Source organism: Ochotona princeps, chromosome 22 (genome assembly GCF_030435755.1).
Source record: "Ochotona princeps isolate mOchPri1 chromosome 22, mOchPri1.hap1, whole genome shotgun sequence".
Taxonomy (NCBI): Eukaryota; Metazoa; Chordata; class Mammalia; order Lagomorpha; family Ochotonidae; genus Ochotona; species Ochotona princeps.
The window spans coordinates 9533227-9667054 of record NC_080853.1 but is presented as its reverse complement, the minus strand read 5'-3'; the positions used below and the strand labels follow the sequence as shown (position 1 = coordinate 9667054).

Genomic DNA, 133828 nt, shown 5'->3' with positions numbered 1-133828 from the left:
TCTGGGGACCTGCCAGCTAGGTGGGCTGGGTGGGAGTGGAAGAGAAGGGAAAGCAAGTGTCAGGACCTACCCGGCCTGCCCCTCAAATATCCACTTCCTCTCTGAAAGTGTTAAGAATAAACCGGGATTTCAAATCAAACTAAAAAAAGAAAAAAAGAAAAAAAAAAGAAATCACAAAAACCCTAAAGCTGCCTTCCAAGAAATCGATGGCAGTGATTTGCGCAACAGATGCGCTGCAGCCATCACGGGGAATCCCGGCTGGCAGGGGCGCGAGGCTTGAGTGGCAGCAGGTGGGACCCCCTCCCCGAGGTCATCAAGGTTGTTATTGGTAATAGTAATGGGTGAGAGCCCTTGGTTTTTGGATTTATGGTAGGCAGGCTGTGGAGAGCCTATCATGCCCTAGATCCTGGCTGGAATGCCTTGTTGAGATTAACTCTTTAATCCTTGCAATTTACCTCCTGGCCAGGGAGTGTCTAGGTGGCCTGGTTTTGTAGTTGAAGTCACAGGCCCAGGGGGAGGGGGTCCATGCAGGTGTGGGGGATGGAGCTCTCATGGCCGAGTTGGTCCCTTCCAGAATCCTGTGTGTGGCTCAGCCAGACGTGGAGCACGTGCTGGGGGAGGCGGATGGGGGCGGACTGCTGCCAGCTGTGAGTTCATGATTTTTCCAAGAATCACTTAGATCTTTCCCCATGAATAAGTTTTGAAAGCAGAAGCAGGAGAGAGAATGAGCAGGCAGACAATGGGTTCCAGGGAGGCCTTGGCAAAGAACTACCTCCCAGCAGCCAGGCTGGGGCCTCCTGAGACCAACTCTGCCCTCCCCCCACCCCCTCACAGACCTGGACTGGATGGGAACCCCTTCCATTTGGGGGCTGTGTTTGTCTTCTCTAATTTAGACTGGGAGTTGGCAAAGAACCACCTATGTGCTGGACCTTACCTGTTTTGTTGATAGTTTTGTTTGTTTGGTTTTAGATTTATTTATTAATTTCTAAAAGATTTATTTGTTTTTATTGCAAAGTCAGACATATATAGAGGAGGAGAGACAGAGAGGAAGATCTTCCCTCCGATGATTCACTCCCCAAGTGAGCGCAACGGCCGGTGCTGTGCCGATTCGAAACCAGGAGCCAGGAACCTCCTCCAGGTCTCCCACGCAGGTGCAGGGTCCCAAGGCTTTGGACCGTCCTCCACTGCTTTCCCAGGCTACAAGCAGGGAGCTGGATGGGAAGTGGAGCTGCCGGGATTAGAACTGGCGCCCATATGGGATCCTGGCGTGTTTAAGGCGAGGACTTTAGCCGTTAGGTCATCACACCGGGCCATATTTATTTATTTATTTATTTATTTATTTATTTATCTATCTATCTATCTATCTGTATTGGAAAGGCACATCAGATGTACAGAGTGAAGGAGAGACAGAGAAAGATCTGCTGGTTGGCTCTCCAAGTAGCCACAACAACCAGAGCTAAGCTGAGCCAAAGCCAGGAGCCAGGAGCTTCTTCCTGGTCTCCTATGCAGGTGCAAGGTCCCAAGGCTTTGGGCCATCCTCAACTGCTTTCCCAGGCCACAAGTAGGGAACTGGATGGGAAGTGGGGCAGCTGGGACATGAACTGGTGCCCATATGGGAAGTCAGCGTTTAGAAGTAGAGGATAAGCCAGTTGAGCCATCATATCAGGTCCTGCTTTGTGGATAAATTTTTATTGGAACCCAGCTGCCTCCCCTCATTTACTGTGTGGCCTCAACACAGTCATTCCCTTTAGATCTCAGTTTTCTGGAACCACAGGAGTGAAGAGCATCTGACACCACAGCTCTTCATAGCGCTCATGGAAGTGTGGCTTCCAGGGTGTGGATTTCAGAGTAGGTTCCTACCCAGAACAAACTGGTCTTTTAACTCCGTTTTCCACAAGCTTTTGTGTCTGTCTGATCTGAGGCATGGAGAGGGAAAGGGAGTTGCTATGGGTGCACAGCAAGTAGTGAAGGCATCAAAGCAAGAATTGTCGGCTCTGGTGGTGGGCTGGTGGGATGACGCAGTGACCAGACAGTTTAGCTCTGGGAAGCTGGGAGGGTCTGTCAGGTGTATGTCTGGCATGCCCCTGACTGTCCATGAGTGGCAGCTATGGAGAGGGCTGGCCCTTCTTCTGTCCCCTCCCAGCCTTCTGGTTAAAGCAGAGAGGAAGCTGGGCTTGGTGCTCAAGTCCTGTTCCTTGGCTGACCCTCAATGCCCTCCCTGTGTTGCGGCTCGGGCTGTGGCTTGTGGTAGGTGACGCTATCAGGGCAGACATCGGCACCACCACTCTATCGTAGTAGCTTTATGTTTATATCGCCATCCACCTCCCGCGTTCCACTTAATGTACTGATGTAAGTTTTGCTATCAAAATAAAATTAAGTATAACAAGGAGTGGTTGGAGAAAGAAAAACATTAAGTAAATAATAGTCCAGGTAGTACTTGAGGAAGGCAGGGATCATAAATATGGGATCCGAGTGGCTGAAACGACCAAGGCGCTGATCGATTCTGTAATGCTGCCGGAGCCGGAGCGCCAAGGTCCTGTGATTTAAGAGCAAAACATGATCTCCACGCCAGAGGCACCGTCCTCGTGGTGCAAACTGGCTGCTGCACATGGCCATCAGGCCCCTGTCTGGACAAAGGCATGACACTGACCTCGATGGCTCGGCTTACCTGGACACAGAGGCCAAGATGAGCCGTGCACAGCAGACTGGCCCTAGGGTCAGCTCAGCCTGGATTCTGTCCGGGGCTGACTCTGTACACAATCTCACTGTGTGACTATAGGTAGTTTCTCTCACCTCTCTGAGCCTCTGTTCTCTCAATTCTGAAATGGGTTGTCTTGAGGCTGGTAGATTAGACCATGCAGGGGAGTGAGGGAAACATAATGGACTATGGGGGAAGAAGAGGTAGTGGGTACACACTTCACCCAAATGCAACACCTGATATGCACTGATGGGTCATGGGTATCAAGTGCTCCTGGGGACCAAGGGTGGCTGGTGGTGGTACCCCCTAAGGCCCCTGGTCCTGGGCACTGATAGTATTCCTGTGATGCCCGTGATGGGAAGTGGGCAGGTAAGGCCCTCTCTTTGTACCTGCTGTGTATCCGGGATCCCTCTCCCCAGCCTGTCTCCTTGTCCCCACCCCGGCACAGGCCTCATAGGCAATGGGACCTCAGGCCAAACCTGTGACCCCAGTGAACTGGAAGGGCCATTACCCTCACACTCGGCTCCCCATTGGATGCTAAGTGAGGCCCTGGCCTGGGCTTCAATCTGCAGTGAGAATGTCATTTTCCACCCCACACCCTTTCTTTCTGGTAATTACTGAGAATTACTTATGGAGAGAGAGAGAGAGAGCGCGAGCGAGCTGGAGAGTGCGAGCGTGTGTATTGATTGCCACCCGCGAGAAGCAGCTCAGGAATCATTTAGAACAGATTAACCTAACTTTCTTTTGCCTTTTGGGAAGTTGGACTTTGAGTTATTTAAGGAGATTAATCAGCTCCTAAGAGATGTAGGCCGTCTCCCTGCCTCCCGCGATCTTCTCCCTCCTTCCCTGGCATCGGATGTCCACCCTCGCTGGCCCAGGCACCCTGCTTCGCAGCATTCTTGCTGGGGACTGGACAGGCCCTCCTCTGGCAGCTGTTGGTTTACCCAGTCAACCTTGTGGCCTGGACCCTAGGCTGGGCACACTCTACGAGGGCTGGGTCACCTCGGGCAAGCCCTGGTTCTCCTCAGATGGAGTCACACCTTCCATCCTTTCAAGGAGAGGCTTCCAGAGGCCTTTCTGTGGGGCTCTAGGCTCCACACAGAGTCTGTCAATCCTTCTGTGAGTTGCAGGTGCACCACAGCCCCTCCACTCCCCCTGCCAGGAAGCCCTCTCGGATGGTGCTTTTGTTCTGGAATGCCGGCCCTGCTTCATGAGGTGCAGGGGAGGGAAGTGGGGGGAGAGAGAAGGGAGCAGAGGAAGAAGGGAGGCCTAGGGAGGGGGCAGGGAGGGTCCTACATCCATCTGACTCCAAGACACATTTGGAGGCAAACAGTCTTGGGTTCAAATCTCAGCTCCGTTCCTTCCTGGCTGTGTGACCTGGGGGCAAGTTATGTCATCTCTCTGAGCTTCAGGTCCATCCTCATTCACATAGTTGATAATCATTCTAGCTCACAAGGTTGCTCAATGAGATCAGCCTGTAAACTGATGAAAACAAGGCCTTGGGCAGGCGGTTTACACCAACGATGAGTCACTGCTGGGGACGCTAGGATCCCAGATGGGAGTGGTTGGTTTCAGCCCCAGCTACTCCACTTCCAACCCAGCTGTCTACCAATGTGCACCCCGAGAGGCAGCAGGTGATGGCCCAAGTAGACAAGTCCCTGTTGTCCACGTGGGAGACCCGGATGGAGTTCCTGGCTCCTGACTGGCCCAGGCCTGGCTATTGCAGACATTTGGGGAGTAAATCAGCAAATGGAAGATCTGTCTTTATCTCTCAAATAAGAAATAGAAATAAAAATGGAACAAGGTCAGGTGCTTAGTGGGTGCTCCATGTATGGTATGGGGGCACATGCAGGCCCCGGGCTGGGGGAGGGACTCCCATACCCAGGGGTTTCTGGAGAGGATTTATTGTTCTGCGTAGAGCCTCCTCTCTGCTGAGGCACCTCCACTGCTCAACCCCCACCCTGTGGCCCAGGCAGGTGCCAAAGGGGCAGCCAGCAAGCCTGGAGGGGTGGGGTTCTCGCAGGTGCGCCCTGGGTCCTCAGCTCCTGGGCACTTTGCCATAGACTGCAGGCAGCCGCTGCCACCTTGCTGTCACTTCTCTCCCCTTCCAGGAAGAAAGTTTGAAGTCAAATGGGTCCCGAGGTGGAATATTTTCCAAATGTCAGTGCAATCTGTGGCACATTACAGCTAAATGCACTCATCTCTGAGCTGGGCACTGAATGTCAGTGCACTGGCGTGACTGACAGACAGAGGCTGACGGGTGGGGCAGTGCCCCACCCTGGGAAATCAGCCTGGTCAGGTGGGGGCACTGAGCCATCTCTGGGCTCAGCAGGTCGGAACTGCAGGCCTCTGTGGGAACACAGTGGGCCCTGGCAGGGGCGCCTGTGTGTTTGATGTGAGTACATGTGTATGCATGTACTCTGGGGTCTACAGGCCTGTCCTCCTCACATCCCCTCCTCCCTGTTGTTGCTGGGTGTTGGTGTGCACACAGGCTCAGATGCCCAGGGAGCGTACTGTGTCCCCGCCTCAGGTGCCAGTGTGCAGCTGGGAGATGACAGAACCCCTGGAAGAGATCCACATGCTGGTACAGCCCAAACGGAGCCTGCATGTCTGTAGCTGCATGGCTCATTCAGCTCACTGTGCCTTCACTGGCTGCTGTGTGGTTATGTGTGTACATTTGTGTATGTGGGGCATTGTGTGTGGTTGTAAATGTGTGATTGTGACTGTGCGTGCAGTATTGTGTGTTTGTAGTAGTTATGTGATTATGTGTGACATTGTGTGTGTGGTTATATGTGGTATTGTGTGTGGCTGTATGTAATTGTATGACTGTGTTTGGTTGTGTATGTGGTTGTGGTGTGCCTACAATTGTGTGTGTTTATGTGTTGTTGTATGTGACTGTGTGTGTACCTGTATGTGTGTGACATTGTGTGGTTGTGACTGGTTGTGTATGTGTGATTGGTTGTGTATGACTGTGTGTGGTAGTGTGCATGTGGTTGTGTGATTGTGTATAGTTGTGTGTAATCGTGTGCGATGTGGCTGTGTGTGTTATTATGTGTGGTTGTATGTAGTTTTGTATGTGTGTGGTTGTGTGCATGTCTGGGTTTGTAAATCTTACCACAGGAGTGCCAAGAGAAGCCACATCTGTGCTGTGGGGTGCTCTCTGCCTCACTGCCCTCATGGTGGGGGCGTTTTGATGGCTGCCTGCTCCACAGGGCCTGTGATTGGCTGGGCGGGGTAGGGATTAAATGGCTTCCAATTATGAGAGAGAGGATGGGGAGCGAGAGGCCAGAGGGACGGTGCCTGTTGCCTGGATGTGCAGACCACAGCAGGATGAAAACCCTGTGTGTGCAAATGGCCTGGGCATCCATGTGGAAGCCTGTAACTCCCCCAGCCCCATGCCTTGTGTGTGTGTGTGTGTGTGTGTGTGGCTGCACATGTGTGTAAACATCTCTGTGGCCTCATTCCCATCCCAGCTGCTGAGCAGAGCCCCAGCGCATTCCCCCTCTGACTCCCCACGCTGCTGAGGGCCTGTGGTGGCACCCGGTGCTGAATCTGGGGTGGGGATATTGTGGGTAGAACTGAAGGCCCCTTACTTTGGAAGGAGCCAGCCCTCACAAATGTGGTGTTCACTGATACACTGCATTAGGACGAGGCCCTCCTGGGGCGGGTTGGGGTGAAGCCATAGTGACACATGTGCTTGGAACAGGGGAAATGCGGATATGGCTACAGACCTGGCCAGATGGATAAGGATGTGACAAGCTGAGGAGACACAGGGGGAAGGTGGCCCTCTGCGAGCTGAGGGGTGGGCCTGGGCGTCCCTGCGCAGCCCCAGCCTGTACCCTGGGAAGGATGGCCCCACTGACACACACAGCACTCTGGTATCTTTAGGGTGGCGTGATGCCATTTGCTTGCTCTTCAAGCTGGCAGCACCCTGGCATCTTCAGGTTGGGGCAATGCTGTGAGCCTGCTCTTCAAGCCGAAGTTTATGGCACTTTGTTAGGGCAGCTCCACCGATGGGCCCACGACGTATGGAGGGCCAAAGGCATCCCTTGTCCCAGTTCCCATTTCCTTAATCCTCTATTCCAACTCAGAGGACCTGGGTTTGGTTCCTGACTCCAACATGTGAGTCCAGCTTCCTGCTTCCTGCTACCACAGCTCCTGGGAGGCAAGTCATTTGGCTCCTGCCACCCCCATGGGATGCCTGGGCCAGCCCTGGCAGTCACAGGCTTTAGGGAGGTGAACCAGCCAGTGACAGTGTATGTGCTCTGTGTCTCATTGAAAACACTTAAGAAGACCCATTTCACAGATGTGTGTGCCCTCACCACTCAGGTCTGGGGCCTCTTGGGGATGGTGAGGGGAGAGGGACATGCCTTCTGCAGCCTGTCACTCTCACCCTCCTGCGAGGCTGGATCTTATGCCTTCTTCCCATACCCAGCAGGTGCCCACTCCCAGGCTCAGCTCCCAGCCTCCTATGAGGCCCTGTTCCCATCTCTCCTTCACCCAGTCCTCCCATGTGCCCCCAGCTCCCCCTTGTCCTGTGCTCTGTCCATGCCAGGGCTGAGCCAGATGTGGCAGTGTGGGCCGCATCCTCCTCCCCACAGCCCTGTTGGGGCTGGGCTAGTTTTAGCCTCGTTTTCCTAAGAAAAAGCTGCATCACAGGCTGAGAGAATCACAGGGAGGCAAGCCGCACGGTTGGAGACAGTGCTGTGGGTTCTCCAGTGTCTGATGAGGAGGGAACACGAAGGTCTGACAGACCAGCCCCCAGGCTGCTCCCATTTTGCAGCCGGAGAGACTGAGGTCCCAGGGGCTGTTCTTCCCACTACGCCTTGTGCTCCTCTGCAGTCACTCTTGACCCTGGTTTCAGAAATGCTCAAGGGCTGCTCTCCCTGGCTCTTACACATCCTGCCCTGCAGACACGGGGTGCCCCGCAAGTCATGCCTCTGATCTTGTTTTCTGCAAGCCCTTTGCACACAGCCCACAGGCCCCTCCAAAATTCGTGCATCCAAAATTCCAGGGACTCTGCCAACCTCCACAGCTCTAGCTTCTCCTGAGTCCCCTGGCTCGCAGCAGCTTCCCTGCCCTTGTTACTCAAGCGGAAGACTTCTCTCTGCTCCCGGGGATGTAGTAGGGATGGGAGATGGATGGGGCAAATGAAGAGGCCAAGGTGACTCCGCAAAGGGATGTGGGGCAGCTGGGCCTCATAATCCCCCGCCCTGTGCTCTCTGCACACCAGACAGTTCGGCTGGGGGGAGGCTGCTGTCTCTCCCTCGGTCTTTCGTCTCTCTGTAAGCCCAGTCTGAGCCCAGGGTGCCCTCCCAGCACACAGAGGGTTAAGTCAGCCTCGGAGTTGGGAGTTGGAGCTGGTGGAGTCCTTCCTGACAATAAAGCTAATGACTCCCTCCTTGCCGTTTTCTCTTGCACAATAACATTTAATCATCATTTGCACAGCAGATGAGAAGTTTGCGGCAGATGCAATTCTGCGCGAGCGGCGCTTTCTGCATGTGGGCCCCGTTCTTGCTGTCCCCAGCACACCTGACAATCTGGGGCTTGGGCAGGCTTCACCCCAGAGGGGATGCGTGTGTCTCCACGTGCCGGGGACTTGACTCCCAACACATGTCTGTACCCGTGCGTGTCTGTCAGTGGAGTGAGGCATGTGGGCATGCCTGCGGTGACCCATGGTGGGCCTGGGCAAAGGTGCCAGAGAAGCCACGTCTGGAGGAGGTGGTCCATCTGTGCAGGGGGTGGATTTATTGTTGCTCTAGATACCTGCAGGTCAACATGCAGCTTGTATCTGCACACACAGATTCATGTGCTTTGCAATGGCCTCGTGCCCTTGCATGGTGTGGGCATCATGGTGGCTGTTCCTGTGCCCGTTTTCTGTGCATGCATGTGTAGATGTGTGCAGGCAGCCGTGATGCCAGGGCTTTACAAGTTCACGTACACAGGCACGCTGAAAGGCACAATGTATTTCGAGTGGGAATTTCTGAGGCCACATGTAGTTTGTCCTGAGTACATGTATACCTGAACAAGAAACTAGATTCGGTCCTTGAGAAGTTGCCCCTGGGCACACATGCACAGACATGCAGGTGCTTTGTGTTCACCCTGTGTGGAACTCTGGCGTGTGAGGCATCTGCACACCTGCAGGCTCTGTGTACACGGTCATGAATGCCTGCATCACCACTGTGCACAGGGGTGTGGCTGCATCGTGTGTGCAGTGGACCATGACTGCTCTCCAGTTGCAATGAGGGCTTGACAGGGTTACTTTTTCCAGAGGTGTCGTGACAGAGCTGGCCTGAGAGTGCCTGCTGGCAGGAGGTAAGTGGAACTGCTGACTCGTGACCTGGGGGTGGGCAGTGATGACGGCTGGCTGGGCTGATGGATGCGGGCACGCAGCCACCCCTGTGACAGCAGGCTGCCCGCTGCAGGAGGTGGGAGATCAGGGCTTGACCTGTGGTGCTCAGGGCTGGCCTCCCACCTCACTGGGGTGTGTCCACTGCCACGCGTGGACACACACATGAGCACACACCAGATGGAGGGGCTGCAGCCAGCCCTCTCTGCTCCCTGGCCCCATCATCACCCATCCAAATATCTCCTTTTCTCCTGCCTGAACATTGCCAGCACCTCCATTCAGTGTCTGAGTCATCCAGGGCCTGTGCAGAGCCAGAGTGAGGAACAGGTGCCTTGGACCCAGCCCCTCACAGGCCCTGAGACCCTGACCTGCTAAATTCTGCAGCTTATCCTTACAAAACAGCTATAGAAACACCTGCTAGAAATGCAACATGTCAAGTTACACAAAGTGTCAGATGCAGGGAGCACATGGTTCCGCTCTTCGAGCTGGACCCATACTGATGTGAACTGTGTACGATGCTGAGCAGAGTTCCTGGTGTGCAGCAAGCACCATGTCGGTGCGTGGTCAGGGTCATTACCATCGCCATTGCTGTCCTGCATACCCTGGATTCTGAAATTCTTGGTCAATTAGACATCAATTCTTGCTCAAGACCTTGAATGCTCTTTCATTCCATGATGATGCTGGGGATTGTAATGAGCACAATAAAAGGTGAATTTTTTCCCCTTTTCCATTTTCCTAGATGCCCTGGGAAGCAGGTAGAAAGCCCCTCCTTCTCCCAGCTTCATGCTGGAGCTGGAGCTGCTCATCTGTGGGCAAGCTGGGGGAGGAAGGGCATGCAGCCAGAGCCTGCTGCCTGCTGGGCACCGAGAGTAGTTCTGGGACCCAGATCCTGAGTTCAGACTATAGCATCTCCGTTGATCTGTTACTTGATCATGGGCAAGTAAACTTCAGTCCTTTGTGCCTTAGTTTCCTCACCTGGGAAATGGCGGCAGAACTAGCCAATAGCCCGTGCCGTTCTGCATGCTTCCTCAGGCCTAGGGGATATACGTGTTCTGCAAGTGATGATGTAGACAGAAGACAGAGGCATAGCAACTTGTCCAAAGTCATGCAGAGAGTAAGCAGTAGAGCAACAGCATCTGTAGGGGAGTTTGGGGGCCTGGTGTGACGGCTAATCCTCACCCTGCAAGTGTCAGGACCCCGTATGGCAGTGGAGGGTGGCCCAAAGCCTTGGGACCTTGCAACCATGTGGGAGACCTGGAGGAAGCTCCTAGCTCCTGGCTTTGGATTGGCTCAGCTCTGTCCATTATAGCCACTTGGGGAGTGAACCAGAGGATGGAAGATCTTTTCGTCTTTCATTCTGATCTGCTTTTCCAATAATAATAATAAAAACAGGGAGTCTGGATGAAGAATGGTCTTTATTTCTGGCCAGACCTTCCACTCCGTGCATTGGTCATTCCCATGTGGGGTTAGGGCAAGATGTTGAAACAGAATGGGACATCATGTTTTACTCCAGGCATGGGCCTTTCCTGTGACCTCCTTTCCAGCAAGGTCACAGGTCGTCAAAGTGACCCATGTGATACGAGGAACAGTCTCGGAGCTGGGGGACCTGTGGTGTCTTAGCTCCGGCCCCAGCAATGCGTGACCTTGTCATTTGCCCCTTTACACTGGAGATGTCAACAGTCCACCCTGGGACTGCACTGCAATGCTGCCCACGAGGAGGGACAGTCCCACAGATCCCCTGTGGTCCCCAAAGGGCCACCCCCATCTGCAGCAGGGATGGGAGGTCCCCAATATCTCCCCACAGCCCTGCCACCAGCCACCCTCACAGGCCTTAAAGAAGCCATGTTCAAGTTCAGCTGGAAGGCAGCACCATCCTGCCCCTAGCCTTCAACTCCCTGTCACACCCTCCTTCTGCCCAGTGTTTCTCATGCCCCTGCCTGCCTCCCTGCTGTGAGCCAGCTCCCGGGGGGGCCACAAACACTTCTCTCCCTTTCCCTTTGCCCCTGGCCTTCTGTCTGCTTCACATGTTCTCGCTTGCCCGTCCCAAATCCATTCTTCAAGACCCAGTTGGAGTTACTTCCTCCGGGAAGTCCTTGAGGAATCAGCTTTCTCCTACGTTTCCAGAACCCCTGTCTGAATTTGGTGACAGTGTTTACCAACTGCATTGGTGTGGGCTGTTCTCCCCTCAGGCCTGTAGGTTTTGAGTTCCTGACAGGCAGGTACTGTTTTATCGTCTGGGTGGCCTTGGGCAGGTGCTATTCTTTGGGCCTCAGTCTGCTCATCTGTGAAGCGGGGCTGACAGGTAAGGCACTCGGGCTATACTGGCCATGTCTGAATCCATCACAGTGCACTTTGGCAAGTGAGAGAATGAATGCAAGCTCATGGGGAATGTACAAGAATAAGGCTACTGAACGGGTACCGAGCACTCCCATGGGGCCAGGAGCCTCATTACAAACCTTCTTGCAGGGACTCTCCCTGTCCCATTCCTCCAGGTCAGAAAACTGAGGCTTTAGCTGCTCAGCAGTCAGGAGTGGGAGCTGGGTGCTGGTGCCATCAGCAGGAAAAGGATGAATCCCATGGGGTTGGAGTGGGTGGACAATCAAGCCTGTGGCTTGGAGTCAGGAACCCCCAGAGGGAGAAGGGAGTTTCACAGGTTTCCAGGGAGTCTGAGCTTCCACATAAAGTCCCTCCCCAACCCCCCTGCAGCCTCTGCCTCCCCGCCACTAAGCACTCATAGAAATGTGGCCCGGGGTGCTCACTGAAGCCATGTCCATACCCCAGGTAGGGCAGGTGCAGCAGCTGACCTGGGGTCACTTCCTGCTCCCTACAGTGCCTGGGCAGCTAGGGCCTGGGGGAGGCAGACACTCTGGCTTCCTCTAGTGACAAGGACACACGGATGGTTAAGAAAAGCTAACACTTATGCAACACCTGCTGTGTGCTGGGTACTAGGTCCGAGGTAGCTTTCCTGATGCATCTCCCCTGATGGAGGGGTCCTAGAGCCATTTGCCCTGGGCCACACCCGGGCAGGTGACCTTGGCCAAGCCCTAGCCACTTCTCCATGAGGACTCCCTCATCTGCCACTTGCTCCCGCCTGGCATTGACCTCTAAGCGCCCTTTCGATTGAGATGGCCTCTGTCTAGAACCCCAGCACATAGCAGGCTCAGTAATTGCACGGCCCTTTTCTCCTCTCTCCATGCCACGCTGCGACCCTTGCCCCAAAGCCACGCAGTACCTGGTGTCGCCTCAGCTTTAATGACATTGGACGGAATTCTCGCCCTTCAGGTCTCCAGAGCTGTGCGACCCTACCCCGGAGGGGACGGGCGGGTCTGAGGGTCTGCTCTTGGCCACGGTCCCTTCCCATCCGGTTGCCCAAGGAGGGTCGGGGAGGTAGGGGGCTTGGGGAAGGTGTCCAGTCCCATGGCTGGGGATGGGGCTAGGAGGCTGGGGCCTCATCGTCGGTGGCCCGGTGGCCGGCGTAGAGGGCGGCCAGGGGCCGGAACCGCGGGCCCCAACTGCTGAGATAGGCGAAGTCCTGCTCCGAGGCGGACGAGCCGCTGTGCAGCGAGCTGAGCGAGGCGGCCGGCGAGTCCGCGCCCTCGAAGGCGTATGTCTGGAAGGCGTCGTAGGGCGGCACCGACAGGTCCCCGTCGGCCTGTGCCACCTTGCGGCTGATGAAGTCCCTGAACACCGAGAAGTCCGGCTCTGGGCTGGGTGGCTCCTGCGGCAGCGCGTGACGCTCCGAGGGCAGCCGGGCCTGCGGGGAGCTGCCCGCACTGCCACCCGCGCCCACAGGCCCGCCGCCGCCAGCGTCCCCGCCTTTGAGCTCGCCGAAGTCGTAGAGGCTCCGCAGCGCCGACATGTCGTAGGCCTCAGTGTCTTGCTCGCCGCCACCTTCGTCGTTGTATTTGATGACATTGTCTCGCATGTCTTCGTCTTCATCCGAGCTCAGGTGGCTCTTGTGATGGCGCCGCAGCGTGAGGATGAGCAGCACCAGCACTGCGTGGGAGGCAGGAGTGGGCAGGTGGGTGAGTGGGCAGAGGATGCCCAGCTTGGCCCCGCCCCGCCCCACCCCGCAGGTTCTGTGCAAGAACTCCTTTGCAGGAAGTCAGGACGTGCGCATCACCTGGAGGGGCAGCGAGCCTTACCCACGCAGGCTGTATCGCTTCTCTCTCACCCTCTTCTGTCCACTCAGTTCCTGGGCCCCTTGGTCCAAGCCTGCAGTAGCTCTCCCTATGGAGCCCTGGGACCAAGGTTCAAGGCCTTTCCCTCCAAGTTCAGTTTGGGAAGGAGTTTCTCCCTGCCTTCTCCCTGCACTTTGCCTGTTCAGCGATCCAAACACAAATCCTCCAGTCCTGCTTGTGTGTGTGTGTGTGTGTGTGTGTGTGTGGTGGGGGTTGGGGGAGGTCTGCAGGTGCTGCAGAGGGCTGTCCAGGGTGCCATGACAAGACCTCACCCCCACCCCACCTAAGCGGGCCCCCTCGCTTGCTGTCTGCAGTGTGATTGGCACTGGAGCCTGCCTGTCAAAGGAGTGATTTGGGAAGAGTTGGAGGAAGACGTGAGGAAGCAAAGGCTGGGTGAGTATTCCCATCAGCCACTCCCCCCACCTTGCCTCTCTTCACATCCACAGCTCCCTCAACACCCTCCCTCCTGGCAGCCTGGGTTCGCCTCTCCCTTACAGCCAGGCTCCTCCTTGACATGGGTATCTCAGGGCGCGCCCTTGGCCCTCTGTCTACACGTCTGGGCTCAGCGGGCCCAGGGATGACAGCTCTGGGCCTGGAGCACTCCTGACATGGACATCACCCATCGAGGTCCCACCCCACATCATCTCTGGGTTGGCTCTCAGGCTGCAGGACAGCCAGCTCTCCTCCTTCCCAACCCTCAGCTGCCTCCAGTGCAGCCCTAACTTGACAATGACCCAGGGCTTGCCCACTGATGAAGAATCTTAGGGTCTGGCATAGTTGGGGCTGCGGGAGACCCATGTGAAGCAGATACATGTGCTTTCTGGGGGGGATGGATGCACAGACAGGCGGATGGGCATCCACAGCTGGCCACTGTACCAGGCACAGGACTCCTCTCGCTGCTCCAGCTGGGCCAGCGGCCAGAGCCAGCTGCGAGGAGCCCCCAGGGCAGAGCCCCAAGCTCACCTCCTAACAAGGCGGCTCTTGATGGGGCCCGGAGACAGATCTGGAGGGAGGCCACGAGGGGAGGAGGGTGTCAGGAGAGAAGTGGGGAAGATGGATGAACGGCCGGTGGAGCTGGGGGCTGGGTTGCGGGGGAGGGCGCATGTGAGAGCAGATGGTGGGGATCGTGGGCAGCGGGCGACAGATGTGCCAGGCCTGCTCAGCGATTCCGCCCGGCACCTTTAGAGCACCGAGGCGCACTCTCTCCGTTTGTGGGCAATTAGGCAGAAATTTGTTTGCGCTGCCTTGGAAAATGAAACCGCTGTAAAGTGCACCCGCTGGAAAAAGGGTTTGTGAGCCGGGGGCTGGAGCCAGGAGCCAGGGGGCCTGGGCAGGCAGCGACCTCACCCGCGGTGGGCAGCGAGGGGTGAGGTGGGGGCAGATGATGCCTCCCAGGGGGTTGAGCGAAGCTGTGAGCTGCAGTCTGGGGTGGCATGAGTTCCACACTCTTGGCTCTGGGACTCGCACGAGGGGCTAAGTGGGAAGGCAGCCCAGGGCGCCAGGATGGGAGCCAATGGGGCAGAGGTGGATGGCTGCGGGTGAACTCACCGACCAGGATGAGGACACAGACCAGGAGGGCGATGAGGGCACCGGGGCTGAGGGAGGCTGCCATGACGAAGGCCGTGGCGTTACAGGACTGGATGGCACCCGAGCTGTCACAGCCACAGATGCGGATGGTCAGAGTGCCTGTGCTACTCAGGCTGGGTGGCCCGCTGTCTACCACCAGGATGGGCAGGAAAAAGACGTCCTGTTCCTGCCGGTTGAAGGCGACCTGCTGCGTGTGCACTGCGGCCGTATTGTCTGCTCCGGAAGAAGGGGACAGAAAAGGCTGTGTGTGACCGAGGTCAAGGAACCCCTATCCTAGCTACTTCCTGATTTGCCTCCCTGCAACTCCAACTACTGCTCCCCTCCATGCATGGGGCTGGCTTGATCGTCCCCAAGTTCTGTTTCCAGCCATCCCCAGCTCTGTCCCCGGTCATCCAACGGTCTACTTCCAACCACACAGCCCACAGTGCTGAGCTCAGCTGTCCCAGGACTGTGGTTCCAACCACCTTGAGGTTCTGTATGCAGTGGTCTGAGATTTGCTCTCCGGTTGCGCCAAGGTGCTGTTCCCAGCTGTGTCAGTTTCTTGTTTCATCAGTCAGCAGCCTGGTTTTATTCTGAATCCCATCTGCACAGACTGTGACCCCAGAGTCCCATGGTCTTTGGGTTGTGTTTGGCTGGGCCCTGACAAGTCACAGGTCATAGAGTTGGGCTTGGAACACTGGCTGGCAGCTGCCTTGGGTTGCAGGCATCTTTCTGTTCTTCAAGGCCAAAGTCAGTGAGAGTCTGCAGTGGCTCAGGAGATTCTTGTAGACGGGCTGGCAGGGCAGTGGGGTGGGGTGGGGACACTAGGGTGCCAAGGGCTCCTTACTCACTTCTTTCCATTTTGCACAGATGGCCAAAAAGGATGGTGAACTGATACATGCAGCGCTTAGGGTGCTGTTGCTGGGAAAACAGGGAACATGAGGGATTTGGGGAATACTTGGCACTCCTTCCCGACCTCTCTTGCAACCTCCATGGTGGACCTATGGGGGCCAGGTGTCCCCTGACCCATGTCATTTTGATAGCCCTTCTTGGGATGTGCAATGAGGTCTTGGGGTGTAGGCAGTGTGATGGCTGCTCTACCCCTCATAGCCAACTCCATATAAGGTGGCCAGCCCCCTGCTGGGCATCATTCAGCCCTGATCCCTGCCTTGGTCGATCCCCAGGCTGCCTGCCCTGTCTGGCCCGAACCTGGGCAGCCTTGGTCCGATCCCAGTACCTTCCCAGCAGCCTTCTGTTCTAGACGTGCCCTTTGTGGACTTGACACAGGGCAAGGGGCCCTTGGCAGGCTGCCTTATGACCCTGGGCCCCTCTGGGAAGGGCATGGAGGTCCAGATGGGACAAGGCAGGGCGGCAGGCACATGTGGGTTCATGTGACTATTCTGTCTGCACTGGCACACCTTTGACAGCTCTCATTTTACAAGAAAGAGTGCCAAGTCCATCCTCTCTTAGCTTCTTTGGACCTCAGTTTGCCCTTCTGTAAGCTGAGAAAGAGAGCCCTGTAGGTGTCAGGGTTAAGTGTATCATTGATGCAAGACCCTGCTGAGAATTCATCTCCACGCACACCGGCTGATGTCTCTTTCTGCTTTGCCCAGCTTTCCTCTGCTACCCTGTGCACCTGCTCCCTGCCTGGGCTGCCCTGCCCTTACTCTTCAAGTCCTTGCTGCCTGGAACGCCGCCTCCCTCTCCCTGCCTGGGCCAAGTCCTCATCCGTCACGCTCCAGCTAAATGTCACCTCCTTCTCTGTGGCCTCCTTTCTCTGCCTGCCCGGGAAGGAAGGATTTATGGCCCCCCTCCCTGCTCCGACTCCTCAGGTACCTCGTGCAGCCCTGCACGGCACTTGTCACGATGGCGTTAAGTTAGCGTGCGCCCGTGTCGGCGTGGCACGGCCAGCCAGGCTTGGCACTGAGCTGGTCTTCAGGAGCAGGGCCAGAAGGAGCTCCAACTTTGGGGCCAACTGGTGGTCTTGGTTTGGCTCCTTGAGCTCTGGCTGGAACTCCAGCCCTCCTTTTAAGAGCATGGGGCAGCCCCAGGTGGGGAAAAAAAAATCTGCCTGCTACTGTGGGCGTGGGGGGAAGCCTGGGGTGGGGAGGGGAGTCTGGGGCAGGGGAGTGACTGGCTCAGTCTCAGCCTCTAACTGCCAAGCTGGAGCAGGGAAGTACATCTCTAAGGGTTGCCATCTTTGGCGGCCGTGGCAGGGCTAGATGCTCTGAGTGCCTCCCTTTCCCTTGTCTCTTCCAGCCCCTGACAGGGAATCCCCAGGCCACGTCCCTGCCCATCAAGTGCCCTTCGGAACCCTGTGAGGGAGGCTGCGGCCGCCCTAGACCCCACCCCAGCCTTCGAGATGGGACCTGAGCCCAGCCCTGCATCCATCCATCTGGCCTGACATTCATCAGTGTCAATCCCTGGCTGCAAAAGCAATATTTATAAATCACGTTTCCAAACTGGCTACAAATTTGTACAAAGAAACAGATGGGGTGGGGTAGCCATTTGTCACCTAGGATATTTATATGGTGAGGAGGAGGAGGAGGGGGTTTGGCAAGCTGTGGGAAGGGGCCGCGGGGCTGGTGGAGGAGTCCATCCTGGTGCCCCTGTGCTGGAGCTCATACCAGCTGATCACACTGGAAGGGAGTTGTGGCAGCCCCTAGTCACCAGTTGGGGTTGGAAGACTTGTGAACTCTGCAAGGCTGAGGCAGGGCTATCTGCATCTTCTGAGGCCAACGCAGGATTCCATTGGCATAATGAGTAGGCAGGGCAGCACTGGTTGTTAACATGCTGGACTGTTTCCAAAAGGGCTTACACAGCCATAGCTCTGGCTAGCCCCTCCCCATTCCCACCCTCCCCCAAAGCCTTTCCTCCAAGCATCCTCCCAACTGTAACACAACGGAGGCAGTGGGGAGTGGTTCATGCCAGGCCCAGTGGCAGGTATGTGGGGCGTGGTTCCCGAGTCCCACCTTGCCATACAGACTGCAGTCTTTCTCACTGGTTAGCTGAGCTGCGCTGGTTGTTAAGTATTAGGATTGTGAGCCTGGGAAATGCAGATGGGTCTGTCTTCTTAAGGCCACCCTCTCTTCTCCTCCCTCTCCCTCTCTGGGGATCAGGGGGTTGGTAGGTGGCACCAGACCTGATCTAGGGCCAGAAGTGACCCACAAGGTCCAGCCCCCAGGACTTCTCCTACTGTGTCTCCCCCTGGTCCTGTACTTTCACACACTCTAGCCCTGCAGGTCTCTGCCCCTTGAACAGCTCAGCTTCTCCCCCAGCATAGAACCCTTGCACCTGGTACTTCTTCCTTTTACTTGTGTGGCTCATTTCCTTCTGGATTCTCCGGGCCATCCCAGATCACCCTACCCAAAAAGGCTGCTATTATAAAGGCTTTGCTTTCTTGCTCACTGGTTCATATAACATGCTACTGGTTCATGTTATTATATACCAAAAGTGTGACAGGCACTGCTTGAGGCATCCAGAGTGCTGCACTGAGCAAAATGAAGTCCATGTACTTGTGGAAACTGCATTATCCATGCTGACCCAGTCACCCAGTCACATATCATCCCAATACACTTTGTGTCGACTAGAAATCCCATGGTTGGGGATTTTTGTCTGATTTGGCCTTGCATTTTAGGTTCCAGAGTACATCCTGACACATAACCATTGGGTTATGTGACACACACCCCTTGGTAGCCCTCATCTTACTGGGGCCACTTAACCACCCTGGTGGGTGTGATTGGGCCCATTTTTACAGATTAGAAAGCTGAGGCTTAGAAAAGGGCAGGCACCTGCCAAGGCTGCATGAGAAACCACTGGCTGAGCCAGGGCTGGACTTGGATTTGTCAATCCTGTTCCATTGACACCTGCCTCCTCTTTAGTTCATCCCTTAAGGGTTCATGAGGAACTCCGGAGGGTGGCACAGATGGCCAAAAAGGATGGGGGACAGGTCTCACTTTGCCTTCCGGGTGAGTGAGGGTGCATGCATACTGTGTGTGTGACAGATGTGACTTTGAATCCCACCCACCTCATCCCCCAACTTCCTGCAGAGCCCTGGGCTGGCAACTTTTCCCCATAAGAGTCTCAGTTTCATCACCCACCAAACAGGACCCTCTCTGGTCACCCCGCCCCTCGGCGAGCCCCTCTCTACCCTGTAAACCCACACCTTGCTGATCTTCAGGACTTGGGTCATGGCTCCAGCGTGGTCCAGCATCTGTGAGTGAGTTTAGACCCAACTCTGGCACTCCCTCCCTCACCTGGAGGGAGGTTATGCTCTTCCCTCCCTGCGGTGTGCACCTTACCTTGGATGTCGAGCAGAGAGAAGTGAGGGTTGCTGGGAGCTTCAGGTACCAGGCGGAAGTAGAAGCGGTGCCCACCCTGGGGCTCATCCCGGTCGACCACGCTGATGGTCTGGATGAGCTGCGGGGTGAGGAGAGAGCTGATGGAGACTCCGGGAGCAGGGAGAGGGTGCCCCCTCAGCCCCCACAGCTCCAGGCCCTCGGTGGTACCTGGCCGGGCTTGGCATCTTCGCACACAGCAGCCTCGTAGGGCGTGGCCAGCTCAGGGGGGTTGTCATTCACGTCCAGGATTCGGATCCTCAGGGATGCCCGGGAGAGCTGGGCATGGTTGTCTGCAGGAAGAGCATAACAGACTGTGACTGGCCTAAGTGGGCAAGTCACCACTGGCTACACCATTACATTGACCTTTGACCATGGACATGCCGCATCATCGCTACCATCCCCTCTGTGGTGATCACAGAACCCTGAATAGCATCAGCATCTTCATCTCCATCTTTATCTCTCTGATCCCACCTTGAGCAGCACTCCTGTTAGCACTGTCCTCACTGCCTCTACCAAGGTAACCATTGGTACCACCGCTGCCACTTTAGCTGGCATCTGCCACATCACTGCTCTCACCCTCAGCCCATCACCATCACTGTTATCACCACTCTAGGCAACACCAGCAGCGGCTCCTTCTTAGTACTAACATCATTTCCCCCATTGCCACTACAGTTACCCCTAACAGCCCTGCTGTGCCTACCGTTACCCCTCCACAATCGCCAGGACCCTGTTTCAACACCCCATCCCTGGCACTGTCACTACTTCTGCCAGCTCCACCCTATGACCATCCTCTACAGAGAACAGTAGGAGCTTCCATATCCATCAGAAATCCAATTTACATTCCCTCATGGCAGAGGGGAAACTAGGGCATGGGCAAGCTGACAGGAGCTCAGCTGGGGCCTGCACTGTGGCACAGTAAGATGAGCAACCGCCTGCAGCAGCAGCACCCCATACTGGAGTGCTGGTTCGAGTCCTGGTTGGCACACTTTGGATTTACTTCCTGGGAAAGTAGCAGAACGTGACCCCAAATGCTCGGGCTCCTGCCACCTGTGTGGAACACCCAGATGAAGTTCCTGGCTCTTGGTTTTGGTCTGGCTCAGCCAATCTGGGGGAGTGAACAACAAATGCAAGATTCTCTCTCTCGCTAGTTCTCTGTGGGTCTGACTTTCAAATAAATAGAAATCTTGACGAAAGAGAAGTGGTCATCTCTCATTGCTCTCAAATGTCTACGCTCAATAGGATCTCAAACGAGCCAGACCAGCCTGGGAAATGTACATTGCGGCCAGCAAAACTATGAAGCCTCCAGCACTCAGCTGGGGTGTGTCTGAAGTCAGGAACTGTGGGGTGCAGCAGAGGAGACTCTAATACACTCATTGAATGATGAATGGATGAACAAAGCTGGGAGGACTGATACTAAAGGATGCTTGAATAATCCCAGGCATGGCTGTACCCTTCTAGGCCTCTCCCAGTTTCTGACCTTGGTATGATCTTGCCCTGACCCTGTCCTTTCTGATGTCAGTTTCCCTGCCTGGAAAATAAACAGAGCAGTGGCTACGAGCCAGGACCCTGGAGCCCAGGGGGTGGATTCTGATCCCAACTCTGGCGCTTAGCAGCTGTGTGATCCTGGTCAGGTTGCTTGACCTCTCTGTACCTCCATTGTCTTTCCTGAATAACAGGTCTAACAGTAACAGGTTGGTTAGGAGGTAAATTGGATTGACGAGTGTAGAGTGCTTACAGCTGCCTGCAACACTGGGGATTTGTTAGAGACCTCCCCAAAGTTCCTTCCAGCCTCGACACAACATGATACGAGAGTGTGCACTGGCTCCCCCAGCCTGTCCACTCTGAGAGGTGCCCCTTCCTATCCTGGTCCACTCCAGCTCTCTGATCCCCTGGGAGTGAAAGTTACTCCCCACTTCCAAGCAGCGCCTTGGATGGGCGTTTCCAGGCAGGTGGGCAGGGAGCTTCCAGCAGCCAGGCTCCCCTGTGAGTCTGGGGGAGGCAGAGAGGGATGGTCGGCAGCCTCTGCCTGTGAACTCTGGGGGCCGGCTGGATGCTGCTAGCAGCTGTTCCTGTGTTGATAAAGAGAGAAATTGAGATTGCTAGGCAGGTGCGGCTACCTCCTTGGGGGTCAGGGAGAGGAGGAGGAGGGAGTCCCTAATCAACTCAGACACCCCCCCACTGTGGAGTTCCCCTTCGCCAAGGGCACCTAATCTTCTTGGCTCACCCCAATCTGTCTGCCGTTCCAGTGATTAGAGGGGGCTCCTCTGGGGGCAAGAGCTGGGGAGTCGTGACTGGGAATCTCGGGTGAGCCGTTATTTTTAAGAGCAGTGCTGCTGGAGAACTTCAACACCCAGACGGTGGCGGGTGCCGGCTGCCTGCTGCGTGGAGGGAAAGGCAGGGCCCGCAGCCAGGAATGGTGCCTGGGTGGGTAGGGGTGGGCAGCCAGGGCCTCAGTGCCCTTGCTGGGCGCCCTCTCCTGCAGTGGCTGCATGGGAAAGAAACTAGATCCTAGAGAAGAGAGACGCAGAGCAGGCCGGGCTGCTGGTATACCTGCTGAATACCCCCTCACACACCCTGCCCCTGAGATCTCATGATAGCAGCATGGCCCGGCCTCTCCTCTTGCAGAAGTTCACACAAATGGCCTCCCCGGAAAGCCTTGGCCTCTGGCCTGGGGAAGGGCCTCGTCTCTCAGAGGCCAGGCTGTGAAGCCAGTATATGGGAAAGGGGTACCTCCAAGTTGCCACCTGCAGAGCTTATCCTAAGGCCCCCTCTTGGGACTGGGCTGGAATCCTGGAACTTAGCCCCTCTTCCTCCAAGGTCAGCAGCAGTTCTCTGGCCTGCTGTAGTCAGGGTCACTGGGGGAGCCTTTAAAGCGTCCAATGCCCACAGCTCTCCAGGGGAATCTGCTGGGGGGTCAAGTTTGCAGACCAGCACTCTTGGGGGGGGGAGGCAGGGAACAGGGCAAGGTGAGGCCCACCCTGCAGTGACCCCCTCTGAGTCACCTCCTTCAGGACACTGCTGATCACAATTAGTATCATCGATAATAATGCTGGGTTTTATCACCGGAAGTGTTTCCGGTATAAAATAATGACTCCATCAGCTGATTAATCTTGATCTTGGTGTAGGATTTTCCAATTTATCACCCCTTTCTTAGCTATGACCTCACTGGATCCTCAAACAACCCCGGAGGCAAGAGTGTTGAGAGCAGTGGTGAAGTTGCCGCTTGTGACGCCCGCTCCCCCACCCGCAGGCCTGGGCTTGAGGCCCGGCTTGGCTTCCGGTCCAACGTCTGACTCACGCATACCTTGGAGGTGGCAGGGACAGCCAAGTGGCACCCATGTGTGAAACCCAGACGGAGTCCCAGGCTGCTGGCTTTGGCATGACCCAGACCTGGCATTGCTGGCATTTAGGGAATGACCTGGTAAGTGGAAGATCTCTCTCTGCTTTTCAAATAAAATGAAAATAGATAAGTAAAATTAAAAAAAAATTTAAGTGGAGGAAATATTGATAAACCCATTTTGTAGATGAGCAAACTGAGGTCCAGAGAGGGGCAGGACTTTCCACAAAGCTATAGGTGAGTCTGTGGCCAAGCAGGGGTTGGGTCCTAGGTCTTTGCAACCCAAGGCAAGTGTGCAGCCCAGCCCAAACGTTTGCTGCCTGGGGGTTTATTGGTCCGATGGAAGCTACTGTACAGGCCCCGGCCCAAGCTGACCTCACCCAGTGTCCCTCCAGAGCCTGAGTCCCTCGTGGCCCTCCCCATTTTGGCATCTCAGTTCAGCTGACTGACATGCAAATTAGTTTAATTATTTCTTCTTCTAAAATAAATTATATTTTGCAGTAGCTGCAATATGTTGTGTCAGGCAAAATTACATTCAATATTTTTAAACTAATTGATGCAGCCTTGAGGAAGGCTGATTGACAGCCGGGAGCTGAGCAGGCCTGCAGTCTCCACCGATTCTAAATGAAAATTCAGCGTGCTCCGGCCCGCTGCTTCCTCCAGGGTTGCTTCGCCATTAATCCAGGCAGGTGGCAGGAGAAGCCCCGGAGGGGCCGCAGGGGCTGAAGCAGGAGGCAGGGCGGCCCTGGGAGACCAGCCTTGGGGCAAGAGAACTGCCAGGCAGTTCTGGGGCCCTCGCTGGGCTGGGTGATCTGGCACGGATGACTTGGGGATTTTTCACTGACAGCCAGGGATTGGGAACCCACTGTGGACCAATGCTACGGCAATGAACAGGACCAACATGGCCTCCAGGTCTGGAGGACAGAGACAAACATGACTCCAGACCGTAAGAAAAGTTGACAGGAGCTGAGAGTCCTGTGGGGGAGTGCAGGACAGAGGTTATGACATTTCTGCTGAGTTCTGATGAAGTGGCCAGGGTTTGGGGAGGGAGGGACCATCCTAGGGGGCAGGATTAGCATGTGACAAGGCCCTGGGGTGGGTGTTGTAGAGCTCCCTGGTGGGAGGCTGTAAAAATCACTACATCTCCTTTGAGTTGCTCACTGGGCATCTGGACCAAATCGAGGCCGGAGGTCTTTCGAAAGGAAGTGGAGACGTGGGCTGACTTGGTGATCCGGCCAGGAATGCGCTTGCTCCAGGAGGATGGCAGCGCGCATGTCCTAAGTACCCCACCTTGCCCAGGGCCACCCCATTTCACCCTGTTGGCCTCTGAAGGAGGAAGGCGCTACAGTGGCAGCTGGCGGACTAATGAGGAAACGGGCTCAGAGAGGTGCAGCAACTTGCCCATGGTCTCTGCGGGCAATCCATGAAGCCCATGCTGGGACCTCTGTGGAAAGAGGGAGTTTGTAGCCAGCAGCGGGCACTGCCTTCCTCAGCATGTTTAGTTGTCAGATTCCTACTGCATTCAAGTCCTCAAACAAATGTTGCTGTCTCCTCTAGTAAGTTACCTCAATTGCACAAAATCAAGACAGAGGATAAACCCAACTCCTACATGTCCATAGGCTCCAATGGTCACCCTGCCATTCCTCAGCTGGCTGTGTCCTTCACTCCATAGAGACTCTTCTTCTGTCTTTATTTGAGATGCAAAGGTGGGGAGAGGGCAGAGGAAAGAGAGGAGAAAGAGAGAGAGAGAGAGAGAGAGAGAATCTACCATCTACTGATTCACTCTCTGAATGCCTACAGCAGCCAGGTCTGGGTCACATGAAAGCCAGAAGCCTGGGACTCCATCCGGGCCTCTTGTGCTTATGGCAGAGACCCAAGGCGCCGAGCCATCATCTCTGCCTCCTGGGATGTGCACTAGCAGGAAACTGGATGAGAAGTAGAGCTGGGGCTTGAAGCAGGCCCTTGGATGTGGATGTGGGATGAGGGCATACCGAAGCAGCATCTTTATGGCTGCATCATGTACCCTCTCCACCTCTTCTTTCCTAACATTAGCTCCTTGGGGTCTTTGGCAGACACCTCAGAGAGATCTGACTTGAACTGGCCGCTGGCCTGTCCACAGGCACCACCGTTCTCCATAACATTCATACTAAATCCTCCATGTCTTCACCCAGCGTGCCCATCCACTAGCTCCTCCCTGCCCCCCGAAAGCAGCAGTTTTCTCCGTGGCTGTATGCCTAAGCACCTAGTGCACGGCACATAGCAGGTGCTCAAGTCAGACTTGTACAATGGATGGATTTCATAGTCTGTGGCGTCCCTGACTATACTGCATGCTCGATGAAGGACACTGGAGAGACGGGACCTCTGGGAGCCCCCACCTAACGTGCAGTCTAGCGCTGGGACCTCTCCCTGGTGCGCTCCTGGGACCAGGGTTCTCCGTCAGTAAAGTAAGTGAGGTTGAGTACTGTGGTTCTCCTTGGTTGTCACAGAGAGGAGCAGAGAGAAAGGAGAGAGACACAGAGAGAGGTGAGGCTGGGTGGGTGGGAAGGGGAGAGTGGGAAGTGGTGTTGGGAGAGAGGATGCAGGGGAGGGGAGTGATGAGGCTCACAGGCACCTCCTGCCTGCTCCCTCACAGCAACAGGGAGAGGAACAGAGCCGGGCCCCCTGCTTCACCATCTCCAGGCCCTCCCTCCTCTCTAGGGAATTAAATTGCATCTAAACACGAGGCTCTGATTAGAGCTGGCCAGCTGGGCAGGAAGATTTATCATCCTAATTACCTGCTGCAGGAGGGGAGGAGGGGCTGGAAGCAGGTGCAGTGGGCCTGGGGGTATGGGGGTCAGGCCTCCTTGCCCTCTCTGCTCTGTCCCCAGCACCCTTGTCTGTTTCTTCTGGGGGGCCTTCTGCTTACCTGTTTGGTTTCCCTATGGAGACTGCGGTCTCTGCCCTTGTGTGGAGGAAGGTCACTTCCAAGGGGCGGGCGGAGGAGGGCTTCTGGGGGAAGTAGCCCTGAGAGGGCAGCTGCGGTGGCTGGGGCTGGGGCTGGGGGATGGGAAGCAAGTTCCTTCCCTGGGCTGGCTCACTGGGGCTTCATTCCTGTTGGCAGCCGCACAGGGTCCCAGGAGCTGCCCAGCCTGAGTGTCTAAGCCTGACCCACACCTGTGGCAGCAGGGAGCTCGTTGCTTCTCCATGCAGTCCGTGCCACCCCATCCCCATGCTCTTGCACACATCTGGGCCTGAGTCTTCCAGCAGAGCTCCAGGCTTGTTCCCATCTCCCAAGGCAGCGAGGGGGTCTCCACATCCCATCCTGGCCTTCTTTTGTTCCAAGATTTGCACTGGCTCCCAGTGGCCTCTGGGACAGGTCTGGCTGCTTATGGGCCATGCAGAGCCCTTCCTGCACCCACGGTATCAGCCTCACCCTCACCTGCCCTCCAGTCCCAGGCCATGTCCCCAAGGGCTTGTCACCTGGAAAGCATTACTCAACATTCAGGACCCAACTCAGGGTGTTCCCTCTTCGGGGAAGAGCTTCCTGCCCTGCCATGCTGCTTGAGGGTCTCCAGGGTCCCCTCCCCTGCAGCCTGAGCTGTCACCACACATGGATGTGTTCTCCCCAGGCCCCTGTGGGGGTCCCAGGCTTGTGTGGGGTGCAAGAACACTGGCTGAGGTTATCCTCGCGGGGCTACCCTGAAGGACACAACGTCCCCTGCTACTCAAACCTCTCTGCACCCCTCACTGGGCCTCCAGATCTTTCCTCAAGCCTCTGTGTCCACTCTCTGAGCCCATGGGAGCACTGGCTGGTGAGCAGGATAGCCCTGGTCCAAGGTTTCCTTTCTCTGGCCTCTGGTGCTTCCCTCACCCCCATGGGCAGTAGGGCAGGAGGGCCTGGGGGCCATTGCTTGGCCATCCTTTTCTCAGCTCAGATCCCTTCCTCCCTCCACCTGGCTACTCACAGCACTCCCTCCCAGTTGGGTCCTGGGAGAGGAATGTGCAGGCTGGACTCCTGACTCCTAAATCCCCAGCATAGGAATGTTTCATCTAAAGCACTCAGTACCATGCCAGGCAGAGGAGAACTTGGGCAGAGAAGCCTCTGTTGTGAGCAGTCACTCCCAACCCATTTTACCGATGGGAAAACCAAGGCTATGCCAGGGTGAATGAGTTGGGAACCACACCATGAGGGTCAGAGTCCCACATCACCAGGCCAGCTTTCCCTGCTGGTGTGTCAGCCCACATACGATCGCAGCATGCACCTGCTGTGTCTGGCTGCTCTGAGAGCTGTGGACCCGTCCATACCCACAGGGACTGCACCAAACGCCAGGGGAGGGGCGTGCCCACCACGGGTGCACACAAATGGATCTACACATCATGTTGCATGTACACACATGGTGGGAGGGAGGGAGACACAGGCACTTGGTCTGGGGTGACCTGGTTGGGGCAGCTTCCAGCCAATGCTATTAACTCTTTGCTGTCCTGAACAGTTGGATAGCCCACTGGCAGCAAAGGGTAGGGGGTTTGTGGGGGGGATGCCAAGACCCTGGCGGAGGAACCAGTGCCCTCCTGACACCCCACCCTCCTCATTCCCCACTCCTCCCCTCAATCTCTTTGAAGATTGTCCCTTTACAACTGCCCTTTCCACCAAAGGCTTCAGACACAAATTGTACTTTAAATTCAATATCGGTCATTAATATTTCATGATTACAAAACGTTAAAGATAATGTCAGTGGAAGGAGCGTCTGCATGGGCAGAATGGATGACTCAGAAGTGAGGGAGAGGGGGGCCGGCATACTAAGTGCTGTGCGAGGTAATCCGGTGTGACAAGCAGCACAGGCCAGTCCTCCCCTGCACGCCACAGCCCGGCACTGCGCAGAAACGTCTCCCCTCTGATTCTTGTCACCTCCTGTTTGTTTCACCCAGGAGTGAGCGGGCAGGGCCACCATGACCCCCAAAGCATACCATTTCCGAGGAAACCAAAGGCACGCCTCAACCGAATGGCACAGGACCAGGTGGGCAGACCTGCTGGCACGGCACTGGGGTGGGGGCACAGCTGGCCCCCAAGAGGTAGGAGGGCTAAGACCGATCCCTGGCTCAGCTCTGGGAAGATTTCTTCTGTGATCTTGGGGCCGCTGTTGGTGCTTCTCGAGGCTCAGTCTCCCCATCTAAGAAATGGGTGTCTTAATTTTGTCCTTGTCTCACTGAGACTGCAGGAAGCGGCATGGCTGTGTGACCGGCTGCATTTGATTTGGGGCCAGCACCAAGGAAACAGGCCTTGGAGGATGAACTGGGCTGGGAGTGTGGACAAATGCCTTCACTGCCCCCGAGGCTCATGAAAGGGACACCTCTGGGGTGTACAAATGCCAAGGGCCCATAATAGAGAAGGGCTCAACGGAGTCACTGCTCGGGTCAAGAGGATACCCACTGCCAGCTGGGCACTGCCTTGGCATGGGACACGCGGCTGGGCTCCTGCTTCCTCCCAGCACTGTGGGGAGTGGGGACGATTCCCCAAGGGCTACCCAAGACACTTGTCTCCCTTCTCCCAGCCGGCTGTCCTGGATAGGCAGTTGTGATGGGATGTGACTTAAGGAGCAGAGAGTGCTGGTGAGGGGACTGGATAGCAAGCCCCAGCTGCGCCTTGGAGCATCTATTGACTCCTAAATTTCTGAGCCTCAGAATTCAGAGAGTGGGCTGCTGCCCTGGGTTTATCTGATGCAAAATCAAGGACACACCTTGACCTTGCTGAGCCTGGGTGTCCCTGGCTGGGCCGTGGGGCCAACAGTCAGCTACCAGCTAAATGAGTGTCAATCATGACTCAATGAAAGCAGGTGGAAGAAAGCATCTATTCCAGTCATACATTAAGAGGCAAGGAGATTCAAGTGTGTGTGTGTGTGTGTGTGTGTGAGAGAGAGAGAAAGAGACAGACAGCTGAAGCTAAAAGCCGGAAACTCAGTTCAGATTTCCCCATGGGAGTGGCAGGGCCCCCCAGTACGTGTGTTGTCACCTGCTTTCCTCCAGGTTGTGCATCAGTGGGAAGCTGGACTTGGGAGCAGAGCTGAGACTGGAATCCAGGTAGCCCACCACAGGGACACAGGTGTCCCCAGCAGCATCTTAATGACTAAGTCAGATGCCCATCCCCAGGCTGCATCCTGAGTGAAAAGTGTGATGCTCTGTGGAGGAGCCACAGGCTGTGTTGCTTTCCTAAAGAGACACTCGGGGCAGAAGCCCAAACCCTGACTCTGGAGCTGACTTGCCAGTGGGGGACAGTGATGGAGTAGGGGGCATGGAGGTCAGGTAGGAGGGCAGGTTGGGGGCGGGGGACAGAGGCATCTGTGCTCAGGAACCAGGCGGGTGTTGCCAGGCTCCAGACTCCGTGTGCACCTGCAGTCTGGAGGAGGCTGGGGAGGCAGGAAGGGGAGCTGTCTCTCCCCCTCCCCCCGCCCAGTCCAGCCGCCACTTCCTCTCCAGCCACCTTTGTTATCTGCCTTTTAAGCGGCCGAGGAGTGGATTCAAAGGCTCGGGAGCAGCAGGCACCGAGGTCTGAGCCAGCTTTGTATTTTCTTTTAAACTGCAGTTGAAAGAGACCAAGGGAACTTCAGCCTGGGGACTTCCTCGGCCCCAGAATGGGCCGGTGGGACCCTGGAAGTGAGGGGACACTAGCGAGGGGGGAGGAGGGAGGAGGCGGAAGGCTGGTGAGAGGTGAAAGGCTCCAGGGGCTGCTGGTGGGGAGGGGGCAGTGGAGGGATGTCTGGTGAGCGGCCCCTCATTCCTTTCCCAGTAGCCAACTCTCTGCTTCTCACCTTGAGGCCTGATCTGAACTGTGTCTCAGGGCATCCTTTGTGTTCCCCTGGTCACACTTCTCCTGGTTGCACCAAAACATGCTTGTGCACGTGTGTGCGTACACACACATATACACACACACCTCCTAGAATCTCCCGCCAAGCCAAGTGCCCCATAGCAACCCTGGGCCCTCTCCATATAGCTCTCCCAGCAGGCAGTTCCTGATGGTTCTCCCTGCAAACCTAGTATGTGCACCGAGGCAGGTCACGTCTCACCTCTCCCACTGGGACTGCCCACTCCCCAGCACTGTTGCCTGTAGCTCCCAGCCAGTCTGGCTGTTCTCAGGGTAGCACTGACAGCATCCTGTCACAAGGACTCCCTCCTTGGCTCCCTGCCCCACGCCCCATGGACTCTCAGTGCATTTGGTGGCCCTGCAGCGGCTGGCCACCCTGCCCCTCACCTGGCCTCTTAACTGTTCCTCCCACACACTGGGAAAAGGCAGCCCCAGGGCCTTTGCACTGACTGTTCCCGCTACCTGCCATGTTTCCCCCAGATGTCAGCATGACTCTGACACTACTGTCTCTTCCCAGAGCACAGACCGCACCCCTGCCCCTTCCAGGGCCCTTCCCAGGCACGCATTTCTCCTCTTCTTAGCGCTCAGCGTCACTGGACACCTGTGGGTTGGCCATAGTCCAGCTTTCCCCTTGTTCAAGGCTGTAATCCTGACCCCTAGAACAGGGCTTGGAACTGAGCCAGTTCTCAGGATACAGGAAGCTAGCCTCACCCCTGTGGCTGGAGATCTCTCCTCAACTTAGCTTTGCTAAGTTTCTTTCTCCCTCTGCCCGCTCCAGCTTATGGCACCTCCCCCCACTGCCTGTGATTGACAGCCTATCTTCGCTTAATGATCCCACCCATCAGCTTTTCTTTCCCGCCTTCTTGCATTGGCCCTTCAGCTCACCCCCCACCAACCCCTTTCCCCAGCTCACCTGCTTCCATGGCCAGCACAGTGATGTTGTGCCAGCCGGCAGTCTCCCGGTCCAGCCCCTTGCCGGTCACGATGGCACCTGTGTCTGCATCAATATCGAAGACCTGGTCCAAGTCCGACTCGCGGTCGATGGCGTACCTGGGGGAACAGAGGGAGGCTGATTGAAGATGCCCAGTATCAGGTGGAACCGAAGCCCATCTCCCCAACCCCATCCCGCCCCACCCCAAGAGAGGAGTCTTTTGTGGTGGGTGGATGCACAGGGCCAGGGGATCCATTTCCAGATGCAGAATGGTCCCTGGGGCCAACAGTTGCCATGAGCTCTGGCATAGGCAAGGTGGTTGGCACATAGCAGTAGCTTTGCTCATTCTTGTCTTTCTGGGATAGGCGACTCTGATTGGGCTTGAAGACAGTGGTAGGGTGAAGGCTGATGCTCTGGGTAGGGAGAGAGCAGAGCTGGGCCCCGGGAGGTGCTGCACGCAGACCAGGAGTGTGGTGCAGGGGGACAGGGACCGCTGGTGGTGTTAGGTGACTTCTCCATGCTCTGCCTGGAGGCTCCGGGACAGGCACCAGAGCTGAGCCAGCGCCAGGCCAGCAGGTGTGTGTGTGTGTGGGGGGGGATCCTGGCCGCAGCTCCTCCCGCCTGCGCAGCACGTGGCCACCTAATCTGCTGCTTTCAGTCGCTGCTTGAAAAAGCCCTTTGTTCCGCCTTCTTCCCGTGCCTTTGTGAGGCGGCTCCAGGCCTGAAAGGCCCGTGTCCAACACATGTCTCGGGCGGCGCCCAGAGAGGCCTGGGCAACTCCAGCCTGCCGGCCCTCTGCTTCCCGGTGCTGATAAGGCAAGCGCAGGCTCAGCCAGGCTGTGTGCAGACAAAGGCCTCGAATGCCAAGCAAAGACCCATTGTGCGCGAGGACAAAGCAGCCGTGGGGAGGGGCTCAGGCAGAGCCACTGGCCCCATCCCAACTTCTAGAGAGGGCAACTGAGGCCCAGGCAGATGGTGGCATCTGAGGAGGCAGGTCTGACAGCATTCACTCCTGGGCGCTAAGGAATCCTCCCTTCCCCGCCTGAGTCTACCTGTAGGATTTTGAACAAGACATTCCACCTCCTTGGCCCCCATGTGCCCATCTGGAAAGGGGGGTTAGGGTGGAGCTGGGTGCATGGACTGGTCCCTGTGAACTTCCTATGGGTTGTTGGCTGCTAAGGGTCGTGCCTGTGGGCAGAGTGGGCACTGCCAGCTCTGAAACCCCACTCTCAGGAGCCTGCAGCCTCCCTACACAGCCCAGCCGGGTCACACTGGCAGGGATGAGAGCATGTGGGGCAGTGCAGAGCCACGTGATGGCTGCTCTCACAGCAGGTGCATCAGGGTGAGTACAGAACCTGTTCCTCAGTCAGCCCTGACCATCCACTGAGCACCTTCTTTGGGCTGTCCTGTGCCAGGCACCAGGCATTACATGGCAGAGGAGACAGACAGAGAAAGCACCTGCTGGGCATCCTAGGAGGCTGATGCAGGTGCTGAGGCCCAGAGAGGATGCAGGCATGTTCAGGGCTGCCGTGTGCAGGTGTGCAGGTGTGCAGGCTGTGTCATGGGCAAAGGCACAAGGCTGAAGAGGGGAAGTGGGGGAGGGGGTGAATTCCAGCCAGCAGGTTGCTTGCCAAGATATACCCACTAGTCCTGGGACTATCATGTCTAAAGGGGTCTGCCCAGAACCTGCTGCTTCTTATCCATCCATGTGAGACAGCCATGACCTTGTTCAAGGTTGCATAGTGACTGTCAGGCCTTGGTACTTGGCACCCACCATGGGGATGCCACCACCAGAGTTCCTCTGAGCTTATTCAACCATGCAAAGCCACATGCGTGGTGCCTAAGGAGGGAGAGTCCCTGAGCCAGGGTCTGGTGGGAAGGAAGCACGAGGCCTCCTGGAATCCGAGCCCAGGATGGGGGCAGGTCCTGTGGGAGTTCAGCGCTGGACACTAGGCAGGTGGGCAGGGCTGGGGAGGGTGCCCACTGCCTTCCTGCAGCTGCTCCTCCCTCCTATCTCAGACTTGTGTCCCCACCCTCCTTCTTATCCTTCTAGAAGGGACACAGGAGGGATTGGGACCTAAGTGGACTAAGGTTATTCCCAAGGTCTTGGGCGGGGATTGTGGCCAAGGGAGGGGGGCTCGCCAAGAATCACTTAAAGACATGAGCTGCAGGTTAGCCACACTGGGCTAAACCTAGGTGGTTTTCTTCCAGCGCTGGGAGCCAGTGAGTGAGTAGGAGGGAGGGTGTATGTGTGTGTGTTGGGGGTGGGTAGGCAAGGGCTGTAGTCTAGCAACTCTGGGTGTGTGTGTGTGGTGGGGGTAGCTGGCACAGCTGTGCAGATCTGGTCTGTTGTGCCGGTGTGTGTCTGTGTGACAGTGAACATGTGAGAAGCAAGTGTGTGTGAGAAAGAATGCAGCAGTCAGAAGGGCATAGGCTCACGGAACAGCCAGTCAGCCCTGACCAGGATCCAGGCTCTAGCTGCCCCCAGGCCAGTGGCTTCCATGCTTGAGGCTTAGTTTCACCTAACGGAATGCCAAGTTCCTGGGAGGATCACTTGCGTATAAGGTGCCTCAGTGAGTTCTAAGAAAATTACTCTACAAATGGGAGCTATTGTTATTCTAATGATCTTCCAGAAGTGTGGCAAGGAGTATCAGGAACCATCTTCTGCACAGCCCCCCATCCCAGTGTGGGGGCATCGGGGGTGATTGCGTGGCCCCGGGGATGAACACTGGATGTGGCCAGTGGTCTGAGAAGCGTGGAGGGGTGGGGGAAGCCGTGGGTCTAGAAAGATCTGCTCAAGTTTTGGACTCTTGGCCACTGCAGGTGGTGTAGCTGCCAGGGAGATGGGGAATGGCAGTTTTTGGGATGTGGTGGGCATCAGACCAAGGCCTCTCATGGTCTCCCCTGAGACCCAGCTGTCTGGGGACCCTTGTAGGGAGCGAGCCAGGCACACCTGCTAGGGACAGCATCGCTCCTGCCACTGTGTGGGCTGCAGTGGGAGAAGGGGAAGGCATGGCTTCTGGCTGTACACGTGGGTTCTTCTCCCCATGAATATGTGCATAGATAACACAGCAGGCTTAATAAACACCCTGGGCTACAGGCTCTGCTTCTTGTTCTGGCTCTGCTATGCTTGGTACCGCTGGGCCTGAGGGCTGGCTCATCAGGCTGCCTCCATCCAAGCCACTGAGAGGATGGTGGGAGTCGGGGGGTAGAGTCTTCAGTATGAAGCACCCCCAACTAAGGGACCCCCCTTCCACAGCCCTCCCTCTGATTCTTGCCCCATGCCCCTTTAAGGTACATACTCAAAAGTCCCTACACCGTGCCTGCAGAACTAATGCATGTGGTTAGGGCTGGGTTTCAGAGTGGAGAGAAGACAATGTCCAGATTACCGGAAAGCGCTAACGTCCCCTCCGTGAGGGCCTCTGAGGTGCCCATTCCCCCTCCCCCGAAGCTGCAGATGGAGCAAACTCAGAGCCCATGGCCAGGAGGCGGGCATGCGTAGGATGGCCATTTTAGAGGAGAAACAGACTCAAGCAGGGGTGCTGCGCTTGCTCCAGATACAGCCATGGAGCCTGGATTTGAACTCTGGCCTCCTCCGATTCCAGAGCCCAGGCGCACTCTGACGCACGGAGCACTGGGTGCTAACGCAATGCTCACGGCTTCTGGCCCGGTGTGTGCTCTATGCTGCTGTCTGGGTTGGCAGGAGACTCCCCCGGTGGGGTGGGGGGGACTGGGGTGGTGGTCACCCCTTCTGTTAGGTCCCTTTCTCTCTCCCTCTACAGCCTTGGAAGGCTTGCAAGGCCTGTTGGACCATGACCCATGTCTTCACCTGACACTGTGTCAGGTGTCTCCTCTATCCTCATCTCCCACTGCCCCTCACATGAGCTCACTTGACCTTAACCTTTCTGGCTCCTTGATTCTGCTCCTGCCACTTCCCCTCGGGGCCTCTACTTCTTCCAGATCTCATCCTCTTTGTCCTCCCTCAGGGGTTACCTTGCTCTTTCCTGTCTCTCCACCCCCCAAGTGCCTGTCCCTCCCCGCACAAATCTGCCACAGGATGGGACTTTGGGGCTCCCAGCCTCCCCTCTGCCCAGTGTGGGAGCTCAGGAGGTCATCTTGCACACTCGTATTTCTCTTGTTCCTGCTGCACCCCTCGAAGTGTGCAGGGCTGTCTTGTAGCACTATACTACTTCTGGAAATGCATCAGGCTTGTTCCTGCCCCAGGACCATTGCACCTGCTCTTCCTGCTCCCTGTGCACCTTTGCTGGGTGGCTCTCAGAGCACTGGACACATCTCACACTATTAAATCCACAGGAGCGCCCATGGCCTCTATCCCTCCTTATTTGATAACTGTTATCTTCACAGCTCTTAGTAGCTTTTTCACATTTGTTGATTATCTGTGTGCTACCAGAAGGCCACTGCCCATGGGCTGGGGTCTTGTCTGGTGGCCTCTGCTGCCCCATGCCTGGGAGGTACCTCCTGGATCCAGTGCTTGATTGGTGAATGAGTTGTTGCCCCGGGGACTGGGCAGGTCCTGTTTCAGGCTGGCACAGCCCCTCTGTGTCCTCCATGTTTGTACCTTGTCCTTGGCTGAGTCATCTCTGCATCCCTAGACTGGCTCAGGGCCGGTCGAGAGGAGGAGTTGGGTAAATGTTTGCGCTGTTAAATTGGACCTGTCTCAAGCTCCTGACTGCCTCTACATCTGAGGAACTCCAGGGACGGGGCAGCGAAGAGAGATGAAAGAAGGTGAGGAGCACGTTTCAAAGTTGGCCCTTTCTGCTCAGATAAAAGCAGGTGGGGAGGGGAGCGGCCATGGGAGGAGGCAGCCACTGGGTGAGGGGGTGGGGAGGTGTGGAGAGCTAGTGCAGAGGAGGGAGGCAGCAGACAGGAGCCTGACCCTGGGGCCAGAGACTGGCTCTCAACTGCCTGGGAGAGCCTGCCCAAGTTGAAGCTGCCTTCCCTCACTGAGCCTGAGGCCTCTAAGAAACCAGACCTAACAAGGTCATCCCTGGAGACACCCAGGGGGGATGCTTACAACCTGTGCTGGGAGCAGGCATTGGGCATAGCGGTTCAAATGGGTGTCTGGGTTTCAGTCCGAGGCTTCATGCTGGTTTTAAGCCAGCTGCTTTTTTTTTTTTTTTTTTAAAGATTTGTTAATTTATTGGAAGGGCAGATTTACAGAGAGAAGGAAAGACAGAAAGATCTTCCATCTGCTGGTTCACTCCCCAAGTGGTCATAACAATCAGAGATGAAGCAATCCGAAGCTAGGAGCCGGGAGCCTCTTCTGGATCTCCCACATGGGTGCAGGGTCCCAAGGACTTGGGCTATCCTCTACTGCTTTCCTAGGTCATAAGCAGGGAGCTGGAAGGGAAGAGGAGTAGCCAGGATGCAAACCGGTGCCCACGTAGGATGCTAGTGCTTGGAGGTGGAGGATTAATTAGCCAGTGAACTAATGCGCTGGGCTGGAATCCAACTGCATTTAATGTGCACCCTGGAGGATAGTAGGTGTTGGTTCAAGTACGTGGGTCCCTGCCAATCTTCCTGGGGAGACCCTGATGGAGTTCTAGGCTCCTGGTTCCATCCGGCCAGTCCTGGCTTTTGTGGACACTAGGGGATGAAGCAGTCAGTGGGAGGTATCTGTCTCTGTGTTGCTTTGCTTTCCAGAAAAACAAAACAACACAGCAGGGTGGAAGGGAGGTGGAGGACCCAGAGGCAGTGGCAAGTGTCTTCAGCAACGAGCAGGTGGAGGAAGTGTCAGGCGAAACCTGAGCCCCGCAGCCCGCACTGTGGACCCGTTACACCTCACCTGGGGGCGTGCTCTCCTTCAGCCACACTTACACTCATCTGCCCCTACACATCCGCATCAACAGGGTCTTCATCTGGAACTCCTTTCCCCTTGTATCGACATCTGATCAGATTCAAGTGCCCCATTTAATTTCTGCCTCCTCCAGGAAGTCTTCCCAGATCTCTCGAGTTGGTTTGCCAGTCTGAGAGCTCACAGGCACTTCAGTAGGATGGCCTCTCTCTAGGGCTGCCGTGGAAGGCTGGGTACACAGGCTGTGTACTCCACAACCCAAGAGAGTGGTTCCACTGAGGCAGCAATGTAGTCATTCTCTGGAATTGCAGGACACTGAGGTCCTCAAGCTACCTTCCCTAACCCCTTCCTCAATGCCCAGTAGAGCCGGGCACACAGTCAGCTCAAGAACACAGACTGTGGGGAGTGGCCAACCCCACATGGATGAGGGGCTTCAAGATGGCGGCTGGCCGAGTGCCAGGAGATGGGACTTGTCCCACCAGGAGGCAGGCAGGAAGTCACAAGGATAGGCTAATTTTCCCCCGCTGCGATTGCTGGCCTATCAGATAGCGCCCCGTGGACCACGGGCAGAAGTGATTGGTGGAAGAACTATATTTAAGCAGCTCGCTTTCGGCAATAAAGGTCTTTTTGGTTCGTGATGTTCTGTGGCTCTTACGTGGGGAATGGGGGGATACAGAAACGGGAAGAATGGGGAAGAAGGGTGGTGGAAAACGGGAGGAAGGGTGGCGAAGAAGCGGGTAGGAAAGCTTAGACAGACGGGGACAGGAGCAGCTGAGAAAAGGTTTTAAAACGCAGCCGCTTTTGCCAGTTTTTCCCGGACCTCCAAGCATATTCCTCGTCATTTTAGTGTCGCTGCAGGGCGGTGACAACAGACAGTGTTGGGATTGGAGCAGGGAGCAGGGAGCCTCTGTCCCACCCAAGGTCTGACACTGGCTACACCCTCCACCCAACTCCTCTTTTGATACTGGCCACGCTCACACCCCAGCTCCTCCTTTGGCTACATGGCCTCCTCTTTGCCCTTGGGCCAGCCTAGGCCAGGGCCAGTGCCCCCTGAACTCTCTCACAGCCCCCATCCTTCCCAGCAGGCTCTGCTTATCCCACTCCTGTCACTGTGTCCCGTTTCTCCCTGCTCTCCAGGTCTCTCTGCTTCCCCACGGCCAGAAAGGACCCTTAGCCTCCTTCTGCACCACCCACAGGCTCTTCCTGCTCTGGCCCCATTCCTTTCCTGGCTGGACTCCACATCTACATGGGTCCATTTTACCCTTTTCTGCTCCACTCATTCACCCCGTGTCCCGTTGAGCACCTGGATGCCAACCCTCACCGCACAGAGCTCCCTCTACTGGAAGGACAAAGTGCTCAGAGAAGCAGGTGCTGGAGGTCAGGTGACATGCGGGACTGGGGCTGAGATCTTAGGACAGCTAAGCAGGATCTCATTGGAAAGGCAACTTCTGCAAAAACACCTGTGGACACTGGCAGGAGAAAATTCCAGGTCACGGCACCACCAAGCAGCAGTACGCCTGTGGGCCTGGTGCGCATGTACAGTTATTGGGAAGCTGCAGCAGACCAGGGAGAGGCTCCACAGGCTCCAGGGAGGCCAGGTCATGTAAGGTCATGGTCACTGTCAGGGTTTAACCTGGACTCACAGCCGAGCAGGGTCTTCTGGGCGGTACCAGGTACTCACTTTCTCAGTGAGAAGGGCCAGCTGGTTCCAGTTAAGAAGGGGTATGTATGAGTCAGGGACAGGAAAAAACAAAATAAAACAAGGAGATTAACGGGGATGGGAGGGGCAGAAAATATGGTGGCCTGACCCCAGAGGATAGCAGTGGAGCCAGTGACAAGGGGCCATTTTTGGCTGCCTGTGGGAGGTAGGGAGAGTGTGAGAGAGTGCTAGAAATAGGAATTTACTGATAGACTGGCTGCAGGGCTGGGAGAAAGTAGCTGGGCAGGTCCCCACCACTTCTGACCGAAGCCCTACAGAGCTGTGCTCAGGAACAATTGGAAACAAAGTAGTTGATTTGCTTGGCTATGTGTGTGTGTTTTCTTTTGGAAGGAGAACCTGTGACTATGGCAAGGTGGGAAATGTTTAGCCGAGCCCCACAGGTGGCTGGAGAGAGGAGAAAGGATTGGGTGGTTGGGTGGGCAGGAGGTCCTGGGAGTGGCAGCTACGGAGTGCCAGGTCTGTGCACCTTGCCCTCCCTCCTTGTCCTTGTGTCCCCCCCCCCCCCCCCCCGCGGCGCTTTCCCGGGCTCCCTGGCCGCCAGCCAGTTGCTCTGTGTGCAGCTGTGTCCCGGCCCCTTCCTTCCCACCCGCCTCGGTGCGCGCGGGGCGGTGGTGGGATAGCAGGCAGCAGGCGTCGGCCCCGGGCGGGGGTCTCACCGGACGGGCCGGTTGGCGGCGTCGGGGTCCCGCGCCGTCACCACGCCGACCAGGGAGCCCACCTGCGCGTCCTCCTGCACCTCCAGGAGGCCGGAGGGCGGCCGGAACTCGGGGGGCTCGTCCACGTCGGTCACGGCCACGCGCACGATCGCCTGGTCGCGGAACGTGCCTAGGTCGGAGAAGCGGGGGTCCACGAACTTGTTGAGGGCTTCCAGGACCACGGTGTGCACGGGCTGGGACTCGAAGTCCAGGCGCTGAGGAGGGAGGAGCAGCAGGCTGGTTAGGGGGCGCTCCCGCTGGGCATCCTGCTGTTGGGTGGGAGTTCCAGCTCCAGGGGACAGGGGCTGCCTCTGCAGGTGCTGGGTGCTTGGGCTACACCCCCATCTGTTGTCACAGACCTGGCATCAGCTCCATAGCTACAGGCAGTGACACTGGGGCTCCCTGGCCAATACGCCAGTGCCATACCCCATCTCATCATCATCATCACCATCATCATGGGCTTAACCAACACCTGACAACGAACCAAGGCAGAAAGACCCCCAGGTCACTGAGCAGCTGGTGGTTAGCAAAGCCAGGACTTAAGCCTGGGAGTGTGAAACATGGGTGTTGAGGTGTGGTTCTCAGCTCTTAATACCAGAAAGGGTACTGGGTCTGAAGTCACTGAAGTCTGGCTCTCAACCTTGGGGGCCAGCATGGGGCATAACTCGTTAAGCTGCCAACTGGCCTTGCCACGGAGCGCTGGCTGCTCCATTCCCCATCCAGTTCCCTGCTAATGCACCTGGGAAAGCAGCAGAAGATGGCCTAAATATTTGGGTCCCTGCACCCACGTGGGAGGCCTGGATGAAGTTCCTGGTTCCTGGCTTCCATCTGCTATTAAAGTCATTTGTAGCATGAACCAGTTGAAGGAAAATCTCTCTCTTCCTCCCTCTTTTCCCAATAAATACAACACTTAAAAAACAAATCCTGGGCCTGTTGATGCTAGGCAGCCACTTGGGGGGCATCCTGGTTACAGGCCTGGGGCTCTCCAGTGAAAAGCAGAGGGACATTCCCTTCTTGTGGGTAGAAGAGCCGCTAATGCCAGCTGAGCCTGGTAAGCCTGGCAGTCTCGGAGCTGACCTCCGAAATCTGCCTAAATCCACGCTGAGCCTGGGCTTCTCCCAGGATTGCTAATGAGTGACCCTGGCAGTGTTGAGCGCACGGTGCTGGGTGGGCTCAGGTCCTCCACAGATGAGCACAAAGGACAGCTGGTGGTACTGTGGGGCTCTGCCTGGCATGGGGGTAGGGGAGTGACTGGATCTGCAGAGGGTACCATCCCAGACCTTCCCTGTCTGTTAGCTTGCCTGTTTGGCGCCTCCCAGAGCCCAGCACATAAAGGCCACCTCTTCCCCCATCCCGTTGCCTGGGAAATGAAGATACAGGAGGCCAGCGCTGCCTGGCCCCCAGAGTGAGCGATAGGCAGCAGCCAGCTCATCCATCAGGCGGGCTCTGCCCTGAGCCAGCGCTGACGCCACAGGCGCATCTCTGGCGCCATGGCTGGGGCAGAAGGGCTGGCGGGTGATGGGGCAGTGCTGGGTGGGGTGGAGAGGGGGGCACAGCTGGTTGCTGCTTGGTGATGCTGCACCTTTCTAGGCCTCCGACTCTGCATCTGTGAAGTGGGTTTGTCTCCCAGGAAGGGCCATGGGAAGGTAGAAGATTGCTAAGCATCCCGAGCTTCAAAAGGACAGGGAGTGCAGCAGAGCATACGGGTTTATATCCCCTCCCTTGCCCCCCCCCCCCCGGGGGCCATGTCAGATGCAGGGCCTTGGGCTGGCCTTGACTTCTCTCAGCCTCATTCTCTCAGCCTCATTTTGTCACCCAGGAAATGGGCAATCGTAGTGCAAGAGAGGAGTGAGTCAGGATTCCGGAGGCAGTTGGGGGACTCCGATAACACCTTGCTTTAACAGCAGCTGTTACCTCGCTCCCCTCTGGGAAGTACAGAACCACCTATACCCTCGCTGGCTCCTCAGCCCCTCCCTGCTTGTCCCTGGCCTGCCACTCTTGTGACCGGAGCCTGTGACTGGGCTCCTGTGTCTTTGGTTGGCCTCTGTTCGCTGGGGAGCGCTGAGGTTGCAGCTGAAGTTCCAATCACCTAGCCCAGTGGGGGAGGTGGCTGCTAGACGCAGGTTGGAAAATGCTTGGGGGGCGCGGGGGGGGGGGTTCAGATCCCCAAATCCAGAGCAAACTACATTACCTCCCAGAGCCTCAGTGTTTCCATCTATAAAACCACCATGGAGGGAAACACTTCCTCTTTCAAGGCCTAATGGGAGAGACGAGTGGGAAGGGCCTGGGTCAGACCTGAAGGAGCACATCACAGCTGAGGTCTGAGGGCCAAGCCATTGGCACAGTGGCTTCGACACCTGCAGCCCGTGCTGGGGGACCTAGGTTTGAATTCTGACCCAGCTTCCTGCTAATGTACAGCCAGCAGAGCAGCAGGTGTACTTGGGTACACCTGCTCAAGTACTTGGGTCCCTGCCACACACATTAGACCCACACCAAACTGCTGTTTCCTGGCTTTGGCATGACCTAGCTTTAGCTGTTATAGGTATTAGGGAATGAACCAATGCATGGAAGGTTTTTTTCTCTCTCTTTCTGTATGTCTCTTCCCAACCCCCATCTTCCAAGTCAAACGATAAAGAAAAATAAAGTCTGTGCAAGCTCCAATAAGTCACTTAGCTTCTCGGTGTCTCATCTGTCAGCTGGGTTTGGTATCATCTGTGTCACCAGAGTGGTCCTGGGTCCCTAGAGAGACCAGCTCCCTGGGGTGGAGCCAGCTGGGGTTTTGTGACCGCTGAGAGTCTCCCTTGCCCCAGCCCACACCCCCATCCCTCCCCAGGCAGCCGTACCTTCTGCACCACAATGATGGCCTCCTGAGTGTCGCTGTCTGTGGTGACCTTGAACACGGCGCCGCTGCCGGTCTCTTCCTTCAGGTGGTATGTCATGTCTGTGTTCTCGCCCACGTCCGAGTCCTCGGCCTTCACGCGGCCCACAGCCGTGCCGATGGGGGCTGACTCCAGGATGCTGAACTGGTACATCTCTGTGGAGGAATAGGGCCATGATCAGGGATGCGGGAGCCCCTTGCTCTGGACTCGCTGCCTCAGAAGGAGGGCTGGGGGCCCGGAGATCCTCTAGGGAGGGCTGTGTCTGCCAGGGGCTGCTCCCAGTGGGGCCCGGGTGGGGGCTGCATCCTGCCCCTTGCAGGTAAAGAGGAGGGACCTACTTCTGCCCCTCGGGAGTGTTCACTGTTTGGCTTGGGGAAAAACCAGCGGCTCTCGGGACCCCAGCTTCCCCCTCTGCTCAGGAAGGGCAGCAGAGGAGCAGACTGCTAAAGGCAAAGTTCTGGAGTATCACCTGGGGCCTTGGTTTCCTCATCTGTAGAATGGATTAATAGCAGCACTTTCCCAAGGGCGGTGTTGTTACCATGAACATCAATGCTGAATGCAAGGAGAATGCTTAGGGTGGCGCTGCAGCCCATGGTGGCTTCTCATGAGACGGAACTGACTGACTGCAAAAACAGATGGCCTTCACTCTGCTGCTGCTGCAGGTGTGGAGCCCCACGGATGTCCTGGGCGCCCTGGGTTCAGCAGAGACACAGAGCCAGACCCTAGCTTTCCCGGTGCTTTCTTCTTAATGGAACGAGAGAGACACTGACCAGTCACATGAGCAAGATGCAGGGTGAGTGCTTCGGGGGGAGAAAAGGTAGGCAGGAGAGGTGCAGCACCTGCTAAGGGAGTTGTTGGCTGCTGGTTTACGTAAAGCCAGGCAAGAGAGGCCTCGGCGAGAAGTCCAAGCAGGTGAGAGGGTGAGCCAGGTGGCTGCATCCCAGACAGCATGAGTGGCAGGTGCAAAGGCCCTGAGGTATACAAGGCTTGGTGGTTCTGATGGCCACTGTGGCTGGAGGCGAGCAAAGAGGTCGGTCCCAGCTCCTGGAGCCAAGGCCAAGTTGAGGATGGTTTGTGAAGGGATGGGCAGCCCTGCTGTAGCAGTTGCTGTGGGAACAGGGCTGTGACCCTTGGTCCCCTACATGAGTGGGTCTGATTTCCTCCTATATAGTGGGGATTGGGGAGTGGTGGGAGTTGTGGAAGGGCGTGGATCTTGCTAAAACACAAGCTGGACACAGCACTCCCTAGCTCCAACCCCTCTCACCCAACCCCATACAAGCCAGACATGCCACGCCCCAGGTCCAGCCCCTCTCATGGTTGCCTACAGCCTTGGGGTGTAGCTGTGTAGTCCCCTGGGTTTGAGCTACAAAGTCCCACTGCTCAGCCCCTGCTGGCACCTGCTGCCCATCCGTGGGGTGGAGTCCTCCTCCACTCCAGTGTCAGCCTGGCTCAGTTTCTGCGCCTGTAAACATGTCATGTTCTTTTACTTCCAGGCATCCTTCTCCCCTCTGCCTTCGCCTCCCCGAGCCCACCGTTCCTTCTAGTCTCATGGTGTGCCTGCTTCTACAAGCAGTGCTGCTAGACTCCACACTGTGCTCCTGTGCCAGGCCCTGACCTTATCACTACTCCCATTCTCTAGCCTCTCTCTCAACCCTGAAGTCCAGGGACCGTATCACTCACGAGGCATTCTCAATGCCTGATGGAAACTCAGGCTTTGTGTAAATGAGATGTGTGGGGCACTGGCGAGTGGATGAATGAAATTCTGCCAGAGCCACTAGTGTCTACTCACCACATTAATACAAATTTCAGAGTCTGACAAAATCAAGTGTTGGCAAGGACGCAGGACCGCGCACACATGCATTTCTCCACGTGGGAAAGCAACTTGGCTTTTTAAAGTTGAAGGTAACTGCTCACTCATCCATGTGCACACGTATGTAGACAACAACCCGTGCACATGAACACAAGGAACTCCATGCACCAATATCCAAAGCCGCATCTTTCTAATAGCCCCCAATCAGGAACAATCAGATGTCCACTACCAGCTGAGCAGACGACAGACAGAAAACCGCACAGCAACACGATGAGTTCAGACAGTCAAACTCAAAGAGGGCAAAAAGCAAGATGTGAAACAACTTGGATCGCATATCACTCCTGTGAGGTTCAAGGCTGGGTATGGAGGACTGTCACATTCAGTAATGCCCATGGGGGGTCAACAGACTCCAAACAACCGCAAGACAGGTGCTGGGTGCCACTGCCGGGGGGTTGGGAATCAGAATGCCAGGAGAGGCTGGGTAACAGGGTGCTTATGGGATCACACCTGTTGACCTGAATGTCTGTGTCTGCATGCCAACTTCTGACTCCATCCTACTCGCTCACACACAAACATGAAATGAGAAAGCAAGCCAGGAAGGCTTTCAGGGACCCCGGCCTCTTCCTTCTCCTCTCCAGTGTTCTATCATATTCCCTCTGGTTCAGAGCTAGGAGGCAGCTGGGCAGAAGATTCCTCTGCGTGGCTGGTGGTGGAGGGTGGAGTGGCTCAGCGCCATGGAGGCGCCCAGCAGGCCCTGCCCGCCCCGCGCTGTGTCTTGGCTGAGACGCTGGGCCCCGTGCCACCGAGCACGCTCGGCTAAGGGATTGGATTCCCTTATCTCATGGGGGTCAGTCCCCTGTGGCGGGGCCTAATGCGAGAGCGCTGGACCTCAAGTAATGATGCCCTGATAGGAATCAGCCCAGCTCCCCGCGGCATTTAGTCTATGCCAGCTTGGGCTTCCCAGAGTGGGGCTCTGGCTGCACCGACAGGGAGGTGAGGGCTAGGGCTGCAGTTGCCTCCAAGCCCCGATGTGACAAAGTTGAGGCTCACTCAGAAGCCCAGACACCTGCCTGGCCGGCCTGGGGGAAGAGGAGACCACCTGTCATTCACACGCAGCACGGTCACACACAATTCCAGGGGTCCCTCTGCCTCAGTGCGACAGCTGCCTCCTCTGTGTCCCTGTCCCTCCCATGCCTGCTTTTGCATTCCCTTTGCAACCTTGGGGCAGCAGCACATAGCTGGACAATGCCCTGGCCCAAGGGGGTCTGTGAGGGGCTGGGCGCTGGACAGAAGGGGGATAGGGGATGCTAGTGGGGAACGTGGGAAGGGGATCTGCAGAGTCAGGCAGGGCTGAGACTTCCTGGGCAGGAATGTGAGGGAGGGGCACACAGGTGGGAACCCCTCATTCAGAGGGGAAGCTGGGGCTTGTGGGAGGCCAACACACAGACACAAACAGGGTCTTCCTGGGGGTAGAGGGCACACTCACTCTGCGGGAATCGAGGTGGGTTGTCGTTGACATCGGTGACCACGATGGTGACGGTCGTGGAGCCCGAGAGGCCGCCCAGCTGTCCGGCCATGTCTGTGGCCTGAATCACCACCTCATAGCGCTCCTGGCTCTCTCGGTCAAGGTCAGGCACTGCCGTCCGGATCACACCTGTGGGTTAGCGAGAGTAAGGTCAGGCACGCCCCGCACCACCTGCTAGCTGATTCTCACAGACCAAGGCAGGTCCCAGGCCTGCTGAGCTCTGCAGCAGGTCAAGTTCAACAGGCAGATGGGTAATGCTGAAACCATCAGGGGGACTGCAGGGCAAGGTGAATGTGCCAGCCACCACACACTCACACATATACGCTCATAGCCATACATGTTCAAACACTCGATCTCATACACTCATACACATAGGCTCTCACACATGCTCACAATGCTCACAGATACAAACACGTTCATGTATACATGCATACACACATGCTCACACATGGTCACATGTAAACTCACACTCATACACACACATGCTCTGACACATGCTCACACTCTCATACATGCACACACAAATACACAACATGCTTACGCACACCCTCAAGAGCAGCCATGGATATGCATGTTCACACGGTCACTGCCCCTTGTAGCTTCAGATACCCCTGCATCCTTGTACGCGTGCATACACACCCAAGTGTGGTCAGATATGTTTGCCCACATGGTAACACACATATGGTTATAGATTTGCTCACATGTGTGAAGTCAGGATATATTCCCACGTTCACACACAGATACACTCATGTTTGGTCACAGATATCCTTCTGCATACATACTTACATGCTCACACACTCACACAAATTTATACACACACACATTCACACAATAGTCTTACACATGCATATCCACATAACACAACTATCACACACACGCATATAGTCTCCAACGCACATCCTCCCACACAGCCGGGCACACACTTACACACATACTGACAAACACCAGTACAGAACATGCATACATGCTCTCTCTCTCACACACAGCAAAAGGCAGCAGAACGGGTTCTCGTGGACTCAAGTCTATGTCTGGGTCACTCCCTGCGGCAGCCACCCACCTTGGGAACCTCAGTCCCCCACCTGCTATGGTCCACAGAGCCAGGCCTGGGACTGATTCATGTATGTGGGCAGCTCTCAGCACCACAGACGAAGCAGCAGCTCAGCGAGTGTGTCATCAAGCGACCTACACTCATATCCACACTCAGGCATACACACATGCCCGTGCACGTGCTACAGTGATCACACTTAGGGAAGACATCTGGAACCACACACACAGAAATCCCCTGCCACGTGTTCTCATGAACCTTCACAGTCCCCTGAAGCCCCAAGTCCTGCCCTCCAGCCTCCTCCACTCCCGGGGCCCCAGATTCCCCCTCCACAGTCCTGCAGAGAAGGGAGAGGCCCACAGTGAGTGCAGGCTGGATTCTGTGGAGGAGAGGTTCTTGTCACCCTGCCAGCAAAAGACGCCAGGGCTGGGCAGGGGAATTGATGAGGCATTCAGAGCCCCTCCCACCAGCTATTGCAGCTTGCTGCGCGCCAGGTGGTGCCAGGTGGTGCCCAGGGCCCCGGTGCCAGGTGGAGTCATGCACCAGCAGCCCCGCAATGTGCCCCATAAAACCCAAGTTCTGACACCCTATGTCCCCAAATGGCCCCCAGCCTGCAGTCAAGGCAGCAGAGTGGAGGAGACGCTGCAGTGCATATAGTGACAGTAGGTGTAGCAGCTAGGGCTGCAGTGCCCAAGGAGGGGGTCCTGCATTTGTAGGTTTACACATAGATCAAGAATGAGTATTCCAGGTCATCGAATGTCACACAATGCCCTACTTTGGAACTTCTCAGGAGGCCCCTGCTGGGACTGGTTCTTCCTTGGATGATGGAGGTGGTGGGGCGGGGTGGTAATCCTGTAGATTATCTTGCAATTAGTCCAGATTTGCTAGTTTTTTTTTCTTTTTTGGCCAAGTGATTTCCAATAAGTCACTTTACCTTTGCTAACCTCATTTTTTTCCCTCTGTAATATGGAAAGGAACATGATGGCTGCTTAAAGAATTTCTTAAATGGGGCACTGTTGATTTAGGATGACTTTTGTTGTGGGTGTGGCAGTGGCCAGTGCTCCCTTGTGCACTGCAGCACCCCGGGCCCCCATGTACTCGATGGAATCAAGGCAGACCCATGACCCCTGATCCCTGAGTCCCAGACTTGTCAAACAGAGCCTGGGGACTAAGCCCAGGCGGGAAGTTCTGGCATGAAACTCCAGCACAGAGTCATACAGGGGATGATGACAACGGCTGCTTAGGCACATGCTTTCTGAGGCTCATTGAATCCTTTCAGCATTCATTCCAGGAAGTCATCGTGATGGTATCCCTTACACAGATGCAGAGACGAAGGCACGGAAAGGTACTGTGTTTTGGCCAAGGTTGCACATGCACAAAGGACTCAAACAGGCATCTGGGCCTGGGGTCCAAGTTATGAACTGCTCTGCCAGGCACTGTTAGGATGGGAAGTTCCTGCCCAGGTCCCTGCATGTCTCCTGCCCAACCCACCTTGGGCAGCAGGGTATAGGCCAGGCCTCTGCAGTCTATGATCCTGGGCCAGGCCCTGGAATCTGCCCATTTTGCTCCCCTCAGTGCCAATAAGGTGAGCTATTTTCAATCCTATAGCAAGTCCTCCCTGACTGTCCCCTGAGGGCTGCACTGTGATGCTGGGACTCCTGGGCCTCAGCCCAGGTTGCGGGGATAGAAGCGAGGAAGAGTGGGAGGGGAAGAGAGAGGATGGGGACAGAGGGTTGGGGGTGGAAGAGGGAAGGAGAAAGAAAAGGATTGTTGAGGAGAGAGGTGGAGAGAAAAAGCCAGGGAGGGGAGAAAAGAGACAAGGTGAAAGAGACCTAATGAGAGAGAACAAGAGAGAAATGAAAGAAATCAGAGAGAAATTCAGAGACACACAAGAAGAGAGGGGGAGAGAGAAAGGACAAACACGCAGGAGACACACAGACAACAGAATAGAGGGGGAGAGGCAGGAAGGGGTGAAGGAAGCTGGTGGGAAGATGGGAGGGAGGGAGGGGACAGGGCTATGGCCACCAGGCTAGAAGTGGGGGGTGTAGGCAGAAGGGTGGGGGAGGAGAGCTGCCATCCCCTGGACACTAACCATGTGCTAAAGTGCATGGGTCTCACTGAACAGAGAGGTTAGGTGGGAGGATTGGGGGCTATCTCTGGTTCCCCAGTTCTGAGTGGTGCTTGGAGTGAGGGGCTGCATCTGCCCCCAGGGGTGAGGAGGGTGGTCCCACCATCCCTGCCTCCAAGGACACTAAATTCCTCTCACTTGGAAATTGGCCATGTATGACACAGGCAGCATCTTGAGGTGTGTTTGCATGATGGGGGGTGCCCAGAGGTCATGCTACCCTGGAGGATGTTCCCGCTGCTGTCACCTGCCCTGGTATGTTGCTATGGTGATAACTCCATATGAACCACACTGAGAGCATCTACACCCTCGGGCAGTCCCCTCTGTGACTGACTCTGGTCTTGGCCATGTGATGTGGTTGGGCCAGAGGACCACCAGTAGCAGGTGTGACAAAAGCCGAGGCTTGGTGAGCCATTGTGTGCCGGGGACTGGCAAACCCTGAGACCCCTGTGCTGTGATGCTCAAGATGAAAGAACATGTACATACACTGAGAGAGAGAGAGAGAGAGAGAGACCCAGTCTGTCCCCTGCGGAGCCAGCCCCAGACAGCTCACAGCCTGTTCATGCCCACAAGTGACCCTTTTCTTCCCTGCTCACGAAAGCACTGCCGGGCCAACCCATGGGGTTGGCAAATAATAAGCTATTCTTAGTCCCCAAGCTTTGGGGATTTCTGTTACATAGTCATAGATAACTGATGGGGAAATCTGGCTGGCTGTGTTGTTCCTCTGCTGGTTTTTTTGGACTCAGAAGGTTGCATTTTCCTGAGGGGTCAGCAGGGCTGGGGGTCTGCCATGGCCTCCTCATGGCTGGCAGTGGATCCTGGCTGTGGGCCAGGACACGTTGCTTGCCTCCTCTGCCAGTGTGCCAGCTTTCTATAGGGAAGTCTCAGGATTTTGTTCCAGGACAGCCTCTTAAGGCCTGGCCTTGGAATTTGCATAATGTCATTTCCGTCAAATTCTGTTGGCCAAAGCAAGTCATGGCCCAGCCCAGATTCCAAGGAGCTGGGACTAGAGACCACCTCCAGATGGGGCAGTGGCAAACTTGTATCACTCGGAGGCTGTATACAGACTGGGAGATTTTCCCTGCCTGTTTTCATGTCCCCACCTCCATCTCTTGATGCTGGGAGAAAAATGGAGGCTGAGACACTCCTTTAAGGCTTGGGACCCACAATATCTCACATGGGTCCATGGAGCTATTCTTGAAACCTGCTGGCTCAGCAAGTTCACAAGTTTCCAGGCTCATTCATGAGACTGGCTAAGAGCCTATCCAGGCACCGGACAGGAGGCAAGGTGGGCGGGAATGGATCTAAGCCTTCTTCCTGCCAGTCGCTGGACGGGCTCCTGAGTCTGCCTGAGCCTTAGTTATCTATTCTATAAGATGGGAACACTCACTCAGCAAGGCTGCTAGGAGTATCCCAGGGGAGGAAGCTTCCAGAAGCAGGTGTCACTCTTTGCAGATGCCTTGCTGGTACTTTTCCTCAAGTCTTGGGATTGGGAACAACCATACCTAAGTTCCAGGCTGGTCTTGTTCATCATCAATATCTCTCTTTGGCCTGACACAAAATGCCCTCAGCTACCCCCCACATACTCTACAAGGACAGAACACAGGTCCAGGTCATCGTCTGGACCCCGGAGATGACAGTGTTGGGAAAGCACTGGGTAAAAGTCAATTGCATTCAGTTTCTACCTCCCCCCACCTCCCTGGGAAAAACGGGCATCTCAGGCCCAGCTGGAATTGCCAGAGGAGAACTAGAAGTCTCGGAGACAATCTGCCTTCTCCTGCCAGGGTGCAGGTGGGCGGGGACTGGTAATTATAGCCTCACCAGGCTCTCAGCTCTCCACGGCCTTGTCCTCCCCTATCGCCTGTCCTCGCTTCCAGCTGGTGTCCTGGCCACCCCCGCTGTCCCCTCCATGTGTTGGAGAAGGGACCCCAGGGACAGCGGGGGTCCAGGCGACACCTCATTAGCTGCCAAATGCCATCCCCGTTGCCCAGGAGGAGGATGTGCTGGCAGCCTGGCCTTCAGATACACATGTTAATTCCTCCTGTGGCACTGGGTGCCCCGCCTCCCACCCTCTCCCTCACACCTTCCTCTGGGCCACTCGGGCTGTGCTCCCTGCCACACGCACAGCTAGAACACACTGTACCTTGCGGTGGCTGCTAAATATAGAGCTGCTGCCACCACTGCCACACAGTCCTGGCTGGGGAGCCGGGGCTAGGAGTGGCATCCTGACGGCTGAAGGCAAGTGGGGCACAGAGCTGGAAATGTCAGGAAATGACCCTGCCAGCCTGGACAGGCGAGGGCCTTGGGAACAGGGCACCAGTTGAGCTCCTTTGGCCACCCATCTTACCTGGCGCTCCATTTTCTTGGTCTGCACTCTCCCTCTTCTTTCTCCCTCCTGCCCACCCTTGGCAGAGGTCCCTTTACGATACTGGCACCCTCCCTTGGGATCTACCCACTCCTGTCCACCCCCTGCCAATTCACTAGCCTCTGTCTAGGACCCTCCCTAACCACCCTAAGGTCCCCACCTCCTCCTCACCATCATCACCCTCTGGGCTCAGCCCTTTGCATCGCAGCTTGCAGAGCACTCGCTTAGACCCCACACAGCCTCCCTTCTTTCTGCTAAGGATCACCTCATGAGCTCTTAGCCCTGCTATGTTCCCTCGCTGGCTTTCCATTTCCCCCAGCATTCACTGCCACCTGACTTCATGTTACAAAACATTTGCATGCTTTATTTCCTGTGTCTCCCACTTCAATATCTGCTTCAGGACAGTGGAGTCTTGGAATTTTCCACTGCTGACTTCCTAGTGCTGAGAATAGAGCCAGGCTCACGATCAGCTCATCGCCAGTAGTTGCTGAATGAAGGCCTGAGCTGGCCTGCCCAGAGTCCTCATAAGGGTCCTGTGAGGTAGATGTGACCAGTCTCCTCACACATTTGGGGTCACCAAAGCCTGAAGCACCCCAACCATTCCCAGAACCCAGGCCCACATTTCCAATGATTGCTAGAAGGTTCTAGATGTTTCTTTCCCTCTCTTCTCTTGTCTTAAGCCAATGGTCAAAGCTGAGCTGTTTGGGCACGGTCATGAACTTCTCGGTTTGTGGTTGGCTTTCCTCATCCACAGTGCTCTTTTTGTTCTTGCAGGTGGTGTGCCCAGCCAGGTGCCTACACAGGACCGACTTGAGGGAGCATCCAGGAATGGAAAAAAGTCCCTATTCCTTTAATGACCTAGCCCCTCAGCTTGCCCCGTTTCTCAGATCTCATGGCCATCACCTTATCCCTCCATGCCCAATCCTGTCTTTCTCCTAAGCATCTCTCTTAACACCCACTCTCAATCATCCACCATCTCTGGCCTCTTAAGTAGCTGGCCAGGTGAAGGTACGTGAGCAGGTGTTGCAGACAGGTGCACACTTATGATTTTTGTTCTCTGGCCCTTTGCCAGGCACCTCCAGGCTCTGGGACCTCCCTGCTTCTAATTCCTGCCTCTGAGCCAAGCTCTACAGCAGCAGCCCGAGGGATCTTGTTAAAATGAAAACCTGAGCATGTCACTTCCCCGCTTAGAAGTCATCAATGAACTCGCAGTGTAAGTGAGGAGGAGGGAAAACAGGCGCTCTCCTGTGAGGCTGGCGGGAGCGTAATCCGGTGTGTTTTGGTGTTATCATGTGAGATTCCAAATGCACGTGCTCTTTGACCCAGCTCTTCCTCTTCGTGAAAATTATGCTGCAGATAGACTCACACAAGCATGAAATGATGTATGTGTGAGGCGATTCACTGTAGCGTTGTTCATTGTAGCCAAAGATTGGAAACAGCATAAGTGTCCATCAATGGAGGACCGGCGAAATAAATTTTAGTGTATCCATAACAAGCATTAAATAAGAGAATGAGGAAGCTCTTTGCCGACTGACATAGAATAATCTTCAAGATGTATTGTTAAGTGAAAAAGGCAAGCAATGTGTATTGTATGTGTTCATAGCCACAATTCATGTCAAAAAAAAAGCCCAAAATACATGGGCCTTATTCTCTTGTACATGTATAGAATCACTCTAGAGAGATACACAAGAAAATTACATTGGTTGCCTTGGGGACACAGGCTGAGTGGCTGGGGACTGGAAGGGGTGAAAAATTGCCACTAAGTATCCATTTGGACTTTTTGAATTTTGAACCTTGAAATGTATTATCTATTTAAAAAAATGACTTAATATTTTTCAAGTGCATGTGTCCAAGGTCTCAGAGGATGTCTACACAGGTTCCTTAGCTTTGCACTCACTGGAGCCTTGGGAGTGCGAGGGCTTTGCTTTCTTCTCTCATTCTAAACATTTCTTTCATGTCTTTCAACAATGTATTACGTTTACAAGGAGAAAAAAAAACCCATGAAGATATTATGTGTAAGATAATACAATTAGAACTGTGCTCATAAACTGGAATCCTCCCCTCCCCCAAGCAAAATAAACACAAAATCAGATGCTTCAAGCCCCATCCGTCGGTACCCGCCCTCCCACCGTACTACCCTTAGAACAAAGTCTGGGCTTCTCAGCTTGGTTCCCCAGCAGGCAGATCCGGGGTCCCACTCGGCCATCCTCCCCACACCACCCTGCCTTGGGCCCAGTCCTGGAGCCTGAGCTGCTTACCATTCCCTTCATGCCTCAGGCTAGTTTCTTCCTCCCAGCTTTTACCCGCGCCATGCCCTAGGCCTGGCATGCCCCCTGCTGCAGTCTCTGGCTGGCCGACATCTTCTCTGCAGATGGCTGCCACTGCCTATTAGAATCCTGGGTCCCCACTAGCCAGCACGTGTCTGCCCAGCTGCCCCGCAGGACAGCGAGCCCGGTGATGGTATCTAATCGCTGTCCCTGTCTGATGTCCCCCCATCCCAACCCGCCCCCACCTGCAGGGAGAATGCCAACAGGAACTGGCAGTCCTTCTGGCTGTGTGACCTTGGATGATTCACTTCACCTCTCTGAGCCTCAGTCCTTGCATCCTGTCTTCCCTGGACACTCTCCCAGACTCCCCAGAGATGAGTCAGGTCCTAATCTGGGGGTGCAGGATTGGGGGTAGGGCCAGAGTGGAGTGTGGTGGGATTGCGATGAATAAGCAAAAAGCAGCCAGCCTTCCCTTCCTTAGGCTCTTTCCACCCGACCCTGAATGACTGCCTGTAACCAGCTTTTCAAACTGCCCCTCCCCCAACCTGCACCTAGGGGGCTGCCATGCACCTGCTACCTGCCTCAGTTTGGCTCTGAGGATAAGTGAGGCCACTCGGTTCAGACCTCTGGGGTCCTTTGACCTCCTGCCTTTTTGATTTTCTGCCAAACTTGCCAGAGTCCTTCAACCCATTCTTTTCCTGTTCCCTAGTCCCTCCCGCTCCCTGACCGACTGCCCCTTCCTCCCCACCACGCTGGAGTCCCCCACATGTGGCAGGATGCCTCAGGTGTCCTCGGTGCAGTCTTCAGTGTTGTTGGATCCTAAGACTCAGACAGAAGCTCGGGTGGCCTCGCCCCGTCCCTCCCTCAAGCCCCACCCCTTCGGCCCCACCCTGCCCCTCACCAGTCTTGGGGTCCACTGTGAAGTGTTGTTCGCCATCGAGCACGCTGTATACCAGCCGAGCGCTGCTCCCGTAGGTGGGGTCGTCCGCGTCAGAGGCCATCACCTGCATCACCGACGTGCCTGGGCCCCGGGGACCAAGCGAGACTGAGGTCATTCCTGCCTGCTGTGCTCTGTCCCCCGCCTGTCTCTACCATGGGGAAGCTGGGGAAGGGGACCCTTTTGAGAGGATGCTGCTGGAGGATATCTAAGCTGGTCAGGCCCCACGCAGACCCTGTGCCACACTGAATGTCGACCAGCTTCCGGCCAGTGACCTTCTGCAGGCACAGTGTGATCATGGAGGGAAGCTGGGCTCAAATCTTGTGGGGTCTCCAGCTTCTGGACTCCTGCCTGCTGCTTCCTCTTCAGTGATGTTCCCAGCCTGTGCTTGGCCGGGTTGAGGGAATGCATTGTGAACCTCCAGCTCAGAGGCAGCAGTTAGGACGGTGCTTGGGACACCCACAGCCCATATCCGCATGCCTGGGTTCAAGTCCTGCCTCTGCTTCCTTCCAGCTCCAGCTTCCTGCTCATACCTGCTTTGGGAGGCAGCAGGTGATGATGGCTCGAGAACTTGGGTCCCTGCCACCTCCGTGGAAAGCCCAGATTGAGTTTCCCATTCCTGGCTGGACTTGGCTATTGGGAGCATTTGGGGACAGAACCAACAGATGGGAGATCTCTGTTTAAAACAAAGATACATCAATAAAAACTCTTTAAAAAATATCAAGTGGCCCCAGAGAGCAAGCTCTCCGGGGTGACAACATCTCACTACTGCCAGCTGAGGCCATCACAGAGGGAGTCGGAACCCAGACATCTGCTTCCCAACCTCTTTCTGCCCACTCCAGCCCTTCCTGATGTCTCCAGAGACCCCTGTCTCCAGTGCCTTCCACCACAAGGGACCATCAAGCTCAGTGGGGCTTGGAGCGTGGTGTCTCTTGGTCCCTGGCAGGAGGGAGACAGCATTGGGCTTTCTTTTTTTTGAAAATCATTGGCTGTGAGCTCAGGTGCCCCCCGCCCCTCCCCTAGGGCCCAGCCAGTCCCTCCCAGTCACACACACACACACACACTTCTCGTATGCTCCGCACGTAGGCTGCCGGGGAGAGTATAAATTGGATAAAAGTCCATCAAACTGCGGCAATTAAGTTATTGATTTTCGACGCTGCCTCATTAAACTGGGAGCTTCTCTCAGCCTGTCCCAGAGATGGCTCTAATTTGACATCATGTTCAATTTGACGAAAACTGGACCAGGTGGGGTGGGGGTGGGCATGAGGGTGCTGGAGGGGTCAAACTGAAGGACCAGAAAAGCTACCTGGCCCATGTGATTCTTTCCAGGAAGAAAGCAGTGAGGTGGATGGCCCAGAGGGATCCTGGGGGGCTCAGGATATGACTCAAAAGAGAGACACAGGAAACCCCCCACTTCAAGAGAGATGCACTCTGCTTGCGTACCCTTCTGAGGCTGGCCAGGACTCTCTGGGCCAACAGAGCAGCATGCTGGGAGGTGAGGCCAGCTCACCGCCTGGCTAATGAGTGAGCCTGGAAGTGCTATTGCAGCAATTCTGCCCAGCCCAGCCTGCATCCCGCCTCTCCCACCTCCAGCCTGGGGCCCTCGATCATTCCAGACAGACACATGTATTTATTTTTCACTCTTTTGCATTTCTCATTTTCCTCTCCGGGTCCCCCACCCCCACCTCCCAGCCCTGCAATGCGCTGCTCTCTTTGGCGGCTCCAGCTCCCTGTCCACCATGTCAGGGTTGCCTGGCCACGCAGTGTTCCTCCTGATGTTTGTTGCCCAGGGTCTGCTACTCAGGGCCAAGGACATGCCCTAGGTCCTGACTGCGCATGCGGCTTCACCAGCCTCTTTAATTCCTGATCTCTGATCCTCCTAGTGTCGCAAAGAGGTTGAATGGGCCTCTCTGATCCTATAGGAGAGGAAACAGCCATGATGGAAAGCACAGAGTGAGGGTATGGTGGGATTTGAATTTAGGACTCTGTGATGCCAGAACCCTCAGGGTACAACAAAGTCTCAGAAAGGCACAGTGGCCTGATGTACAGCTGCAACTGGGGATGGTGCTGATGTTGGCTCATGCTTAATACAAGTTTGACATTAGGGCTGATGTTTGGCCTAGTGGTCAGATGCTGGTCAGGACATCGCCTCCCACTTTGGGGATGATTGGGGGGTGACTACCAGCTCAAACTTCTGATTCTAGCTTCCTGTTAATTCACATTTTGGTGGGTAGCAGTGATAGCTGGGTCCCTGCCACCTCTGAGGGAGGTCTGGATCAAGTTCCATGCTGTGGTCATCTGAGATGTGACCACCTCCCTACGTCTATCTCACTTTGTCTCTCAATCTTTTTTAGTGCTCATGGAGGAATAAATGAGAAGGCAAGCACTTTAAACAAAGGATTTTGACCTTAGGTATGTCACGGACCATTTTCTGCTTCAGTCCCTTGAGATAAATTTGAGGATTCAAATAGATTCCCACATTCAGCACCGAGGACAGCGCCTGGCCCATGCTAAGAACTCAATCAATGCAGGTGGCTGCTGTGGTCTCAGGAGACATGGTATGTGCAGTGGTACAGCCCTGCCTTGCTCAGAGGGGTTTTGGAATGGGAGCAGGCACATAAAGCACCAGGCTCACAGAGGATGCTGAATAACAGTGGCTATGCTAGCTGTTAGAAGAGAGGGTCTCCCCACCCTCCTGTTTTCCCCATCCCTTGAGCAAAGCACAACACTGGGCTGAGTGACTCCCTAGGGGCATGGCTGAGCTCTTTCTCTCTCTCCCTGGCTGCATCCCAGAAACTCCCGCGGGGATGATGGAATCATTTCCCCAATCCGGGGTTCTTTATTGCAGCCATTACAGTTAATGCCGACCAGGGACGGTGGAGGGTCAGTGATTCACCACTGGTTCCTAGGCCCCACACCCCCTCCCATCTTTTGCACAAGTCAGCCTCCAGTAGTGTCAGATAAAATGGGATGAGACTTGTGGCTGCTGTGGGACCCCTGCATGGTCACCCCACTTCAGGTTCAGCAGTTTGCATTTTACAGTGCACCAACGCTTCCAGCCTCTCCATCGTCTGTGACATAGATGCAGATCATCTGCAATATAGATGGTGGGAAAATCGCCAACCATGCACTCAGGGTGGAGGAGTGGGGAACGCCGTGCTTTGTAGGGCCCACTGTTTCCCATGGTGTAAATGTTCCCATCGTAGTCTAATTTTTAGCTCCTAATGTGGTATCAACAGGTTTACAGAACTTCCAGAAGTCAGTTTGTGGCTCTTGTGAAATAAAATCTATTATTAATTGTATGTAATTATTTAATATCAATAATAATGATAGATTCCACTTATCAAATAACTACTTTGTGCTAGATGCTATGATCCAAGCCCTTTATCTTATCATCTCATGGAATTTACATAAGAAAGCCTTGCAGTAAGCTCTATTAAGATTTCCACTTTGGAGCTAGCATAATGCTGCATCAGGTTAAGCCACTACTTTTGACACAGGCATCCAGTATTAGAGTGTGGTTCAAGTGCCAGCTCCTATGCCTCTGATCCAACTCTCTGCTAATGGCCGGGAAAGGTAGCAAAAGACCGCCCAAGTCCTTGGGTCCCTTCCACCTGTGTGGGAAATGAGAATGGAGGTACTGACTCCTGGCTCCAGCCTGGTTCAGACGTGGCTGCGGCAAGCATTTGGGGAGTGAACTAGCAGATGGAAGACTCGCTTTCTCTCTCTGCGTGTGTCACTCTGCCTTTCAAATAAATAAGTCTTTACAACATATTTCCACTTGGCAGATGAGGAAATGGAGGTTGAATGCAGTTAGGCAATAAGCCTCTTTGTGCCTCAATTCCCTCACTCAGGAAATGAGGTAATATTACTACTAAACTTGTGGGATCGTTGTGAGAACGCAAGTAGATATCCCTGTTCAGCACAGAGGACTGTATCTGGCAAAGTTCTCCTGACAAGGAAATAAAAGAGGCAAAATTCTAACTCAAGTGGGCTTAATGTCAAAACTCACATATATCCTGCCTTACAGGTAGGAAGAGGGGGTCAACTGGAATAGAAAGAGGTGAGTGAGAGAGGAAAGATTTCAAGACAGTCGAAGGGAAAACAATAGAGGGCAGTGCCAGATAAAGGGGTCATGTTCTCCCTCCTCCACATCTGGTTCAAGGCCAGACATCCAGAAAGGTTGGGATGGGTGGGAATGGGGATGCTCTCCATGGTGCTAGTGCTTAGTCCCACTAAGCAATCAAGAGCCTCAAGACAAGCGGGAACAAGAAGAGTTGCCTATCTGACTCTTGGCAAACAGGATCTCAGGGCCCAGGGCTCTATTTGGAATGTTATCTATGGAAAGGCTGGTCCTTGGAGAGCACAGAAATCAGTGGTTTCCAACCTGGCTGCACATTTGAACCCCTGGGAGCTTTAAAATAAAACTGATGCTGAGACCAATTAAATAGGACTCTTGGGGTGGAGCCCAGGCAAGACTATTTTTACAGGCGGCAGAGGGATTCTAAAGTACTTCCTGGGCTAAGAGTTGATGCTCTGAGCCCAACTCCTGATGACACTGATGAGGAAACTAAGTCACAGGGAGGTGGGGTAACGTTCCCAAGGCCACATCATTCATCAACAGCAGGGACAGATTCCCAACCCAACCCTGTCTGGATAACTGAGACTGATACTCAAAAAAGAGAAACCAGGGTGATTGTTGGAGCCTCCCAGCTGAAGTCCTTACCCTGCTCGGGGGAGAGAGACGCCCTTCACAACTCCAAGGAGCCTGGCTTGGCTTTGGCACTGCAGAGTTCTGATTTCAAATCCCACTGCTTCCTCATCTTTGCCCTAGTCAAGTCCTTCCCTTTATCTGGCCTCTCCATCACTTGAATGTTAGAGGGACCCATTCTGCCTGTCTGGGATGCCCAGAGGATTAGATGACAAACTTAAGTGGCTGGGCAACTGGTGCTCCAGACTAGCTCCTTCCTTTTCCCTCTCCTTGTGTGGTCAGGAGGCCCCTGAGGCTGTGTTCCAGGTTCTGAGCTGGAGATCCCTGGTTACCAAGCATCAGGAAGGAAGGCATTTGCCTCCTCCAATTTCTGTTGACCCGAATGGCTCCATCATGGCTCATTATGGAGCAGAACTGGAACCCAGATATGTCCTGTCTCTTTTCTTTCTTGTCCATTCACTTGTGTTATCTGTCAGGTACATCTGCAGCCCAGTACTCAAGCTGAAGAGGCCCCAGAAGAACCCTACCTGGGTCCAGGAGCAGGCAGTGCTGCAAGGAGTGGGGCGGACAGAAGTTGTCGCTCCAGATCTGACCTCCACTGTGAGTGGCTGCAGGAGCACTGTCCGATCTGATCAAGGCCTCAGTTCCCTTCCTGTCAAATGGAGATAATACTCCATTCCTGCTGCTCCCTCCCCTCGGGTGTGGGAAGCCCCTGCACGAGACAAAGTCCTCCACCAGGTGACCAAGCACCATTATGATGAAGATGTTTGTCATTATCATCACCCTGCTCCTTGCCTGCCCTACTGGGCTTGGGGAAACCCTCGTCTCACATTTAGCTTCTCAAACATTTATACAAAAACGAGTCCTACCCCCTGCTGATGCCAGCACTGTGCAGAATCCGTTCTATTAAAAATTAAAAACCACTTGTCGAGTCCCTGGGAACGTTCAGATTACACAGGAAACAAGGCCCTTCTCAACCACCTCTCATGCCCCTCCCCACTCCCACTGAAATCATCACTTAGAAAGTTTGCTCGCTGGGCTGGCCTTGACCCTGCTTCTGGCCGTCTCGCCAGGGCACCCTAATGTAGATGAATGACACACAGGAGATACAGGATCCTGGCTGCAGGGGCAGGTTGGGGGTGGTGGGTTGCAGGCTAGAGGGAAGGCAGCAGCTCCAGAGACAAGTGATATAAGAAAGATGGCATGCAAAGGCAGGGTAAGAAAGCAGAGATCTACATAAAGTAGGGGTGGGGGCAAGGAGCAAAAGGGCGAGGTCTGACTCAGTGGTGTGAGGCGAGGAGGGACCTGTCTCCAGAGTCCCCACGGAACACCTGAGCACATTCACCTGCCCCTTTCTTTCTTCATGGACACAGCGTCACACTTGCCTGGCCAGGCAGCCACCTATGTGTGTTTCTCTGTGTGTGTGTGTGTGTGTGTGTGTGTCTACTATGGCCCCCTAAGGAGTCAGTACCCCTCTCATCCCCAACTGAACCGCACAGGCTCTTATATTATTTGAGGCCCTGCTCTACCAGCTGGCAACCTTGCCTATTTGGGACAGCGGCATATCAAGTGTCACTTGCCACTTGCAGAAAATGCCCATTTGGGTGCTTATAATTTATCCAAAATGAGTCCTACCCCCTAGGCTGGCTAGGTCCTTAGGGACATAATGACAATGTGGATGCTGGGCCAGGCCTGGACAGGGATGTTTGACAAGAAGACATGGTTGTACTCCTTCCTGTCTGGGCCACAGGACCAGCTCTGAGGGCTAGGGCCTCCGCTCATCTCCGCTGCCTCTCCCCCTAACAAAACTGCCTGTCCTGTTCTCCCTAGCCTGGGTGGTGAGAACCAGTGCCGTTGCTAGGCAAGGAGATATTGCACTTATAGATCTTCCTGGACTTTAATTAAAAACATCTTTAGAAGTTGTCTCTGCAGAGGCCAGCGATTGATTCCTGGGTTGGGCCTGAGGGCTGCTGAAACATACTCTTTCCAGCTGCAGATGGGACAATGGCAAGTTCCCAGCCTGCTGTTGGCCGCCCCAGCGGGGGCACGCCGCCTCCTGCTTCCCTTTCCTTGGTAACCTCCCCCTCCTCCAAGTGCTGGATTCTGGCATTAAACACTGTGCACCCCTATTCTATTTCCTTGTCCTGTTCAGCCTTAGTTCCCTTAGCTGTAACATGGACACATAAGCCCTCCACTCACGAGGGTCCCTGGGAATGAGATGAGAGAGGTGAAAGTGATTTTGCAGTTAGGGGATCCTGAGAATTCTCCCTGCAAAGATAGCTGAGAGGGCAGAGCCCAGAAACGTGTGTTCTGGTTCCAGGTGTTTCCTGCAGTAGCTGAGACAAATCAACTTTTCTCTCTCATTGCATCTATTTCCTCATTAGCAAAACGAGGACAGTAAAACCTGGCCTGCTTATTTCTCGGGATCCTGCTGATAGAGGGAAATAGCCCTGGGAAAGCAGTGTTGGTTGATAGCTGTTATTTAGCGACTGTCCCAGGGAGCGCAGGTGTGTACTACCAAACAGGCTTCTCTCAGCCGCTGCAGACGCGACGCACGGAGCAGCTAGACCACGTGAGGAAGTGGCTGCAGCACAGCCCTGCCCATTTCTGCAGCCCCAGGAGCCCCAGGCCCCCCGATCCAGCAAAGCCAAATCGACGGTGTCTCGACCACAACGTCCTCGCGCCTCGGTTTGTGGCAGACATCACTAATCCACTGCAGCATTTTCCCCTGCTCAGCCACAACCAGATCTCAGACTCCTCAACATGCTCCTCCAACCAGAACCAACAAATCAGATGTGACATGAGAGAAGAAAGTGACCTGCTACCAGTCTGAGGCCAAGACCAGTGCTGGTATCTGCCTCATCTCTGCCTGCTCTTGTGCCTGGCAAAGGGCCAGGTATGCACTAGGTGCAATACTTGTTCATGGAATGAAAAGTAGCTATTTCTTCTTCCGTCGCCTGCAGGGAGCTATATAAAGTAGGTGCTAATGTTTGCTGAGTTGAGGGGACCCATGTTGGCAGTCCTCTGGAGCCAAGCACACTAGACGCCCTCCCTAGAACGGGTGCTAATAAACATTTGTGGATTGAATTCAATTACTTATCTTTACATCCCCTGCAGTGCCCAGAATAAAGTAGTGGCTAATAAATGTGTGCTGAATTAAATTTCTCATTTCCGTGTCGTCAATAGTGCCAAGAATCGTGTCTTATACACAGCTGGCATTAAAAAGGAGGTGGAGTCGAGCCCCTCTCATGGTCCATCAGGGAGTCAGGGGCTGACACCTTAGGGACCACCCAGGTCAACTCCCACTCCCCTGTCCCTTGCTGGTTGCACACGGCCTGTGAAGTCTCTTTCTGCTGCTGCTGCTGACTTCCAAAGCTCTGTCTGTAAGCCTGGTCTCTTCTGGGGTCCAGACTCATAAATCCACCTGCCCCCTCAACATCTCCACTTGGGTTTCCAGTGGACATCTCAATCTTAATGTGCCTGGCTACAAACTCTCAGAGTACTCTGCCAACTTGCCTTGGCTGCCATGTTCCCCTCGTGTTTGTGGGAGCTCTGTCCACATCCACCTGCCCAGGCCCGACTTTGGACATCTCTCATTGCCTCTCTCTCTGTGTGCAGCTCCTGAACAAAGCTGCACTACCAACACATACCAATGCTCTGCTTGTCACCTCCAACCATCCAAGCCACCAACACCTCCTCCTCACTCACCTCCTCACTTCCAGTCTTGGCCCCTGCAGTCCATCTTCAACATGGCAACCAGCAAGTCACTTTTCTAAGCTGTCAGCAGGGTGCACGTCAGTCCTCTGCTCCCCCCTCACTCAGTGTTCACCTGCAAACCTTTGGATGGTGCCAGGTCCTGTATGATCCAGCTTCCAGGGTCCCCTCTGGGATACATGGTTGCTGTCCCTGTCACTCATCCCTCCTCAGCCCCCTACACCTGCTCACTCTTTCTCAAGCATGACTGTCACACTGTGGCTCAGGGCCTCTGCACCTGCTGTCCCCTCTGGTTGCAACAGCCTTCCTGCTCCAAGTGTGCCCACCTGCTGTCCCCTCCCCTCCCAGCTAGCTGGCTGCACCAGCAGCACCTGGGGATTTGTTGGAAATGCAAACAATTCCAACAGCCCAGACTTCCGAGTAAGAGATTGCGAGGGGGGGAAGAGCAGCAGTGTGTGTTTTAACAAAGTCCTCCAGGTAATTTAGATGCACAACACAGCTTGCAAACCACTGCCTGGCGTAGCTCGTTGCTTTGCTCCCTTCAGATCTTAGTCCAAGCAACTGCTTCGAAAAAAGAGGCCTGAGGCCAGCACGCTGTGTTGCTGGCACGCTGTGAGAGCGCTGCTCTGCTTCCAGTCCAACTCCCTACTACTGTGCCTGGAAGGGCATCAGGGGATGGTCCAGTTGCTTGGGCCCCGACCACCCATTTGGGAGGTCCTGGATGGAGCTCTAGGTTCTCAGCTTCAGGCCAGCCCAGTTCCAGCCATTATGGCCATTTGGAGAGTGAACTAGCAGATGGAAGATCTCTCTCTCTCCCTCTCTCTGTAACTCTACTTTTCAAGAAACAGATTTTTTTTCTAAAATAAATAAATAAATAAACTCTACAATGCACCTTCTCCCATCATTTCCAGTACTCTCCTTCTGGGAAGCATTCCCACCGCTAGGCATGTGGCACATTTGTTCCTTTTATTTCCTATCTCTCTGTTCTAGAGCACAGATCTCCCAAGAACTCCCAGGCCTGAATTAGTGCCCAGCACACAGTGGAGCCCCTTTCTGAGCATCAGGAAGACCCCTCAAGGCTTAGAGAGGGGCAGGAGCTCACTAGAGGTTATGGGGGGTGAGGCAGGACTCCCAACTGGGGAGCTCAGGATGTGTTAGGGCCCAGAGTAGCTGGCGAGCCCCTCCTCCAAAACGTGTATGCCTCCTCATGCCCCTGGCACACTTCCCTCTGCTTTTAAGCTGTGAGTGCTTTAATTTGCCAGTGCTGCTGCCTTTCATGTCCGGAGCTGCGTCCCCTCTCCCTCTGATCTCCGAAGCTGCCCAGACCCCTCCGAGCAGCTTGTCGGCCCCGCCCTCCGCGCCCCAGATCAGGAGGCTCAGTAATTGTGACTGATTTTCAAAGCTGCCCAGACTCTCGGCAAATGCCCCAGCGTCGCATCGCTTCTGTCTCAGAAAGTTGTTCAAATGAAATAAACGAACGTCATTTCAGTCTCTTTCCCTCCCCATCCCGGGCTCCTCAGACTGGCTGAATGGAGTCTCCCAGTCACCTGCCTTTTCCCTGGAATGGAATGTGAGAGCCTGCTGGGGTGGGGGAATGGCTTTGCCTCCCACCTTGGGTGAGCCTCTACCCTACCCTTGGTCTCAGTTTGCCCATTTGGAAAACAAGGACCTTTTCCATTCCAACAGTCAGGGGGCTGAGCCCCACTATTGGCTCTGACCCTTAGGTACTATGCGCCTGGGGCTCTATCTTCCCTCTGAGTCTTGGGGTCCTCAGTCACTCAGTGGGATTGCCTAGGTCAGACCTGCCACCCTCAGAGCCTCCCAGATCATGCAGCGACACTAAGGGAGCCACCATGGTGGGTGCAGCCCCTCCTCCCTCCCCTGAGAGACTCTGTCCCCAGCTACTTCCTACAGTGCAACAGAGGACAGAGTCAAAAGTACACATGGGCCCAGGCCACCTCTTCATCGTGGCCTCAGGCCTCCTTCTCTTGCTTCAACTCAGCTACCTTCCTAGCCTTTCCATGCAGGAATATACCGGTCAGTTTTGGGTGAAGAGAGACTGCATCATGTTTTCTCAAGATACAGTCTAAGTCACATACCTCTCATGGGCCACTGTCCCTCTGAGGTCCACTCTTCCCACCTGCACAGCTGGTTACTAAGTTCCGGAAGGACACTCAGGGACCACCCTCGGCTGCCCAGGAAATCCTAACTGAGCGTGTCTGCCATCCCTCCATCTCCTTTCTCCCAGCTTGTCTCCTCCTGCCTCTGCAATGGAAATTGCACCCATGGAATGGCTTAGGCCCAAATCCCAACAAATCATCCTTGAATTTTCCTTCTTTCACCTCACACCAACCCATCAGCAGACTTCTAGCTCCACTTTCCACAAACATCCCCAGGTTGACCGTATTCCAACACCTCCATGGTACCACCACGTCTCCAGCCACCACCTGTTCTTCACAGAACACGAGACCTCCTTCCAACCGTGTCACATTGAGTCATTTTCCTCTGCAACATCCTCAACTCTCTTTCTAGACTTCTTGCCTATGATCCACGGGGCTGCATGATCTGAGCACCTCGCAACTTTTGTTTGGGAGGAAAACAGAGACCCTAAGGTTCTTCATGTATGTTGTTCCCTCCACCTGGAATAATCTTCCTGGGCCCACACCCTCACTTTCTTCTGGTTTTTGCTTCAATGTCTCCTTCACAGAGAGACCTAGGTAGACTAACATTCTACTTGGTCACCTGTTTGTCATCTGCCCTCCTTAGCCAGAACGGGTCCTTCATGAACACGGGGAGTTTTGCCTTTCACCACTGGGATCCTAGGGTCTAGCACAAGTAGGTACTCAACACATGTCCATTAAATAAATGAACACATACACTCAAATAGACACAGGACGCATCACATGCAAGGAAGTGCCCCTAACATGGCTGCACACACATATGGGATGCATATATGTATACCGAGCACACATGCACACCAGGCCACTCCCACCCCTGTTGTTCCCTGTTCTGCTGCCATCCCTGGTGTCCCTCAATCTCTTCTGTCTGTAACCTCCTCTACCACCCCTGGCTGCCTGCACACTATTCACCTGCTAGATCTGGCCCAAATCTGGCAAAACTCAGGCTCACTGCACTCTGCTCCCAAGAACGCCTGACCTCTGACATGTGGCTGTCAAGCTGGGGAAGATGGGGAGTCCCCAAGAGAGGCAGCACCAAGACCTCAGCCACAGAGTCAGTGAGGGAGCTAGACCTGGTCACTGCTCCCCGTCTCACCCGGCTTACAGGTGACTTGAGCCCACCCAAGAGGTGAGGAGACAGTGTCCCTCCCCCTTCTAGTGTCTGCCGCAGCCTTAGGAGTCCTGGGTCAAGTGGGACTTTGATGGTGAGACAGCTACCTGTGGTCCCACATGGGTTAGGAGAAGCTGGAGTCCTGTAGCCTCCAGACCCAGGGCCGAATGCTTGTGAATATGAAATTTTGAGCGTGGCTGGGTCTGAGGTCTGTGCAGGCATGTTTCAGGGCAGCTGATTCTTTTACTACATTGTGTGTGCACTCATGGCCACCCCAGGCAGGTGCACCTGCATCTCGGGGCTCACCCCGCTCTGTGTGAGCCTGTGCCACCCAGTGGCTAGGTGCCCATGGATCATGGCATCCTCATGGGCAGTGAGTGGAACCACTGCACTCCATGGCTGGGCCCTGGACAATGAGGTATGTGCTGTACAGGGCTACCTGGGGCAGGGGCTGGGGCCAAGGATTGTACTAGGTCCATATGTGGCTAAGCCTCTGGGTTTGTGTCCCTGAGCGGGTTTGTGTACAAATAGACAGTTGAACTGGATTGTGCAAATGTGGCCACCCGCAGGTGCATATCTGCATGGAGACTGGGACCCAGGCCTGGTTTTGTCCAGGTGTGGAGCTCTCACTGCCCCTGGTAATGCCTAACCCTAGTGGGCGCCTGAGCTCACCTATGGATCCTACGTTCCCCAAGGTGGGACAGGAGGACGCAGTACCATCTTTTCCACCCCTCTGCAGAGGATCAATGACTCCCCTCCCAGCAGCCATCGGTCAACCCCCTGGGAGTATGTCTCCTGCCACCCTGCTGCCCAGTCCCCAGCCCACCTGTGGGTGAGAGCTCAGCCACGCTGCCGATATAGGGGCCGTGCAGGAAACGAGGCTCGCTGTCATTGATATCCTGCACCTTGATGATGAATTCAGACTCGGGCTCCAGCAGGCGGTTGGTGGCACGGTCCCGGGCTTGGGCTCGCAGCGTGTAGAAAGTTTTCTGCTCGCGGTCCAGGCGTTCCATGGCGTGGATGTCACCTGTCAGCTCGTCGATCAGAAAGATGGTCCCAGCACCCTCGCCTGAGATGGTATACTTGATGGCCCCATCTCCCTCATCCGAGTCTGAGTGGATCTAGAGGGGCGGAGAGAAGCAGGTGCAGGCTGGGGTGGGGGCAGCTGCTCTTGGCCTGTTCCCTAGACAGTTCTTCTGTGACAGCCCCCCATCTTCACAGGAACCCCTGAGCCCCGGAAGCCACTCACCTCAGCCTGGCTGCACTACCTCTGCGCTTGAGTGTCCATCAGTCCAGTCTTCCTTGGCTCTTGCTAATCCAACCCTGTCCCTGGAATGTGCCTTCCACACTCCCTGTCTTCAAGCTTTCCGTCTTCCCATGGCTACTACAAATAAGTCCAGAGGGGGCCTGGTGTGATGGATCAATTGGTTAATCTTCCTCCTGCAAGTGCTGGGATCCCATATGGGTGCCAGTTCATGGCCAGGCTGCTCTACTTCCCATCTATCTCTCTGCTTGTGGCCTGGGAAAACAGTAGAAGATGGCCCAAAGCCTTGGGACCCTACACCCGCATGGGAGACTCAGAGGAAGCTCCTGCCTCCTGGCTTCAGATCAGCTCAGCTCCAGCTATTGTGGTCACTTGGGGAGTGAACCAGTGGATGAAAGATCTTTCTCTTCTCTCTGTAAATCTGCCTTTCCAATAAAAGTAAATCATAAAAAATACATATGTCCAGAGCCACCTCTTCAGCGCTCTCTCCTCGGCCACCCATGACCCCCAGGTCCCTGCCTAGCGACTCTTGACCTTATTTCTGTACCAATGGAAGGTCCACACCCCCTACAAGGTGTGGCCAAAAGCTGCCTCCTCCAGAAAGCCTGTTGTAATCTACCAATATTAATCCCCTCTCCAGGATCTCTCAGGGCATCAAGCTGTTGTCATTATCACGTTCATGTCATTATCGTGTTCAGTCATGGAGGATCGCTGTAGCCAGCGTTTCAGAAACATGAATGTGCATGCAAATCACCTGGGATCTTGTTAAAATGCAGCTTCTGTCTTGAAAGGGAGAGGGAGAGCTTGGCGTCTGCACATATAACAAGCTCCCAAGCTGCTTGCCCCTGACCTTCCCATGAATTACAGGTGCTCATCTCCCCCAGCTCCAAACCTCAGGAGGATCTCAGGGGGCATCGCATCCACCTTAGAAGATGGTGCGCCAGGCTCAGGATGTGGCACATGGCAGACTGCAAGAGCCCCCACTGTGTGCCAGGCAGAGCACCTAGTGTGTGTCAGGCATGCTCACCAAGCAGGGACTATTTATTATTTGAAAGTCAGAGTCATACAGGGAGAGGGGGAGATGGAACTCTGTCTCCCATTAGTTGCAATACCAAGAGCTGGGCCTGGCTGAAATCAGGAGCCAGAAGCTTCATTTGTGTCTCCCACATGGGTGGCAGGGGCCCCAAACCATCCTCTGATGCTTTCCCAGGCCACAAGGAGGAAGCTGGATGCGAAGTAGAACAGCCGGACATGAACTGGCACCCAAACAGGATGCTGGGTCCCCAGTTGGCAGCTTTTCTTGCTTTGCCAAACACCAGTCCCAGGAGTCTTTCTTCAAACACTCTTTTACTGTAAACTTGCTATTTGCATTTTGCTCATTTTTTTTATATCCTTTTCCTACCAAGGATCCCATATGTGGGATGATCCCTCAAGGCCAGAGCCATGGAGTGGACTGAGCTGCACCATTCACCTGAGTGTCCTTGTATAAGTCACTGCCCCTCTCCGGGTGTCAGTCACCTCTGCTGTCACATGGCAATCAAGACAGCATCTCTGGGAGGGATGGAGGAGCTCACTGAGGTGAGAACCCATGTGAGGCCTCGGTGGCCACCTGGCACCAACCGCAGCACTGCCCACAGAGTGACGCTGCAGTGCAGCCCCGGCTGGGCCAGGCAGGGACCTTCCAGCTGTACCCAAGGGACCCCGAGTTGGGGTGAGGAAGAGGACAGGGATTGCATCCTGCAGATGTGAAGATCTCCCACTACTTCACGACCAGCCCGGTTCCATCAGTGGCGGTCAGCCCTGCCTGGACATAAGTGCCCAGAATACAGAAGCCACTGCTGTTGTACTCTTGGGTTATTTTCTTACTACATGGTAGCTCTGTAGAACTGGGATCTAATCCAGGCTGTTTTCACCACACCAAGTTCTTCTGGGTCAGGAACCAGCTCTTGCAAACAGACACATCCAAGCCCTTAGTGGCCGATGGCCCAATCTCCAAGTCAGGCCTGAGCAGAGGACAGTGCACCCTGAGAGAGCCGCTGACTGTGAGTGAGTCCCTGCACCCTCTGCTGCAGAGGGATCGGGGAGCAGATGAGAGACTCTCAAAAGCCCCTTTTGGATCAGGGTGCTGTGCTCACTCTCTGTCCACCACATGATCCTGAGCTGGAGAACAGGTGCAGACCAAGTGGTCAGGAGGGGACAGAGATGCGCCCCTGGGCATGCAGGAGCAGCTGGGGTGTAAATTCTGCCGATGGAACTTTGTGTCTGAGAGGTGGATTATAGAAGTGCCATTTGGAAGATTGAATGGCCCATAAACATTTTCATATTTCATTAGCCGATTAATGGGCATCTCTCTCTTTTTTGGCGACTCTGCTGATTCTCAGCAGAAATTGCGGGGAGTGAAGGGAGGCGGCTGTGGAACCTTCCCGGGTCCCCGTCCTGTTATAGATTGCCCCAATTAATGCCCGTCTTGGGCTCCACTGAGGAGCCTCCTTCCTGTCCAGTTACTGTTAATAGATTTCTCATAAGTGGCTGCATTGTAAAAACCTCATAACTCAGTTTAATGCCCCCAATAAAATTATCTCAGGATGTCGGCCCTGAATCACTGGCAGCCGGGGACAGAGGACCTGCCCATCTCTCGCCGTTGCTATTTATGCTGGGCCAGGGGAAGGTGAACTGGGACAAGGGGGATCCCATGCCTCCTGGGGGCGGAGCTGCCCCTACTTCCCAGGCAGGGCAGGGCTGTCCGCTAGTGAAATCACTGAACATACCTGAGCATCATGGATCAGCAGGTGCCGTGTAGAGGGCATGTGCTTCAGGAGTTATCATTATGTCAGCCTTTGCCATCATCCTGGGGGACATTATCATTCCCATTTCTCAGATGTGAGAGCTGAGACCCAGAAGGAAGAAGGCATCAGCTCCGCCACGCAGCCAAGCTCCCGACTCTGCTGCTCGCCAATGCTGGGACCTCAGGCAGGCTGCTGACTTGAGACACCAGTGGAAGTTCGCCCAGCAGCAGGTGTGGGGGGGACTACTGAGAGCAGCTTTGCCATGACGCCACATGGTGTTAGAAGCTCTTTCCTTTCCCCTTCAGTGCCTTGGGTTTGCATATATCCGTGCAGCCCCTGACATTTTAAGTCAGATTTGGACAGGGCTCACTGATCAGGGAGGGGTGGGGAGGGGGAGTGGACCTGGCAGTGACATCATCAGGTTCTAGGCGTCTGATCTCTGGGGAGCCAGGAGTAAAAGAGTTTGCAGCTGCAGATGCCCACTGGGTCTGCCTGAATCCCTGACTCTGGCACGGGGAAGATTTATACTTGGCTCTCAAACCTCTCAGCTGTGGGCAGGGGCTGGAGTCCCGGGCTCTGGTTCTGTGAACACCTGCTATGCCAGATAAGCATCGCAGGCCGAGTGTAGAGAGCTGGCTTGATTTTGGGAAATACGGGACTGTAGCCCCATTTTCCAGGTGAAAAGAATGCTGCAGCTTGGCGCCTCAGCAGCCACTGGGACTCTGGTGGAGGAGGGAGCAAGGAGGAAGGAGAGGCTGGCAGAAAGGGGGTGGCCAATCTTTGTACCCAGCGGGCTCAGTGGCTTCCCCTCTCTGAACTCCCATCGCATCATTGAGGGGAAAAAAGCCTCGAATGGCCAATCAGGAGATTTGGTCACCAGGGGCTGTTGAGGTTTGCTTCTGTCTATTTTTCATCTCTGCTCGGGGCTCATTTTGCTGCCCACTGATGCTGAAGGCTTAGGACACATGGGAGCTCTGGGCACATTACGGGTACTCAGTGCCACTGGATTGCTTCTCCCTTTCCTGACCCAGGCCCAGGATAGCCTGTGGGGTCAGCCAGTTCATTCAGCCCATTTCCTGAGGCAAGAACCATGAACACAAATCCCAGCACCTTGCAGGTCCAGGGACTGTTGTGCAACACCTGCTTGTGTCTCAGAGTCAGCTGTCTCCTCCTCCAGGTAGTCCTCTTGAATGCCCCATAGGATGCCTTGCCCCATTCTGTGCCCCATACACCCGGCCCTGCATCCCACACTCCCTTGGAACATCTCAGAATTGCCTCTCTGAGTCCACGGGGAATGGGCCCAAATTTGCTTCATTTATAACTCCCTGTGCCCGCACACACTAGGGGTCCTGACAAGGCCTGCAGGGAAGACACGGGGTAGGGAGATCCGGACATGTGCATGTGTGTGTGTGTATGTGTGTGTGTGCGTGTGAGATGACAAGATCCTATGTTCTTCTATTTCCCCTGCACCCACAAGCACCCAGCAGCAAGCCTCCTGAGTATATGATGAGATACGTGACCATGTTTGGAATTCCCCAACTGGCTCCAGGCTTTCTGGAGGCCTCAGTCACTCTGCTCAAACCAGGCTCACGGGGCACCTGCTATGCTCCAGGTACAGAGACCATTATCTCATGAAGACCTTGTAATCTAAGGTCATTCTTTCCCATTGTACAGATTAGCAAATTGAGATCCAGAGAGGATCCACAGCTAACCTGAGACAGACCTCAAGTGTGTCTGACAACATGGTCAGGGTTCTTTCCATTACATCAAGTGAGGCCAAGCTGGGAGGGGCTGGTCCTTCTTGTCCCCCGCCCCCTGGCCACACCCCAGCCCCGGATCATAAACAAAGAGGAAAACCCTGAGTGTGATGGCTTCTCATCCCAGGGGGCTGAAATGCGGGCTTTACGAGGCCATTAATTACTTCCTCCTAATTAAATCAAAATCAAATGCGAGCAGAGGTACGTTTTCCTTATTAAAGACAATTAAACGGACAGCATGGCTACGCAAATAAAACGAGCCCAGGATTTAAACGGAAAGCAAATCAAATAAAAAGCCTCCCCCAGAATGTGTGGGGTCTGTCTGCGCCTGTGCTACTGGTAAACCAGGAGTTCATCAATTTTCTTTAAATATTAGCAACTTAATTAAATCTGCTCTCCTCCCCGCTTTAATCCTGCCATATATCTAAAATAGATCTCACCACCCACAGGAGTCGGTCCTAAGTGCTGACCCCATAAGTCTATGTTAAAAAAAATTTTAAAATCCTACAAAATCCACATTCAACTGACAGAAGCCTCGGGGGAAATTACAGTTAGGAAAAGGGATTAGTCAAAGGACCCAGATTTTATGGAAATGCTGGGGGGGGGTGTTGCTTTGAGGGTGGGTGTTTTGAGAAGAAGGGGCGAGGGCAGGCCATGCCAAAGGGGCAGGGCTGGGGGAGGGGACTTTGGCGACAGTGACGACCAGGGGGGGCTCGGCAGTTCCTGTGGGTGCCGACAGGAACCTGGCGGTGAGTGATGGAAGAGGCGGCTGTAAAATAGGTTACCGTTGGGCGCCCGGGGTTCACTGGCTCTGGTGCTGTTGCTAAGCTACCTTTGGAATCCGACAAGGACGGATGCTCTGTGCGGCTCCCTGGAGTGGGGGCGGGAAGGGGGGGGGTACCAGGAAGCAGTGAATTAACTGAAACCGTGGAGAAGTCCTTTCTCCCTGAAGAGTGAGAGAGTGTGGTAGGAATACGTGTGTGTATGTGTGCATACACGTGTGTGTTCAGTCCTTGTGCACACGTGGGGCTCAGCTGAAAACAACACAGGTGGTTCTTGGAAACCTAGAATCTCATTCCCGGGGTGGAGAGTTGCCTACCAGCCACCTCCCCTCACATGGTGGTCAGAAACCAGGAGAGCAGGTGGCCAAGGCCTTTGGGGGTAAAGCGGAGTAGTGTGTGAATGGGGAACCTTTTTAAAGCCAAGGCCACTGGAGGGTGTTTATAACATCATTCACAGGCCATACAAGATGATCAACTTAAAAATCAGTCTACTACGGGCCCGGCGGCGTGGCCTAGTCGCTAAAGTCCTCGCCTTGAATGCCCCGGGATCCCATATGGGCGCAGGTTCTAATCCCGGCAGCCCCACTTCCCATCCAGCTCCCTGCTTGTGGCCTGGGAAAGCAGTCGAGGACGGCCCTAAGCTTTGGGACACTGCACCTGCGTGGGAGACCCGGAAGAGGTTCCTGGTTCCCGGCTTCGGATCGGCGCGCACCGGCCCGTTGCGGCTCACTTGGGGAGTGAATCATCGGACGCAAGATCTTCCTCTCTGTCTCTCCTCCTCTGTGTATTTCTGACTGTAATAAAAATAAAATAAAATAAAATAAAAATTAGCCTACTACAGATTTATTGAATTTCAAGTCTTGCCCACAGATGCCACGGCAGAGCCAGCGCAGAAGTTTTCTCATCTAGCCTATGAGCAGAACATTCCCCATCCCCTGGAGAGGGGCACGTTCAAGGTGCTGGGTGTATAGGGCCAGACTTAGAACCACAACAGCTGCTGCCTAGCAGGTATGGAGCCCGGTGCTACCTTGGGCTCTCAGCCCTCCCCAACTTGCTGAATTTACCATGGCCCTTTGAGGTGGCTCCCAACACACAAAAAGCGAGGCCCAGACAGTGAAGGCGGCCACAGCAACGGAGCAGGACTGAAGCCTAGGCAGTCTTGTTCCAGGCGGCCCCTGCACCACTCACACCAGTTCTATAAGAAAGTGGGAACCAGTCAAACCTTGGCAGAGATGCCAGCTTGTTCCTCCCTGCAGGGGTGTTTTGTGCGAGGACTCTGGGAGAAGATCAGGAGGAGGAAAAGCCCCCACACATACCTGGAACCATGCCGGGATCCCTGCAGTGGGCACAGAGCCCATGCCAGGAACCCTAGTTTTTCAGATTGGTCCTGCATGGCATGATCTTCCTGGCCTCTGGATGTCAGTCCCATCTCACAGCAAAGGGGTGTGGCAAGGCCTTCCCAGCACCCAAAGCCTGTGGCTCCAGGAGACGGGGGCGGGGCTCCTGCCCCTGAGCTGACACTGTCACCATCAGTGACCTGGGTTCTGTCACCAGGCAGCTGGATGGTCTGAACTAGGGCCCTGGACTTGTGTGGGCTCCACTGTCAAGTCTCCGGTGTGCTCAGCACAGCGGGGAGCATCGCTCAGGGGCACGGCTTACAGGGTCTGCACCAGAGAAAACTCAGGTTTCCTGCAGGGTGGGTGGACCCAGGCTGACATCTGAACATTGTCCTTGGTCGAGGGTCATGACTCCTGAACTTCAGGGCTGCCGTGACCTCTAATTCTCAGACTCCCGTGAGCACACAGGAAGTCCTGTGTTGGGCCTGCCATCTACGACCAGTGGCTGACATGGATGTCTGAACAGCAGTCACAGAACTGTGCCTGGGACCCACCCCACTGGCACACCTTACAGAACCCTCTACCACAGCTGCCGACTCGTCTCGGAAAAGCCCAACCTCCTTCAGCCTTCAAGACTTGGCATGGGCTACGCCCTTTTCTCTACCAGCCCAACAAACGAACTCTTACTCATACATCAAAACTCAGGTCAGGCCTTCCCTCCTCTGCAAAGCCAGCCAAGGGACACACTGGAGGGGGGGGGGAGGGAGGACTGTGCCCTAAATGGCAGAAGTCTGGCCTTCCACAACTGCATCCCCAACATCATCAAAGATTGAGCGGATGTAGGAAAGACCTTCTCAGCTCCTGACACTTCTTCTAAGGCACCAATCGCCAGCCAGGTCATCAGGCATTCACTCAAACTTCACTTGTTCATTTAATGCGCCGTTACGGGCAAGGTCTGCGCTAAGCCCTGGGGTGGGAATCTGCATGCAGAGCAAGCCCGATCCGATGGGAAAGATGCACAATAGCAGAATCAAACAAACACATGCATAATGGAAGTGCTACGAGGGAGACTCCCCCAGGCACCCAGCGAGGGCACCTGTCTGGCCTGGTGGTCAAGGAGGGCTGCTCTGAGGAGGAGGCATTTGAACCGAGGCATGGAGGCAGTGGTGAGAGGGTGTATCGGGCATTGAAAAGATTGCAGCAGGACTTTGTGGGACATCAGAGGGACAGTAAGGCTCCACATCCTTCTCCTCCAAGGAGGTGGGGCTGCAGGAGCGGGGGGTGGGGGGGCAGAGGTTGGAGCTGAGGTGGGAGGAGGAGCCCAATCTCTGCAGGAAACAGGATGGGATTTGGACCTGAACCCAGGGAGGAGGGAAGGCGATGAGGCCCGTTTGGAGCAGAGTGACCAGGACACGTGTGTAGACGCGCCGGGATCTGTCACGGTGTTTCTATCCGCGAATGCATCTCGCTCCACGACGCGCGGTGCTGCTCACCTGCGTTCTCTACAATGAAAAGGAGCCGCAGACACTGCTCACCTGCGTTCTCTACAATGAAAAGGAGCCGCAGACGCTGCTCACCTGCGTTCTCTACAATGAAAAGGAGCCGCAGAGGGCCACCGTGGGGGATGGTTTCCTGACCACTCGGCTGCCCCTGTCCAGAGAGCAGCAGGCAAGAGGTGCCAGGGCTGGTATTTAAACGCCACGGGACTGGGCTCTCTCAATCGGCCAGTGCGTGTCCCTCTTACCTTGCCCACGTACAGAGGCTCCGTGCCCGTGTACTCTTCCACCACGAAGAACTGGTTCCACACCCAGCCGCGCTTGACGCGGCCCGCGCCCAGTGCGCCATCTTGCCTCGCCCCGAACGACGGCGACGAGGACGACGGCGCGGGGGTACCCGCCGCCCACAAGCGCCCCAGCAGCGGTGGCAGCGGCAGCAGTAGCAGCAGCAGTGCGGGCGACAGCGCAGCTCCCGCCCGGAGTCCCCTGCCTTCGGGCCTCAGCCTCATGTTTGGTCTGCGCGGGCCCGGGTCCAGAAGCATGGACGGGAGGCACCCGGGCGCTGCCTCTGGTTCGCACGGCGAAGCGGCGCCGCGTCACATGGTGGACAAGTCCGCAGCCCTGCGCATCGTCCCGCGGCGGGGGCGCCTGGCTGGAGGCGGGGGCGCGGCCACACCCCAGGCATGGACAACGCCAGGGGTTCCCTGCCCACGACCCCCTCGCCGCACTGCGGACCGGGTCACCAGGTAGCCCTTTGGCGGTTCTGGAGGTCTTGGTGTGCCATGGTCCCGCACAGAGGGGCTGTGGGTGGGAGCCCGGTCCGGGACTAGGGGCCGTTCTGATCCATGTGGGGCCTGCAAAAGAAGAGAGAAAGCATCAGAGGGGTGCTCAGGTGTGGGAGGCCAGTGCTGAGCCCAGCCCAGCCCAGCAGGTGCTCTCGGATGCCTACTCCAGTGGTCACGCCTGGCAGTGGACCAGGCTGGGCAGATACAAGGGTGACCACCATGGCCCTGATCTTGCAGGTGGCCCCCCATCGCAGTGGCTCCCCACCTCCTCCACTTCACCTCCCCAGTTCCCTCTCAGTGGTACAGCACCAAAACCTATGCACACAGGGACAGGGGCCTGGCCAGTTCTTACATTGTCCCTCTGGCTGGCAGCCTCACTGGTCCAGCCTCAACGAAAACTTCCATTTTGGATGCTCCCACACCGAGATTTCCAGAGCACCCTTTGCACCAGCATGCCCACCTTCCAAGTGCCTGGAGTCCAGCTCCCAGCTGCCATGGCAGCTCCTGCCTCCCCTAGCAGCCCAGGGAGCCCCTGAGTGCCCAGGACCTGGCTTGGAGCCACACTGTGTGGCTCTGGGCAGGGGCACAGCCTCTCTGAGCTAGCAGAACCAGTAGCCCCACATTTCCCCAGGGTCAAACCTTCCTCTGTACACTCCCCGCTCCCACTCCCCACGGTGGGCAGCGCAACCTCCACTGATCCATCCATCGCTTTCCCTCCCTCTGTCAGGTCCTGCTTTCAGCAAGAAAGGATCGGAGGGACTAATGCCTACTCAAGCCGTGATGATGACTAATGGCTTAATGTGGGTGTTTACAGGGGACAGCCGTGCCACTGTAATGGAGGAATTTTGGGCAGGAGGAGCGAGTGGAGGTGAGGGGGTGCAGTCTCATTCCTCCCCCATGCCTTCCACTCTGTGCTAGGTGGGGCCTGGATGTCAGGAGGGAGGGAGAGGTGTGGTGGGGAGGGAGGGCAATGAGAACCCAGCTGGGAACAGCCTAGACACCTGTTGGTTCTAAAGAACCTGTTGGTTCTCTGTGTGTGGAAATGGGAGACGCATGGGGCTCAGAAAAGTAAGTGGGCACAGATGTTTGGAAGGGGGACAAGGTTGAGAAACAATCAGGGCTGCCTTTTTTTTTTTTTAAGATTTATTTATTTGTATTGGGAAGACAGATATACAGAGAGAAAGATCTTCCGTCCACTGGTTCACTCCCCAAGTGGCTGCAGCAGCTGGAGCTGAGCCGATCCAAAGGCAGGAGCCAGGAGTCTCTTGGGTCTCCCACGCAGATGCAGAGTCCCAAGGCTTTCCCAGGCCACAAGCAGGAGCTGGATGTGAAGTAGAGCAGCCCAGACATGGGATCCTGGTGCATGCAAGGTAAGGATTTAGCCACTAGGCTGTTGCTCTTGGCCCAGGACTGCTTCTTAGGCGAGGAGTACACAGAGGAAGGAGGGAACCGGGAGGCTGGGGTGTTCTGGCTAATTTGGGGAGCTAAATGGAAACTGGAGGTTGTGTGATGGACAGAGGCTGAGAGACTCATGCCTGGCACTTGCTGGTGGGGACAGAGGGGCCATATCTCCAGGGGAGAAGGATTGCAGGTCACCCCTTGGGTCCAGTGACCCCTGAGCAATTCTCTCACCTTCAGTGAGCCTGAGTGGTGGCTCCGAAAGTGAGTGTTTTATACCCATTCTGCAGATGCCTGGCTTCCCAGGACTTTTCCTCAGTGGTGGCTCCAGAATTTTTAAAAAAGTGTTTTATTTTAAATTGTGCTTATCTTCATTTCATTTGAAAGGCAGAGAAACAGAGCAAGCATCAATCCACTGCTTCAATTCCTAAACCTGACTAGAGCTGGACCTGGCTGGAGCCAGGAGCCCGGAGCTCCCTCCAGGTCTCCCGTGTGGGTGGCAGGGACCCAAGTCCTTGAGCCATCCCCTGCTGCCTCCCAGGGTGGAAGTGAGTCAGAACTAGAACCCAAGATACTTGCACGTGAAAAGCATGCCATTCCGAGCCTTGTGTTAGCCATGAGACACCAAAGCCAAAACCGGTGCCTGTCCTGGAAACGCTTTATGGAGGGGGTTGTGGAGTAAAGTGGAGTGCTGGGGGGGGTGTGAAATTGCATTTTGGGGGTGTGAGAACAGGAAGATGTTAGCAGTCTGAAGGGAAGAACGGAAGGGAGGTGAAGCTGGGTGGGCCTGCCTCGAGCCCCCAAAGGTCCCTCCTGACCCCCTACCCCAGGACTGGACGCAGAGATGGGCCCCGCCCTGCTGGCCTTGCTCCACTCCCTGCGAGCTGTGCTTCACCCCTGGGGACCCGGCTTTGATGACTTGCATTACGGCCTGGCTGGTCGTAATGAGGCTGGAGTTATGGGTGAGGGGGAGGCGCCGCTCTGCAGCCTTCATTTCCTGGAGCTTATGACTTCCCTGTGAACACGGTGGCGGGAACGGCTCCCCCAGGCAGTGCCAGGCCACCTCGCAGCCCTGCAGGGAGGCGGCGGGGGGGGGAGGGAACATTCAGAGCAGGCTTGGGCTCTGCGGATGGGGTGCGGGGAGAGCCCCCAATGGCTGCAACAGCTGCTGTTGCTCTGCTGGCTACTCTGCTCTCTCCTCCCTTGCCTGGGTTTCCTGGTTGCTGACACCAGGGGCAACCTGAAATTCATTCATTCATCAAACCCTCGTGCCTACTACAAGCGGGGAGGGAGCATGGCATTTCATTCATTCCTTCAACACACTCTACGCCTGCAAAATGCCATCATTTATTCAGCCACGCACCAGGTGAGAGATGCATCTTTCTCTGATTCTTCATTTACTTTTCCACATTAGTTCCCAGCACCACTCCGTGCCCAGCCCTGTGCTGGGCATTGTACACACAGCAATCAGCAAAGTAAATCCTGGTCCTCGTGGATTCCACCTTCTGATGAAGAAGGCAGTGAATAAGGGGAAGAAGCCGCAGTGGCATGTCAAGGGGTGGAGGGTGTGCAGAAACATAAAGCAGGGAATGAAGAAGAGGACATCAGGGAGGGCCTCTCAGAGGCGGCGGCATTTGGCTGAATCTGGATGGACGAGGGGCAGGGCTGTGAGACATTGGATGCCAAAGCACAGGAAGGATTCAGAGGTGTGGACTTTGAGGGTGGTGAGGGGCAGAAGGACAGCCCAGACCAAAGGCTTTAGAGTATGGACCCAAGTGGGATAGCGCTCTCAGTGGACCCAGCCCAGGTCTGGGCATATCCTGTGCTGTGGCTGTGGGGCTGCTCCCCAGCCCTCCTGCCTGCACCTGAGCCTTCAGGCCCCAGCCACCAGCTCCTCCCTCGCGTGCTGGCTAGATGCCCTGGACCCCAGCCAAGTCTGCACAGCCTTAGCACAGCCCTGCCAGGGCTGCTGCAGGCACTGGGCCTCCTCATGCCTTCACCTCCATTTCCTCCCGTTCCAGCACCTTTTCTGGTGGATGTCAACCTTGGGGCTCCCCGGCTCAACAGGCAACAGGTACACCTACTGTGACCTGCCCTCCTGGGTGGAAAGGGGGGTTTCCTGTGAGACCCAGGGCATGGAGGCTGTCTTCTGCAGGCTGCAGGTCTCAGCCCAGTACATAGAGCTGTTTAATTCTAATGGAGATTAAGAACTGAGCCCTGGCCTGCTGTGGCTCACGCTGGCCTCTCCTGTCCACTCCTCAGTCCTGCCTCGCCTGCCCCTCACCGTGAGGCCTCCTCTATGCATGCAGTTTTTGTGTGCATGCAGTCACGTGTGTGCCTGATGCACCTTCATGAGCTGCACACACAGGCTCAGTTGGTTAAGTACTCCGCTTGTATGTGCCAGGATCCCATATGGATGCCAGTTCATGCCGAGGCTGTTCCACTTCCCATCCAGCTCCCTGCTTGTGGCCTGGGAAAGCAGTAGAGGATGACCCAGGACCCTCGGACCCTTGCACCTGCATGGGAAACCTAGAAGAAACTCCTAGCTTCAGATTGGCTCAGCTGCAGCCACTGTGGAGTGAACCAGAGAATGGAAGATTATTCTGTCTTTCCTTCTCTCTGTAGATATACTTTTCCAATAAAATAAATAAATGTTAGAAAGAAAGAAAGAAAGAAAGAAAGAAAGAAAGAAAGAAAGAAAGAAAGAAAGACAGACAGACAGACGGAGTCCAGACCCTGGCCTAGCCGGTACCTCCAACAGACACCATGATGGTTGGCTGTGCTAAGACCGGACTGCCACTGTGGTCAGAGGTAGGTGGTAGGTCAGAGGTGATCAGCTGGTTAAGTGGGACCAGCGGAGTGATGCCCCAGTCCTGGGCCTGCTGCTTCTGGGGCCAGCTGTGAAGGAGCCAGTGGCTTCTCATGAGCTCACTTGTCCTTGTACCTGCTGCTGTGCTGTGACACCCTCATCAGATGTCCCTGCTGTGCCCTTGAACTTTCCTGTCTCTGGAACCGTGAACCAACCGATATTCTGACCCAGTCTCAGCTGCAGAAAATGGACCAGGATGGAGTTAGAGGCTGGTCAAGTGCTCGCACGGACACAGAGCAGGCACAAGACACAGCAGTTTCTGGGGTGGGGGATTTGCCACCTATGTATCTATCATAAATGATAATTTACGCAGGGTGGTCAGGGAAGACTTTGCCAGGAAAGTGACATTGGAGCAGAGAACTGTGGTGTGACTAGAAGCTGGGGGCAAGGGGAAGGTTCCAGGCTAAAGGACTAGCAAGTGCAAAGGCCTGGGTGCCAGGGCACACTCACTTGCCCTGCAGAAGTAAGGTCCAGGATCCCGGATTGGCTGCAGTGGAGTGAGCACATGGGCAAAGCAGAAGACAAGGATGGAGGGCTACAGAGGTGATGTTCAGGCCCCCCGACATCTCACTGGGGTTTCTCCAAGGGGGTGAGAGGGGATCCCAGGAGGGTATGAGCAGAGGTGTGTAGAAAAGGCCACTTTGGCTGGCTGTGGTGTTAAAGCAGGTGGTACAGCCAGGGCTGGAAGGGGTTGTCTGGATAATCCAGGCAGTAGTGGTGGCCTAGGCTAGGAGGGAACAGTGCAGGTGCTGAGAAGTCAGGCTACAGGATCATAAACAGCGCAGGAGAGAGAGGGGGGTGTTGAGCAGGACCTGGGTTCAGCCTCAGCAGCGGGAGCCATGGAGATGAAGAGCATGATGAGAGGGGCTGATGTGGGCAGAAGACGGGTGACTCGTGTTAGTGTACCTGCCACGCACGTGTGTTTGGGACATGTCACCCTCGGGACATGGAGTGGAGACCTAGAAAGGGTGGTCTGGCTGCAGACCTGGCTGCAGGATTCTAGAAACTGGGAGAAGCTGAGGCCAGATCACATCACCAAGGAGACGGTGGAGATGGAGAAGAGGCCGGGCCCTGGCCTGTGGGAATCACCATGAATGAAGGGCTAGCAGAGGAGAAGGAGGCAATGGGGAGAGGGGAATGTTCTGGAAACTCAGAAAGGGAAGAAAAGGTGGGAGTGGCGGGCAGGGTGCAGTGCTGTGTCCAGTTCCACTAGGGCCAGCTCATACAGCAGCTGTCATTAAGGCCCCCTCCCAGTTTGGATGAGGAATTGTATGGTCAGCCAGCAGAGAGGTCAAGTGTAGACTTGGAATTGGCCCTGGGAGTTGGGGACGTGGAAGTTGTTGCTGATCTTGATCAAAGCTATGTGCTGGCATGTGGGGCACATGCTCTACTGGAGTGGGCTTGAGAGGGACTGGCAGTGGCCTGGATGGTGGTACAGCTGTGATGTTGGTGTTAGTAACCCCCGCCCCACACACACACAAGTGCTGGTTCAAGACTTGGCTGCTCCACTTTGGATCCAGCTCCCTGCTGATGCCCTTGGGAAAGCAGAAGATGGCCCAAGGGCTTGGGAGCCTGCAGCCACAAGGGGGACCCAGGCAAAGTCCCTGTAGCCCAGGCCCTGCCCTGCCCACTCACTGCCTGCGCCTGAAGCTGTGGGAAGAAGAGAACAGTCCCACCCTGGGCAGTGCTTACCTGTCTCCCAGCTCCCTTAGAGCCCCAGGGGGAGACTGCTGGCCATGCCCCTGCTGCCTGGCACACAGCAGGAGGGGCCATGCACAAAGGACTCAGTACTGGGTACCGCATTGACACAAAACCCTGCAAAAGTAGAGTGGAGAGACCTGGAGGCCAGGATCCCCCCCTCCTTTGGCTATTAGAATGTGGCGTGGTCCTGGGCCTTCAGGGGGACTCTCCAGCTGGTCCCTGTAGTGGCGAAGCAGTTCCACATGCTGGTGAGCAGGTACAGACTTCATTCAATCATTCACTCCGCAAGCCCGTACAGAACCTTCCCCAGGGAGCAGATAGTGCAATGGAGCCTCAAAGACACAACACCTCCCCTTCATTCAGTCTGGGCGGGGCCCCTCCTGTGTGCCGATTCTAGGAGCAATTACTGACCTCCCCCTGCAGGCCCAGCCCTGTGAATTAAAATGCAGACACACTCACAGATGAGTAGGAGAGACCAGGATTTAAGACAAACCGAGAAACAATGACAACAAGGCTCAGAAAAGGGGAAGTCTGGGAAACTCCCACACAGACTTTCAGGGAAAAGGAACTCCCTCCCATGCAGCTGAGTACCTTGGAGGGCTGCCTGGAAGAGGGGGGCCTTGGCATTGATCTTTGACAAGCAAGGAGTATGTGGACACCAGAGATGGGTTAGGATGTCACAAGAAGAAAGAGCGTGAGCAGAGAAAACCTCAGGGCATGCGTGGGAACAGAACCCTGCCTGGTCTGGCTGGGTTTATGGGGTGTGAAAAAGCATGAGAAACACAAAGACATGGCTGACTGAGAACAGCCATGAATTTCCACCCATCCTTCTCTCGTGTTTAGTCCCTGCCCTGTGAACCCTGCTGAGCCTAAACCAGCAGCAGCCCTTCCCCTCTCCCTGCAGGCCATGGCTTAGGATGCCTAAGATGATATGATTCCAGATGATGGCAGAATCAGGAGTATCTCCTGGGAAATTCCTGGGAAACTTTCTGACTCTTCAAAAAAAAAAAAAGTGTCTTAAGGAAAAGTTTTCTGCCTCCTGCATGCATGCGATGCATGCATAGGTAATGGCTGGAGCAGCAGCAGCCTTTCTGGGCTAGTGAAGGGCACCACACCAAGAGATCTGCTAAGGAAACACGCAGCACACCAAGGTCCTTGGTGATGCTGTCAGACCACTGAGTTGACCCACTTGGTGCCGTGCACCTGGGTCCAGCCCTTGCTGCCTCCAGACTCTCAGATTCCCTCCTCTGAACTGACTCAGACGTACCTGACTGGTGTCGGCTGTGACAGCACGACTTCTGAAGGACGGGGTGGGGGTGGACTGGGTCGGGTTTGCTGAAGCCAGCACTGCTGACTGCCCACGGCTCCTCCCCTGCCCTGGACACCACATGGTGTCCTTCCGGCTCTGGGCTGGGTGGCAGCACGTCCTCTCTGTTCTCCAGTGTCCTGGTGACACCGCTGCCAAGGCTGTGTGACTGCCCTCCAGCCCTCCAGACTCTATCTGTCATCTGGCGGTCTCCCTGGGGACAGGGAGAGTTCCTAGTCCAGCCCCACCCTCCACACATGGATCCCATGTTTGTTTCCAGGTCTCTCCCTCAGCCAAGGCCAAGGAGAGGATTTGGGCATAGCATGGAGCACAGGAGCTTTTGTAAGGCACCTGGGGTTCCTCCCCTAAACCCTCCCAATTTCTCCCTGCCCCTGTCTTGAGGGGTGTGCAGAAGTTAACACTCTGGGGACCTAGGCTCTTCAGAGCCAAAGTCAGACCAGGATTTGAGTTCCAGATGAGAGATTGGCCACTTTGGGTTCCCTGTCTCTGATGCTCAGCTCACACATCTGAAAAATGGTAATAATCCCACTGGCCTCTCTGGCCCTATGCAGGAAGATGACGCACATGTAGGTGCATAGCCTTTGGCAGCACCCCAAATCTTTGCGAGCAACCTTGCCTTTGTTTGCAATCAGGTGACAAATGCAGCTGGTACCCTTTACTCCCAGTACCCATGGGTGCTCAGAACCATCAGTCCCAAGGGTCCTTTGCACTCATACGACTCTTTAACAATAGCCAATGGACCCCACCATGCACCCTGATCCGAGAATGCCAAAAGCCCTAGGGGCCAAGGTCGGCTGCCACCTGCTGCAGGCCAGTGGGCAAAGGTAACACAGGAAGAGGTGGCTCATTCATTTATGCCCTTGGTCTGGCACATCCGGCTTGTATGTGCCCTCTCTCCATGCCTGCCTGGCTCCCAGGTCTGCTAGTGGGAGCGGTGCCTGGCAGACTGGCTCCTGTCTGCCCCGTCCTGGTCCCAAGGAGGGCACTGTGCCCGCTGGATCCACCTCAGGGCTCCCTGTGCTTGGCTGCTGCCTTCTCCCTAGGGAAGAGGAGAAAGCTATTTCCAGCTGTTCGGGGCTATCCCTTGGGGACCTAGAGGATCCTATGTAATGCAGCGCGAGGTGGGGGCAGGGCAGGGCACCTTGTGTCGGCTCTCCTCCTGATGCCCTCTGTTTCTGGTATAACCCCACCCCAGAGCCCGCCAGGTCCTGCCTCAGGGCATGCATGTATGTGCCTGCAGCGCTGACGGAGCAGGCAGGTGCAGCTCACACATTCCCAGCGCTGAGAATGAGGCCCTGCACATAGCGGGTACTCAGGAGGGTGAGGCAAAGAACCGCAGAAGGGCTGAGCTCCTGGACTGTTCCTGGGGCCTGGGATGGGAGGAAATGCACATCTCTGAGCGAGTCTGTACGAAGGTTCAGATGTTCTGAGGCTTTGGGGCTGTGGAACTGAGTGAGGGTTGGGGAGTGAGAACTGAGGAGGGGCGTGGCTGGGGCACGCACACACACACACACACACACACACACACACTGACCTCATTGTCCTCATTGGCAGCGGCTGATCTGCTTCGCTCCTCCTCCACCCACACTGAGTATTACCTAGAAGAACCCAGGCGCTTCTCCCCCACAAGCCCTCCCTGCTCCCTCCCTCCCTCCCGTTGCAGCTGGGTTCCCTGCAAAGAAACAGCGACTCTCAGGCTCAGCCCCCCAGCACTGCCTCCTGGTGTGGGTGCCGGCATTTCTTCCCTATTCTCAGACTGATAAAGAGAGGCACAGAGAGGCTGTAGGACCTACCTGGAGTTGCACAACTGGGATGCAGGGCAGCCTGGATATGGCCATCACATGCCTCTGAGCCTTGGTCCCAGCTATCCCCAGGACCAGGAATGCCCTTCCCTTGTTGCCTGACACTTGCGCCTGACCCACCATGCCAGCTCTGCCCCCAGCTTCTTTCTCCTCCCTGCCATCTGCATCCCTCTCTCCTCACTGCCAGAAGCTCACAGAGACTGAGCCCACCGTCCAATACCCATTACTGCCTTTCAGCCACACTCAGAGCTGGGCCCAGAGTGGACACTGGTGCCTACAAGTGGATGGAGTGAGTGAATGAGGGTTGGCCCGAAAGACACAGGAAAGGATTCCCTGGCTACTGCCATGCCTCCTTCTCCTGGATGGCTTTTTCAGGTTCCACCTGCTCGGACCCTCTCTTCCACATGCATTTATGTGCATACATGTGTGTGTGCACGTGTGTGCATGTGTGTTACATGTAGTGACCCAACCATGTCACAAGCAAAGATGCAGTTACCAAATGGGTTGAGTCCTACCAAGTACTGGGCATCTCCACACTACTTGCACATGTAAGCTTCCCTTGTTTTTCTGATTGTATTTATTCATTTATTTGTTTAATTTCATTTGGGAGCCAGTGGGATGTCCAGGAGTTGGGTGTGTTGGGAGCAGAGCCAAGACTCCAGCTCAGGCACTCCCAGCCAGAAGTGGACAGCTTCCTCACCCTTTCCCAGCTGTGGGGCCTGACCTCACTGGGAACAGGTGGGGCCAGGCAGGGTCTGTCCCCTGGGGCAGGGTTTTTGAGCTGAAAACTGGGGCAGACAGAGGGTTGGGGGGATGTTTCTGGAGATGCTAAGCCCGACTTAGGGTGCTGAAGGGTGAGGGGTGATGAGGGGCTGGACGGGGAGTTAAGGAAGTCTGGAGCGATGGATGAGGAGGTTGGGAGGAGATACTAGCAGGTGAGGCATGGTGAAGTCTAAGTTGTGGGGAACCAGGCCCCAGGCAGGGACTAGGGGTGAGGTGTGCCTGCCGAAGGAAGTCTGGGGAAGACAGCAGGGGCAGCTTGGCCTGGGGTTGGATTTGGAAAATTCAAGAATCAGAGTGAACCAGACTCGGCAATGGATCAGACGCGGGGCTGAGCATCTAAGACACATGAAGAATTGCTTCAGTTTTAGTGGTCAGACGTGCATTGGTCACCTACTAAGAGCCAGGCACTGTTCGAGTACTTTCTGTGCTTGGCATCATTCAGCTCTCAGCAAAACCCCATCTGGAAAGGTACTGTTGTCCCCGCCACAATCTCGTGCCACTCCAGGAGGAGTGCTGGGCGGCAGGGCACAGTGGCAGAAGTTCCGGGCTTCGCTCCTGTGTGGAGATCAAAGACACCGCAAAGGAAGAAAAAGAGGCAGGTGGCCTAGCCGGAGCTGGTTCTGACTCAGGGTGAGTAATAATAGAGACCTTTGTAGAGCTTTGACTAGGTGCCAGGCCTGGTGCCAGCCAATTAGTTGGTCACAAGAGGTAACGCTTAGATCCACGTGGGACGCTTCGTATCAGTGTTCTGACTTAGTTCTGGCAGCAGCTCTCTCTTGCTAGTATTTCTATTACAAAAGGAGGAACAGTGACTCAGAGAAGGTGAGGCATGTGCCCCGAGTCACACAGCTAGTTAGCAGCAGGCCTGGAGTTGAAACAGCAGTGGCGAAAGAGGCGGAACGGACAGGCAAGGAGAGGCTTTGACAGGGCAGGCTTGCATCTGGCTCTGGGTATGAACTATGCTCTCCCCGCATCCCGTGCCCATGGCCTGATGGACACAGCCCAGCCCTGAGTCTCTACTCAAAGCCTGAATCCCCACACAAGTTCTGAACACACATGTGTACACAGGTAAATATACACATCCACACATGTGTGATAGCATCCCTCACTTGCCCCCGGGGGCAGTCATCTAGGAGTCCATGCCCCGCGCTCCCTGGCCTGCACCTGTCCCCCAGCCACATGCCGGTGCCGCAGGCAGAGCTGCACTGTACATCATGTTGACAGTAGAAATTACATCCCGCGCTGCTGTTGCACACCGCGCCCTGTCAGAACTCACCGCAGCCCAGTGATCAGGACAAATGCAACACCCTCCTGGCCGTGTCAATATTTATTCCATTTTACAAACGCGGTCGGGTGGGGGCAGGGCCCCGTGTGGTGGCAGCCAAGCAGAGCCCCCGCAGGCCCCAGCCCACTCCTGCTGCCACAACTCCCTGTCCTCAGCTTCCTCCTCCCTCCCTCCTCCTCCTCCCTCCTCTCCCAACTTTTCCTAATCAGTTAAAATTGGGAACAGCAGCCTGGACGCTGAAAGCTGTGCAAATCATACATGCCCAGCTTACTAATAACAACCAGCCCGCAGGTCCACTCATCCATCAAAACACTGAAGGTCCCTCCAAGGCCCCCAGTGCGTGTTCCTTCCTGACCCCAACCCTAGCCACGCATTCCCGAGCACCTTCACTTCCTTTTGCGTGGTGTTCAGCATCACGGGCTCACAATGCACACATGCTCTGGCATCTTGTTTCTTGTTCTCCAAACTGTGTCAGTGAGGTTTGCCTTCAGCCTTGCACGGGTCCCTTTTCACTGCTGCATAGTAGCCCACGGTAAGACTACAGCATGATCAATACGGCCCCTGGGTCTGCGCTCTTTTGCCTTCTGCTCTCCCCGTCTCTCCTGCTCTTCCTTCTCCACCTTCTGCCCCGTTCTACCTCCTGGGCGCCTGCCGTCCTGTTGTTCGATCTGCCACACCTGGAAGCCACACACGCACTTGACCCCAGATCCTCTGTCCTACCGGGGGCCCTGGCTGCCCCCTCCAGCTTTCTTCCTCTCCTACCCAGCTCTTGCAGTCTGTGACTCCAGCCAGAGGGCAACATCCTGGCTTTCTGTTGCAGAGGCTCCAGGTCGAGCACAGTGGGGGCTTTAACTTGAGCCCCTGTGGGGGAAAGGGCCTCACCTTCTGCCTTTCCACAGATGCCCAAACACCACCCCCGGGCTAGTGTGAGAGCTGGGGTGGCCCCAGCTCTGCAGGTGTCCATGGGAAGCAGAGCTGAGCGCAGAGAGGGGAGCAGAGCCCAGGCCACCCAGAGGCCAAGGTCCAACCTTGACTCAGCTTACTGAGATCTCCCAGAGCTATCATCCTGGGCAGAGCCCAGTCCCTTCCATGCCAAGGCCAAGGATATCTGCCACTGCAGGGGACCCTCCCAGAGCCACAGCATGTGTGATGCCTTCAATTAGTGACCCCCTTGCCTCCTTCTCTGCCTTGGGGCTTTGCGATCTTCACTGAAGCTGGAACAGACAGCGGTGGGGAAATGAGGGGGAAACTGACCCTGTATGGCCTGGGAGGACGCACTGTAGACTGGAAGCCAAGTGCATTAGGCTGGAGCTTGGGGTGGAACTTGCCAAGGAATGCTAAAAGGTCAGATGGCAGTGCCCAGGGTTCACCAGGGGACCAGGATCATGCTGGCAGCATCATGGGGACAGGGGTGAGGATTCCTGTCCAACATGCATGTTGCTAGGCCCTGGGATTTCAACCCAGTAACAGAAATGATACTGGCAGTTGATGTCTTGAGGGTGCTGATTCTCTGTACATTTGGGCTAAAACTGAGAGGCAGTGCTTGGTGCCCACTATGCCAAGGACCGTGCCAGGGTTGCCTTGGTTAGTCTGTGTGATGATCTATTGCACCATAATCATTAGATTCAATGAAGAAACTGGGACACAATGTCAGCTTGTCCAAGGTTATAGCTGGGAAGTGGGGAAACCAGCATTTGAACCAGGAAAGTCTGGGTCCAGAGACTGTGCCAGGAGAGTACTGGGAGCAGGAGGTGTGGAAGCTGCAAGCTGCATAGCAGATCTCAGGCATCATGCACCTGCTGTGTGCCTTGGCCATGACCCACGGTGATCCATCAACACACACAAGTCCTCATGGCTGCTGTGTGCCAGGCTTATGCGATGGTCATTGGTCTTCCCAGATCCTGTTGCCAAGAAGCATTTGTGGCTTGCCCAGCCAGGGTCAGCTCCAAAGCTGTGAGCTTCCACCTCAGCACACTGTCTTTGTCCTGCCTCTTGGTTGCATTCCCTGGCTCTTGTGATATCAGTCTTCCTGTCTGTGCAATGGGGATGCTAGACTAGCAAGGTTGCAAGCCCAGCCTTGCCCCTAACCTTGCGAGATCTTGGGTGAATTCCTTCCTTCTCTGGGCTTTAGCAGAAGCCTCACAAGTCACGTGGGAGACTCTGGCGCTGGATGTGCCAAGGGAGGCCAACAAGGGCCAAGCCCTGGAACCCGCACATCTACCAGATGTGGTGGTCCATTGGGTCAGGGGAGTGACCTGAGGACAGACAGCTCCTTCTGCTACACGAGGGTTCCCAAGAAGGGGCTCAGCTCACCCACATGGCCACAGTGCCCTGGGCAGTGCATTCCACTGCATGAGATCAGCCCAGCAGGCCTGGTGCAGTAGCCTAGTGGCTAAAATCCTTGCCTTACATGTGCCAGGATCCCATATGGGTGCCGGATCATGCCCAGGAACCCGTGCATCTACCAAAGAAACTCCTGGCTGCTGGCTTTGGATCAGTTCAGCTCCAGCCATTGGGGAGTGAACCAACGGATGGAAGATTTTCATCTCTGTCTCTCCTTCTCTCTGTAAATCTGCCTTTCCAATAAGAATAAATAAATCTTAAAAAAAGAAAAGAAAAGAAAAGAAAGAAAGAAAGAAAGAAAGAAAGAAAGAAAGAAAGAAAGAAAGAAAGAAAGAAAGAAGGAAAGCCGGCCTAGCACCCAGAACCTGACCTTGGCACTGAAGATGACAGCGCGAGACACAGCCCCAGCCCAGGCTTGACCAGCTCGGCCCAGGCTGTCTCGCTCGGAGCTGTGAGGTCTGCACCTGCTGTGCTCGTCCGGGCATCAACGCCCCAGATCTCGCCACTGCCACCGCCTGCTTGCGGCTCATCTCCTACAGCTCCCCGAGGTCTCAGCGATTATGCCACTGAAAATTCTGCTTTCATCTTGTCAACCTCGCAGTAAATTACAGGCCTGGGGAGGCGTGGACCTCCTCCTTAAACAAGATTCAATTCCACTTAGCTGCCCCCCACCCACCCCCACACGGCTTCCTTCCCTGCTGCCACCCTGGACTGGCGATTTATGGCCCTCTCTTTGCCAGCAGCTGGTAACCATGGCAAGCTCCTTAGGGAGGCTCCGGCCTGGAACCTAGGCAGCCCCAGTCTCCAGTGTGGCCACTTCCTCCAAGGACGGGGAAGCAGAGAGGCCGGGGGCAGTCAAACCAGCAGCTGGAGGCCAAGACAGGGAGGTGACAGCCACAGCTGTCATTTGAGGCCATCCCGAATCCCAGCATAACCAAGACAGAGACTCTCTCTGCCTCCCCATGGCACTTGGGCACAGTGGTGCCAAGGCACATGGAGCTAGGCAGCTGGCCCTGGGGCAGGAGGCCCTAAACACCTGATGCCTTGCCTCTCCCCTATGTGCTGCCTCGGGAGGGTTTGAATCCTTGGTACACCTCTGATGTGTGAGTTCTCTTCCATTTCAGCCCCTGCCCACACTCCTCCACATGACAGGATCTCCCTCCGCCCGCCTCAAGGACCCATCAACTCTAATGGTCAGACAGAGTTGCCAAATAATTGCTGCAGTCCCACTGCCCCTCAGAAGCATTGTTTTGGCATCTAATGTCCTTGGAGAGCTGGCTGCCAACTGCCTCCTGCCAATGCATAATCCACGGCTCCATGTTGCTGTGGGCTGCGGTCACCGCCCACTCAGTGTCCAGCCCTGCACCTTGGTCGTGTACCATTCACCATCCCTCTCCTGTGACTACCCCACCCTTCATCCCTGTCCCTGTATATCTTTCTGATGGAGACAGGCTTAGGGAGTGGCAAGCATCAAGTGCACAGGATGAGCTGATGGTGGCTCCCAAATCTTCCACCAATAAATTAAGTAGCCACGATGTCTAATGCCCTCTGAGTACTGGGCATCAGGCACCGCCCTCCAGGGCAGTTCCCAGATGAGCCACATCATTCTCACACAAGCCTAGAAGATGGTCGTTTTCCCGGGTACTTGGAGCCCATAGAGGTCACTCAGGCAGTCTGACACCAGAGCCACATTCTACCCAGGGCGCCCACCCTTGATCTAGGCTGCTTCTTTCTACTCCAAAAGCAATCACAAGGACAGAAGCCACCAAGACGCGATGACATGCCAGAAGGAACAGGAGGTGTCCACTCAGCCAGGGACACTGGCTTGTTGATTTCACTTTGGGGCCTGGGACTTAAGGCCAGTGCCATCCTAACCTAAGTCTGTTCACTGGTGATTGTCACTTCCTGTCTCCCACGCAGCCTCCGGTCCACATGCTTAAGGACTTCCACCTGCTGGACATCTAGGGGCAGGTGCTGGGGTCCTTCTCACCTCCACACCCTAGTCCTTACAGCAGCTGCTCACCCAAGCCTTGCCTGTCTCTCAGGGACTCAGGTGGCCTTCCTGCGGCAGGTCACGTTTGAATCGGCCCTTGGAAGGTACACAGGGTGTGCAGGAGCAGAGAATTCTGGGCAAAGGGAAGTACTGGGGCACAGTTGTAGAAGAGGGACTAGTCAGAGTGTTGGGGTCCAGGATAGTGTGGCAGGTGCAACCAGGCTTAGCACCTAGCTAAGGCTGACTCAGAAGGAGGCATGCCCATTCCAACCTGATCATACCTGAAAACACGCAGGATGTTTCTCAGAGTCCCATACCTCCAAGATGGGTCATCAGGGTGGCAGGTGGCAGTCCAGCAGGACCAAGTCACCCCCACAGACTGTGTGCAGGGCCCTGGTCGGGGGTCGAGAGGTAGAGGCAGCCCCCGTGCTGGTGCCAGGGATGTGGTGCTTTCCCAGGAGCAGTGGAGCTGGCAGATAAGACGTCTTCTTCCTAATCTCCCAACTCAGGCTGGAACACAAGAGTGCGCCAAGCCTGGCACCTTGCTCAGCCCTTAATCCCCTCCTCCCCGAATTTAAAGCTCTGAATCCAGCCCTGCATTTCTCCGTTCCTTGCTCCATGGGACACTGCAGGTGCTGAAGGAACCACAGCTTTCAGGCAGGGCTGCACCAGAGACACAACCAAGGAGGGGGCGGAAGGCAGGGGCTGGGGTGCAGGGAGTTGGCTTATCAGTTAGGCCTGGGGAGGACTCTCAGCTTGGTTGCCACCAGCTGTGTGACCTTAGGCAAGTCCCTTCCCCCTCTCTGAGCTTCAGCATCCTCCTTTCTGTAAAATGGGGGTAATGAGCCTTCCCAGGTTAGCTGTGAAACTCAGGTGGATGATGAATATAAAAGCAACACTTTGAGTATCAAGTGCCATAAGTGGGTGAGGTCTGATCATTCCGATCCACACGCCAGAGCGGCTCTCTGGTGAGAACAAGGGCGTGACAGCAGTGGCCACATGTGGTGCTGTGGCCCACCCACTGGATCCCAGCGCAGCCCTCCAAGGGAGCCCACCCTGTCAGGATTCCCATCTTGTTTTACACACTGTGTCTTTTCTGACACCCTCTCCATAACGGGGGGAATGTTTCCCTTTTGTCTGAGAACAGCTCCCTACATTCTCCTCCACCCCACCCTGCTCGGGCTCTGGGTTCTGGCATCCGAGAGCCCCCACAGCACAGGATTCGCCCTTCTCTCCGGTGGCCCTGGCTGGAGTACATTTCACCCCTCTCTGAAACTTGTGCTAAAATTTAATCCCCATTAGGCGACATTAAGAGGTGGGATCAGGTGGGACCTTCAGCAATGATATGGCTCTGCCCTGGTGAATGGATTAATCCATTCATGCGACTAATAGATTAATGGATTAATGGGTTATCTCCAGAGTGGGTCTGCTATAAAAGCCAGTTTGGCCGGGTCTCTTGCAGGCTTCCCGGCTCTCCTCATGTGGTGCCCTGTGCCGCCTCGAGTCTCGGTCGGCTAGAAGGCTGTACCAGATGTGGTCCCTTGACCTTGGACCAGAACTGTGAGTCCAAATAAGCCTCGTTTGTAGAATTTGCCTGGCCTGTGGCGTGTGGCCATTAGCGACAGAAAACAGACTCAGACGCCTGCTTTATCTTCAACCCCTTCCAACGTGCGCCTGGGCATCAGCATTTGAACATGCTCAAGTGGATTCTGTGTTAAGAGCAAAACCTCCCAAATAAGTACAATCTCCAACCTCTCACCTGAGTAGTGAAGTTTCCAGGAAGATTGGTCCAGGTATACTGCCATCTCCTTTACTCCCAATCTTCTCAACCTACTGTCATCTGCTTGCACCCCCAACATGCACCAAGATGGGGCGTGGTGGTTACAATGGGTGCTCTCCAGTCACCAGTGCACTTGACTCTGTGCAACTTCTGGAACGTGAAAACTAAATTGGGTTCCTCCCTCCCTCTCTAGCAATGCCTTCTGTATCTCCTGAATTTACAGGCGATTTCTTCTACACCACTTCCCAAATCCTCACTCTTTCCAAGGCCATCTCATCCACGCCAATGATTTCAGGAACCATCAACACTACAGGAACTCCCAGATTTAGGATCCCTGGCTCTGCCTGACTTCTGAAGCCTAAAGAGATGGATGATACAGATAGGCAGATGATAAACAGATCTGGATATATCAATGTCTCCACTTAGATGCCTTTAAGAGATCTCAAACTCAACATATCCCACCCAAACTTATCTTCTGCTTGCTTAAAACTATTTCTTTGTCAGGGTTTCCCAGCTCATATCTGTCAAGTGGTCTAAGCCCTGACGGCTGAAAGTCATGTTTGACAGTTCTCTTCCCCAAATCTTCCAGAAACAATCTGATAATTGAGGTATCCTTTACCTCCTCAGTAACTCTCAGTAAACCAACCCTTTGGCTTCATCTCCAAGTTCATTCTGAATCAAAGTCAAACCAGACTCCTTTCTCCTTGAACTCAGTGGGATGCAGGGTGACTCGAGTCCTTTGCTGAACCCTGGGCGGTGGTGACAGCATGATGGGGCAAATGGACATGTGTGGGAAGGAAACAAGAGTTCCTTTTGGGGTCTTGATGCTTGAGACATTCCTGTCACATGTCACATGGAGATGTGAAGCAGGCAGTTGGATGGAACAGTCTGGAACTCCAGACTGGTATATAAATCTGAGACTCATCAGCATGCAGATAACACTTAATACTGAGGAAAGGAATAAGATCACCTGGGGAGAGATGAGAGGAGCCCAGAGGCGAGCCCTGGGGCACTCCCACATCAGATAGAGGGGCAGAAGAAAGCAAAAAGGTGCAGGAGAAACTGCCAGTGAGGTTGGAGGCCAATAAAGAGACTGTGGTGTCATGGAAACCAAGAGGCCAACTAGAGATCAGCAGGTGGAAAGTAGCGGAGAGGTGGAGTAGACTGAGGACTAGAAGTGACTCCACTAGGCAATGTAGAGGTGGTTGGAATCCTCAGTAAGAGACCTGGGGTCTGTCTTCCCTGTAGGACAGCAAGCCCCTGCATGACAGGGATGTCACATACTTGTTCACCTTGTCCTGTTGGGCTTAGCTCCCTAGACATTGTTTTCTGGTGTGTCTGGTTATCTTTGATTACATATTGACCATTGTACTTGGAATATTCTACTGTAGAAACTTTTGAGGTGCACAGTGAACTCTCTCCCTCTCTCTCTCGCTCGCTCGCTCGCTCTCAAGAGCTTGTGCATTTGGCTGTGTGTGCTACCCTTCTGGGATGACTTTAAACACAACTCAAAGCTTGAGGTTCCTTAGTATATCCAAGTTATGTAGAGGAAGCTTTCCGTCTGAGTTCCAAGGCTGGGAGACACCTGGTTCATCTGCACTCCAAGAACAAAGCTCACCGGAATCCCATTTGATCTTACCAAGTCTCCAGCTTAATTCCTCACCTTATTCAGGCCATGAGCTTTGATTTCAATTTCTCCTATTCTGTCTGATCAAGAAAAAAAAGAGCAAAACAAATTCAGATTTTCTAGTGTCAGAAAATGCCCTCAGGACAGAAGTTTCCATGCTCTCTAACTTCACTGGGTTTCTGTTTTCCCTTCAGTTTTGACCCAATAATTTTTGGTAATTCCTTACAAAGATGCTATTTGCCAGTCCTTTGATGCTTTATTAAGATGCCTTTTGTACGTCATCTAGTATTCTTAGTTCCTTTTTAGCTGAAGGGTTGGTCCAAAAAAACCTAGTCTCCCCTTCCTAAACGCAGAAATGACTACTCCCTTGAACTTCAGCACAGTTCATAATGTAACTTGATGACTCCATCAAAAGTCGATGGAATGAAAAGAGTGAAATCAGCTCTCCAGCATGATCCTCCTGAGGCATGGCACATCATAATCCCAGGCCAAGACATTAACAGGGTACTGTGGTCCAGCTCCCCTGGGCTGTGCTGGGACTGATGAGGAGAAAAAAATGCCCTTGTGGGCTGGAGTAAGGGCACATACAGCCAGGATGAGCCCCAAGGCAGGACTCAGCAGCTGGGTCTCCAGGTTGCAAAAGAAGGACTTCTGATCTGAAGACTGGAACCGATGAGGGCTCCCAGAGCTAAGAGTGGGCAGAGAGGCAAAGATGAGCCTAGGAGAACGGGCCGTGGGAGGCACTGGGCCCCAGCGTGAAGGCAGATACAGAGCCCGGGCAGGGGCAGCTCCCTGCGGCCATCGGGAGGAGGGAGGAGGCAAACAGCTTTTGTTGAAATGCACACATGATAATTGCTACAGAAGAGTATTTCCCTTCGTTTAAAAAGCTTTCTCCTCTGCATTTTCCTTGGTCCCAGTTTCAAAAGAATTTTAATTGCAAAGAAAATTTTGTCATCTCCCTGGGGGGAGAGGGCTCTGCAGCTTCCAACACTCATGCTTGACGCTGATTCTTCTCCAAACTGGAGATTTTCATGCTTTGGCTGCGTGGAAAACGTCTGGGGATTGGGTGGCGAGGCGGGAGGGGTAGGGTGAGGTGGACTTCCCTGCTCCTCTCTGGAGCTGGGAAGGCTGGGCTTCCGCCTCCCATCCCAGCGCTAGGGTCCTCCGTGGCCACCTGAACACCCAGGTGAGCAAAGATGGTCCTAACTTCTTTCTCCCTGGATACAGTGGGTCTATTCAATGAACTCTGCTAATAAGAGGATTGGGCTCTCAGCTCTCATCCTTGCTCTAGACAAGCCTCTACATGGTAGCCCATTTGGAAAACAGTTGGGTGGATTCTTCCACAAATAAACATGAATTTCTCCCACAGTCCAACAATCCCCAGCCCATGAGAAACGAAAACATCTGTCCACAAAGACGTGTAGGCAAATGCTCACAGCCAGCAGCATTCAAAAGAGTGGGGAAATGGAAGCGGCCCAGAAACCTCTCAGCCGGTGAACAGGCCGCCAGGGCGGCTCATCCACACAAAGGAGTACTACTGAGCCGTCAACAGGAGCCAAGCGCCCATCTGTGCCACAGCAAACACCAGACTCCAGGAGAGAGGACAGGAGCCAAAGCATACAGATTGGCATCCTTCGGTATACAGAAACAACATCCAGAAAAGGCCAATCTGCAAAGATAGAAAGCAGCTTAGCTGTTCCCTGAAGCTGGCTGTGGGGGTGGGCACTGACAGCAGATGGGCGTGGAGGACTTTTTGTGGTCAAGGAGGTGTTATTCAACAATGGATGGTAGAGGTGGGACTTGGGTGCCACCGCCAAGGCACTGCTCAGGCTGCCTGCCCCCTACATCGGGGCACTCCCGTTCCAATCCAGTTTCCTGCTAGTGTGTGACCTGAGAGGCAGCAGGGATGGCTCAAGTCCAGCTGGAGCGTCTGGCTCCCAACCCTGCCTGTGCCCATGGTGGGCTGCTGGAGAGTGAACCAGCAGATGGAAGACCTCTCTCCACCTGTCTCTCTGTGTCTTTCTGTCAAAGAAGATGAAAATAAAGAAATGGAAATGTATTAAACAAAAATAAATAAAGCCAGATGGTGCGGTAGCTAACCAACTCTACTCGAAGCAGTGACAGAAGGGTGTGCTGCCAATGTCTGAAAGGTCCCCTGGCTGGAGAATAAAACCTGGGGGTATCCCCAAGGCTCTGCATAATAAACCCCCTCTGACCTCACCCCTTTCTCCTCTCCCTCTTCCTATTCAGCCTCAGCCCCACCAGCCCATTGGATTTTGTTGGAGGCAGCAGACAAGGCTCCCGGCTCAGCAACTTTGTGCTGGCTGGCTTCTCTGCCTTGGATGTTCTGCCCTAGTCCCTCTCCTTTGCCATGTGAATGGCTTGGTCCAAGGATCGCCTATCTAGTGGGAAGTAACTCAACTGCTCCACCTAAAATTACATTCTCTCGCTAAGGCTTGGCCATGCTCCCTCCCTCCAGTGGCCCCACCTTCCCCAGCCTCTATCTCTCCAGATCTGGGACTTGTTCTTTTCCTCCAGTTTGTCTGGTTCCCTCCTCCCTAGCACACATCCTTCCCTGGAGGTGGGAATTCCTGTCAGCCTGATTCACTGATCTATCTTTCTTTCTCTCTCTCTTTTTAAAGATTTATTTATTTTTCTTTTTTTTTTCATAGCAAAGTCAGATATACAAAGAGAGGGAGAGACAGAGAGGAAGATTTTCTGTCCGATGATTCAACTCCCCAAGTGACTGCAATGGCCAGTGCTGTGCCGATCCGAAGCCAGGAGCTTCTTCCAGGTCTCCCACGTGGGTGCAGGGTCCCAAGGCTTTGGCCCGTCCTCAACTGCTTTCCCAGGCCACAAACAGGGAGCTGGATGGGCAGTGGGATAGCTGGGACACAAACTGGCACCCATTTGGGATGCTGGCTCTTGGAGGTGGAGGATTAGCAAATTGAACCATTGTGCAGGGCCTGGCCTGATTCACTGATGTTTCCTTAGGATACAGAACAGTACTTGGTACCAAAAGATGCTCTACAAATTTGTGTTGAGTGGGCAAACTCATAAGTGACCCAACGATGCCCACTCAGCAGGGCTTGGATGGCTGAGTCTTTTACCCCTGGAGGGTTTGCATTTTAGGGCAGGAGAGGCTGCAGGCAAGAAAACAAACTAAGCCAGGGAACAGTCCCATCACCCATCAACAAGAAATTCTGAGCAGCAGCCTGCCCTGGGAGCAGGATGAGGGAGAGAGACGTGCTAGATATCTAGGAATGAGGCAGTTTGTGAGCAGGGAGAGAGGGAGTCAGGCCCAGTGGGACAGCCTGTGCAAAGGCCCAGAGAGAAGGTACAGTGTCCTGTAAGGGGAAATGTAAGATGGTTGGGGAACAGGAGAGAGACAGTTAGAGAAGTTGATTTCAGGCTGCACAAGACCCTGGCGCCATCAAAGTGTAGAACAGGCAACGGCCAATTGGAAATAATGCTGCCAGGACATCCCACTGCAGTCCCCATAAGCTGGGAGAGCCCCAAGGTCATGGTGGAGACCCCTGAAGGGTTTACCCAGCAAGCGACATGATTTGATTTACTGTCAAGGGCTGAACAGTTGGGAGGGGCCTGAGCTGAGCCGAGGAAGAAGCTGGGGAAGCCGGGGAAGCCGAGGAGGAGGCTGTTAAGCCAGTCGTGCTGGGAGAACTGGCAGTCGTGGGTGATGGATTGGATGTAGGTGGTCAGAAAAGGCATGGATCTTGGATATTAATAGCAGCCGCCGGTGGCATCTGCGCAGTGAGCAGATCCTGTGTGCCAGAGGGGGCTGCTCCGAGAACGCCTCACTTCCCAACAAGGCAACAACAGGCCTAGGAGGAGGAAGAGGAGCCCTTGTCCTCGTTTCACAGCCGAGACAGCAGACACCAAGGATGGGGGTGAGGGGACCTACACTCCCGGGACAGGCAGGATTCAGACGCCCATGGTAGACTTTCCGGGGTGACTCCCAGGGAGCCAGCATGGCTGAAGAGTGTGGAGCTTGTGGAGTGTGTGTGAGTGTGTGTGTGTGTGTGTAAGAAGGAGCCATGTTTGGGTTTTGTGGGGAAGATGCGAGACCCACAGAAAGTACTAAGTCCCCTGGTCTACAGAGATGTCTTGAACGGCTGGGCAGAGAGATGAAATAAAGCTGCAGTGAGACCAATCGTCACGGGCTGCTCTGCAACCCCGTGATGGCTGAAACGACTCAAGATCATAATTGTAAAGGCCCAGGGGCCAATGCTGCAGTGAAACTAGGCCGCCGCCTGCCACAAGGCACAGCATATGAACACCAGCTGCTGTCCTGGCTGCTCTACTTCCAATCTCACTCCCTGCTAATGTGTATGGGAAAGCTGCCGAAGATGGCTCAAGTCCTTGGGTCTCTGCACCCATGTTGGAGACTTCCGGCTCCTGGCTTAGGCCTGCCCCAGCCCTAGCCTTTGAGGCCATTTGGGGAGTGAACAAGTGGATGAAAGATCTCTCTTTCTCTTTGTAACTCTGTTTTTTCAAGCAAATAAATAAACCTGAAAGGACAAACAAATAAGACACAGGAAAAGGCCCAGGTCCGCCCCAAGTTGAGAGTGGTAGAAGATAAAGCAAGAGGTTAGAAGGACTCTCATGGTGTTAATATAGCTTAGTAAAAGCACGCTGCCACTGGGGGCAGATGGCTTCTTTCTAGAAGGCTCAGGAGATGAAGCTGACAACAGTCACCTCTGCAGAGCAGGTGGCCAGGCAGGGAGTGCTCCCTGCCCACCATCCTCCCCCCGGAAGGCACTGCCCACACCACAAACCATGCCTCTTCTTTTTAACAACTTCCCCGGGCAAATCGCTGGTGAAATTCAGGCACTAGTATTTGGTTTGGTTCTATGTGTTTTTTGAGGGTTACTTCTTTACTAATAACTTTTAAAAATTTTGTTAGTAAATTAAGGGTCAGAGAAAAAAGAAGACGAATGACGGTGGCCGAGACGGTACAGAGGGAGGAGGTAAACCAAGGTAGAGCAGGAGGCAGGGGTGGGCGTGGGGAGTAGGGGAGGGTGTGGACCCTGTGGACAGTGACTGGCCCAATTACGTCCAAAGTGAAGGCAGAGGAGAGAGTGCCAGGGAACCTCCGTGACTCTATAGGATGGTCATGGGTGGGGCAGGGGAGGATACCAGACCAGAGTGGACTGAGAGCCTGGCAGGAGGAGACAGCGTGCAGAAGAGCAGGAGGCTGGCCAGGCCTCCAGGACCACAGTTTGGGGGTTTGGGGATCCAGGAACAGAAGGCAGGCCTCCCTCCCCATGCACCTGCGGACACCTTGCGGGGCCACCCCTCTGGTTTTGGTCCTAGCCTTCAGGGTACAATGCCTGACTTTGCTTCCTGGGATGATACTGAGCCCAGGTCCATATGCCAGCCCTTCACCCCCTGAAGAGGAACCCTTGTGACCTTCAGGCCCCGTTTCTCCCCTGCAGAGGTCTCCAGAGAGCTCTCTGCACCCCATGCCTCTGCTCCGTTTCTCCTTAAATCCCATCCAGCTCCATCTAGAAGGCAAGGGTTGTGGCTGGACTCAGAGCCCCTTAGACGTGCACCTTTTGCCAAGTCCCCTGGTGCCTGGAGGATGGAAATCTCATGAGAGTCGACAGTTCTCCCGACTCTGCCAGGATGTACCTCCCAGCCCAGAGGTGACTTGAACAGATGCCCTCATCAAGTCAGAGGGGACTGACACTCTGGAGTGTGGAGATTCCAGGGCTCTGGGTCCAGAACAGGATCCCTTGGTTTTTCTTGTCCTAAATTCCCATAAATGGAGAGACAAGCTGCTACTGGGGTAGGAAGATAGGATGAGCTCCAGAAATCCCAGACCCATTCCTGGCCCAACTACATGGTTGTGGGTAAATCCTGTATCTTTCTGGGTCCTGGTGTTCTCTGAGTCTTGGAGAAAATAACTGCATTGTGATTTTCACTGTGAGGGTTAAGTGAGATCATTCCAAAGCTCACCCCAAAACACATCCAGAGCTCAGTGTGTGCCATAACTGCTAACGTTATTCCTGAGCCCCACTCTGGTGCATTAAAACTGAACACGTAAGAACCGGTCTTGGGTCAAGGCAGGTTAAACCAACACCTGCAATGCTGCCAATCCATATGAGCACCTGCTCAAGTTGTGCTGCTCTGCTTGCAATCCAGCTCCCTGCCAATGCACCTGAGAAAGCAACAGAATATGGTCCAGTGCTTGGAGCCCTGCCACCCACGTGGGACACCCAGATGAAGCTCCAGGCTCCCAACGTTAGCCCAGTGCTTACCATGACAGCCATCTGGGAGTAAACCAGAAGACAAAAGATCCATTTTTATCTGTCTCTACCTTTCAGATAAGTAAACAAATACAGAAAGAAAATGTACAATCCCAGGCCCAGCAGCCAGTGCTGAGGAAATAACAGGATGGATACCAGGAGAAGTGTAGGTGGGTAACAACCACAGAGCTGCTGAGGATGTGGGAGAGGGGAAACAGCCTAAGGATGTATTGCAAGGGAGTGGACAAATAAAATGAGAATATCTCCACAATGGGATACAGCCACTTAAATGGAAAGAACCAAAGCTATATATATCAACGTTGATAGCATTCAAAAACATTGCACGAGGAAAAAAAAAAAAAAGCAAATTGCAGAGTGATACATCCGGCATGAATCCATTTACATTATAAATCCAAAACAATGCTCCTGTTTTCTGCGGGTGTACGTAATGCGTGCTGAAGGATGAAAGCAGCATGCACTGGAGACACATCACACGTGTCCCAGGAGTTAGCTGGGCGAAGGGGAGTGGACACTGAATCTCTCACACAACAGACTTGTGGCTTTGAAAGGGACAACTTCAACAAGCCCCCGCCCCTCTCGTTCACCAAGTGGCTTGGAGGAATCAAGAACACGCACATGGAGACTGTGCAGTTCGTCCTCTCATTGGCACAGCAGCTTCCGTCCGTGTGACCTTACTCAAGTGGACTGTGAGGGGTGGAAACGGGAAACAGAGCCACCTGTCCCAGGTCACACCGTGGAGGGAACAATCAGCTCTGTGGTCTGGAAGCCTCATTCTACTGCGCGTTCTTGCGGGTTTGGGGATTCCCCTGTCCTTAGAGCAATGACAGTTGGGACCCTGCCCTCCGGGAGCTCTCCCTGGGGAACCTGCAGCATCCAGGCAGGAGTCTGCAGCCCCACTGGAGCTGTCCCAAAGACCTCAGCCATGGGAGTCCAATGGCTTTACTCTCTCTGGTGACCTTCTCCCGCTATCTCCTGGAAGTCGGCCTGGTGCTATAGGACAGGCCTTGGAAATCAGAGGGACCTTGACTTGAGTCTCAACTCTGTTACTTACTGGGACCTTGAGCCAACCACGCTGTTATTCTGGAAAACAAGGCTGTGTTTGCAAGAGGCTTTGCGCAAAGCGGATGTTGCGAGCTCTGCCCCAGCTGCTAGTCCTTGATCCTCGGCTTCTTCCAACCATTTCGGCCAACTCTAAGCAGAGCCTGGTTGGCTCTGGGTAGTGTCTGACTCACTCCTAAACCCTGTGCCAACCACAGTGCCCGGCACAAAGCAGGTGCCCAGGAAGGCTTGTGATCAGGTATGGAGCAAGCAGGAAATCTCATTACCGTCTAGCTCATCCATGAGCCTGGGTTCTCCCATCTCCGATGCCTTCTGACCAGGGTCAGAGCAGCAGGGCAGCCCTTTGAATCCGACCTCAAGCAGCAGGGAGGTTTAATCAAGGGAGTGAGGTAGCTAGGTGTATATCAGAAAGAATACGCTGTATGCAAGTGGGCTTTGGGCAGGAACATGCCGAGGGGCAGAGATCTGTGAGGACGCTGCGGCAAACAGTCCAGGTGACAGATGGGACCTGTGCAGGCATCACAGGCACCGGGGGGTTGCGGGGGAGGCCAGGGAAGAGTCAAGGAACTGGGTTGGATTTCCAAACACAGGAGATTGAAGGACCCAAACCTGTGATGTCTACGATGGTGCGTTCTGTAAACTAAAAAACATCCCCTCCTCCGAGCCCGGCGTTCTCTCGGCACTGTCACAGCCCTTCCCCAGGCCAGCAACAGCCCTGCACCGTCTTTGTATTCTGGACGCATTGACACAGCTCCCGAGTAAATTCCCAGCTCACTGGAATCACTTGGCAGAACAAGTTTTTATGTCAACTCACAAGCCGCCCCGTGTAAGCCCTCCGACAAACACAGCGCACATTAGCGCCCAGGCAGGGCGCCGGCATAGGGAAACGGTCACTTGCTCGGTTCCTTGCTTGTTGCAGACGCATCAGCAAACCTCCAGCGCTGCCCCCCAACTAACACCCCCCAGTGGTTAGGACTACAATCACCCAGGCAAGGGACCTCGGGGTGGGGAGCAAGGCTGGTGCGGGCAAGGGCAGGCAGGACGTGGCCAGTGCTGAGAGAGGAAGGTGGGTGGCTGCTCACCAAGAAAACAGCAGCTTCCATTTTTTGAAAGTGAAAGCTTCCTGCCCTAGTGCTGGGCACACCCATTCATTCTCTGCTAGGACCCCAGCTTTTTGCAGATGAGGGACCACAGGCCTCTAGCGTCTCCCGGAAATCCACACAGCTGGAAAGCTGCAGGCCAGGGAGCTGGGACCTTGTCGGTCTTTCAGGCTAGCCCAGACAGCTGCCTCCTCCCAGGAGTCTCCGTGAATACCAATACTTCTCCTGTTCGGACAGACGCTGCTGTTTTGATGAGGTTGCTTCATTGACTCATTCAGGAGAGAGCAATTGAGTGCCTACCCCATGCTTGGCAGCTAGAGGGGAGGATGGGCAAAGGTCAGGAGAGAAACATGGCCGGATATGGCAGGACCACCAGGGCTTTGCGAGGCAGGGGGATGAGCCTGGCGCATGGGGTGCAGCACTAGGGAGAAAGGGGGGCTCCCTAAGGAGGGGGCGGGAATGGGGGTGGGGCAGGAGTGCCTGGAGAGCGGGGAAGGAGACTCGCTCCCTTATTTATTACCTCTGGGCTCTCCGACGCATGACTACCAGGCAAAAGTGACAAAATAAAAAGGGAAAGGAAAAAATGCCAGCTACAGCCAGAATAAAATCAGGGCAAATAGAATAAAACCTGACAGCCAAGTATAAATAAATATTCGTAAAAGAGTTAAAGGACAGATTAAAATAAAAAACACCAAATGCAATTCTTACCCCCTGACAAATGCAGTGCGAATTGGGTTCTTTTAATCAAATGTTTGGCAGGTGTATGAATTATTTATAATTCAATATCGGGTGGTTAAATGGAAAATGGAAGATGTTCCCGTCATCTTTCTCAGAGCTTATCCGCCTCCCCCAGTGAGTTCTCCGGGGGAGGGGGAGAGGAGGAGTAGGGAGTAGGCCATCGTCCCTCCCCCACACCAGGTGGAGCCTGTCCTCCCCACCTTTTCTTGGGTGTCACCATTTGTCCACCTGCTCCCTCCTCATGAGCCTCCTGGCTTCTCAGAGCCTTGTGGAGGTAGGCAGTCCCCTCAATGCCAAGGACAGAAGCTGGGACACCTGGCAGAGCTGAGCGTCCTGAGACACCCTCCTGCAAGTGCTTGCCTTTGGCTTGGTCCTCCTCCCTCAAGCAGGCGTCTGCTGCACCACCACCTCTTATTCTCCCAAGTCACGTTTCCGCCCTCAGAGCGCCATCTGCCACACGGCCTTGACCACATCCCGCTGTGCCCGGAAGCCTCCCTGTCTCCATTTTACAGAGGGGAAAACCGAGGCTCATGGAGAAGCCATGTGTCTTTCTGCTTGTGCCACTGCGAAGAGCTCTGGCTGAGGCTGCAATCAGGGGTCTGCAAATTCCCACCGCACCGGAAGTGTGATGGTGGGAGCCGACAGAGGCCTTGGGGCAGGCGGGCATGGGCTCTGCAATTATTCGACTCAGGACCTGCAGTTGATGTGACCTGGTCTCTCCTGGCTTCCCCTTTTCCTGTATCCCACGACAGTGACTGCTGCTGCCCTCCCATCCCTCACTCAGGAGAGCACCTGCCCTCCCTGGGCTGCGGGCCTTGCTGTTATCAGCAACCAGAGCTGTACCTGCTCTATAGAGGGGGACACTGTGGCCCTTCGCTTCCGTCCTGCAGAGTTGGCGCAGGTGTAGGGCCAGCTCAGTGGATCTCCCGGAACAATCTCAGGGAACAGAGTCATACTGGGTCATGGCCCTGGGCTGTTCTTGTGTTCTCCCCACCCCCCACCAAGTCCCATCCCTGCTCCAAGTGTCGTTCACACACACACACACACACACACACACACACACACACCCTGAGGAGTGGAGGATCCTGGCACAGCAGGCGCCGGCTGACTCCCCAAGAGTAGATGAACGAGTCCTTGGCGCTAACAAACGGCTGTCGGAAAGGTGGGAGAATGAAAGCAATTAGTCCCCTCAATGCCGATTTCAGACTAATCTTTCACACTTAAGGAAATTGTTCCAATGATTTTCTTATTTTCAGGGGAGCTCGTTAAGTAAGAATTAGAAAAATAGATATGGTAGGAGAGATAAGAAAATGGATTTTGTAATGACAAGCTGCCTAAACACACTGAAAAGTGGCAGGCTGGGCTGGGATAGAGTGACAGATCCAGGTGGCCCTGGAGTGGGTGATGGCCAGGGCCCTGGGGCAGGACAAAGGTCCCGGACAGCAAGGGACCAGGACACACTGCTTCAGGGCCACCCTCTGTCCGCCCTGTCCCCCCTCTCCTCCCACCCTGCCCCAGTTCCCACTACAGTTGACACAATTTGTATCCACAGCGTCTCAGCCTCCCTGCCCAAGCCCAGCCAGCAAGAGGATCCCAGTTGTCCCCAGCATCTGTTCTGCATTGGGTGATGCCGTTGTCGGCACTGAGCTGGCTGGCATCAAATCAAGGCCTCTGAGTCCTGGGTTTGGTCTTGGGGAGAGGGGACAGGTCAAGTCACTTCTATGGAGGACATGCTGTTATGTGCAAATCGTTGGAAAGGGCACTCTGCTGCATCTTGACCCATTCCCTGGGGGAGTAGATAGGCCATGGTCCAGCAGTCAGAGAGAGAATTCAGAACCTATAGAACCTATAACCTATAACCCAGCCCACCATGCTGGCCGCCTTCAGGAATCCCCTGCACCCGAGCCGATGCAGCCCCCTAGGGCTTTGGCTGAGGCCGCATGGCCATATAGTCCAATCAGGGACTGGAACTCCTGGTGTCCAGGAGCAAATCCAAGACCATCCCTCCTCCTCCTCCAAGTCACCTCCATCTAATGAGCTTCAGTGGGGTAGAGGCCGGGGGGGTGATGTGGGGCCAGCAGAAGATGTGTTTCCCTCAGTCATAGGGTGCCTTCCTGCTGTAACAAAGTGGGCAGGAGAAGGAGGGCCTTGTAGGAGCCTTCCTGCTGGCTGGGCACAAGTCCTTTCCCCTCCCTGACCCCTGGGTCACAGCCCTGATCACTCCTGGTCCTTGTTGCCTTCAGCTGGAGCCTAGGAGGGACCCAGCTGTCCCCAGTCTTATCTACGAGATGTGTCCCTCTGTGAGTCAGGCCAGGGTCATTAGCAGAATGGCCCTGGCAATTGGCTTTTGCCAAGAAGGAGAACTGCTCCCTGACCAGCCTGGGGGAGGCAGGAAATGTCATGATGACATTTCTCCTCCGGTCAGTGGGCAGGTTGTCATTCAGGTCCTGTCTCCTCATGCCTGGATGGCAGCACAGGCCTCCGCAGCTCCAGACCCCCACCCCCACCCGAGGACAAGCCTCAGAGCACACTCTCTGGGTCTCACCCGGTGCCCGCCCCTGGGCCACCTGCAGTCTGGACTCCTCGCTGCTCATCACAACAGTGTGTGTGTGTATTGGAGGAGTGAGCTGGTACTCTGTCGTGGGTGAAGCCAAGGATGTTGTTGTTAAGCACACTCCACGCACCCACCTAGAATTGTCCTAAAGGATGTTGGGAGAGCCGAGGTGGAGAAGCCGCAACCTGGAGCCCTGGCACCCAATGCCCCCTTCAAGGAGGTGACTGTGCATCTAGAGCAAGGATCCAGGTCTCCCAATTATTTACTCCCAAGATTAAACAAGGCAAAGGAGCCAGGGATTTCGGGTTCTACCGCTTTGGGTCTGTGAGTCTACCGCTGTGGGTCTGTACTCCTGCTGTGCCAGGCACCCTGCAAGTGCTGGGAACTCAGCGAGGGGCAATGTACACCATCACCTCCACCCACACGGGGCTCAGAATGCAATGAATCCTGAGCCTGCCGACCCTGGGCCTGTGTCTTCTTCCCTTGTGCCTCAGTTTTCCCATCTCTAAAATGGATACAGCGGCATCCCTCTCCCAGCCTTGCTCTCAGGTCTATAACTTAGATGTCAGTCACAACGGTAGATGCTTCACAAATGGCTCGAACAGGTTTGACAGCTGGGCAGGCGATGCGGACAGGTTTTTACCAGAAAAAGAGAAGGTGGGGATGAGGGGAGCAGGGGAGAGCAGTGACTGTGGACTTTTCATAGTCTCCTCACATCTATGTGAGGGCAGGTGCTTCCTTACTCAAAGTGTGGATGATGAAACTAAAGCTCAGAGAGGGCAAGAGATTGGTCAGGGCGGGACTCGAACCCCATTCTCCTGGCTCTTTGGACCTCCCTTTTGAAGCCCCCAAAGCTGAAAAAGCCTGGAGGAGCCTTTTCAGATAACACTGGGAAAGGAATGCGAAAGCTGCTGCCCAGGCCTGGCCCTGCAGCCTCGCTCCCCAGCATCTCCCCCTCCGTCCCCCAGAGTCCCGGTCTCACCCCATTAGCGCTGCTTTAAAAAGTGCGGGCGACCGGGGCGCGTTATTGCCCACATAAATCAGGCGGCTCTGAGTACGGAACACCTTTAAACAAACAGCTGATGGGAGTGAAGTTCCAGGATCATTATTAATAGCTTTTCATCTCGGTAGCCGCTGTGCTGTGACATGCCTTCCCAGCAGAAGCCCCGCGCCGCCAGCCCCCGATCGCCTGGTCCCCCGAGCCCGCCAGTCACAATGAATGACTGTACCTTTGTGTTAATTGTGGAGCCCGAGCCACACGCAGAATGCTAATGGGGCCAAGCGGGAGGGGTGGGTGTCACTCGAGCCCGGTATTTGGGCAGGGACAGACCCCACCTCTGGTCCTCCAACACAGCGAAGTCTTTCTAAGGTGCTTCTCAGAGTTCTGATGCCCTCAGCTCCAGAAAGTCCCATGGCTCCTGTGGCCCGGAGCCACATCTGGTCTCATCTGTCTGCCTCTTGGGGCCCATCTTGTCTCATCCTGTCCCGCAGCAGCCTCCTGGGTTGCCTTCCCACATTCCCGAGCCCTCTACTGCTCCAACAGCTGTTCATTTATTCACTCTTTGATCAATCATTCATTCAACCAACATTTGCTAAGCCCCCTGAGGAAGGCAGGGGACAAAGCTGGGAACAAGGCGCGGTCCCTCCGCTCACGGAGTTTAAACGCCAGGCAGCAGAAGGAATGCTGGATGTGGGCTCTGCAGCCTCCGCCTGGCTCTGTGTCCCCCTTGAGCTCTTGACTCTGCATGACCTCAGGAGGTCTCAGTGTCCCTCTCTGCTGAATGGAGATGCTAACCGCTGCTGGCTCCCAGGGTTGTGTGAGGAGGTAAATAGTGCTCCCCCCCCCGCCCCAATCCTTGCCATCAGCTGCTATTGAGCATGAAGTCCTTGTAGTGGTTGACTACTGTTGTCATGGTTAACACACGACTTCATTGAAAGGTACAGAAGCAGGGGGGTTTGGTGCGATGGCTCACTGACTAACTCTCCCTTGCATCCCCTATGGGCACTGGTTCGTGTCCCGGCTGCTCCATTTTCCATCCAGCTCTCTGCTTGTGACCTGGGAAAGCGATAGAGGACAGTCCAAGCCCTTGGGACCCTTCATCCATGTGGGAGCCCTGGAAGAGGCCCCTGGCTGCCGATCAGCTCAGTTCTGGCCATTACAGCCACTTGGGAAATGAACCGTGGATGGAAGATCTTTCTCACTGTATCTCCTTCTCTCTGTAAATCTGCCTTTCCAATAAATATAAATAAAACTTTTTTTTAAAGTAATGTACAACGGAGCCAGAAGAGCATCAAAGCAGGCCTGGGCCCTGGGATCTGGGCCGGACTCCCTGAGGAAGAGAGGAGGCAGGCAAGAGGGAGCAGCAGGCACAAAGGCCCTGAGGCTGCCTGGGTTTGGTCAAGCTGAGAATCCTGCAGCTTCCACTTCCAGAGCCGTGGGCAGGACAGGAGCTGCAGGCAAGCAGGCTGGCAGGGGCTGCACCATGCAGATCTCTCACCAGCCTTGTTAAATTGCAACTTCACCCTAGGAGTCACAGGACACTGTCGGAAGCTGAGCCTCAGTGTTTTAAAACTAATGCACGCCTCTGGGTGTAGGAAGCAGATGGGGCCCCACTCGCTTCACCTGCTGGGGTTCCCTTGGAGTGGCTGAGGAGGACACAGGAGAGTGGGAGAGGAAGTTACTGCCCAAGGGGGTGATACAGGGTCCAGGCATGTGGGGCACGCAGGTGCAGGAGACTAGCAGGCTGTTTAGAGAGAGCCACAGAAGGCAGAACACCCCAGGATGTGGCAAAGTTGCTGTGGGAGAGACCGGGATGGGACAGGACTTTGGTCTATGACCCCCTCACTGCTGCGGAGAACGGCGTGGGAAGAACAGGTTAGGAAGGTCAGGGTTCATGGGCTCAGCTTGCCGGATGGGCACGGCCACTGAGCCTTTGCAGCTACTCCTCTGCTGGAATGCCCTTCACCAATCTTGTCTGATAAGAGAGTTTATTAGTCACTCACAACCAGTTCCAATGTCTCCTGCATTATATAAGCACCTCCCTGGCTCCCCAAGGGTTGTGGTCTCTGTACACATCCTCACACCTGCTGCCCAGCACCTCTTACCCCACGGGCTGTCGCAGACTCCACTCATTTGTTCACTGCATCTCCTTCCAGATGTTGTAGGGTCCAGAGCCCGCCCCCAGCCATTCCTGTCACCTATCTGCACCTCAGCTTCTCGTGCAGGCAGCCCCATGGATTTGCTGACACCCAAATGCCCAGAGTCACGTGCCTGGTCTGTGTGCCCGGTCCATACAGATGTCTGCAATGCACTTTGAACTTGCTGTATCCACCCCACAGCCCACACAGCTGACAAGGAAATACGACACATTTGCACACCGCTCTGCATTCTTGTTTGCTCCATCTTGATCACTGGCAGTGACAGTCCCACTGCTGTGGCCAGAAACCACTTTTGACTTCATGCCGCACACCCTGTACATCCAATCCAATCGCAAATCCAGGCAGCTCCGCCTTACGCCAGATCAGCACCCAGCTACAGGCACCACCTTCCTGGTTAAAAACCCGACAAGAGCCATGGTCATCTCTCCCCAAGGTTGCTACAGGAGCCTCCTAGAGGCTCTCTGCCTCTACCCTTGCTGCTTCAGTGGTGTTGTTAGAGCACAAATCAGATCTAATGCTCCACTCAGCATTCCTTTGGTTTGTCCTCGTCCTCAGAAATAAACGGCTCCAAAGACCTAACACGATTGGGTCTCCTGTTACTCGCTCTGGACTTCTCCCACCCAGCACTGCCCGACCTTCCCCTCCCTCTCTGGGCTCTTCTTTTTAAAGAATTATATTTATTTGTTTGGAAGGCAGAGTCACAGCCATCAGAACGCACTCAGGAGCTGCTACTAGAAGGTTCTAGGAAGAATTTTTTTTAAAGATTTATTTATTTTTATTGCAAAGTCAGATACACAGAGAGGAGAAGAGACAGAGAGGAAGACCTTCCCACCGATGATTCACTCCCCAAGTGACAGCAAAGGCTGGTGCTGTGCTGATCCGGAGCCAGGAGCCAGGAACCTCCTCCAGGTCTCCCCTGTGGGTGCAGGGTCCCAAGGCTTAGGGCCATCCTCGACTGCTTTTCCAGGCCACAAGCATGGAGCTGGATGGGAAGTGGAGCTGCTGGGATTATAACCAGTGCCCATATGGGATCCTGGCATGTTCAAGCCGCTAGGACATGGCGCTGGACCATCTAGAAAGAATTCTTAGTGGGCCCCCTATTTGAGGATAATCTTTGGATTTAGAATTCTGCTTGAAGCTAAGGACTCTGGAGTGGTGGTGGCAAGTTGTAGGTTTAGGGTTAGTATCTGAATCAGGGCTTGGAGTTTAGGCAACAGGTGAGAGTTTTGGTTTCAGGGTTTCTGGTTGTGGCTGAGGATTTGGGGATTGAGAACAGGGATTGTAACTTTGATGGGGAAATGGAGTAACGCTGAAGGTGGCATCAGGAACTCAATTGGAGGACATCTATTAAGGTTAAATAAGCTGCTTTGGGGAGCAGGTGTCTGGCACGGAGGTAGGATGCCCTGTGGGACACCTGCACCACACACTGGAGTGCCTGTTTCTGGTCCTGGCTTGGCTCCTGATTGCAGATTCCTGCTAATGTGCGCCCTGGAAGGCTACAGGTGACAGTTTAAGTGCTTGTGTCCCTGTCACCTTTGTGAGAGACTTGGATGGAATTCTTGACCTTCAGGCATTTGGGGGGATTAACTGAAGGATGAGATCTCTCTCTCTCTTTCTCTCTCTCTCTCTCTCTCCCTCCCATCTTCCCTCCTCTTTCCCTTTTCCTCTCCCTCCCTCTCAAAGCAAAAGGGAAGCTTTTCTGTCAGGACACTGTAAGGTAGATAGATTTTACAGCAGAGTTCTAGAACAATGGTTCTCCAGTGGGGGTGATGTTGTCACCCAGGGACATCTGACAGTGTCTGCAAACATTTCCAGTGGCTGCGACCAGGGGAGCGATGCTCTTCCTGGCATTTCTATGCGGAGGTCAGGACTGTTGTTGAACAACCTACCACACACATAACGGCTCCATGCCCAAGGATTATGCAGTCCCAAATGTCAATAGTGTTGAAGGTGAAAAACTTTGAACTGGAGAATTTGCTTGTCGTAAGGTCAGGTGAGGCCGGAATCTGAGTGGACCTGGGGTCAGGATATGATGTATCTGTCTGGTGCTGATGGGCACCTGGGGTACACAGGGAGGGACAGGTGCCCACATACCCCCCTCCTCATGTGTGCTTCCGTGTCTCTGGCTCTGGACAATCCCAGGGGAAAGGAGGAAGGAGGAGGTGAAGGGAGACCTGGGGAGGAAGCTAGGGGCCAGTCTGATATGTTAAGGGATTCATGATACTACAGAGGGGAGAAGAGAGAGAAAAAGAGATGGAGAGGCAGCCATGGCAGGTCAAGTGGGTCTTCTGCATGGCCTGTGGGAGGTGTGGGTGGAGACAGTTAGAGGCCTATAGAGACAGCTGTGTCTGGAAAGGCCCATATCTGAGCCCTCTGCAACCTGTGGGAGCCCCTGGACCAGGGCAGAATCGCAATGGTGCTGAACACCTGTGATCTCCGACTCTGCGCCACTCGAAGTGCTTTCCACCTGCTAACTCACTTAAAATACATGCTTTAAAGCCCAGCGCAATAGCGGTTAAAGTCTTCACCTTGCATGCATGTGCTAGGATCCCATATGGACGCCAGTTCTAATTCCGGCAGCCCCGCTTCCCATCCAGCTCCGTTTGTGGCCTGGGAAAGCAGTAGAAGACTGTGCAAAGCCTTGGGACCCTGCCCCCCGCATGGGAGACCCAGAAGAGGCTCCTGGCTTTGGATTGGCTCGGCTCTGGCTTTTGCGGCTGCTTGGGGAGTGAATCAATGGATGGAAGATCTTCCTTTCTGTCTCCCCTCCTCTCTGTTTATCTGCCTTTTCAATAAAGATAAATAAATCTTTATATATATATATATATATATATATATATATATATATATATATATGCTTTAAATTTTGCTTTATTGGAAAGGCAGTGTGACAGACAAATATCTCCCATCCTCTGGTTTACTCCCCAAATATTCACCACAGCTGACAGTGGGCCAGGTGGAAGCCAAGAGCCAGGAATTCTATCCGGGTCTCCTGTGAATAGCATGGACCCAACCCCTTGAATCACTGCCAGCTGCCTCTCAGGGTGGGCCTCAGCAGGAAGCTGGAGTGCAGAGCAGAACCATGGCTCAAACGCAAGCTTTGGACATGGGTTGCAAATGTTCCAAGTGGCAGCACCAAATGCCCATCCCCGTTAACTCACATCAACTCCTCCCGACCAGCCCACGTAGCAGGTACTACCACCACTTCTATTCTACACACAGGGAACTCAGGCACAGAGAGGTTAGGAATATTGCCTAAGACCCCACAGCTCTGGGAGCCACAGCTGGCCCTGGAGCTTGAACTGGGGCTTCCATCTTCGGTAGAGGGGCTCACAGAGGTGGGGGAAAGGGCTCCTGACTTCCTGTGTTGTGTGTCTTCCTCTGCCATCTGTATACACAACCTCATGACCCTCGCCACAGGCCCTGAGACAGGTGCCATCATCACCAGACTCTGACCAAACAGCCAAGACTTGGAGGGGTTAAGTGCTTCTCACCGTGACCAGGTCTGCCAATGTCAAGGACACTTGTGCTGCTCTGCCCAGCACAGCCGCTGGTGCCCACTCCTGGGACCACATCTGATTTTCACAAACAGTCTCAGACCTGAAGGTTGCTCCCCTCTGAGGCTGAATGGGTCCTTGCTGTGGGGGCTGCTCTGTGCCTTACAGGGATCTGAGAGTCTCCTGGCCTCCCACTCCTGCCGGGTGCAACCCCGACCACCAGTGCAGATGACTGAAATCATGTTTAGATCTTGCCCTATGCTCCCCGGGGGCCACCATCACCCCCACACCAGTGACAACTCCTGCCTCAAGTGCAGGCAAGGAGCATCCTCCTCCGGTACAGATCATCTTGGAGGAAACTAAGGCCCAGAGAGGATGGCGTTTTGCCCAAGGTCAAGGGCAGCTCTCAGGCCCATGCCAGCCAAGAGGAAGGCTTGCGTGGCTTGCCTGCTGGAGTCTCTGTCTCCAGGGCAACTGCTGAGTGCCAGCATTGTGACAGGAGCTGGCCCCAGCCACCCATGCCAGCCACATACAACAGGTCCCACAGGGCAGCCTGCCCTTGCCCAAGCCCTCTGCCCTTCAGCTGAGCTGAGCTGGGGCTTGCCTGCTGCCATGAAAATAGCTCAGGCAGAGCAGATATTGGGTAGAGCAGCTGTTGTCATGGGCCAGCTCTGTCACATCCTTTCTTTCCCTCTGTTAAGAAACCCTCGCCCTCCATTTCCCTATCTGAAACACAGGCAAGTTGGACAAGAGCTCCTCAAGGACTCAGGGGACCCCTACACTCCACATCTCTGACAAAGGAAGGTATGGGCTGTTTGAATCCTGGCTGTACCCCCAACACAAGATGGCGGTTTGTGCAGAGCCTGTCTTCTCTGTTTGTCTACGAATCACCATTAGTCAACCAACCCTTCAGTTGCATGGGACTTCTCACTTGCTCCCTAAACCCCGAATACTCCCAGCCTTGCTTCATGGCCTCCCCTGGGAGATGCTCTCCCCAGGATCTTCCTGCAGAATTCCTATGCATCCTTCCAAGGCAGTATTCCTGATTCCTGCTGGCAGGGTTTGGGCTCCTTCCTCTTGTGCCCCCTTGATGCACAACAGCTGCTGGAATAGCACTGACTGCTGGAGTGTGTGTGTGTGTGTGTGTACACAGGCCTGTGCATGTGTGCATGAATGAGTAGGTATATTGTGAATACATATGTGTAGGTGCACATATCGCCTTACATATGCATGTGTAGTGTGCCTGCATGTGTAAGTGTGTATTCACACATATGTGTGCATGTACGTGTGTGAACATGAATGTGTGCATCATCCACACAGAGTAGAAGAGACTTTGAAGACAGAGACCAGGTCTCTCCATTGCTAGTATTCCCATGACCCAATCTGCCCAGCACAAAGCAGGTGCTCCATACATGTTTAGTAAAAATGATAGAACAGGGAAATAGAAGACTGATGAGACTCTCAATGGTTACAGCCTCTGGGATCCAGAGAAGGAAGCCCACCTCTTGCTGTCATCCAGCCTCCCGCTCCAAGGACTGTGCCCACCCCCAGTCCCAGCAGGTGTCTGCCGCCCCACACACCCACACAGCTACGGACTCGGCGAGTACCTTGGACAGCAACCAGACACTTTGTCAAAAATGCTTTTCTCCTTGAAGCTGCCACTACAGGGAGCTGTGTGTGCACAGCTCAGTGTGTGCGTGAGAGAGGAGACCTGGGCTCGGAGCAGATGCCTTGATTCTTCCATGACTAAGCCCATCTCAGGACCAGGCAGGGACCCAAGTCCTGTCACTTTTTTGCTTCTGAGCTCGGGTACGTGGGGTGGGTTTGGAGCTGGGGCATGGGGTGGGTTTGGAGCTGGGGGATGGGGTGGGTTTGGAACTGGGGAATGGGGTGGGAGAGGAAAAGTACTTTGGAATTCCCTCCTTCCTCATCCCTCTGGAGGACTTTCTCCTTCTTGTCCCCAGAGCCACACATCCTTGTGACCACCTTCCAGCTCCTTTCCCTGAAAGCCCTCCCACTTTGTTCCTGGTTTGGGGAGAGACAGCCTGTGCTATCTGAGATCTAGCCTTTCCAGCCACACGTATTTCGCTGGTGTTAAGATGCTTGACTCCTCCAGGCCTCAGTCGGCTCCCCTGTAAAATGGAGGTGAAGACGCAAACAAGATTAAGTCCTTGGGAGGGAACAGGCTATGTGCACCACCTCACCTCCAACACCACCAGAAAGCAGGCCTAGAAGTCTTAACTCCTGGCAGCCTGCCTGTGTAACGGATTACACTGCTCTTCCCTGGGCCTCTGACTGCCAAAGGCAGGGTGCATGCTGGTCTCTCTGCTCCAGTTCAACTTTGAGGTCCTGGATTTCTGGTATTCTATGATGATGCTGTGAAGTCAGGGTACCCCTCTTTCTTACTCAAAACCCAGGGAAAGTGCTGGAGCCTTGGAAAGGAGATGGGGAGGGACTGGAGCTTCTTGGGAGGGTCGGAGGGTGTGGAGGGAGGAGCATCTGCCCCAGCCTGGGTGTGAGAGACAGTTAACAGCTCAATTGTTATTTCAATTACACGGATTATTTGAAAACAATGTTCTGAGTTTCATCACTGACAACCCCAGGAAGCGGCTGCTATGGCAACCGGGGAACAGAATGGCTGGGCTCAGCCAATCACAAGTTCCAACCACAGTGACAGTTTGTGCAAACTCTCTCCCCTCCAGGGGGACCTCCTGTCCTGTTCTTGGGGAGGGGGACTTAGCAGGAAAAGAGAAAAATTGGGATAAGCGGAAGGACAGTCCTGTCTCCAGAAAGAGAAAAAAAGCAGACAACTGAGGCCCAAGGAAAAGAGGGGTTTGTTCTCTCCTGGAACTGACTACACTTCTCCGTTATTCAAGAATGCAGGGGCCAGTGCTGTGGTGTAGCCCACGAAGCTGAAACCACAGCTGCCTGAGGCTCATCCCGCAGGAGCACTGTCTCAAATCCCACCTGCTCCACTTCCCATCCAGCTCCCTGCTGATGGCCAGGCCTCCTACACCCACAACTGCCTGAGGCTCATCCCGCAGGAGCACTGTCTCAAATCCCACCTGCTCCACTTCCCATCCAGTTCCCTGCTGATGGCCAGGCCTCCTACACCCACAACTGCCTGAGGCTCATCCCGCAGGGGCACTGTCTCAAATCCCACCTGCTCCACTTCCCATCCAGCTCCCTGCTGATGGCCAGGCCTCCTACACCCACATGAGAGGCCTGGAAGAAGTTCCTGGCTCCTGGTTTCAGCCTGGTCCAGTTCTGGCCATTGTGGCAAGTGAACCAGAAGCTGAAAGATTCTGGTGTGTGTGTGTGTGTGTGTGTGTGTGTGTGTGTGTGTGAGAGAGAGAGAGAGAGAGAGAGAGAGAGAGAGAGAGAGAGAGAGAGAGAGAGATTTTCCCTGTAACTGGATTTTCAAATACAGAAATGTTAAAAAAAAAAAAAAAAAAAAAAGGACTCGGATGGATGTAGCTCTCCTGGTGGCCAGCACAGACCTGGCCTGTGGCAGTCGGGGCCTCATTCCAGAGCAGAGGTGCCTCCCACGCCATGCCCTCCACCTCTGGTTCCTTGTGTGCTGGGAGGGAATTTTCAGAGACACTCTCAGCATTTGCCTCATCTTCCCCTCTCAGGAACCTCCTGCTGGGCCAGAGACAGGCCACTAAGGAGCTGAGACAGGCCTGGGTCTCTACCACTGTGCTCTGTAGAGACTGCCAAGCACGTGCAAAGTCCCAGGGCACAAACGTCTCTGCCTAGGCTCCCCCGCACTCTTAGAGAAGGCTTTCCTCTTTCACAAAGTCTTGGGTTTCTGTCATTCAGACGGAGGCCAGTTGCATGGGTGTTAACTGAACTCTGCAAGCCCACTTGTTTCCTAGCTCGAGCTCCTGTGTTAGCCACCACTATGTCTCTGAATTGGTCATCAATTTTATTTAACACACCAACACATCGGTGCCAGGCCCATGCTCTAAGCACTTAGAAAATATTAACTCATTCCGTCCTCCCCACAGTCCTGGGAGGCAGGCATCAGAATCAGCACCCACCCCCATTTTACAGATGGGGGGACTGAGGCCACTAAGGACCACAAGATTAGGCAGTGAGGGAGGGGCAGCAAAGAGACCAAAATGCCCCATGATGTGGGGCTCCAAAAGTCAAGTTCTCAGCTGCTCTCCTGACTTCTCTGGAAAGAAGACAGTCTGGTTTGAGTTTTGCCTGATGGTCAAACGTCTCCTAAGACCCAACACTTAGGGCCTCAACGTCCTGCACCAGCAGCCCCTCAAACACCTGCCCTGAATCCCAGGTGTCCACTCTTAGCATCTATTTTCTCAGCAGGGTAAGTATGGACATACAGGTGTACAGCAGGCAGCAGGAGCCGCGGCCATAGACACAAGCCGATCCCCATAGCTCAAAGCCTCTGAGTCAGCCTTGAGCCAGGGAACCTTCTCTGAGCAAGGCGCTATGTGCCCATTGCCTCATTCACTCCAATAGCACCAACCAACAAGGGAGGTCTTCTTCCCTCCCCACCCCCATTTTACAGATGCAGAGACTTGCCTGAGGACACCCAGACAACATGCATCGGCAGAAGGGAACTTGTGCATAAAGCTGTCTGCTTCTGGCTTCCATTGTCCTAAGCCAGGTCAGTCCCTATCTTTAAAGGAGCAACTCAGACAAGACAGCCGAGAGGGGGCTGCTCAGACGGAGGGATTGCAAGGGCTCATCCCAGGTGATCACAGGTCAGCAGGCGGGGACATACCTTGGAGCAGCAGTTGAACTTGAGCAGGTGTATGTCAGGGCTCAGCAGGTGACCATGTCAGAGAGAGAGAGACATCCTTGGATGCCAGGCAGGAGGCTTGGAGCTGACGAGTGAGGCTACAGGGAGCCATTGCTGGCGTAGGAGTCCCTTTCCCTCCCCCTTGAGGCAGCCTCCCTCTCGCACAGCAGAGCAATTTCCCCAAGCATTTTCTCTAATTTGTGATTGTTTTCCCTAACCCAGAAGCAGCACGAATCTCCAGCTTCCTCCAGCTCCACGAGCCAAACCGAGCCATTATGCCCAAGTCACTGGTCCACACTCCAGACCAGCCAGCCTGGGAGACGTGCAGGTCCCTCTGTCCCCAGAAGTGCCCCGCCACTACCACCACAGGGCATTGGGGATGCTGCAGGAGAGCTCTGTGGGCCAAACCCCACGGCCAAGCTGATGTAGAAGCCCCAGGGGTGGGTTCAGAGTAGAACTGCCACTGCTGGCTGCTGCTGGGACACTGGGATGCAGGTCAGCCTGGCTTCAGGGAGGCGGGAACGAGCAAAGCAGCCAAAGGCTCGTGAAGGGACAGGGCTCATAGAGCGGACCCTGGGGCTCATAGAGGGGACACATGGTGGCTGTTAGGGGATGGGGCTGAGCGAGGAGAACCCACGTATTCCTGACCCATGTACTCGCCTTCCTCCTGTTCTCTCCCCATGGGCTTGTCTCTCCGCCCTCCCACGCCCTCCCCATCAAAACCGCCCTCATCTTGGCCTGTTCCTCCCTCCCTTATCCTTCCTTTCCTCAAGGTCAGGTTCTGTACCCTCCACTAATCCCTCCATAAATACCCCAGGCTGCATCCATTTCCTCAAATGCATCGCTAAAGTTTGGTATTCCCAGCACATGCTCAGGTAGGTACCTGAGAACACCTGTAACAATCAGCAAGGAAGTCCTCCTTCACAGCTGACCTCAGCCCATCAGGCTGCAAAATGCAGCCCACTGCTTCCCCACCCCTCTTCCTGCCCCGATCTGAGAACATGGTGAACTGCAGGCCACTGCCTATCAGTGGAGGCCCATAGCTTTGGAGACACAAAGTCGCCTCTCAAACCTCTTCTTTGGCCTTTCTCATCACTTTTCATTACCAGGCATCTCCCCAATGCTTGTGCCAAGATTTTTACCAGAGTCTGGCACAAAACAGGCTCACAAGAAATAAATCTTGGGTGGACAGACAAATTGGTGGGTTCGTGGATGAATGAGAATGGGCAGGTGGTGCAGCAAGAGGATGAAAAACAGACTGTTGGCACATGTATGGGCAGATGGATGGAGGAGAGAGATCGGGGCGGTGGGTAGGTGGGAAATGAGGGTTAAATAAGGGGGTGACTGGATGGTGAAATGAATGGGTGGATGGGTGAGTGGGTGTGTGGGTAAGTGAGTAGGTGGGTGGATGACTAGATGGGTGGGTGGGTGGATGAACTGATGGGTAAGTAGATGGGTAGGTGAGTGGAGGGTAAGTGGATGGGTGGGGTGGGTGAGTGGGGGGGTAAATGGAAGGGTGAGGTGGGTGACTGGGTGGGTAGGTGAGTTGCGGGTAATTGATTGGGTGAGTGAATAGTCTCAGCCAGAACTTCAACGCTTCCCCCATCTCCGAAGTATCAAGTCCCGGCAGTTGGGTTAGGAGGTCCCCATTCTGGACAAGCAGGCTGGAGACCTAGTTACAATTCATTCGTGTGTTCTCTCACACCTCCAACAACCCAGTAGCTCCAAGCCCTACCTTCTCTTTTCTTGGTGCCTCTTCCCTCTTTCAACGTCCCCAGCCATAAACCTAACTTACTTCTTGGAGGATCTCAGTTGCCCCAGCCCCCTCCTTCATCCATCTTTGCTCCCAGTCCACCCTAAAGCACCATCTGTAGCCTCACCTTTTCACAGTCCCGATCCAGGCAGCAGCCCTCAGTAGCCCCCTAGGGCCTGCATTATTCTGCTTAGAGTCCCATGTCTTTCATTCCTCCCCTATATGCCCATGTGCCCTGGTCCAACACTCACACCTCCTCTCCCTTGCTCATGCTCTCCCTCACCCCTTCCCCCATCAACCCAGAGAGCCCTCCTGGATCTCCCCAGCGGTGGCAAAGCCCTTTCAGCTTCTGCTCACAGCAAGAATGCAGCCGCGCCCATGAACCCTTCTTCTGTCATCCCAACCAGACACAGATAAATTGTGTCGCCTTCTCCAGACCCATTAAGGGAGCACCTACTATGTGTCCTCCTGGCTAATGGAGCCTAGGTAATGGGAGAGGTACAGTACAGGATGAGACACAATCTTTGTCTCCAAGGGGACACAGCCTGCTTATGTAGATGTGTGTGTGTGTGACACAGAGAGAGAGAGAGAGAGAGAGAGAGAGAGAGAGAAGGAGAGGGAGATCAAGGGAGGTAGGGTAAAAGGTGCAGTATTGGCAGCATTAGCAGCTAGTGGCTTCAGAGCACTCACTGCAGGCCAGGGTCTCCCCCTTGACACACCTCTTCCCTTTCCTATTAGCTTAGTTCCGAGGCTCATTTGTATGAATGGAAAACAGGCTCAGCTGGGAACGAACACCAGGTCCACCCTGAACTGTAGGGCCTGGAATGAGTTCCTGCTTCCTCCTGGGCCTCAACTCCTCATCTACACTGTGGGGTGGAACTCCCCCATGCTAATGTCCCTCCCATCTTGGAACACATGGTCGTGAGCACAGCCAGGCAGATGGTGGAAACTGTGCCCATGCAGGCCTCCTTTGGGCCTGGCTGCCTCTCCTAGGCACTCCCTGAAGTCTCCAGCCCCTCGTCCCCATGGGCTCCACAGTGAAAGTCCTATGTCTGCTCACCTGAATCTATCTGGCTCATCACGCACCCATCATCTTGTCTGCCTGCTGACCTGGATCCACCTGCTTCTGCTACCCATCCATCAGCCTGCCTGGGCCCATCCACCCTGTGTTCCCATCTGCCTGGTGTCTGTCACTCTGCCCATCACACACACACACACACCCCTGGTGCCCTACTCTGCAAGAGCCACAGTGACAACCAAAATGATGAGGTGGGCCTGGTTCTTTTTGGCTTGCAGAGGCAGCCAAGGTTTTCTCAGTTCTCTGCCATCTACCGCCTCTGCCTTAGAGATCACCCCACCCCAGCAGCCCCCTCCTCACTGGACCCCAAGGCCTTCTACTTGAGCAATCTGCTCAGAGCCACATGCCTGCTGCCAAAACCGTCCAAATGGTCCCCGAGGAAATCACTGGACAAGAGCGTGGAGATGTGTGTACAAGGATGTCCATTGCAGAATTGTTTGTAGTAGCAAAGGATTGGAAACAGCCCAAATGTCCAACAGTGGGGGCAGGCTAAATGAATTATAGACCAGCCACACAATGGAGAATCATGCAGCTCTTTAAAAATGATGATGTGGATGTATATTTATCGAAATGGCAAGGCATTCACAATATATTATGAGTGGGAAAAAAAAAGCAGGTTACAGAGGCATATGTTTAAAGCAAGATGCCATTTTTACTTCTTAAAAATCTATATATGTCGAGAAGGATATGTACCAAAATGGTAGCCACGTGGTGGGAGGATTATGGCTAATTAAAAATACTTTCATATATAAAAAGACATATGCATACATACGCATATTTAAGTCTACACACGCACACGCGCACACAGTTCCTACACAGGGTGCCGCCCACGAGCCGGGTGGCATGTTCCACCTCGTCTTGTTGGTTCTAACTCTTCAAGGAGGCCTTCATCTGACCCATCTTCTGGACGAGTCAGTGGAGGCTCGCTCAGCCTGGGAATGGAGGATCCAGGATCTCAACTCAGCCATGTCTGACTTCAGAACCCAGGCTCTTAACCAGTGGCTTGCAGTATTTCTCATTTATCGTGTAACTCACCTACTTCAAAGCCTTCTTTAGGTTTACTTGGGTGATAAGAAACCATGCACGTTAACACATAGCAAAAGTACGGGGCTGCCAGTTCACACAAAGCAGTGAGCTGTCGGCCTCTGGGCCCCATCCTCCCCTTCGCCATGGGTGCCTAGGTGGTAGGCTGCTTGGAGTGCAAGGCCCCTGTTGGGGACAGGACTTGCTACGGGTAGGGGGGCGTCCTGTGCATCCTCAGTTTAGCAACATCCCCCACCTCTGAGTATCAGCTACCTCCCAGCTGTGATAGTCCTAAGTGTCTCTTTGTGGCAGATGTCCCCTGGGGAACCACACAGACCTGATGTGCTGTAGATGACACACACGAGTCAGGAAGCAAAAGTGAAATGGATGGCTAATATAGATGGGTCCCATGTGCCCGGGAGGGCCTGAGGAGGCTTCCTGGGTTGCACCTGTCCGTGAACTTAAGGGTCCTTCAAAGTTGTCTCATTCTACCTTCTGTCTCATCCTGGATACCGTCCATGCAATGCTTTCTCCCAGACCTCTCAGGGTGGCCCAGACTTTGGCAGAAATGATTAGGAATTCCTGCTCACAGGTCCCTCATAACAACTCTTTTTAAATGTTTATTTTTATTTGACAGGCAGTGTGACAGAGAGACAATCTTCCATCCTTTGAGTCACTCTCCAAATGTTTGCAATGGCTTAGATTGGACCAGGCAAAAGCCAGGAGCTAGGAACTCCGAGTCTCCCACTTAGGTGGCAGGTTCCCACGCACTTGAGCCACCATCTACTGCCTCCCAGGGTGCACATGAACCCTGGACGAGTGATGCAGGCATCCCAAGGGTCAGCATAAGCACAACAGCTGCCCCTCTAACTCTTCACCTCTTCTCTTTCTTAAAAATGCATTTATTTGAAAAGAAGAGAAATGGGAAAGAGAAAGAAAAAAGAGAGCTCTCTCTACTGGTTCACTTCCTAAATGGCTGCAATAGCTGGGACTCAGCCAGATAGAAACCAGGAACTAATTCCATCAAAGTCTCCCGCGTTGATAAAGAGGACTCAAGTACTTGCATCACCACCCGCTGCCTCCCACGTGCACTGGCAGGTAGCTGGATCAGAAGCCAAGCAGCACTGTGACATCTCGCTTTCCCTGGAAAGCCCCTCTCCTCCCACACTAACCATCTGCACAGCCCACCCATCCTGCAGCAGAAAACAGGGCTCCAGTCCCCCACAAAGTCACGCAGCTCTGTGCTTTGGACACCTATAGCCCTCGCCATCCTCCCTCACTAGCCAGTCCTGGTCCCCAGCTGCCCTTGGTCTTCTCTCCCACTCTATTCTCCACCATGCTCTGGGTGAGGCAAAGCCCAAGGCATCAGGGCCACATGGGAAGCCCTTCAGCAGCTCCCCACTGCTCTCAGGATGAAAGCCAAGTTCCTTCCTGTGGCTCTCCAGGCCCACAGGGCTTTATTCAGCCCACCTTGCAGGCCTAGATCCCTGAGACTCCCATTCCCAAATCCCACCTTCCATGCACCGTGCCCCGGCCGGCTGGCTTGGTCATTTTTCCAACGGACCCCTCACTCAGGGCCTGGGTCCTCCTTGCCTTGGGCTTGCAGCCTGTTCTCCCTGTTCCCACTGCTCTCTCCCACTTCCTCCCGCAGATCACTGCTATTCCACACACACATCTCAGCTTCAACATCACTTACACCTGCAAGCCTCTGCTGCACTCACAGCCATGAGAATTGTTTAATTGTCTGTCTCTTTCTCTGGACCACCATGCTCCTGTAGGCTGGGATTCAGTCCATCTCTCCCGGCTGTACTTCCACCATGGAACGCAAGGCTCAGCATGCTGTGGACGCTATATACATGCAAGTATATGTTTGCTACTGCGTGATGTGAGGACTCCCAAGGGGTGATGCACGCATCCCAAGGGGCAGTATAAGCTGGACAGACAGGCAGGTGGATGGTACCATGAAGAGACACTGTCTGGGCTGGATGAGCACTTTGGAAGGTCTCCAGGGGAGAGGTGCTCAGGTGGAAGGGCAGGTGTGGCCTCACATGGGAGTGTTGGATTGGAGACACAGTGGGAGATAAAGGAGAATGCAGACGGATTGCAAGGACCTTGAATGTCACAGTACGGAGTCTGGACTTAATTCAGTGGGCGATCGGGAGCCGTGGAAGGGTTTTAATCAAGCCAGTGACACGATCCCACCTGCATTGGAGATCACTCTGGCCACAGCGAGGATTGTGGTGGGCGGGAACCACAAGGCCTGGAGGCCAGAGAGGAGCTCAGCCAGGGAGGGCTGAGCCAGAGTGGGGACCGTGGGATGGGCGGGCAGGGGCAAGAGCAAGCGACTAGGATGAAATGGACCTGCAAGGACCTGGAACCTGTTCCTGCATGCAGGAACTGTGCAGTTTCTATATCCCTCAAGGCCAAGGCAATCCCACAAAGCGTCTCAAGGCCAGAGACAGATCCTGGTGGCCCTGGCTCAATTCCCCAGGTGGCCAAGGCCATGTGCAAAGCTAGAGAGAGACTGCTGGCTTGTGGGAGGCAAGGAATGGAAAGAGGGCAAACTACCCCTATAGGCGCTGCCTCGTCCTTGGAGTGCGCGCCAGACACTGTGCTAAGCATCACACACACGTCTGCAGATTTAACCTCCACAGCAAATGGGTCAGGAAGTTACTGCTCTCTTCTTTGTTTCACAGAGGAAGAAACTAATAGTCAGAGAGGTGCAGAACGTGTCCCAAAGGTCCACGGCGAGCAAGTCACACATCCAGGCTGGCCCCATTACAAGGGCTCTTAATCTGCTGTTCACAGGGGGTGGCGGGGGTAGCTGGGAGAAAGCAATGGCTAAAACTTTCAGGTCTGCTGAGAAAAAAAAACTAACAAGAAGATCTCCGATGAGCGGAGGAGCCTGGAGGATAAGCCTGGAGGAGAGGAGGGACGTCCTCCAGGTTCTGAGAGCTAAGCCCCCCACCTCCTCAGAGTACTGGGCTAAGGATTGGGTCATCTTGGTGGCAGTTAAAGAAAGTACCCTCCTTGGGGGACAAGCAGCCCTCCCCCCAGGTGTGCGTCCATGGCTGGTGCACATAAGAAAGCTTTGTGCAAATTAGAATCAGGAGCCCCTGACTACGGACAGGTGTTCCTGACTTGGGTAAAGCTTAAAGCAGATTTCAGCCCCACCTCCCCTGCTTCCCTCAAGTGCTCTTGAACAGTAAGCAATCCACCCAACTGGACATGCTGGCCACGCCGCCAGCCTCTGGACTGCATTCCTATTTCTCAGCAGCCACTCTGCATTGTCTCCCGTGGGGAGGACACCCCCTGCCCTCCCGGGTACAAAACCATTTCACAGCCTCAACTTTCTCACTTGTCCTTGTCTTCTGCAGGAGAGAAAAGACAAAGACCTAACATACCCATTGCCCTGATGGAAAAATTGAGGTCAAAATCTCTCCCGTTGTTGAAAAAAAATCCAGGCTCTCTGGAGAGATTAGAGCCAGGGTCTAGGAGCAGAGAGCCTTCAGTCAAGGGTACCGGCAGGAGCCTGGGGTGGGGGCCATACCCACTCAGTGGGCACATGCCTTCCTTTCCCTGACCTTGGCCTGGGCCTGGGTTTCCTCTCAGCCCTTAGAGGTGAATCTCCCACCACATCGCCATCCCCTTCCCTGAAGCCCCAGCCCTTACCGCAGCCTTTTCTCCCCCAGAAAGAACCACCTGACTCCATCCTTGGTTTTCTCCCTGTATACTTCAATAGGCCACGCAGCACAGCCACTGCCCGCTACCTGAGTTATATAAACAGGAATCATTCTCTCTCTCTCTCTCTCTCTCTCTCTTTCTCTCTCTCTCTCTCAGAATTCCTGAGGCTGCATTTCTGAGTGGCACTTCCTGATGGAAGCAAAAAGAGGGGCGGGGGATAGAGAGGGAGGAGAGGAAATACAATTGGCTGCCTCTTCTCACCCATGTGGTAAATAAACCTAGCGACTCCAAACTTTGCTAACTCGAGAAGACACAGGCCCTCTTGGGGTCCCTGCTCAGCTTCAGCCCAGCCTGCCTCGGGCAGGAGTTAGGAAGGCCCCCACCTGCAAAAGGCTCTGCAAAAATCAGTACCTGGGCCAGTACCCAGAGGTTGAGGGGTGGGGGATCAGAAGTCCAGCCTCCAGGTACAGCTATGCCCAATGCACCTGCCAGTAACACCCCAACCCCACAGCCAGTCTGGTGCCCACCCTTCACAGAACACCTGTGACTTGTCCAAAGACATGGCAAGCTTTGTCCTGGGTGTCTGTCACTGCCTGTAATGGTGCGGAGACCTCTCCCACTGCCCCGAAGCAGGTGTCATCCTCTGCCTACCACGTGTCCTGAAACTCAGGACACCTGGGTCCATCATAGGACCGCCCCCCCCAGCCCTCTGAGTCCAGCACTTACACAAGGGAAAGAGCCCTACATGTCTCCGGCGTGCTTGTTGCCAGAACAGAAGTGAAGGGAAGGAGATTGTTGTCTCCAGAAGCCAGCAACGGTCACCCAGCAGGGGCAGACTCTCCTGGGCTGGGAGGAACCTGGCTAGCTTTGCAGTGCATATTCCAGAGGGTCCACCAGCACGGGCCTCTCAGTGCCCCCCATGCACACACACATACCCTTACACACCCTTCCCGGCAAGCAGTGTAGAAATGTCAGCAAAAGTCTTTGCTTCTAAGGATGGGAGAACATTCCAGACAGTGCAGACGGGAGTGGCCTGGAGGTGAAGTGGAGAAGCAGGTATGGGCTTGGGGGCAGAGGGGACAAGTGTCTGCCACAGATGGAAACTGAGGCAAGCAGGGAGGAGATGGGGTGGGGGGGTAAAGGAAGAGGCCACAGATGGGCAAAGGCCCGAGGATGTTATTGTTTGTGCAGAGGCCAAATTCCAAACAGGGCTGCAGAGCAGGGGCAATCGAGGGAACAGAGTGGGCGGTGATGGACAAGCATTGGGCATTAAGGAGGGACAGAAGCATGATGGTTGGGAAGGCACCTGACCAGGCACCACATTGGGGTGCTGGAGGCCTGAAAACTATCTGGAACCTTCGGCTGCAGGCACTCACACAGGGCTGGCTACCATCAACAACGGCCAATGATCACAGCTGTCAGTGCTGTGAGCCCCCAGGCCGACCCCAGCGACTAGGAGAACCCAGGGAGCCGGTGTACGCTCCCACCCCCAGGCCGGTGGAAAGAAAGAAAAGAGGGCTCCGGAAGTCAAGTCTTAGAAGCCCTGGGCCGGCTCTCCGGCGGCGTCTCTGCCCGACACCAGAGGGTGCCCCTGCAGTTCAGGGAGCCCCCGAAGGACTCGGGTGGGCTACTCCCACGGCATCCCCGCCTGGTGGACTGCTGCTGTGCCCCAGAGGGGGTAGTGGGCAGACAGTGCCAGGAAAGCTAGGATGGGAGAGCTAAGGTCCCGAGGCCAGTGAGTGCAGCCTGGACTGCGTCCACCCAAGTCCACGCCTCTCCCGGGTTCAGTCCCAAGGATGGCATTCCCTTTAGACGTGAGCCTCTCGGGGAACCCGGTACTTCTCGCGTGGTCGGCCCACGTCCCCGAAGTCGGATCCTAAGGAAGAAAGCAGCGCTGCCCCTCAGTTGCATCTTGTCGGCCCGACGGCCAGAGAGCAGCAGTGTCTCGTGGGTAGAGGGTCCCTGCGGGCTGGCTCTCCTCCCCAGAGGTGGCCGCAGCCGCGCGTGTCGCCGCGGCTGGAGTCCGCCTCTGGGTACCCCCGACTCCGCAAGACCTCGCGCGCGCACACACACACACACACATACGAACACACACTCCCGCGTACACGTTTCGCCGTGCGGTATTTCCCGGCCCTGGACCCCGCCTCTGGGAGGGGCCCGGGAGGCGAGCCCCGGAAAGCTGGGCAATGGGGGTGGGGATGGGGGAACGTGAACGCCGGGGTCCCGGCCCCCCCACCCCCGCGAGAAGGCTGGGTGCCATCCCCCCACCCCTCTGGGCCCGCAGCTTCGGCCCTTGACCCGAGGGGGTCCCAGAGGCTGCGGAGCGCGCGGCGGACGGGATTGGGGGGTCGGGTGGGGGGCGGCGAGCTGCGGGACCGAGAGGCAGCCCGGCTCCGTGCAGGGAAAGTTTGGACGTGGGAAACTCCCTCCCGCCCAATCCGCCAAGAGGAGGGGGCGCACAGGGTACCTGGGCTCCCCCTGCGGCGGGAGGCTCGCTCCCCCTGTTCCATCGTGCCACCTGCCCGGGCGCTCCCGCTGACCAGGGAGCTCCCTACCGGCCGGGCATTTCTCCCCTGGGCTGCGATCCGGCCGCCCCTCCCGCGGCACCCCGCGCTCTTACCTCGGGGAGCTGCCCGGGGCTCCCCCCAGTCTGGCCGCCTCGGGACGCTGCGTTGGGGCGGGAAGCCCCGGCGCGGGCGGGCGAGTCCGGAGCCCGGCGGCCGCCCGGAGGAGCCTGAAGGGGGAGCGGGAGCGAGAAGGGGAGCCGCGGCGGCGGGTGCGCGCGCGTGTGTGTGTATGGGCGAGAGAGCGAGGGAGCGAGGGAGTGAGCGAGCGGGAGCGAGGGAGTGTGCGTGTCTGACTAGGGGGGAAGTGTGCAAGGGACGGATCCCTTCCTTCCTCCCGCAGCCTCTGGTGGAGACTCAGAGAATGCAGCGCCCGCGGGCCAGGAGCGCCACACAGCGCCGAGCCGCAGGCGGCCTCCGGGCCGGACCCCGCAGCCCAGCCGGGGATCCCGGGTGCCCCCAACACACCCACCCGGGATCGCACCCCTCCCTCGCTGGGAGAGTCCGGCCTCTGCATTTCTCGCACAGCCCAGGCCCGAGAACCTCCAGAGGGGGTATGGCGGGGTGGGGGGGGCGCCCCTTCCTCTTCCAACACCAGATCTGCGCGGAGGGAGCGCCCTCAGGAGGGGGACCGCGTCCCTCCTGGCCAGCAGCTGTGAGGGAGGCCCCAGTTGGACACCAAGACGTATTCGCCCGCCGGACTCGGCTGCGCGTAGGGTTTGCTGCGTCCCTCCACCACTGTGAGAGCCCGGCTTCAGAGCAGAGGGTGCACAGGAGCGCGGGGCAGGCTTCTCCCGTGGCCGGCCTGGTTGACGGCCTAGCGAGGCCCTTTGGCCAGAGGCTGTCCAGTTTGAACTCAGAGGCAGAGAGGCAGATGGGGCCCAGTGGCTGGGGCAGGTGGGAGGTCTGGTGTCTGGGGAAAAAAAACATGGGTACTTTTCTTCCTTGGTAGGGTCAGCCTGGACATCCCCCCAAGTCACAAAGTCAGTGGACAAAATAAAGTGGTGCCATGGGAACTTAGGGCCACCTTGGCGGGAGGGCGGAGTCCCAGGGGGGGTTCTGCTACAGCCCAGAAAGACCCTGCAGGTTGCCTTCCGCCTTTCGTTGCCTGGGTCAGCTTCTTTCTCCTGGTGGCTTAGTTGTCCCTAACAGCCGCTTTCTTCCTTGGGCCTAACTATGGAAACCTGCCATCTCCAAGCCTCTTGGGTCTTAACGCACGATTTTTTTTCTAGTGGAATAACACGGAGATTCCCGTAGCCACACCCCATTGTCTTGAGCTAGGGAGTCCCCTCGGGACACCCCCACCGGCTGCTCCATCCCTCCGTCCTTGCTATGGGGTTCCTGGACAGACTCCTGCTAATCTGGGTAGCTACTGGTGAGTAGGGGCTAGGGCCTGTGTGAACCCTGCTCCCTGCGTATCTGCTCCCCCACCCCCTCTGCTTTCATCCCCCCCCCACCTCCCGCCCCTCCTGCACTGCTCCATCACTCTTTGGCTTCTTTTGAGGTTTATTCTCCTCCCTCGCCAGCCTGTTGCCTCCTGTAAGTCCCATTCCCCATCATTGATCTCTCTATATCTCACACCTCACCTCTCTGGGGTTCGCTCTCTCTCCACGGTGTCCTCTCATTCACACACTTTCAGAGGCCAGAGGTCTATCCTTCCAAATGTGACCCTTCTCTCTCTGTTTGCTCCCTCCCCTCCGGCTTTTGCCATCTGCCCTCAGTTTGCTCCCACCCCCATCCCTCTCCTTCTTCCTGCAGACCCTGGGTGCACTTTTATCTCAGGTGTCAGCCTACTGCTGCACCAATGACAGGGTGTCTGGGCCTGGGCCACTCAAGTGCTGCCAAATGCATGGCTCTCTTGTCCTTCTCCCCACGGCTCCTCATTACACTGTCTAGTTGTCCTTTCCCAACATCTGTTTCCAGGCTCCCTCTCAACATATCCACCACTGGGGCCCAAGAACACTGTGTCCCCATCAGTGATGACTGAGTTCTTGCTGGGTGCCACAGTTTTGCTTCTCATGGCTCACAGCACACAAATATTAGCATGAGCCTTGCTCTCCAAATGGGGAAACAGAGGCCTGAGTGCTGAGATGCCAGCAGGTGGTGACGCCCGGATGCCACATCTTGTCTGGGTCTGACCTTGGCAGGAGCAGCAAGAAATCATGAAGTGTGATAGGAGGAAGAACGGGACAGTCCTGGGCTCTGAGCACAGCTGAGTGGGGTGAGCCACGGGCCCCAGTGCTGCTGAGCAGATCAAGTGAGGTGATGGTAGCAGTGCATAGCATGTTGCAAGTCTGGGCTGCTTGTCACATAAAACTTATGGAGCTTACTTTAGTTCCTTCTTGTGGCAGCCAGTTTGTAACTGAAAGGGGGAAACTGAGGCACAGAGGAATGTATGAGTCTAGGTCAAGGTCACCCTCTTTATGCCAGACCCAGACTGGCAGTGGCACAGTCTGCACGCGGAGCTGGTGCATAGTACTGCCTCTGGGCCAAGGAAGTGCCTGGCGCTTAGTCGGAGGGCGACACCTGTGCGGTCTGATTTTATACCAGGATGCACCTGCAGGTGATGGGGTGTGGGAGGGCCAGGGTTCTGCAGGAGAAGCTGGGGACAGTCCTCTCTCCACCTGGGGCAGAGGGTGTCAGTTGCGTCAGGATGCAGTTCATGGGCTCCCTTTAGACACACATCAGGACGTGGGGGCTTCTCTCCCAAGACCCTGGGGCTGCTGTGCCTCCAACTGGTGGACATGTGGACCAGGTGACTCTGTCCTGCACTGGGCAGGATGCTCAGCAACATCCTTGACCTCTCCCCCTGCCCAGGTTGTGACAACCAAAAATGTGTCCAGACACTGCCAAAGGTGCCCCGAAGGGCACCATCAGCCCCAGTTGGGAATCGCTGCTGTAGTCTGTGTTTTCACAGCAGGGGCTGCCCTAGGTGCCCAGGAGCTTGAACAGGTGTCAGTGATGGGCGTGTGTGTGTGTGTGTGTGTGTGTGTGTGTAGCAGGGTGGGGCCAGGGGGAGGCAAGGGGCATTGTTGTTAACCTCCAGGCTCAGAAGAGCTTCTAGAGTCTTTCCTAGCCCCCTGCTCCTGGGGATTAAACCCACAGGGTCCTGCAGGCCCCTCCTTCCTGCAGCCCAGGCCTATCATCCCTTCTGCCCCTTTGCTCACTCAGTTTTCCTGGACCTCTGTGACACACTGCCTCACCGATTCGCTCTCTCTTTCTCCTCTCTCTCTCTGCCTAGCTCCCTAGCTGTCTCTTTCTTATCTCCACTTCTCTGTCCCACCCCTTGCCTCTCTTGCTCGGCCTCCCTCTCCCTCCATTCCTATCTTCATCCCCTACGCCCTCTGCCGTGCCCCACCTCTCCTCCTGCCTCCTCACTCTGCTCTTCTCTCCCTCCATCCTTCCCCTCCCTCTTTCCTTCTTCCTCCCCCCCTTCCCTAGCTCCCCCCTGCTCTCCTCCCCTTTTCTTCCCGCCTCCTCCCCGCCTGCCTCCCCCTCCTCTCGCTTTGTCTGTAGGAGCTGGAAGTTAAAAGCTTTTCCGAACTTGCTCTCCAGCCGCTGTTCCCGGCGCCTTTCATCTCGCCAGCACATTTGTAAAACTGCGCAGACTGAGGGGCCGTGACATGAACAACCAAAGAAATGTCAGCGCCGGGACCGGGCCGCCAGTCCACCGGGGGGCGTTAGGGGGGCCATCGGAGGGCGCACCTCGGCCCGTCATAGGAGGGGGCAGGTGTCCGGACCCCACAGACGCCCCACAGGGGCGACGCGCTCTCTGCGCTTGTGCAGAGCAGGAGGGCAGCAAATCCTGACTGAATCGGGGTTGGGTGAGAGCCAGGCATCTGCAGGCCTGGGCGTGGTGGGCGAGGCCGGTGGAACGCCTGCGCTGAAAAGCAGCACCGCATTAATCCTGGTCGACCTGGGAGCCTCTCTGTCTGGGTTCCGATCCCACCCGCTCACCTTTCAGGGCCGAGTAAGGGTGTCTGCGTCAGAGAGCCGGGGTGAACTCCCTGAGTGAGTCCTCCCAAGTCTCAGAATGCATGTATGCAGTTACTGCTGATAGCGACCGTGGGCTGCCCAGTGAACGACCTGTTCCACCCCATCCCCCACTCTTATGCTGAGGACCAGGAAACCACAATTTGGAGGGCAACTTGAAGAGTCAAGGGAAGATGGGGGTGTAGGCCGGACTTCCTTCCTGCCCTGTGTCTTTCTGCTAAGGGGATGGACCTGTAGGTCTGGGCTGCAGTCTGTGCCTGCAGCAAATAGTCAATTTGTTGAATGACTGAGTGAATGCAAGTGTCAGAAATATGTCAAAGCTGGAAAATGGAGAATGCACTTTTGTTTGTGGGGGTAAGGTTGGTGAGGTGCGAAAAGGGAAGTTCCTAGTGGGGAGACCTTGTCCCAGCTGCAGGATTCACATTCGGCAGCACCATGGACAGCAGACCTCCAGCCCCCCAGTGCAAGGCTGCCTGCCGGTCAGGTCCAGTGGGCATTGCAACTGCTTGTCCAGGTTCTGCAACCTCCCATGCTGGTTGCCCCTCTTCTCCCTCACTGGACCCCTCTCCAAAGGCAGCCAACCTCCTGAGGGGCAAGGCAGGCCCCCAACTGCGACTCTGCCTTCAGCCCTGGACAGCTTCTGCAGCTGTAAGGCCTGGCACTGCAGGTGGCTGCGTGGAGATGGCACCATGGGTCCCCAGAGCTTTCCAGAAAGGCCCTAAAGGCACAGCCGAGTTGAACAGAGCTGAGCACCTGGCCCACCCTTCTGGAACCCCCTTCCCTGAGGTGGCAGGGGGGAGCGAGCCCTGCCACTTCCCTTACCCTACCCCCCATGCACACACTTCAAACACTCGGCTCACTGTGAATTATTCACCTGCCTCTCCCCAGGGCTGCTGCCGTGCGCCCAGCCCAGGTGCTGAAGAGGAAAGAAGCAGAAAGGCCCATTAAATTTAAACACCGTTGAGGGTTGTCAGATGAGCAGTTCTATTCCTGGCCTGGAGAGGAGCAGCCAGTAGGAGGGGTGAGGGGAGAGACCCACCCATGGGGTGCGTGGCCTGCCAAGCCCTGGTACAGCCAGAGGATCTGGGCTTCCCTCACCTGTGGGCCTCGTCCATGAGGAAGCAGGCCTGGCTGCAGCTCGGCCTACCCCTGGTTCTGGAAAGACCCATCTAAAAATGGCTTCTGGCAGCATCCTGAAAACCCACCTCGAGGACCTGAGCACGAAAGCCAGGTGCCACCTCTCCACCTTGCACTCCAAGCAGCCCTCGATCTAAGGCTGAACTTGTTCCCTGGGAATTTTTGTTTTGTTTTGAAATCACACTCTGAGATTTGACCATGTTGCTCCTGCTGCTTGAGCGACACTTTTCCCTTGGTCTTGCTGGAAACTCTTGTTTGTCTTCCCAAAAAGGCAACGTACGTGCACCTCTTGCCCGTGGCATGGAGTCCTGCCACCTCGGCTGGCTCGCTGCTGGACCTGCAGTATGTGGCACTGGTAGCTTCCCTCTTCCAGCTCTACCTGGGTAGCAAGGGCCAGGTGGTCAGGCCAGATGAGACCATCTCAAATGGTGACCCGTTACAATAGGTCATGGGAAGCAGCAGAGATCTTTTAGTCCCGGCTCCACCCCACCCACCCCAACTCCCTCTGAGTGCTAGGGGACACATTTGCTTCTGTCATGATCTGGGCTTTCCGTTGTGATGGTTTCATGAGGACCCAGGGCTGTGCCTTCATTTCCTCCTCCCCACATCCCTCTCTGAGCTGTTCTTGCCCTTTCCCTAAACGCATGCTGCTTTGGAGATGGTGTATCGATACCTTATCGAAACCTGGGCTGGAACTGGCTTGTACTGGCTTATCAAAGTCAATTGTTAGATTTTCTCAGGAATTTGGTGGTTGTTTTTGCAAGCCCTTGAAATTGAGCATATTGGGAGTATTTGCACTGTGGAAATTGACAAACGATACAGATCATGGTCTACCTCCTGTCTTCCCCCAGAGCCAGCTTACTTGTGCTGGAATATTCCATCCTACCTCCAGGCCTCTGCCCCAGTGGGCTCTCCCTTGCTGTCTCTTAACCCTCACCCAGTGTTGGGGGCACGTCTTCATGTCGCCCACACAGGGGTCCTGCCTGTCCCCAAATCTCGCTCCACAGGAATGGGGACAGAATCGAGACTTTGGATCTAAAAAGAAATTCATTGCTCTGTATCCATAGATTCTACATCTAATTAGGGTGGTGCCTGCTGGGCTGCCACTTTCTTGTAAAGGTCCTTCCCTGAGCACCCCAATAAAATTGTCCCCACCCCATTTTACCTGGCCTCTAGTGTC

The 133828-nt window shown here is 55.1% G+C and overlaps 1 protein-coding gene across 2 annotated transcripts; it reads right to left on the bottom strand.

Moving 5' to 3' along the window:
* Positions 1-12280: 12280 nt before the first annotated feature.
* Positions 12281-69625, bottom strand: CDH22 (cadherin 22). 2 transcript variants are annotated; one of them, XM_058679741.1, is made up of 11 exons: positions 69166-69625; positions 65960-66254; positions 53385-53504; positions 44643-44810; positions 41311-41501; positions 38429-38682; positions 30220-30356; positions 19303-19424; positions 19096-19213; positions 14777-15028; positions 12281-13043 (listed from the first exon to the last, which is right to left on the bottom strand). In XM_058679741.1, the coding sequence occupies exons 1-11, from the start codon at positions 69202-69204 to the stop codon at positions 12481-12483; spliced, it is 2259 nt and encodes a 752-aa protein (XP_058535724.1). In that variant the 5' UTR covers positions 69205-69625; the 3' UTR covers positions 12281-12480. The 2 variants fall into 2 exon arrangements, with proteins under 2 accessions (XP_058535724.1, XP_058535725.1); XM_058679742.1 differs by lacking the exons at positions 65960-66254; positions 69166-69625 and adding an exon at positions 58464-58831.
* Between the last annotated feature and the right edge of the window lie 64203 nt (positions 69626-133828).

What these genes read in the sequence shown, in the direction of transcription:
- CDH22 (XM_058679741.1), bottom strand. Translation starts at nt 69,204, where the DNA reads ATGCCCTCTACACGGCACCTGCTGATCCATGATGCTCAG. An exon ending in GGCTGAGCTCTCACCCACAG is followed by an intron (nt 53,505 to 65,959) that starts GTGGGCTGGGGA and finishes CCCGGGGCCCAG; the next exon opens with GCACGTCGGTGATGCAGGTG. An exon ending in CACAGTGGACCCCAAGACTG is followed by an intron (nt 44,811 to 53,384) that starts GTGAGGGGCAGG and finishes GCTAACCCACAG; the next exon opens with GTGTGATCCGGACGGCAGTG.